This window comes from Oryzias latipes, chromosome 2 (genome assembly GCF_002234675.1).
Source record: "Oryzias latipes chromosome 2, ASM223467v1".
Taxonomy (NCBI): domain Eukaryota; kingdom Metazoa; phylum Chordata; class Actinopteri; order Beloniformes; family Adrianichthyidae; genus Oryzias; species Oryzias latipes.
The window spans coordinates 1,666,748-1,809,740 of record NC_019860.2 but is presented as its reverse complement, the minus strand read 5'-3'; the positions used below and the strand labels follow the sequence as shown (position 1 = coordinate 1,809,740).

The following is a 142,993-nucleotide window of genomic DNA, read 5'->3' as shown; positions in this document are numbered from 1 at the left end:
GACAAAAGTGACAATGTTGTCCTCCAGCAGCTGCAACAGAATTCCAGATGAATGAGCCAATCAGAGTGAAGTCATGGAGCCAAACATCAGCTCCATGTTGGACACACTGACAGTCCACTGGTGTCCAAAGTGCAGCATGGAGACGACTGTGGACAGAATGATGGGAAAGTAGTTGTTGTTCATGTACAGACCAGAAAGATGGAGTCCAGCTGTGTTTGATGCTGCTGGACAGACGGACCACTGGGAGTCTCTGAGCTCTGCTGGTCCAGTCTGTGGAGAATCAGCAACAATCAGATCCATTCTGTCTATGGAGTCACTGAAGTGTCTCTACTGTCTTTGAGTCAAAGGCTGCATTAATGTCTCTGCTGCCCCCATGTCTGGATTCTGACCAGTTTGCCTAAAGAGGCAGAACATCCACAGAGGACTCTGTGACCACAGCCCTCCATGATGCTCTGTCCCACCTAGAGCTAGAGGAGAGCTAACAGGGATGCTCTTTGTGGACTGAAGCTCAGCGTTTAACACCATCCTCCCCAACAAACCAACGTATGGACTTATCGCAAATTAAGTCATAGTGAGCTGCCTGACTACAGAGAACTCTCTCCCAGGAGAACAGAGCAGCAGATGAGCGGGTCTGGATGGTGTTTGAGCTGTGGAGGCAACTTTTGAATGCAGAAATTATGTCTCCAGCAATCCTGTGAAACCGTGAAAACAATCATGCCCAGAAAAAACAGCCTGATGCTATTCACACGTATTTACATGCAGTCAAATGCACATTACGGTCTTTGAAGCCACTCTTGTATTTAGAAGAAAGAAAAGAAAAACATTTGCTAAAGCTTTTAGGGTCTTTCTATATGCAGTGATATTTGAGCCTACACATTGAGAACAAAAGTCACAGTTTAGAGATAAAAATGTCCCAAACTGCACTCAAAACGTTCAGTTTTAAGAACAAAACATTGTAAGTTGCAAATGAAACATTAAATATTTGCTTTCAAAATCATAATAAACATTTTTGCGTTCACGACAACTTTTTTCAAATGCGTTGTCTCATATCTCGCTTTCTCCCTTTATTTAATTTTTTCTTCACTTCTCACAGTTTAATAATATTTTTGTTCCACCAAACGGCCAATCAGAGTCAAGAGGGTTCATGCTGATTGGTCTAGATTACATCCAATCAAGTCACCATATGCATATCCAGGGGCAGTTGTGGTGCAGCGGTAGGGCGGTCAAAAGAATTACAGGATTGATTCCGCCTTGCATGTCCATGTGTCGAAGTGTCCTTGGGCAAGACACTGAACCCCACCTTGCCTCTGGTGGGAGGTTGGCGCCAGTGTTCGGCAGCAGAGCCATCAGCAGTACAGTATGTGAATGTGTGTGTGAATGTGTGAATGGGTCTGTGACTGTAAAGCGCTTTGGGCCTTGTAGGTAGAAAAGCGCTAAATAAGTATACGCCATTTAACCCATATTTATCAAATGTGTCTGTTACCGAGGCTCAGAAGCTGAACAGGTTCTTTTACCCTCAATTTAGTTTCTCTGGCTGAAGAAAAACTGTACATTTTGATTGCAATTTAGAAAATGTTTAATCTCAAAACGCAAACGTGTTCACGCAGAGATTCCAGCCCAGCCTCAGCCAGACTCTGCCTTCAGTGGCTCCAAGGTGAATTGAATTCTAGATCCCCGATCTACACCCACAACTGCAAACCCACACACCATAACAACACTGTTGATACATTTACAGATGATATTGCAGTGGTGGGGGCTGATTCCCTCTGGGGAAGAAATGCAGCTTCATTTTGAAAATGAAAAAGCATTTCTGGTATTGACTTTTATTTTTAATTATGCTTCAGATTCACTTCCCTAGAAGGCAGTAATGCTTGAAGAGGAAATGAAAATTGAACATTTTCAAGGAGGTCCATCTTGGTGCTTTCAATTTATGAAACGCCGTCATCTTTATCTCTGGGCGAGGACTGGTGCAGCAACTTCCAGCAGATTACAAGGAAAAGCTGTTCAGTTTCCACTCACACTGCAGTGAAAAGATCGCAGACTAACACATCTAGCTGCATCACCAACATGGACGAAGTAACGCTGACCTTTGACATCCTGGTGAGTCAAGAAGAACAGGAGCACGATGGTAACGATACGATGCTGGGCGAGTTACAGAGTCCTGGGATAATATAATATGCTTGAACTGTTTTTCGAGTTTTCCCAAAAGCCGGCATCATTCATGAGGAGCCGCCTGGCAACAAGACAGACTGACAATGAGGAAATGGAAGCTGGTTTTTTGGCCCAGATGTTCATTTTAGATACAGAAGATAATGACACTGATGGATTTTTGGATGCTGACTGATGACTGAAAAAATGAAAAATAAATCAAAACCAACTCAGTTTTGCTCCCACTGCCTTTTTAAACATACACTAGCATGCATGTTTTACCAGTATGTGTTTAGGTGCCCTCCGAACACCCGTTGGATCTTTTGTGTGTAAAAAAAAAAAAAAAAAAAAAAAAAATTCCCCCATAACTGAAACTGTGCCCTATAACCCAGTGTGTCCTATGGTTGTGAAAATGCAGTAAATAGAAATAATGTCAGGCATGAAAGGGTTAAATGATGAATTTACTTTCAGAAATTGTATTTATTTTAAAATTGTATTTAGTTAATTATAAGAATGAGGTTTATCTAAAGCAGACTAAATCTAGATCCAGAACAGTAGATTTAGTCTGAAGCATATTGAGACCTGATCTAATCCATGTAGATCTACATGGTTTAGCTGTTGGACAACAGCAGCTACATTTCTGGTTGATGTTTTTCTACAGAGAGGAAGATTCTAGAAAAAGAGAAAAACCTTCTGACTGGCTGGAGGAGAAACAGGTGGACTAGTCAGACTTGGAGAAATCAGCCACACTATGAAACCAAACTCAGACATTTTCAATGAGAAAATCTCCAAAATCCAGAGAAAACTGGAACTTTTCTCCTGATTTGGTTGGAATCAGACTGGAGCTGCTGTCAGTCAGAGTCAGCAGTCAACATGTTTTCTTCTCCAACATCTGGGGGGTATTCCAGAACGCAGGTTATGCTAGCTCTCATGGTAAGTTTGAGGCTAAGGAAGTTGATAACCTCAGCTTTCGGTTCCAGAAATGGAGGTATGTTTCAGGGTAGGTCAAGTTACCATGGCAACTCATGCTCTGAACATAACCTGGTCGGGAGCAGGTTTTGTTGAAGGTTAGTTTGTTTACAGAGAGGTGAAGCAGCATGGCGTGTCCATTTGAAGATGATTTAGTGGATGAAAAAGCTCAGATAATACTTTTTCCACCATGAGAGGGTGATGAGACCACATAGGGATGTTGGAAAGAGAAACTTTTTTACTTTTATCTAACATAGTTATTTGCTTCAGTTAAGATAAATCATTTGTTTGTTAAGTCAGTTTAAAAATAACACGCAGTTTTCAGACAGTTATTTTACTTTCATTCAAATTAATTCAATTAAGTTGGTGTAACGTTGGTCCTGCTGTTAGATCGGCACCGCAAAGGATTGTTGGATACCATTTCCTTTGCCTGTCTGGACGGATTTTGGTTTAAGTGTGGGTTTTTGACCAAATGTGTTTAGTTGTTTAGCTGTTTTACTGTGTTGTGCCATGTTTTGCTGAGTTATTTAGTCCTACTATGCTTATGTCTCTGCACCATGAGTAAGAGTGAAGGAGAGGATGATGAGTTTATATAGCACCCCTACAGGTACATATAATAAAGACAATGGAGGAATATTCTTTACTGAATTTGTGCGCTACGTGCATTTTTTCAACTACCGCTGGCTGCAGCCTACTGAATTGCACAACATAGTGGAATGCTGGAACGCTGAGGAATGCGAACCCGCTGTGGAATGTTAACCCCGCCCACATTGAGCCCGTCTTCTTCTTTGGTTTTACAAGTTTCCATGTGCAATATTGCCACCTACCAGTTTTTAAGGAGTTTTTCCTTATCGTGAAGGGGGGGGGGGGGGGTCTAAGGGCAGGAATATCAGTTTAGTTTAGTCTGTTTTGTTAAAGTTTAGTATTTTCCTAATGCATTCTTTGTATTCATGATCCCCTTTTTCATTGTTTTTCATTGCGCTAAATAAAAATTTTTTTTAATTGAATTAGAGAATTTATACAGTGATTCCTGTCTTCTTATGCCTTTTACAAGTTTCCATGTACATGTATTAGGGAGTTAATAAATTCTGTCTGGCCTCACGGACTCAAAAAATAACTCATTGGATGAACTCAATTTAATTGTGGGCAGGATTTCCATCCAATAAATATGAGTAACCCCACCTCAAAGAAAATTCTTCCATGTAACGAAATATAATCGAGTTAGTCGAACTAAATTTTATCAAGAAAAAAATCATGCAACAGAAGTCTAAAGCTAGATTCAAATTCAGAACCTCTGTATGTTGAACCCGCTAATTAACCTGCTGAGCTAACACTCCTGTGACAACATGAGGCCGCCGGTATAAACAAATAGATTCATTATTTCCATAGATGAGGCTCGTCGTCTATCGTCTTACTGGGAGAAGCCGAGTTGAAGCGATTTCTTGCCACAGTACGTTTTTTATGTGGAAAAAACGAACGAAAGTTTTCTTTTGAAAAGTCGAAGGATTTGAAGGACTAATAGTCATACCAGGCATTACATTAGACGAAGGAGTTGAACATTTTAATAGTTGAATGGTTAAAATAGGTGAAAAATTGTAGCCGTGAGACGGCAAAAACAATAAAGAGAAACAGGAAAACAGCATTCAACAGCATGCTGGAGCTATAGGGGAAAATATTAATACATTTTGTGTTAGGTCAATTAAATGTGGATACATTCTTTTAAAATAAATATTTTTAAATAAAACAAACACAATTTTATTGTGTTACATGAAAGAGGGGCTTAAATCATTTTTTGAGTGATACATAAAAAAAATTGCACCATTCAAATTTTCATCCCTCTCTTCTCTTTCTTCCTCATACAATTCACAATGACACAAAATGTGCTCCACGGATTCTTCCCCTTTCCTGCAATCACAACTGCTCTGACAAAGGTGAGTCAAATGCACGGGCTCAATGTGGGCGGGGTTTACATTCCACAGCGTGTTCACATTCCTCAGCGTTCCAGCATTCCACTATGTTGACCCATTCTGCAGGCTGCAGCCAGGGCTTACTCGTTTTTTTCCGCGTCCTTTTTATTGTTATAAAAATTAGCATATCTGCCAGCTCATATTTAAACATATAAGAGATCAAGAAATATAATTAATTAAGATGGAAAAAATATAAATTGAATTGGAGTAATATGACATTTAGTTAGATAAATACATACATTTGAGTTGTATAAACAATTATTGAGTTTTATAGACGTAAGAAATTAGGTTGATTAAATTTAACTCAATTATTACCAATAGAAGTAATTCATTAAGGTGGCAAAATTGGATAAGTTATATATATATAATATATGCGTCACAAGGAAAATGGAAATAAGATCACAAACTTGTGCGTTTATTTTGTCTGTTCTTACTACAAGCAGAAACTTTTTCTTTTGATGATGCAGCCATATTACTTTTTTGATGGACGTATAATCTTCATACGCCGTCATTAAAACCTCAGACTCCATCTCACTGAAGTATAGCGCTTTCTTTTTTCCACGCGTTTCCATGGTGACTCCAGAAATCGGCGATCCATTGAGAATGTCTTTATGTACCTGCTGTGCACGTGCATTAACCCAGGGTTACCAAGTCGAGCGTAATTACACTAACTCATATCCGGTCTTTTGGAACCGACATACCCCGGGTAAGCAAGTTCAGGCGGATTTCAGCCAGAGTTCAGGGTTAAAGTCAGGCTAGTTTAAACATGCTTCCTGGAATACCCCCCTGATGTCTCTCAGAGACTCTCAGAAGACTCAACTGAAAAGATCTCATCACACACATGATGCTCCAAGTGAGTCTGATCAGAGAGATCCAGAACTGAACCAGACCTCAAGTCCTTCATCTGAAAACTGTTGATCATCTGAACTAGAATCCAGCCTCCAAAAACTCTGACAAACACTCACTGGTCCACTGCTGGATGGATGTCTTTGAAGTCTGGATTAAAACACTTTGACCCGTCACTCTTGAAGGAAACACAGCTGGATCCAGATCCAGGTCTCTGTTGGATCCTGACAAAAAACAACAACAAGTGTTTCATTATAAACTCATCTCTTGTTTTCTGGAGGTTGATCAGATTATCTTCCATGTTGAACTATTGAACTCAGATCATGAACAGACTGATCTGCAGTGAGACAGTCTGTTCAAACGCCCCCTTCTGACAACTGTCTGACACTGCATGCAGGTATTGTTACTGGTATAATGTGTTTGTGGACAAAAACACAAATCTGAAATGTCAAATTAGTTTTCTGATAATAGATTATTAGTTTGGTTAAAACAAGACTGTATTTAAAAACATCAGGCTGAACCCTAAATATTTAAATGATTATTCATATAATAATTCATTTCCAGCCTCAGTTTCTGTCCTCGTGAATCAACTCTTTGTACTCATAGAACAATATTGATGAGTAGAAAATCTATGTTGGACTAATTAAAAGATTTATTAGACTGCAATGGATATAAATAGACTTTTATGTCATTTATGGACAAAATGAATCTGAAGTTCAGCTTTAAACAGGGTTCGTCAGGGAAAACCTAGAAAAGTTTTGGAAAATGAAAATGTTTCTAAAACAATTGAAAAAAATGAAATCTTCTGTAAAGTTTTGATAAAGTCATGAAATTTTAATATTTTGGATGCAAAAACATAAAAATAAAATAGTTTAACGTGAGATTTGAATAGAAAATGTGGCAGAAGTTCAACCTGTTGCTATCGGTGATGAGAGTTCACGTTGGCGTACAGCAGCTGGAATTGTCATCAGTTCAGTTTCTACTTTCTATTCATGGATTGAGAAAAGATCCAAAATGCTGGAAATGTAGCTTTAACAACAAATGTCTTTTCAAGGAGAAGTACCAACTGTGGATGATTAAGGTCAGGGTTCAACAACCAAATGGTTCCTGAATGTGGCTGTGTCTGCGGCTCACTGCTCCCTCGGGGGAGGGGCCAACAGTGGGAACACATTTCACACACCTAGGAGTGTGAACGCTAACGGGACTTGAACTTTAAACACATGACTACATTTAGCCTGGAAAGACCTTAAACTACCTGCACCAATGTTCATCTTTGCTGCATGTATAACATGTAGTCAACGTGAATTTCCATCACTTTTTATGCTGGTCACACAGAAATCCATGAGAATGACATCATCAACAACTGTGTTCTTCACGATATCTCCAGTCTGTTTAGTTCTTCCTACTTTATCCACAAACATTACAGAGAAAACGTTGGAGAAGTATTAAATATTGACCAGAATGAACCGTTTATTTATTTGTGACTCAATCCAGACAACAATGTTGGGCACAAAAGCAGCAAAGTCTGTGGGTGACCAGCTGGACCCTCATGTTGTGGGCGTGGTCAACTTAGACTTGGAGAAATCAGCCACACTATAAAACCAAACTCAGACATTTTTAAAGTGAAAATCTCCAAAATCCAGAGAAAACTGGAACTTTTCTCCTGATTTGGTTGGAATCAGACTGGAGCTGCTGTCAGTCAGAGTCAGCAGTCAACATGTTTTCTTCTCCAACATCTCTGATGTCTCTCAGAGACTCTCAGAAGACTCAACTGAAAAGATCTCATCACACACATGATGCTCCAAGTGAGTCTGATCAGAGAGATCCAGAACTGAACCAGACCTCAAGTCCTTCATCTGAAAACTGTTGATCATCTGAACTAGAATCCAGCCTCCAAAAACTCTGACAAACACTCACTGATCCACTACTGAACTGACGTCTTTGGAGTCTGGAATATGATCGGTTAACTCATCACTCCTGGCGGAAACACTGCTGGATCCAGATCCAGGTTCAGATCCAGGTTCAGTTTCAGGTCTACTTCTAGGTTCAGATTCAGGTCCAGGTTCATGTTCATGTTCAGATCCAGGTCTTGGGGCCAGTCCTGGTCCAGGTTTTTCTTGAATCCTGTTGGAAAAACAATTGTTTTAATAAAACTCATTTTTAAAAATCTGTGACATTTCTACATGTCATCAAACTATTACTTCCATCCAGCTGTGGTTTGTAAACTAAAGTTTCAAACCACTTTGAAGCTTTAGTTTTCCACAAGTGTTTTATTAAATAAGCTAACATGTCTGGAATGAATGCAAAGTCTTTCAATGTTGTTCAAACACAACTGAAGACCAACCTTCAAGTCACAACCATGACTCCATGTGAGCCACAGGCCACACCTGACCCAATCCTAACACAGGCAAAGCTTGACATTGCTGCCGTTAAGGTTGAACTACTTATAGCACTGCAAAAAGGTATTGCAGAAATATTCTAGAAAGCTCCCGGTCCAGACGGTTTCCGGCTGAATTTTATAAGAAATTGATTGAAAAATTGGCACCATAATTTTTAACAATGTTTAATGAATCCTTTGCATGAGGGTCTCTACTAGGGATGTTGGACATAATCGTTTTGGTGACATATTGTGATAGTTCATTTGGCGATACTTCTATCCATTCATAATGCAGTCAGGATGATTGAATTATTTATGAGTGTTTTTCAGTGTCTGACTTTCAGTGTTTTTCACTCAGACCTCCGACCACTAGTTGGCAGCAGACAACACGGAGCCTCTTTGAGCAGCTCTGCACGCACTAAACAACAGGAAGATCTCAGCTAGAGGCAGCTTGCTATGTTGTTATGAGACATGAACTACTGAAACTCTGTGCCATGTTGCTGCTAGTATCACATAAAACTGTGGCTTGTGGTGCTTTTTGGCAGATAATGCACTTAGTATCAACCAAAATGCTATCGGCAAAATGGGCCAAGGTTCTGCAGAACCTACCAGCAATAGATTATAGTTTAGCTACCTGTTTTTTTGTTTGTTTGTTTGTTTATTTTATTTTATTATATTTTTTAACTTGTCCTGTCCAACAGCTGGGCAGGCAGATGAGAGCTGAGGGCCTCTTGTGTTGGACATATTTTACTTTAACAAGAGGGGTTATTAATCTACAGACAAACCAAAGGTATGTCTGAATAAACCCCTTTTGTAATTGAGGCCAACCTTTATTAATTTCAATCATGTTTGAAAATCTTTGGTGTTGGACCGGACGGAAAAGGAAAGAGGGGAAGAAGAGAGAGGGACGCTAGAGAGAGGGGGGGTAGGGGGTGATAATAGGAGGGGAAGGGGGATAAGACCATGAAGCAGCATAGAGCAACAAGTTTACTGGTTGTTAATCATTATGGTAAGGTTCAAATGTAGTACAAAAAGGGCGGAGCCTGTCCACACACACACTCAAATGTTATCAACACACCTGGGGGGTATTCCAGGAAGCATGTTTGAACTAGCCTGACTTTAAACCTGAACTCTGGCTGAAATCCGCCTGAACTTGCTTACTCTGGATATGTTGGTTCCAAAAGACCAGGGGCCTGTTTCAGAAAGGAGGTTCAACCAACTCTGAGGTTAAACTTGAACTCTGAGTTGGTCAATCGAGAGATTAACAACTCTGAGTTTTCTGTTTCAGAGAAGCTGATCCGAGTTAGGTCAATCAACTCTGAGTGGACTGATTCGGAGGTGAGCGTGAGCACCGCGACTATAAGAAGCCATTATCAATGGAGCGCAGATATCACGAGTCACCATGGCAACCGTGAAAAAAAGAGGTCTGCATATTTTTCTCCAGCTGAACTTGACGTGCTGCTGCAGAGTTACAGTGAATATGAGCACATATTCCAGAAGAAAAGCAACACCGCTGCATCTGCAAAACAGAGACAGTTAGCGTGGGAAAACATAGCTGCTCAAGTTAATGCGGAAGTTTGCATTGAAATCATTGTTATAAAATATTGGCTGTAATAACTTTTTAAATAGTGTAAGGTGTGAAATAAAAAATGGCGATATTTAGGAGTACTTTTGAAGTGTTATTCCTGGTGTTATTGCATGAAATGCTGCATAGTGTACAGAACCAATCTGGGGGAAAATGCATTTAACGTCGGTAATGTTTAGAGGACTTTTTTGTCAACCTTCCCCTCTTGCAAACGTTGGTCAGTTTAATATTAATACATGCATTGTAGCCGGCCTCACAGGGTTCGGTGTCGGTAGATGTGAATGAAATTATGGCGCTCAGACACACACGTCTGTTCACTCCACATGTCTCTTTATTATAAATCTTGCTCAGCAGAACACATGCCCCCTACAGTCCCACTACCGTAACTGCAGTAGTAAATGCATGAACATGAGACACTGCATGGGCTGCTACAGAATTGTGTTTTTAAAAGTGAACTTTTGTCTACCCTTGTATTGATCAAGTGGTACAGGTCTATATGGGATTAAGAAAGTAAGCAGTACTAGCAAATTGTGTTTCCAAAAAGTAATTGTTACATTAATCTAATTCAATGTCCCTGATTTCATTTTCATGTAGATGCAATCCTGCAGGAATTAAAAGAACATGGCAGCAGCTAAAAATGAAGTATAAAAACATAATTCAATCAGGTCAAATTTGAGCATGTTATGGATGTAGGCTTTGTTGACAATATTTGACATATGAAACATCTACATAGCAATATCTAATGTTGTTTTCATTGTATATATGTAATTGACTGCAACGAAAAAAGGTAACGCTCACACAAAAACGTATGGGGAAATGACAAAAAAATCGAGTCTAGGTCTCAAAATCCTCGTACGAGGTAAATGTAATTCTCTAGGAATTAATGCAGCCTCCTCGTCTATTGGGTCCTCCAAAAAGGACAAGCCATTCTTGTCACTTAGATCGTGTGACGGAAATGTGGGCAATGAAGGTTAAAGCGACAAATACCGCTTCGTCTTTAAAAAGGGGAGGGGACTGGCAGAAACCTTGAGTTTAGAGGATAAAACCTGCTCCCGACCAGGTTAGGTTCACAGCACAAGTAACCATGGACACTGACTCCGAGTATAAGTTACCTCTCTTTCAGAAACGGGTTTGACTTACTCTGCTTTCTCTGGTTTAACAAACCTCCCATTCTGAAACGGAAAACCCAGGGTTTCCCTGATTTCAGGGTTAATGCACTCAGAGTTTACACTTAACCTCCTTTCTGAAACAGGCCCCTGATATGAGTTGGCGTAATTACGCTCGACTTGGTAACCCTGGATTAATGCACGTGCACAGCAGGTACATAAAGACATTCTCAATAGATCGCCGATTTCTGGAGTCACCATGGAAACGCGTGGAAAAAAAAAAAGAAAGCGCGACACTTGAGACGGAAGTGAGACGGAGTCTGAGAGTTTAATGACGGCGGATAAAAATTATAAGTCCATCAAAAAAGAAACACGGCTGAAAAATAATTTAAATAATTTAGTTAAATTTATTCAAACTCAATAATTGTTTATACAACTCAACTTTACGTATTTATCTAACTAAATGTCACATTACTCCATTAATCTTTTTTCCATCTTAATTACTTATATTTCTTGAACTTTCATATGTCTAAGTTTGAGCCGGCAGATATGCTCATTTTTATAACAATAAAAAGAATGGGAAAAAATGCACGGGGTGCAAAAATTCATCACAGAATATTCCATTACTGTCATGACAGGTTTGGGTGGTAGAGGTGCTATATAAACTCATCATCCTTTCCTTCACTCTCACTCATGGTGCAGAGACTTAAGCATAGTAGGACAAAATAGCTCGGCAAAACACAGTAAAACAGCTAAACTGAACACATCTTGTAAAAAACCCACACCTAAACCCAAATCCATCCAGACAGGCAAAGGGAATGATATCCCAGAATCCCTTGCGGTGCCGATCTAACAGCAGCATCAAAGTTACACCTACTTAATTGAATTACTTTGAACGAAAGGAAAATAATTGTCTGAAAACTACGTGTTATTTTTAAGGTGACCTAACAAAAAAATGATTTATCTTAACTGAAGCAAATAATGAAGTTAGATCAAAGTAAACAAGTTTATCTTTCCAACATCCATATATGGTCTTATCATCCTCTCATGGTGGAAAAAGTATTATCTGAGCTTTTTCATCCACTAAATCATCTTCAAATGGACACACCATGCTGCTTCACCTCTCTGTAAACAAACTAAGCTTCAACTAAACCTGCTCCCGACCAGGTTATGTTCAGAGCATGAGTTGCTATGGTAACTTGACCGAAAGCTGAGGTTATCAACTTCCTTAGCCTCAAACTTATCGTGGGAGCTAGCATAACCTGCGTTCTGGAATACCCCACTGCTGGCTGAAAAAATGTTCACATGTCAACATGTACACAAAACAGATAGTGTTCACACACGCATACTTATGCCTTTAAACCAACAAGTGTGAAATCTTTCATTCATTCTATCACGCAAACTATTAGTGCAAAGGTGAGCTAATAACCTGTGCTCAGGTGAGTGTTTATGTTCTTCTAAAATGGATGGAGGAATGTGAAAAGAAGGAAGGAGATCATATAAATAATCAACGTAAAATTTACTTTAAAAGAAAAGAAAGTTTGAAAATTGAGTTAAAAATAAAGGATGTAAAGGAAAGAAAAGTGCAGATAGGACCTTCCAGTCATATACACGGCTAAACAGAAATGTTTTAAGTCTAGATTTGAACATGAACATAGAAGAGGCCTTCAGGGAGGCTGTTCCAGATTTTAGCTGCAGAATATTGAAACGCTGATTCCCCTTGTTTAGTTCTGACTCTGGGAATCAACAGGAGGCCGGTCCCTGTTATTATGATTATGATGATGAAGCAAGTCTACCAAATCCAGAGAAAACTGGAACTTTTCTCCTGATTTGGTTGGAATCAGACTGGAGCTGCTGTCAGTCAGAGTCAGCAGTCAACATGTTTTCTTCTCCAACATCTCTGATGTCTCTCAGAGACTCTCAGAAGACTCAACTGAAAAGATCTCATCACACACATGATGCTCCAAGTGAGTCTGATCAGAGAGATCCAGAACTGAACCAGACCTCTTTAAGTCTGACAAACACTTACTGTTCCACTCCTGGATTGATGTCCTTGGAGTCTGGAATATGACTTGTTGACTCGTCACTCCTGGGGGAAACACTGCTGGATCCAGATCCAGATTCAGATCCAGGTTCAGGTTCAGGTCTTATTCCAGGTTCAGGTTCAGGTCCTGGGGCCAGTCCTGGTCCAGGTTTCTGTTGAAACTTTAAGCGTCTGGAAAAGCACAGATAAATCCAATCCACTATTATTATTATTATTTCAATGTCCAAAGAGAAAACGGCTTCATAAAAGGGCCTCGATTGCCTTCTAACACCCACAAACTTTTCAATTTAATCTATTCCAAACACTCTGCTGAACTTCCTGAGATCGATATTTCCCCAGATGCTAAAAAAGTATTGATAGAGTGGAGTTTAAGCATTTGTTTTCTGTACTTAAAAAAATTAGGCTTTGGCGATAAATTAATTGCCTGGATTTGCCTACATAACACATTTCCCAAAGCCAGTATGCATATCAATGAGACTCACTCTGACTTTTTCACTCTTGATCGCGGTATTCAACAGGGCTGTCCCTTATCGCCTTTGTTTTTCCCATTGCAGTTGAGCCGTTGTCTATTATTTTAAGGTCTGCCCCATTGTTTAGATGGATTACTCGTGAAGGGACTTAACACAGACTTTTGTGATATGCCGATGATTTGATATTATATGTAACTGATCCCATAATTTCACTATCCTCGGTTTATAGTATTTTAGTGTAATTCTGTTCCCCATCAGGGTAAAAATAACATTTACAGAAAAGTGAATGTTTCCCAACTGATCCTGCTGATGGTGCTCTCAGACCATCAGACTTGCTCTTTAAATGCGGCCCATTGTTGTTTTCCATCTACTTGCTGCCACAGGGAATGCGGTTTTGGAAGCATAAGGTGAACTTTAACCTTTATGCAGACAACTGCAAAATTTATGTCCCTATATGTGAGGGACCCGACCGCACGATTAACTCAATAATTGACTGCCTTGCTGAAGTTAGGGCGTGGATGTTGGCTAACCTTTTTGGCCTTAATGAAAGCAAAATGGAGGTAGCAGTGTTTACCGTTGTGGTCAAAAAGATCATGGTGTTGATCTCCTCTCTCTTGCCCCTTTTGAACAGTCTGTGGTCACAAACCTAGGTGTGAAACTTGATGCAGCTCTGAAGCTCCACCTCCAAATAAATGCTGTGACCAGGTCCTGCTTTTTTCAGATGTGAAGTCTGGCTAGAATTAAGTCTTTCATATCAAAAACAAACTGTGATATTGTCACTCATGCCTTCATTTTATCCAAACTAAAATATTGCAGCTCTTCATAAACTGGATTAGCCAAGGTTTCATTAGCCAGGCTGCAGCTGGTCCAAAACACAGCAGCCAGATTTATTTGTGGGGCAAAGATGTTTGACCACAGAACCCCGATCTTGGTCTCTTTGAACTGGCTGCCAGTGCAATACTTAGTTTTTATTCTGGTCCTTACTTTATGATCCTTTGCAGGTACGGCACCTTTTTACCTCTCCAGTTTGCTTTTAAAATATTCCCCCCTAAAGTCCTTATGTTCCTCTCACCAGTTTGTGTTAATGGTTCCCAGAACCAAATGTAAGTTTCAGGGGGGCCGTTAGTTTGCTCTGCTGGCTCCTAAACTATGGAATCAGTTGGTACCGGCTATTAGAGATGTCATGTTCTTGGAGAGTTTTAAAAAAGAATTGTTCCTCCATTTCAGCGATTTAGCATCAGCCTAGCCCTGTTATGATTATGATGATGAACCAAAACTGGAACTTTTCTCCTGATTTGGTTGGAATCAGACTGGAGCTGCTGTCAGTCAGAGTCAGCAGTCAACATGTTTTCTTCTCCAACATCTCTGATGTCTCTCAGAGACTCTCAGAAGACTCAACTGAAAAGATCTCATCACACACATGATGCTCCAAGTGAGTCTGATCAGAGAGATCCAGAACTGAACCAGACCTCAAGTCCTTCATCTGAAAACTGTTGATCATCTGAAATAGAATCCAGCCTCCAAAAACTCTGACAAACACTCACTGATCCACTACTGAACTGACGTCTTTGGAGTCTGGATTACCACCCTTTGACACGTCAGTCCTGAAGGAAACACAGCTGGATCCATGTTCAGAGCTCTGTAAAATCCTGATGGAAAAACATTAGTTTGATTAGAAACTCATTTCTTGTGTTCTGGAGGTTGATCAGATTATTTTCCATGTTGAACTATTGAACTCAGATCATGAACAGACTGATCTGCAGTGAGACAGTCTGTCCAAACGCCCCCTTCTGACAACTGTGTGACACTGCATGCAGGTATTTCAGTTGAATTCAAAACATGCATCTGAAACACTCACTGTTCCACTGCTGAACTGACGTCTTTGGTCTCTTGAATATGACTTGTTGACTCGTCAGTCCTGGGGGAAACACTGCTGCATCCAGATCCAGGTTCAGATCCAGGTCCAGGTTCAGATTCAGGTTCAGGTTCAGATCCAGGTCCAGTTTCAGGTTCAGGTTCAGGTTCAGATCCAGGTTTCTGTTGATTCCTGATGGTAAAACAATTGTTTTAATAAAACTCATTTTTAAAAATCTGTGACATTTCTACATGTCATCAAACTTTTACTTCCATCCAGCTGTGGTTTGAAAACTAAAGTTTCAAACCACTTTGAAGCTTTAGTTTTCCATAAGTGTTTTATTAAGTTAGCTAACATGTCTGGAATGAATGCAAAGTCTCGCAATGTTGTTCAAACGCAACTGAGGCCCAGCCTTCATGTCGCAACCATGGCTCCATGTGAGCCACAGGCCACACCTGACCCAATCCTAACACAGGCAAAGCTTGACATTGCTGCCATTAAGGTTGAACTACTTACAGCACTGCAGAAAGATATTGCAGAAATATTCTAGAAAGCTCCCGGTCCAGACAGTATTCCGGCTGAATTTTATAAGAAACGTATTGAAAAATTGGCCCCATTATTTTTTAATCAATGTTTAATGAATCCTTTACATGGGGGTCTCTACTAGGGATGTTGGACAAAATTGTTTTGGTGACATATTGTGATAGTTCATTTGGCGATACTTGTATCCATTCATAATGCAATCAGGATGAATGAATTATTAATTTCAGTGTCTGACTCTTGTTTTCCACTTTAACTTCCGACCACTAGTTGGCAGCAGAGCACACGGAGCCTCTTTGAGCAGCTCTGCACGCACAAAACAGGAAGATCTCAGCCGGAGGCAGCTGGTTCTGTTGTTATGAGACATGAACTACTTAGTTTTTACTTAGGATGGATACCAACACTGAAACTCTGTGCCATGTTGCTGCCAGTATCATAAAACCGCGGCTTGTGGTGCTTTTTAGTGGCTAACGCACTTAGCATCAACCAAAATGCTGTCGGCAAAACGGGCCAAAGTTCTGCAGAACCTCCCAGCAATAGATTCTAGTTTAGATACCTGGTTAAGGCACATTCATTCCAATGTTTTTCTTATACTGATCAATCTATGTTGAACTAAGACTGGATGAAGAATGAAATTCTAACAGATTTATTAGACTGCAATGAAAATCTTTAGACCTTTTTTTTCCCCTTGATCTGCGTCTCCTTTTGGACCCCAAGCTGGATCCAGATCCAGGTTCAGGTCCAGGTTGGTTCCTGTGAAGAATGAAGGTTGCTGGTGTGAGTCCTGAGCTCTGACATGGAGAAGATCATGGACAGTTGGAGATGTTCATCTCACCTCTGAGCTCTGCTCTGGTTGTCATGGTTACCATCTCTGCTTCTAGAGGGAGGGGCTCCCTCCTGTGGTTCCTCCCACTGATCCATGCTGCTGGATTCACTGGATCCACATCAGCTCACACACACCTTCCACCTTCACCTGCAGAGGAAACCCTCATCATCATCAGAGGAAGCTGCCATCAGCTGCTGCACTTCTGCTCTCCCTCCACCAGGTGGAGACATGGAGCTGCAGCAGCAACATTTCCATTCAGTCACTTTGACAAAGAAACAACAAACTTCCTGTTTCTACACTTCAGGAAACATGAAGCATCAAGAAAAACAGACAGAAATCAAAGAATGAGGAGAAAAGAAAGAAAGACATGAATTCTTCCTCTCAAAGCTCCAACAGAGACTTTGATTCCACTGTTGAACCTCTATACTGGAAAACATTACAGGTTACTTGTTCTAAAGTAATCCATTACTTCACAATATTACTCTCTGAAAGCTGTAACATGAGTCCAGAGTTACTTTTTAGTTCTTTTCTTTAGAACAGCTGCAGAAGAAAAACTTCTGAAGAGACAAATTTACCACCAAGTTGTTCTCATTTCTATGAAGGACGATTTGGTTTCATGAAGATTTCTGATAATAAAGTTTATTTCTGGTAAAGTGAAAACAATGTGAACACAATCAGAGATCAGAATTCAGCTTCAGTGAGTTTAGTCCATAAAAAGAAAACTTAGAGTGTTTTCAAACTGGACACATTGGTGTAAAGTGAACCAGAGTTTGTTTCCTGATAATCAGGAACAAATTTTTAGTCTGAACAAACCCAAGTGGATCCTGGTCTGGAACCAGGAACCGCTCTCTAACCCATATTTGGAGGTGGTCTCTGTTCATTTCCAATCAGACTGAGCTTCAGTTCTCTGATATTCCTCAGAGACACAGCAGAAAACATGAACTAAACACATTTGGAATGTGATAAAACACAAGTTTTACAAGAGTAAAAAGATAAAGAAGAAAAAAAATCTTTCTAGCTTAGAAAAGATATGATATGAAATCTAATTAAAAGCTTATTTTAAAAAGTGTGTTTTTAATTTCTTTTTAAAAACCTCCACAGAAGATGAGGCCCTCACATCCTCAGTAGACTATTCCACAGACGAGGCCCATAGTTCTAAATGAGGCCTCGACGTGGTTTTTTGTCCTGACCCTGGAAACCTTCAGCAGGCCTGCACCTGAGGACCTAAGGGCTCTGGGAGGTTCATACGTTAAAAGCGAGTTGGATATAAAAGAAGGACCAAGACCCTGAAGTCAGACTCAGAGGAACAGAGAGTTTGTTCACATGCAGCTCAGGAAAATGGCTGACAGTGAAGCTGAGAAGCTTTTCTTTCCATGTCTGTTAGAATCACAACGTTTGAAATCCACAAGATCCTAAAACTGAAGGAAAAGGACTGAAGAACAAATGGATTTGATGTAGATTTATTAGTTTGATTACAGATTTTATTGGATTTTTAGTGGAATATTGTTAGATTCTGTTTAGGATTCAGATGTTTTTAGGATTTAGATGTTTTTAGGATTTAGATGATGGCTCTCCTCTGCTAAAGCTCAGAACTGAGCAGATTGAAGTCTGAATGTGAACAAGTCAGAAAAGCCGTTTGAGGCAGAGATTTGATGACAAAGAAAACCTCAAACTGAAAGAATGTGGATCTTCCAGATCTGTCAGAGCTTCCAGGAAAAACTCTGACAGATTCCAACAGAGAGAAAGATGTGAGGAGCAGAAAAACACTTTAGTTTGACACTTTGATCAATGCAGGAAGTTTAGACAAAGTCCAGAAAAATAATTATTTTTCATTCTCAACTCATAACTTATGAAATTATAACTTTATTATCATATAATACTGACTCTTTTACCGATAATCCTACAAGTTTATCCTCATAAATTCACAACTTCTGTCTCATAATTGTAATACTTTATTCTAGTAAATGTATTTATTATTTTTATTTTGATGGAGGCTCCAGTACTCATAAAGTTCAAATGACAGAACTAGAAAAACTAGACAAACAACTCTGTGCTAAAAACAAGAAACATAAAAACCAGAGTTTAGGGTCAATGAAGACTAACAGCAGATTAAACACAATTATTTAAGATAATGTGAAAAATAGAATTTATAGTCGGTGAATAAAAGCAGAAAAATCTTTGTTTTCATCCACTAAGGCCTCATTGTCTCTCTGCTACAAACATTTCTATTCTAGGTTGTTTGTCTGATGGAATCTGAGAGTTCCTGAACATGGAATGAGGAAATATTACTCTACTGTGTTCCAGCACACAGTTACCTGGAACTGTAATCTATTACTTTAGTAATGAGTTCTCACACAGACTTGGATGGAGGAGAACAGGAAGGTTTGGAGACAGAAATGAAAAAACACAACAAGCATCAGCTGATTGTTGTTGACTTGATGAAGAAGAGTCTTCCATGTTGTTGATCCAACAATGATGAAGCTTTGGAAACAGCAGAGTGAGGAGAGTTTGCAGAGAAAGAAGAAGATCTTCTCCAAACATTCAGAAACAAACAGTCAAGTTAGTGAAGACAAAGTTCCAGAAACAAACTCACTTCAGTTTCTGCAAAGAGATGAAGAGGAAGAAGAGTCTCCACTCACCGTGTCAACGCAGCTGCAGCACTGATCACTGACTCACAACCAGGAAGAGTCCACCTGGATGGAGGCGGGGCAGCACAGGTGGGCGGGGCAGCACAGGTGGGCGGGGCAGCACAGGTGGGCGGGGCTGAAGTGGAAATTTAATGTTAGATTCAGACTGTGAGCCTTCCTGGAATCAAACCCTCAACCTGCCTGTTGTCTACCAAGTGAACACCCACTGCCCCACAGTCAGAGGATCAGGATCTGATCAGGTGTTATCCTGACATAAAAAGGGGGCGGGGCTTCTTGTTGGAGGTGAAATGACTGACAGGAGCTGAAGGATGTTTGTAAAGTGACCTGAGATTTTGAGATGAAGATGGAGGAAGAAACATCCCATGAACACAGCAGGACGTTTAGAGAAACTAAAGACAGAGAACAAGTTCAACCAGAAACCTGACAGTCACTGGGAGGAGGGGCGGAGCTTCAAACTGTCAGATTGACAGATAGTTGACCTCAGTGAAGGTCATGTGACCTTCTGCTTTCTGTTCTCCTCCTTCCAGACGTGCATGACCCCCCCTCATCTGTCATCTACTGACACTGAAGCAGAAACTTCCAGCTCAACGTTTCAAATCCACAAGATCCTAAAACTGAAGGAAAATGACTGAAGAACAAACGGATTTGATGATGAATAATTATTAGTTATTAATAGTTATTAGTTTGATCACAGGTTCTATTGGATTTTTAGAGGAACATTGTTGGATTCTGTTTAGGATTCAAATATATTTTTAGGATTTAGATGTTTTTAGGATTTAGATGATGGCTCTCCTGTGGGGCCGGTTTAGCTCGTCTTGGTATGCGGCGCCTTCCGTCCGTGAAGCCAGGTTTCAATCCCGGGTTGCTCCCTATTCCCTTCTCTGCTGCTGTGCCGGTCCCAAGCCCGGTTGGATTGAGAGGGTTGCATCAGGTCGGGCATCCGGCTTAAAAACATTCCCAAGTTTACCATGCAACTCATCCTCGTGGGAGGGTTGTTTCGCTGTGGCAACCCCTGATGGGAGAAGCCGAAAGTGTAAGAAGATGATGGCTCTCCTCTCCTCAGAACTGAGCAGATTGAAGTCTGTGTTAGAGTTATATAATTATCATTTGCTTGCACACTATAATCTCCATAATATGATTGTTTCATTTCTATCATTCAGTAAGAAAACAATGACCTGAAAAGTTCTGATTATACGAGAATATGATGTTCCTGTTGTTTCTGATTAAATGACCAACATTCATGTCTGCAACCTTCAGTTTTCAATAAAAGAAGGCTCCATGCACTAGGAGGGCAGAACTCCTCTGTGACAGCTCGATTCTCCTTCTGCAGAAGTCTAGCAAAAGTTCTCATCTCCTGTGTGGTTCTTCTCTTTATTAAGGAAAAAGTCAGAACCCTGACAGTCTGAATGTGAACAAGTCAGAAAAGCCGTTTGAGGAAGAGATTAGATCACAAAGAAAACATCAAACTGAAAGAATGTGGATCTTCCAGGTGATCTGTGGGACTTTTTCTCTGCCGTTGAAGGAGGAGCAGCTTGAGTTTGGAAGAATGTTCTGCAGCAGAACCACATTCTTGAAGGACTTCCTTGTTCCTCAGTAGCAGGGCGTGTCTGAACGGCTGCAGATTCTTCAAAAGATGAAGGTTTCCTGCAGCTGGATTGAAGGAGTGCTGCCCCCTGGTGGACAGGGACTCAGCAAGGAAGCTTCAGGATGGAGTCGGTTCCAACAGATCAGATCAATGTTCTGCTCTCAGGCTGTTTCATCAGCTGGCAGTCTGTTGGAGGTTCTAGGATCACAGCACAGGTTCTGCAGAGCTGCAGCTTCTCCTCCAGGAGGGTGGAGAGGACTTTCTCCACCCATCTGATCACAGTATCCATGAAACCACGGAAAAGATCGATGAAGAAAAAGATCCTCCTGAGATGTGAGCAAACCTAGAAGAAGACGAAGTTTGTTTGTGAGGAGGACACATGTCTTCTGTCCTCTCAGACTCCCACGTTTTCTCACTCCTGAACGCCTTCATTCCATCACCAAGTCTCCTGATCTCCTCATTCCAGATGAAAGACGGAGGACCTTCTCCCAGTCTCCATGATGACTTTAGCTGCAGCTCATCTGGAAGATCCTCCTGATCCTCCATCACACATGAACATGTTATCAGTATCTGATGTTTCAGCTGAAGACAACAAAGAGTCATCAGCATAGAGGAGAACTTTCAGCTCAGAGAACAGAGAAGTTCCCAGATTTACTGGAGAAAGAGGAAGAAGCAGAGATGGAGAAACAGGGAGGAGTGAATAGCAGAGACATCTCCTGCGCTTTTAGCTCTGATTGGACCAAAAAACATGGAGATTTTTAAGGCTTTAGTCCAACAAATAACAGTGACGTCTGGTGGAGAAATGTACACATCACCGTTTTGGATGATTTCACAATTTGAACCATTTTGTTGGTTTGGATTTCTTAAAGGAATTGGAAAATTTTCCCGACAACAACCAGGTTTTTGTTGAGGAGTAGAATAAATGTTGAGAACATGTGGAGGAAACGGTTCTTTCTCTTTCTTACTCTTAAAAATGTATTTGAAAGTCAAATAGATATTGAATGTATTATCATCAGAGTTAATAACTAACAGCTAACTTTTACTTTGTTTGCATGTTTTTTTCTTATTTAAGTAAAAAAGATGATGTTCTAACATTATTCTGAAAATCAGAACCAAACCATCACTTAAAATCATCATCCTGGTCATCCTTTCACTATTAAGACTTTATTTAAACTCAATTTTATCCATTAAAACTATTAAAATGTGAAAAAGTATCAATAATATTTTTTTATTCATTCATTTATTTAATAGAGACAGTGTACATTAACCCTTGTGCTATCCTAGGCACTTTGACATCGGGAGTGGGGTCATCTAGACCCACTAGACAGTGCTCTGAAACTTTTTTTTTCAACGATTTGTGATCTTCACTTCCCCCCCAAAATACAAGAAGAAAAGAAAATGTAAAAATTGACAATTACAAGCATGGCTGCAATGAGCAATGAGCTCTGACTGAAGGCTCTTCTCCTCAGAGAAACAATACAGAGGAACTATACTCTTAAACATCAATGAGAGTCTCTGCGGATAACAGCAGGTAATATTAGTTCCGCCTCAGCGGAAAGTTAATACATTTGGGGGAAAAAACAAACAAACAATAAAACCGAAAAACCAATACAGTACAAACGGGAACCGAACCGAAATTGCCGTACTAAAACGGTTCAGTACTACCCATACATGTACCGTTACACCCCTGATATATATAAATATTGCTGTCAAATCAGAGCTTAAAATAACGGACAACTGTGAAACTTTATTAGCATGAATGGGAGCTCAGACACGCCCCTTTTCACATCAAACCTCAAGAAGAAGAAAAAAAAATCAAATGCTGGGGAATTTGATCAAAAGGGAAACGTGTTCTTGAATTTTTACTTTTCATTCCTTTAAATGATATAAAATTTAAGCAAATGTTCTTGTTAAACTTATTAAAGAGTGGTTTGAATTTTAAAAACCATTTTCTTACAAATAAACATTTACCTAATATCAATAATAAATCATTAAGCAATAAATTTAATCTTTTATCACCACAGATTTCTCCAAAAAGTTTCCTGTTTGATGTTCTTCTAATTTTGTACAAACAGGTAATTTGGTGGAACAGCATCAGTAAAGGCAGAATCTGAAGTCTAGCTCTACGGCTTCTTCCTGTCCCTTCAGTTGTTGGGGAGTTTGGAAGGATCGGGTTGTTTGAAATAGTTTTTTAAGATCTAACCCTCTGGGATGTTGAGCCCCCCCACTGCGAGGGCGTTCTGTGCCACAAAGAAGAAGCACTTTCCTTCTGGTGGTCTGAAGAAAAGAAGTTTACATGTAATACAGAGATTAAAATTGTGAAAGTGAATCAAATAATTTGAAACCTACATAAAATTTGTATTTTTAGCACAGATTAGTGGACACATTTATTATTTTGATACTAATAAGTCTACATCTCATGATGGCGGGTGGGGTGAGTGCCTCACCTGCCTCCCCTCACCACTCCTCCCTGGTTGAAATGTGTTTCTTTAAGGAACTAAAACCTAACAAACTGACTTTAAACTCATCCAAATTATGTCCACCTGCCCAAAGCAACTTGTGGCTGCAGATTGGACAAAACCGCTGTTTGAAAGAAGCTTTTTAGAATCTCTGTGAAATGCTCCAGTGTCCATCTGCCATGTCTTCAAACAACTTATTTAGGACAGAGTCAAGCAGAAATGAAGCCGGGACCTTTCCGGCTGAGGCAGAGCGGGAGGCTGGCTGTGATGGCTTCTCTTTCCCAGGATTCCTTGCTCCATCCATGAAAACAGAGAACTCTCGGAAAACAACCTTCCTGCTGGAATTGAGTCGACTCGTAAAGAACTTTGGTTTTCTTCTCAGGAAGATCTTCAACCAGTAAGTCCTTCATGTCTTTGTTTGGCCGATCTTTGTCTCTAAAGTCTTCTTTGGCGTTTGCTCCTGTTTTTCTCTAAGCTTGGTGAGCATTGAATGTCCTTCATGGACGTTGAGTTGAGGTGGTTTTGTGCAGCAGTGAACACTCTGCTCTGTTTTTCTTGGCTTTTTTCACAACGAGGCTTGAACTTATTGTTCCAGGACGTTTCAGCTGAAATGGATTTGAGTGCAATAAAATTTCCTCCTGCAGATCTTCCAGATCTCCAAAATAATAGGTGCTGCTTCAGCTTCTAGTTTCTCTCTTCTTCCTTTCTGACCTCCTTTCATGGAGGTTTAGCTCCTTTATCAGAATTGTGTTTGGTGGCCATGGGACAAAATACAATCTGTATCGTGGACTTCTTCTATGACAGTGTGCCGTGGGAGATGGCCAGGTGTGCCGTGGGAAATTATTCTCATTAACTGATCTAAAAACATTTTCCATCTCCAGGATATCAGCTCTTTGTTCATCCAAACAGGCCCTGATAAAACACTAAGTAGATAGGAATATGAAACATCGTAAAAGACTTTTCTTTGTGTTCGTTTGATTCAATTAAAGACATTTTGATAAGAATGACGGTACCACGATTTAGCTGCAGCGTCAGCTGTTTTCTGAAAAGTCCCGCCCCTTTAACTGTCTCCGCCAATCATTCTTTGGAGGCTTAATCACATGTCATCAGTCTGACCAATCAGAAGTGGTTAAAGTCTTCACTTCCTTGTTCTGATTCTGCTCATAAAGTCTCTCATTCCAACAAAAATACCAGCTAAAGCTCGTCTTTAGCGATGTAGCTTTCCACAGAATCCGGTGTCAGACCGTGGAACAAGTGAACAAAACAATGAAGCTCAAAGAAGCCAGTCTTTCTGCATTCGGTGGCTGTTCGCACTACATCTCCCATGATGCATTGGATTAAAGTGACAGCGTCTCAGCGCACAATGAGCCTTTCTTTGTTAAACGTCTTGAAACAACGAACACACATCAAACAGTTTTTAAATCTTTTAACTTAACTTTTATTACATCTTTTAGAAAAAACAGCTGCAACTTCCACATTTTTCTGCCACAATTATCACAAAAATGCACGTGAGATTGTGGAGAGGCTGTAGATCAATACAGACGATGAGTTTCTCTTTTTTTAATTTTTGGATACTGGTGTGCCGCGGGATTTTTGTCAATGTCAAAGTGTGCCGTGGCTAAAAAGAGGTTGAAAAACACTGGCCTATGGGGTTTTAGAAACATGCGGCTGAACAAGGTGAGAACACTGAACAGTTCTTCAAACATCGTTTCTTATTACAGTTTTATATTTTAAACTTTTTTTTTAAATGGCCGCACCCTATAGTGTTAACCTTAAAAAACAGCCTCAGTCCAACCTTCAGAACCAAACTGGTTCCAGATTGTATCTCAGAATTCCTGCGTTTATTACAAGGGCCTCAAATGTAGTCAGTGAAAATTCGTCGCCTATGGGTGAAGCTGTCAACGCTTACTTTTTGATGACGACATAAGTTTTATTTATAACCTGACAGCATATAATCAGTGTATGATGTAATAATAAATTCATGTTGATTTTGAGGAATATTCTGCTCCTTTTGGTGAATTGTTCTCATGCTCCTCTACTGACCGCTTGTGTGGAACACAGAGCAGACGCCATATGAGGTCGTCTAACCAGCATTGTTGGGGTTCTCTATTGTGATTGGATCAGTTTGTACAAAGATTCTTTTTCCAGGTGAAGCTGCCACAGGTAAGAGGCATTTTCCTTTCTGGGTTGGTTCTCGTCTTTCCAGCTGTGGTTGTTCCTTTTTGACTGTGATGGTTTGTCAAATCCAGATTTCTGGGATGGTCCAGTCTGGTTGAAGATCTTTGAAAGGGATTTAGTTGGGATTGAAATGGTTCTGGTTTAGTCTGGTTCTGGTTTTCTGGTTCACTGTGATGGTGAGTCATTGAACACTGATTTGGTGCTTGTTGGTAGATTTGTTCACAGGAAGTAGTGGCCTGGAATGTTATTGATGGTTTTGAAACCAAGATGTTTGTTATTGTTCCCAGCTTTAAAAACTGAGTCACTGCTCACTGTATAGTAAGTCAAACCATTTTACTGAAATACTCCATAATGAGATGGATGACTGATTACTACATGTCTAGTGATTTGTAATAATTTCTCAAATTACACAATCTTTTTAAATGACAATATGTACATAATTTTATTACTTAAAATTGCATTATTTACCATCAGTCCACCGGGGGAGCTGCAGCACAATAACTGTCCACTTGATGCTGAGAGACACAGTGGAGCTGATCTCAGATCAGTTCCTGCTGCAGCTCTGACACTGCACGACACGGCTGCAGCAAGAAACGTTCACAGATCATGTGAACGGCTCCAACGGGCTTCTTGTTCAGTCTGCAGGGTTTTGGGGGGTAAAACTGGGAAATCTCTATGACACACCCGTGTATCACTTACTTCCTCCTTATGTTTTGTAGAAGTGTCCCCTATGACCTGTCCCCCACAGCATGAACGTAGCAAAAAGAAAATTTGTCTCTACGGTTCACTGAGCGGTCTATGACCTTGACGTCCTGTAGGTCACCTGTGTCGGTAACTGAGGCAGTAGAGGTGGAAAGGATTGCTGGTTCTATTCCTCCTTTTGTCTGATGAACTGAATATATTGATCTCAGTCGTGTTTCTGATCAAATTTGTCATCAAATTCAAAAGATGAATTTTTAGTTTACTGGGAAAAAACAAAATCAAAACATTACCACCCGAGGCAAATTGGAGGCAAAAAGAGCAGACTTTGAGTTTCTGTCATCAGCCTGTGATGAAACTTATGTTTCTGGGAAGAGAGGAGGATTTGTGCTTGATGACACTACAGACCGCCTGCAGGGTCAATGAGATTGCACATACCAAAATACTTATACATATAGATACAGTTATAATAACATACTTGTGAGGAAAGTGGAGATTCTAAACAGGACTGTAAAATAGGTAAATTAGATTGATGGTTCGTTCCCCTTCAGCTTCCTGCACACAGAAATGAATGAATAATGACTCAGAGACAGTTACTTATCTTTTGTGGAGGTTTTACTTCGTACAAACACGAAGGGGACAGACAGATGAACATGGTGCATTCAAAGTCCGAACCAACGAGCTCAGAGATGGGCTTGGTATATAAACCATATAAAGAAGATCGTCCGATGGACCCCGTGTGAAAATCACACCCACAGATTGCTGCTGGAGAGAAGCTCCAAGGCTAAAGTGAAGATAAGTCTGAGGCCTGCTCAGCAGATCACACATGCACAGAAAAAAGGGAGGATGAGAATAAACTGTGAAAACAATAGCTTGGCTGTGCTTTCTTCAAATGTAATACAATTTTGAGATGACAATAAATGCTCAGTGAATTAAGTTTAAACCATAAGTGTTATAAAAGTTAAAGGCAGTTTCTAACTATTCTTCACATATACTGTTGTGCTGAAATTGTTTCATTTATGTCATTCCTGTTTCAGCAAAGTCCTAAAGTCCATTTTTTATCAATTATACGTTACAGGAAATGAAACGACATGGTAGCCCACCAGGCCTGTCCTGCCTCCTCCTAGTCATCCTCCAACCTCTTTACCCCCTTTTTCCTTAATTGCCCCCATCTCTAATACCCCACTCTCTCTCTGTCTTCTGTCCCATCCAATAAAAATGTACAAAAGTATAGAAATAAACTCCTGTTGTAACAGTAACGTCTGTCCAGCACTAGAGGGCCTCAGCTCTGATCTGTTCGCTCAGCTGAAAAGTCATAATTCTGGAACCAGAACAGATGAAGCTGAAATCCATGAAACTCAAAGACTAAATAGATTTGAATCTGGTTTCAGATCTAGTTTTTATTCAATTAGGATGCAATGAATTAAAGGAAAATTTAAAATGTTCAGTGTTCTTTTCTCAACGATTACTAGAGTATTTGTTAGTAAAATCCTACAAACCAAATGTCATTTGATTTCTACACTAAAGGAAAAAAAATGTAAGAGGAAAATGGGAGCGTGGCCTTTTGATTCAAAGCTCAAAATAGTCTTCCATTGTGTGTTCAAACAGTTGAAAGATGTGTTTGACCCCCTCTTTAGCTATTATTGGAAAGGTAACGTCACGTCCACCAATCATGTCAACAAGCACAGAGCTGAAAAACTGACTTCAAAAGACTTGAATCCAAACCAGTGAGTCATGTGACCACAGCGTTTGTCCGTGTCTCCACTATGAACATTCTGGTCACATGACCATGTTGGAGGTTTCTGAATGAAACTCTGTTTGTTTTCAAATGAGAGTTTCTGGAGAACAAAAATCATGTGTGAAACATCTGGAACCAGAATCTTGTGATCCAGAGTTCTGGTTCTGTCCCTGTTCCAGAGACAGAACCAGGATCCAACGCCTGACTGTGTTTTCCCCTGACCCACACATAGATCTATCTCATCCAGAAATGTTCTGTCTGATCCTCAATCTTTGATTGGTCCATCCCAAACTCACATCTGTTCATCAAATGTAGATCAAAGAAGAAAGTGATGATCTAGAAAAGAATCTGTTTGTCTGCAGATCCTGGAGCTGCTGAACATCTGAATCCAACCCATGTTTCAGATCAACACTCCAAGTTAGAATGAGAGGAGGAAGTGCAGTTCTCCATCAGTCCACTGGGGGAGCTGCTGCAGCTCTGACACTCATCTCCACTTCCTCTGATTCCTCCATCACTCTGCTCTCCACCTCCCAGGAACACCGTCCAGTCACAACATCTCTGCAGACCAGCTGCTGCTGCTGCTCCTCTCTGCTCCTCCAGGAGGAACATCAGACTGATCTTTACCAACAACTGCAGAGAGAAAGTGTAGAGAGAGAGATGAAGGAGTGTCTCCTGATCCTGGTCTGTCAGTCAGTGATGCAGCACAGCAGCAGAAAGAGCAGCAGGAGCTTCAGTCCTGTTCAGAGCAGCAGCTTCCTGTCATTTTCACCTGTTGGAGCTTCTGCTGCTCTGATTGGCTGACTGTTGTCCTGAAGCCTGTCATCATTCTCCTCAGAGCTTCACTGAGAAGCTGCAGCTTCACAGGAAACTCTGCATCTTTGCTCTCAGACTAACTTTAGGACCAAACATCTGGAAGCAGCTGGACTGACTCCAACCCTCTACTGACCTCAGAGTCTGCAGTTTGGAGTTTGGACTCTTCTTCAGATCCTGGAGCTGCTGAACATCGGAAGACTGAAGGAAGTTGAAGCTCAGGTCCAGTTCTGTCAGGTGGGACGGGTTGGACTTCAGAGCTGAGACCAGAGCAGCACAGCTGGCCTTTGACAAACTGCAGCTCTTCAACTTGCAAGTATACAGAAATGTGTTGAGGAGCAGTGATGCAGCTGGAGGTCCAAGAACTTGGTAAATACAGGTAAGACCAGGCCAGATGAAAGACAGATTACATTTTTAGCTTAAATGAAAATCTGATGAACATTTATTTTGGCATGGGGGGGGCATGGCACTGTTTAGCAATTTCTTTTGGATTTTGACACAAAAGTATGACTGCAAATTAAAATACAATACATTACAAATTACTTTAAAATATAATTTCAAAATTCATGGCAGAAATGCTATGATGATCAGAACCATTGTAATGTGAAAATAGATTTAACAGAAACTAAGATCTTAAATATCATCAGACACAAACTTCAATCTTGTAGAAGCTGGTCCTTGAAAATATTGTTTGACATTGACAATTATTTTGTGGTCCAAAAACAAGGTTTGCCAATATTTTGTTGTTCTTTGTACTCAGGAATTGTTTTCCTGTGCGTGGCTCAGCAGTTACTGGCTGAACTGTCGTCTTTTCTTCTGCCTTTTCTCTGCTGTGCTGCCACACCAATGTCACCACAGTCATGTGTGGCTAAATTTAAGACCCATTCCAATGGAAATTGTGTTTTTAATGTGTTCTTGTGGCATTTTTCTAATGATGTTGCACCACAACTCCTGCTGATCTGCAGAAAGTGTTATATTATTTGGGATTAAAAACAGTATAATACTAATTTAAAGTCCACCTGAAACACCTATAATAGATCAGAAGACAATCGGAGTGGGACTTTAATGAGCTAAAACTGAAAGTCATCCAACTCCTAAAAAACCTTTTACTGCTCTGTTTATCTTTTTTTCTTCACTTCCAGTGTGAAAGGAATCAAATGCCAAAATGTAAAAAGATTGAAACATTAAAATACAGACAATAACATCTATGACAGGCTGAGGGAAGAGAATCCAGAACATTCTGGATGTTCTCCAGAAGAAAGTTGCACTCAGACAGTAAGTTGGGTTCATTTGATGTTTATTACTGTGTTAGTTCCACCTCCACCTCCTAAATGCCTGTTAGACCTTTGAAGAATGTTGGAGTAGAGAAAGTAACAGAAAACACAAGCAGACTTTAGTGTTTCTGAGAATAACAGTTCAAGTGTTTAACTGTGGTTATATTGGAAAAAAAACTAAACATTTAATCCAGAATAATATGGTTTTGTGTTCCTTCTTTATTGATTCCAGTTCCTGACACAAACATGTTAGCACCAAAGGAGCAGAGGCTGAGGAGGAAACTTCTGACGACGAAGCAGCAAACACTGATGCTACGTTCACACCAGGGTCAGAAACGTTTGTTCTCACGTCTGCTTCCAATGAAAAACTACATAAACGTAAATGCATGTTTTGAGCTTCTGCATTCAACACCTTAGTGTTCATGCATCACTGTGTACATTTTGAAGTCCATTTCCTGGCTGTGCATATAAAACACACATTGAAAGTTAAACCAGTCGAGCTTTGACCAATCAGGGACTTTGATTTGGCTGTAACGATGACGACCTCTTTAATTAATAGAAGCAACAACTGTTTAGAAAACTGACCATGAAGGAGAAATTAATCTTTGCACTTTAGGACTTATAACTTTTTAAACAGATTTCTTTTTAACTGGTGACCCTTATGATTAGGATTTTTTTCCAATCTTTAGCTTTAATTATAGTTTTTTTCTACAACTCTGGACACTTTGGGATTAGGGTAAATTGAATGATTTCCACCCCCAGATCAAATCAGCACACAAAAAACAAAACACCACCAAACTACAGGGAGCGGCGGCCTCCTGCACGGCGAGCATCGACATCTAAGCCTGTTAGGGTGGCGTCATCTGGCCGAGTGCAGCTAACCATCAAACCCAGGTCGTCATCCTGCAGCAGCAAACAGCACCAGCGGACCTCGGTAATAGTTAAAATGACCAAAAACGGCGAGCAAAGTAGCAGAATGACGGAAGAACTAGAGAAATTGCCAACGTCTCCAAAAAACAGCAGCTACTTGATGACTTAGTTGAAGGAGAAAATAAAACTAAATGCAGAAAAAGATATGCAGATTTCTCAATTCGAATGTCATGTATCAGATCTTGAACAGTATTCCGGCATAAATGATGCATTAGTGGGGTTGAAATCAAACCATCTTCCTTTGCTAGGGCAGTTAAACCAGCAGATGATGGTAAGGAAACAGAAAAACAAACAGAGCAAGATCCAGTGGAACAACAAGTCATGGCGTTCCTAAATAAAGAAGGCCATTGCTGTCAACAGCAATGACACTGAAGGTTGTAATTCCCTCCCAAAGAAATTAAATTGAAATCCTCTTTAAAAATAAAGCACTTCTCAAATAGAAAAAACAAGGGTCAATATTAGGTCCAACACTGTTCATCCTATCCATTCATGACATACACATGGTGTAAAATACACTCAAATACATTATATATGCTGATGACACAAGCATGGTATGTACAGGTTCAAGGAAGTTGTAACATAGTAAAAACAGAATAAGAGAAAATAAAACAATGGCTTAACTTGAATAAACTCTCACTCGATGTTGACAAAACAAAATTCATGATTTTTGGAAATTGCCACATTTCTGCAGATATAGAAATAAAAGTTATTGATAATCATGTTTTGGAAAGAGTGGCTGAAATTAATTTTCACTTAGTAATTATGGACGGCAAAATAAGCTGGAAGCCACAAATAGAGTAGGTGAGAGTTAAACTTGTTAAAAGTAAAGAGGTGTTGGGGAAAAACACGTCATACTCTCACAAAGCACCTTTACTAATATATACATAATAAAATTAAAATAAATTCGCAGTCATTGTACATCTTACAAACAAAAGCTGTTGGAAAAGTTGATGGTGTGGATTATGGGACACATACAAATGAACTGTTTTTTAAAGTCGGGTAAATTGAAATTATGGTAACTAGTGAAACTTAAAACAGCACTCATCATGTCATCATGTCATCATGTCATCATGTCATGAACGAGTTGGATGAAGGTTTAAAACAAAGCAAAAGTTCACATGTATTAAAAAAAAAACAAGATGTCACTGATCAAACTTTACACGGCTAGAGATAAATAATAAAAAGCAATAAGCAAATGTCATTTCTGCATTGGTCCTACACAGAAGGTAAAGTCAATGTTTTGATGGAAAGAAAGAAAAAACCCACGCATGTGTCACTCCTCATCAAACATGACAACAGTGACATCTAGTGACCAAGAAAATAAAATGAATAAATCACCATTGATACAGGATCTTGACAGAAGAATAAAAAAATTGGCAAATCAGTTCTTTTCTATGAAATCCTTCCTAAAGTTTCACAGTTATTTATCAACCTCAATTCATTTTTCTTCATCTGCTGAAGAACAAACAGGAAGACCAAACAGAAACATCACTGATGGTCACAACGCTGCGTACAAATACAAAAAACAGTAACAAAATTATTACAAATAACTTTAGATCAGAGCAAAACTCTCCATTATTGTTCCAGAACATCACAGAAACTATTCCTGGAGGTATCAGTTGTTAAGACAGCTCAGAGGTGGAGACGGTTCCATCAGGAGAACCTGAGGAGGCTTCAGGTCTCTCTGCTTCTGGTAGATCATTCTCAGCTGATCCAGAATCTGCAGAAAGAACAGAAAGACTCAGACTGACAGAAACCAGGAAAAGACTCTCTGGTTTATAGATCCTCACCAGTTTGATGATTAGCCTCTTCAGGTGGATCTGTGTTCTGATCCTCAGCTTCTCTGTTGGTTTCAGGGTCTTTCAGAGTAAAGAAATAGATAAATAAATAACTGTTTGTTTTCCAGGATGATTAACTTTATAATTACAAAGAGTTCCTGATCAATTTCAGTTCTAGTGAGTTAAAGAAGCCCAAAAAGGATCAAAGTGATCAGATCTGATCTCTAATCTCTCCTGATCAGCTGCTTCTGGACTTTTATAGCAAACTAAACTGGATCTTTTCCAGAGCGCATCAATGAAACTTCATGAATGTTTATGGTTTAGGTTTTAGAAACCAGTTCAGTCCCAGTAACTACATAACTGTGTGTCCATCTCTCTGTCACTTACCGCATTGCATGATGGGTACAGTGAAGTTAGTACTGAGACTGTTTCATGCTGCCTTACTAGCCCCTTGTGTTAATGGAGTTAGGGGCGTGGCTTCTGGGAAGGGTCCCCAATAAGTTTCTATTGGGGAAATAAAATGCTGTTTATTTTCAGCATTAATGTAGCTTCTCTAGTGCTTTTAAACAGTTCAGGAGCCTGAATGGTGCTTTAAAAATAAAGAGTGGGGAGGGCACACTGATTCTTTCCAGAAATAATAAAGTGTGATGATGAGGCAGCATGACAGAACGAAGGAAAGTTGCTTTAATGTGACAAAAAAGGGGCTTTGTTTACATCTGCTCTGTTGCACCTTTGCAGCCACACTTCTCACACACTTAAGTAAACTAGTAAGGCTGATCACCACAATGTCAGCCTTTTTCAGAGCATTGTAAACATCCCTCTGATCCATCAGGTCCCTAAACTAGAATCTGTTGCTGGGAGGTTCTGCAGAACTTTAGCCCGCTTTGCTAGTATGTTAGCAGATGTTAAGCGCATTAGCCTATTAGCTGCTGCCGTGCTTCATTGTCTATCTTATTTATCTGAGACGCTAAAAAGCACAGCAATCCACGTTTTCATATCTTACTGGCAGCAACATGGCTCAGAGTTTCTGTTTCCTTTCCTTTCCATTCCAAGTAAAAACTAAGTAGTTCATGTCTCATAACAACAGAACAAGCTGCAGTCTTCCTGTTGTTTTGTGCAGAGCAGAGCTGCTCAAAGAGGCTCCGTGTTCTCTGCTGCCAACTAGCGGTCGGAGCGGGAAGTGGACAGCAAGAGTCAGAGGCTGAAGGACGCTCAGAAATAACTTAATAAATATCGATCTGGCAGCATTTTGAATCGCTACAAGTATTGCCAAATGACGTATTGCGATATATTGCCAAATCGATTTTTTCTTACACCCCTAGTTTCTACCACACCAGTATAACTACAGAGCAGCTGACAGCTCACGTCTTCCCCCTGCTGGCGAGCCTCGACGGACCAGCAGCCTTTTCTCCATGCTTACAGCAGTACTTTGAGTGCACGTCTCTGTTAAAATTGAGTCCTGCCGTCAGACAGCGCTCTGGAGCCTCACTGGGAGTTTCTGCTCCGTAAGTGATCGTGCAACACTCAAATTCTGTGATTTTAACCTCAGAAACTGTAGAAACCCTGTTCCGTCAAAAGAAAATGTATCTTTAACACGGATCAGTAGAAAATAATATTTACAATATTTACAAGGCTGACCCTCACTTGCCTCATCTGACCGCACCTCTCGGACTTTCAGCAGCCCTGAGGTTCTCCAGCCAAGGACGGTAATGGTGGAATGAGGCCCCCCCCTAAGTTTTGGTCCTCATCTTAGGAAAAATAACAGGCGAGTGCCGGAGAACCGCAGAGTACCCGTGGGTTCATATCTTAATAGTAGATCAGTTCAATAAGAAGGAGCAAAACCATAAAACATTAATAAACCATTAAAAGAACTTTTAAATCAATCTGAAACTCACAGGGAGTCAATGCAGCCATTTAAAAACCGCTGCTGTGTGTTCCCGCCCCTTGGCTCTAATCAGAACTTGTACTTAACTTTTCTAAACTGAGAATTTGTGTTGATCCAGAACTCTACCGCTCCTTCTCACCACGGCCCATTCAATGATGACATCACGGTAAACACACAAAGTTTACAAATGTGTGGAGGTGAACGTGATCTTCCACATGAACATCTGTCATCACAGACAGAAATCAACGTTTTTTTAAGAATTCACATCAGAAGCCTCCTGCTAAACCTGCAGATGATGACATTGATCCAATAAATTAAACATTTGTCAGCTGCTGTTGTAGCTCAGTCCAATGTTTGAGCTCATATGATGGAGGTGTTATTTTGCTTTTTGGTAACAGCTGAAAACCATTTGCTCCTTCAGACCAACACGTCTGACTTGATTCCAGCCTGTTTTTAACATGTCCAATCACACAACAGCGACACCCACAGGACAATCAAAATATGTGCACAGTTGGACTTCTACTGGGGCCTGTTTCAGAAAGGAGGTTAAGTGTAAACTCTGAGTGCATTAACCCTGAAATCAGGGAAACCCTGGGTTTTCTGTTTTTAGAATGGGAGGTTTGTTAAACCAGAGAAAGCAGAGTAAGTCAAACCCGTTTCTGAAAGAGAGGTAACTTATACTCGGAGTCAGTATCCATGGTTACTTATGCTGTGAACCTAACCTGGTCGGGAGCAGGTTTTATTCTCCAAACTCAAAGTTTATGCCGGTCTCCTCCCCTTTTTAAAGACGAAGCGGTATGTTTCGCTTTAACCTTCATTGTCCAAATTTCCGTCACACAGACAGAGACGGTCTAAGTGACAAGAATGGCTTGTCCTGTTTTGGAGGACCCAATAGACGAGGAGGCTGCATTAATTCCTAGAGAATTATATTTACGTGGTGCGAGGATTTTGAGATGACTCGATTTTTTGTCATTTCCCCATACGTTTTTGTGAGCGTTACCGTTTTTCGTTGCAGTCAATCACATATATACAATGAAAACAACATTAGGTCTTGCTATGTAGATGTTTCATATGTCAAATATTGTCAACAAAGCCTACATCCATGACATGCTCACATTTGATCTGATTGAATTATGTTTTGATACTTCATTTTTAGCTGCTGCCATGTTCTTTTAATTCCTGCAGGATTGCATCTACATGAATATGAAATCAGGGACATTGAATTAGATTAATGTAACAATTACTTTTTGGAAACACAATTTGCTAGCACTGCTTACTTTCTTAATCCCATATAAACCTATACCACTTGATCAATACAAGGGTAGTGTTGCAGCGTGTGTGTGTGTGTGTGTGTGCTGAGCGGGGTGCGAGTGCAGGTGCAGATGGGGGGGGGGGGGTGAGCACGGAGCTGAGGTGTGTGCGTGGTATATATTGTGTGTTCGTAGGACGGAGCACTTAGTTAAATAAAGAGAAGGTGTCATTCCCAGAATAACTGTTTTGGAGTCATTCTAAATCCGCTCTGGAGGTTGAGGGTTTCCAACGGGAAGTGAACCCCGAAGGAGAATTCCCTTCGGCCCTGAAGGAAATCTCCCCTGCGCTTCTGACCACGGTCGGAAAGACGAGAGAAAGGAAAGGAGAAGCCTTCGCGCAGCGAAAGGTTCAACAGTAGACAAAAGTTCACTTTTAAAAACACAATTGCATGTATTAATATTAAACTGACCAACGTTTGCAAGAGGGGAAGGTTAACAAAAAAGTCCTCTAAACATTACCGACGTTAAATGCATTTTCCCCCAGATTGGTTGTGTACACTATGCAGCATTTCATGCATTTACACCAGGAATAACACTTCAAAAGTACACCTAAATATCCCCATTTTTTATTTCACACCTTACGCTATTTAAAAAGTTATTACAGCCAATATTTTATAACAATGATTTAAATGCAAACTTAGGCATTAACTTGAGCAGCTATGTTTTCCACGCTAACTGTCTCTGTTTTGCAGATGCAGCGGTGTTGCTTTTCTTCTGGAATATGTGCTCATATTCACTGTAACTCTGCAGCAGCACGTCAAGTTCAGCTGGCGAAAAATACGCAGACCTCTTTGTTTTCACGGTTGCCATGGTGACTCGTAATATCTGCGCTCCATTGATAATGGCTTCTTATAGTCGCGGTGCGCACGCTCACCTCCGAATCAGTCCACTCAGAGTTGATTGACCTAACTCCGATCAGCTTCTCTGAAACAGAAAACTCAGAGTTGTTAATTTCTCGATTGACCAACTCAGAGTTCAAGTTCAACCTCAGAGTTGGTCTGCATATTTTTCGCCAGCTGAACTTGACGTATCTGAAACCCTCAACCTCCAGAGCGGATAAAGAATGACTCCAAAACAGTTATTCTGGGAATGACACCTTCTCTTTATTTAACTAAGTGCTCCGTCCTACGAACACACAATATATAACACGCACACACCTCTGCTCCCTGCTCACCCCCCCCCCATCTGCACCTGCACTCGCACCCCGCTCAGCACACACACACACACACGCTGCAACACTACCCTTGTATTGATCAAGTGGTATAGGTTTATATGGGATTAAGAAAGTAAGCAGTGCTAGCAAATTGTGTTTCCAAAAAGTAATTGTTACATTAATCTAATTCAATGTCCCTGATTTCATTTTCATGTAGATGCAATCCTGCAGGAATTAAAAGAACATGGCAGCAGCTAAAAATGAAGTATCAAAACATAATTCAATCAGATCAAATGTGAGCATGTCATGGATGTAGGCTTTGTTGACAATATTTGACATATGAAACATCTACATAGCAATACATATCTAATGTTGTTTTCATTGTATATATGTGATTGACTGCAACGAAAAACGGTAACGCTCACAAAAACGTATGGGGAAATGACAAAAAATCGAGTCTTCTCAAAATCCTCGTACGAGGTAAATATAATTCTCTATGAATTAATGCAGCCTCCTCGTCTATTGGGTCCTCCAAAAAAGAACAAGCCATTCTTGTCACTTAGACCGTCTCTGTGTGACGGACATTTGGGCAATGAAGGTTAAAGCGAAAAATACCGCTTCGTCTTTAAAAAGAGGAGGGGACCGGCAGAAACCTTGAGTTTGGAGAATAAAACCTGCTCCCGACCAGGTTAGGTTCACAGCATAAGTAACCATGGATACTGACTCCGAGTATAAGTTACCTCTCTTTCAGAAACGGGTTTGACTTACTCTGCTTTCTCTGGTTTAACAAACCTCCGATTCTGAAACGGAAAACCCAGGGTTTTCCTGATTTCAGGGTTAATGCACTCAGAGTTTACACTTAACCTCCTTTCTGAAACAGGCCCCTGGTTTCATTAGACGTGTTTTGGACACTTTCTCATTTTTTTACATGGATTGGATGACTTGAATTCAAATTTACTGAAAGACAGGGTCATTGAAAGCAGCACGATGTGAAACATGTTTATCAGATCCCTGTGCTCATAACTGAGAACCAAACAAAACCACCAGACTGAGGACTTTAGAGACTGAATTCATTCCACACAAGAAAATCATTCAACATGCTCAGATTATGAACACAGATTGGATTTTTTGAACTGAACAAAGATAAAAAACTGAAATTTTTCTTACAGTTTCTGCAAATCATCCAACAACAACAGCAACAAGAAACAGCAACAAGTGTAACAGCTGTCACGACTACAGGAATCCATACAGGGACACATGTTTCTCCTAGAAGGCAGAACACAGTTACACAGACTGATAAATGACTTGTTCTGGGTTTTAGTGGTTCTTGTGATTCTGTGGGTTTCTACAGACATGATGACTCACTAGGAAGGAGAGGGTTCTGGAGTTTGATGCTGTTCTGAGAGCTGACAGGATTTTTCAGGCTGCACATAAACGTCTCCTCCTTTGTCTCCTGAAGACAAAAGTTCAAAAAGTTTCATCACCGTGAACAGAAGTCAGAATCCTGAATGTTGAATGTTTTCTGTGTACCTTAGTGATCTGTAGCTCTGTGCCTTTTTCACGTCTGTCATCTAGAATCCAGAAAACCTCCACATCTCCCAGATCATCAATTATGTCAAAGCTACAGGTGAGGGTACAGTTGGTTTGCTCAAGATTACATTCTATAGTAATGTTGGGCACTGGAGCTGAAAAGAGAACAAATACAAAACTTATAATGAATCAAATCAAAGCAAAGTTACAGAAAAACAAACTATAACTTACAGAAAACTCGTAGTTTCACAGTAGATAGGGTTTTTCCGTTAATCACTGGCGTGTACATGCCGCTGTGCTCTGGTCTGACATCATTGATTGTTAGATTCCCCAAGTTAGTGTTTAAGCTGCAGCGATCTGGAAGAATGACAGATAATTATGTAGAAATGTTTAGGGCTGTGACGATGACCTCATCACCGCACGTTTTTTTGAAAAAAAAATTTTTTTGAAAGTTTTGCATATGGTGCGTGATTGGAACGATAATAAACGCATTAAACACATTCATCTTTGCTGATAATTTACTTTTTCTGCTAGTCCTGTATTCAGACTTCAAGGGTTTCTATGGGAAACCTTTTATCACTCTTCTCCTTCTCTCGTCGCACCCGCCTGCGTGCGCAGCGATCACTGTCTCTTAGAGAAGCACGCGGCACGTTACACTCTACTTACACACACAGACATGTGCTGTTTCAGAAACACACCCATCCTCATTCTACAAAAGAAGTTTCTGTCTTGCGAGGAAATACGGAAAATTTACTGCATTCTAATTATTCGTTTCCATTACAAGCTGTGTGCGTTCTTGAGTGCGCGACACGGCCACCCGCCGGAGGATTTTGTGTGTGTGTGTGGGGGGGGGGGGGGGGGGGGGTATTACTGTTCTCCTTCACTCTGCAACACCAGACATGAACACGCGCGGTTAGATTTCCATGAATATCACTACATTTTTTGTTTGGGAACTATTTTGTGCAGCACAAAGTTACGTGTCTGTATAAACAAAGGCGGAGCCTCCTGCCCGTGTTCTTCATGGATGTCAGGCTCATGGCTACTAGAAAGGTGACAAAGTGTCTGCAGTCTGTTTATTACTGGGCAATATATAATATTCTGAGAAGATGTCTGTACCAGAGAGCACAGGTGAAGCCTCACATGCAGCTAGAGAGCAGAAGAATCAACACGCACCCCCAACACACATGTGCGCACTTCTTCCTCCTAGTCCTACACAAGACGCACCGCGCCCACAAAGTCACAGTCAATCTACAACATAGTTAGCTCATTAGTTAGATAGGTAGTAGTCAGTCGTTACTGTTATTTGTTAATAAAGAATAGCACGTTGTAATTGTATTTATTTCCGATGCACCCGCCGGGGGATTTTGTGTGTGTGTTTTTTGTTTTGTTTTTGTTTGTTTTTTTTGGGGGGGGGGGCACCTCAGTCTCACCAGCTGCTTTTCATCATGTAATCACCACAAACTATACTTAAGCAGACATCTGGGGGGTATTCCTGGAAGCATGTTTAAACTCCCCTGACTTTGAGCCTGAAGTCTGGCTGAAATCCGCCTGAACTTGCTTACTCTGGGTATGTCGGTTCCAAAAGACCGGATATGAGTTGGCGTAATTACGCTCGACTTGGTAACCCTGGGTTAATGCACGTGCGCGGCAGGTACATAAAGACATTCTCAATGGATCACTGATTTCTGGAGTCACCATGGAAACGTGTGGTGAAAAAGAGAGTGCTACACTTCAGTGAGACGGAGTCTGAGCTTTTAATGACGGCATGTGAAGATTATACGTCCATCAAAAGAGTAATACGGCTGCATCAGCAAAAGAAAGAGTTTCTGCTTGTAGTGAAGAACAAAGTAAACGCACGAGTTTCTGATCTCTTATTTCCACTTACCTTGTGATGCATAGACAGACAGACAGACAGACAGACAGACAGACAGACAGATAGACAGATAGATAGAACTTATCCAATTTTGCCAACTCGAATGAATTACTTCTTTTGGTAACAAGTACTTGAGTTGATTTTATCCTACCTAATTTCCTGCTCCAGGGAGGTTATTCCAGAAAGCAGGTTATGTTAACTCCCACGGTAAGTAATGGATGTTGGGAAGAGAAACTTTTTTACATCAATGATCTAACTTAATTATTTGCTTTATTTAAGATAAATCATTATAATGTTAAGTCAGCTTAAAAATAACACATAGTTTTCAGACAGTTAATTTACTTTCATTCAAATTAATTCAATTAAGTAGGTGTAACTTTGGTGCTGCTGTTAGATCAGCACCACAAGGGATTGTAGGATATCATTCCCTTTGCCTGTCTGGATGGATTTGGGTTTAAGTGTGTTTTTGACCAATTGTGTTTAGTTGTTTAGCTGTTTTACTGTGTTTTGCCGAGTTATTTTGTCCTACTTTGCTTAAGTCTCTGCACCATGAGTGAGAGGGAGGAAGAGGATGATGAGTTTATATAGCACACCTACCATCCATTGTTATAATGAAAATGTTGGAAAATTCCTTTGAGAATGCATGCTATCTGCTTATTGTTTCATTCTTTTTATTGTTATACAAATGAGTATATCTGCCGGCTCAAACTTAGACATATGAGAGTTCAAGAAATAGTTCAATTAATATGATGGAAAAAATATTGATTGAATTGGAGTAATTTTCTTCAATGATTTGTGATCTTCACTGGTGTCCGTGGATTACATGAAATCTTTACACCTTTATCCACCTTTATCATGGTAGGGAGAACACGTCAATGTAAGGGTGGGGTCATCTAAGATAGCACAAGAGTTAAACATGCTTTCTTGAATACCCCCCAGACCAGCTTATGTTCAGAGCATTTGTTGCTATGGTAACTTGACATACCCTGAAACATACTTCCATTTCTGGAACCGAAAGCTGAGGTTATCAACTTCCTTAGCCTCCAACTTACCGTGGGAGCTAGCATAACCTGCTTTCTGGAATACCCCCCTTGTGCGAAGTCTTATTTTTGTTGTTGTCTTCAGTCTGACTTCCTGTGTTTTAGGACTTCTGCCTGTTCTGACTGATTCACCTTGTCTGTTCTTGCCTGCCATTAAAATCTATTACTCATGGATCCAAATGCCTCAGGCTCTTGATCACAGAAGGTTGGCGTGAATGTTGGGGTCATATTTCAGGGCACAACAGCACCTTTGCATAATATGAAGTAGACAGGATGTGACATCACAAGACACCAAAGTCTCATTGTAAATGTTTATTATTGGAAATCTACTAAGTTCTCACCTTCACAGCTGCGGTAGAAAATTGGATTCCCTCCAAACCAGTGTGCAGCTAAATGACTGCTGTGTATCCATGTTATACTGGTGATCGGCGTTTCTGCATCATCTGGACTGAGGACAACGCTGGAGCCCTTTAACCTGTCAATTACCTTCTCTGTAAAGAACAAGTTAATGACAAGTCAATGCCTTCATCAATAAAAACTTTTAATCACTTTGTTGTTATTTTCCAACCTTATAGAGTAAAAGTAAATAATAAAAAATCATAACAATTAACATTGTATGGCCCGCAGGCACAACCCGTCTTCCACGCCCACCTCTACACACCACCGCTGCGCCATCGCTGCCCATATCTAAGCAGCACCGCCCCCCTCACTGCCCACCTTTTATCAAGGATTGTCAAAGTTGCATATGCTATTTATGCTAACAATGCTAGTTATGCTAATGTTGCTAAAAGTGCTAGCATTGCGATCAGCATTGTCAACTGCCTCAGACAACACACATTGCTTAAGATGCTAATTATGCTAACTATGCTTGTTAAGCTAATGTGGATGAAAGTGCTGGCATTCCTATTAACATCATCAACTCACTCAGAAAAACACATTGCTCCATTGGTAAGAGCTACATGTGATAAGTAGATAGAAAATCCACTTTTTTCAAAATGGCGGCTTTTCTGTTAATTTTATCTCCATGGCAACTATTTTATGTTTTGGTAGCCTTGAGATAACGAACTGATCAACATCAGTTTTATACAAATCAGAAAAAGTAAACTTTTTGATGTCCTTAGCAACAAAGGTTTTTTGCTAACCACGCCCACATTCCTTATACGTACATGTCCAGTGTTTCAATATGTTCAGTTCCAGCCATGGATGCATGCATTCAATTTTTACTGTATTCCGTTGAAAAACAAGAAAGTTATAACAGTGTGCCAAATTTGCTAGCTCGCCCCGCGCATGCCGTTGACAATCTACAACTTCTAATTCCAATGTTTTGTCCAGAGTAGCTTGCCATTGATGCCCTGGAAGTTTCAAGACGATTGATAAAAATCCCAAAGACAAGTATATGTTTGTATCCGGTAGTAAAGGTGTTTTGTATAAAAATTCAAGATGACGGCCTTTTACTAATGTGAAAGGTCGACGACACTCCAGAGGTGATTGTAGTTTTACGCTAGCAACATGTGCGGGAAAAATTGTGAAATTTGTTTTAAAAAAAAAGGACCTTTTTCCGCGTCATTCTATGAATGCGTAATCGCAGATTTTGGCACAAAATGGCTGCAAAACTGTAGGTCGTGTTGCCATCCCGTAATGATTTCGAAACTTTGTTGGGATATCCCCAACAAGGTTATATCGGTTTCAGTAGCCGATTCAAAAAAGTATTTTCCGATTTATTAATTGGTAGGAGTGCCCCCCCTGATCTGAACCCGAGTGGTGTTTTGTTTTTAGACTTCTGTACTCGTCACAGTTTGTCCATAACGAACACCATGTTCGAGCACAAGGGCGTCCATCAATACACCTGGCATCAGGACACCCTGGGCAGGAGGTCGATGATCGACTTTGTAGTTGTTTCAGGCGACGTTCGGCCTTGTGTCTTGGACACTCGGGTGAAGAGAGGGGCATCTCTGCTTAGACTACTGCCCCCGCGACCCGGTCCCGGATAAGCGGAGGAAGATGGATGGATGGATGGATGGATGGATGGATGGATGGATGGATGGATGGATGGATGGATGGATGGATGGATGGATGGATGGATGGATGGATGGATGGATGGATGGATGGATGGATGGATGGATGGATGGATGGATGGATGTTTTTTTTTTGCTCCAGCAGCCCTGTGACCCCGAAAGGCAAAAACGGTTAAGAAAATGAATGAATGAATGAATGAATGAATGAATGAATGAATGAATGAATGAATGAATGAATGAATGAATGAATAATTTCTTTGCTGAGTCAGCCCTTTTTTTCGCCACAGTTTGTTGTTTTTCACGCCCAGATTTCTTTATCGAACTTGTGTGTGTTACAACGTTTTGTTCAGCGTGGGCCAGGGAATCACATGTTCGTTTTTTTTACAACATTCTGATTAAAAGAGTGCGAGCTAGCTAAAATTGCAACAGTTGCGAATTTGCCACGTGCACACCGTTCAAAATCCACAACTTCTCATTCCAACATTTTGTCCACAGTAGCTTGCCATTGATGCCCGAGAAGTTTCGAGATGATCGATAAAAATCCCTAGGACGATTTTTCGATTCTATCTGGTACTAAAGGTGCTTTTTTTTGGAAAATTCAAGATGGTGGCCTTTTCCCAAGGTCAAAGGAAGCGGCGTCTCAAAGGTCAACGAAACTTCTGTGGTGTTTGTAGACTTGAGCTGGTGGCATGTTTGTGCGATTTCAAGAAAATCGCATAAACAAAAGTGTCGTTTTCCCATATTGTCGAAAAACACAAAAATCACAGATTCTCAGAGTTCGCCACAAAATGGCCGCCAAACCCTAGGTTGTGTGGCCGTCCCATTATGATTTCAAAACTTCCTTGGAATAACCTCGACACGTGTGTTTTAATTTCATTACTGATTTTTGCCTTCTTTTCTTTTACTCCATGAGCGTTTTTCGGCCCATTCGGTTTTTTTCCGGGGTTGCTCACTGTGATATCATCGTCGTGGCGGTTGTCGTTCTTGCAGTCAGTGACTGTCAGTGACTGCAAGAACCATATGATTGAGGCAGACTGACAGAGGCTTATCTGCCAGTTTGTGCCTACAGCCTCTCTGACCATCATCGGGACATTCATCCACATTCACACACCAGTGCAGCAACGCTGGAGGCAGGGAGGGAGAAGCGTCTTGCTCAAGGACAAAACAACAGCTGACTGGGGGGATCGAACCACCGATCCTCATTGGACTTCCTGCTCAACTGCCTGAGCCACTGCCGCCCACACACAGTAAACTTGAAACAGTCGTTTTGAAGTAGTAGTAGTTTTGACTAAAGGATTCATGATAGATGTGAGTTCTAGTTTAAAACACAGACTTTTATTTTGGTAAATACAAATTCTGATTCTAGAACATTCTTAAAGAATACAGTAAATCTTACCCGAGTGAACGTCCGTAGTAAACCAGACTAAACACAAAATTCCCAAGAAGAAGGGCGTCAACACCATTTTTTCTTTGAAGAAAAAAAATATACATATAATTTGAACAAATATTAACGGAATTACAGAACAACCAGTAAAAAAACAACAAACAAACACTAAATTTTGTCTCAAAGAAACATTTAAAAACAAAGCCAAACAGAAAAACCTTCACTAAAAGCTTCTCCCTCGTTTGAAAAAGAAATGACGAAAGTGAAACTAAACCTGTTTTGTGACGCAATGAAAGAAAAAAGTGACAGCCCTCTGAGCAAAAGAAAGAACCTTTGTGTTCATTCTTACATTTTTATGCCACAAAGTTCAGTGATTCTGTCGAATGAAACGAATCAAATCTTAAAACTAGTTTGAGATGGTTTCTAGATTATTAACAAATATTGCACATACAGAATACCAAACATTGACACTCCACATTGTGGGAAAAAGACAACATTTTCACAATTCCCAGGAAAATGAACAGAAAAGCCATAATAATAACAACAATAAAAAACAGGTAAAAAAAAATAAAAATCAAGTCGTTTTGTGCTTTGGGCGACTTTAGATGTGATTTTTTTGGCGTTTTGATCATTTTTTTAAACGTTTTGAACCTTTTTGAGTGTTCCACCCTTGTTGCAGTTACAATATGGTCCTTGCAGTCTGTGACTGCTGCAGGCAATAATAACACAAAAATAATAATATTAAAGTCTCAAAAGGGACCATGTTTCCACTGTTCTAACAGCTTTTTGTTAGTGCAGGATTCAATTCTATTTATACACACAATCAACAAGACACCCTTCTGAAAAACATAAAATAATGTTTTTGTTAGCATATTTACAGTTGTGAAGGAAATCTTTAGCCATAATTGTAAGTTAACTATAAACATTTTCTCTGCATTGAATCTCCCTTGTGTAAATTATCAAAAAAAAAGTTTATGAAATAATTTATAGTCTTTACATAGATGGGTTGGTTTAAACCAGGGGTCTCAAACTCAATTTGCCTGGGGGCCACTGAAGGCAGGGTCTAGCTGAGGGAGGGCCGCAACTTCAACGCACACACGTATCTAGTGAGTGTCTGAGAGCCAATACATTTGTATGGATCATGTACTATACTATTAACTATACTCTATTATTAACTGTTGTCTGTACAAAATGTACTCATAAAACTCTCATTCAAATAATATACGTAAATAAAAAAATCAATAAGTAAACAAATCAGTAACATAGTTCTGTTCATTTAGTCTTCTATATGTTTTCTAATTTAAAAGTTCTGTCAGTTCTGTCACCTCTATCAATGGTTATTCTGAACACGGCTTCTCTTGTCTTCTTACTGATTGACACTTGGCTGCTTCCTCGGCTGAGACCCTCAGTGTGGATGAAGATGTCTGTAAATCTGGACTGAACTTGAACTTATTGAAATTTAAGGTTGAGAAGTCAGAGAGGATGTGCTCCCAATTTTGAATCTGTGTCGAATTTTGTTTTTAAGTTTACTTTTTAAAACACAAATTAGTAAAGGACAAACAAAATTCAGTAACCATTTTTGGATTTTCTTTCTTATGACTTTTTGCACATTTAAACCCCGGTCACAAGTTATTGTAGAGCAGCCGGACAGCCACTCCTATATTTAAAAAAAAAAGCGAATGGAAATCCATGTTGGCAACACCAAATAGGTGCAGCCAAGATGCACAATCAGCGTGTTTGAGATTACCCAGGTAGAAGAAACGCTGCGCTGATCACCTGGTGTGTGACGTATGTTCTTGCTCCAACAAGACCTGTCAATCATCACAAAAATATCACCAGAAAGGGTGGGAAACTTAGTACTGCACTGCCTGCAAACCGCCAATTGACTACAAAACAATGCATTATGGGAAATGTGTCCTGATGGTTATTGTAGTTGAGTGATCAATTAAAATAATTTAAAATACCTATTGATTAAAAAAGGCTACAAACATTACAAAACATTAAAATAAATATTAAAGATATAATAACACAGTTTATACTGAGGGGGAGAGGCATATTAAAACTAAATTGAATGTTAAGGATACTCCAACTTTCTGTTCTTATTCAGTCTCGCTGCAGCTTCGCCTTAACAACCCCCCACCCCCACCCCCAGGCATGGCGCTGGTTCATCTCATGTCTATCGTTGAATTTTCCCCACGTATTTTCAGTTTGTCTAAGACTACATCGTGTTGTCGCTCGCACGTGTTTAATGCCAAAGCCCCTTTAGCTGTCAAGCATGTAGGTGTGGGACATTTATTCTCCGTAGTGACCCATCTCCTGCGGGAGCGTACGGAGCCCTTGTCCTGACATTAAGATATTAAAATATATATTGTTCGCTCAGATTAATATCTTGTTCCCTCAGATTAATATCTTGTTCCCTCAGATTAATATCTCGTTCCCTCAGATTAATATCTCGTTCGCACAAAATACTATTCCGTTCCCACAATATACTATTGCGTTGGGCGGTCAGGTTTCCTGTCTTAAATGTTCTCCTGCTTTCAAGCCCGGTCAATGTCCCGCCCCCAAGAGTCATATACTCCACTGTGATTGGTTGGTTTGTCAGCTCCGCGCACAAAATTGAAAAGGTGTCATTCATACAGACAGGCGGGCCGCATTAACATAAAACTTTCACATTAAGGCGAGGGCCGCAAAATATAATCTTGGGGGCCGCAAATGGCCCACGGGCCGCGAGTTTGAGACCCCTGGTTTAAACCCAGTAAAATCTCCAAAACATTTGAGTGAAAGAGCAAAACCAAAAAAGATGAGATACAGTTTCTGGTGAGGAACGACAAAATGGGCAGTTTATGTCCAGATCTTTTTTTAACTTTGTTTTTTTTTTAAAGGGTAAAATATATGACTAATTTTGAAAGTTTTAATAAATACGAACTCACCATTCACAAGACGTAGTTCGTGTTCAGTAAACAACAAAACAATCTCACCTTTAAACAGCCATGTAAAATATCTGTTTTAAAATCCTCCCAACCATAAAACGTTGTGTTTAAAATAACCAAAACAGAGTTAACTTGACGTCTACACGTTGAGAAAACACGTGGATCAGGTCTGTGTTTCATCTGCAGTAGACGTGTTTTTGACACTTTCTCCTTTTTTTACATTTATTGGTTGACTTGAATTCAAATTTACTGAAGGAGAGGGTCATTGAAAGCAGCACGATGTGAAACATGTTCATCAGAACTCTGTGCTCACAACAGCGAACCAAACAAAACCACCAGACTGAGGACTTTAGAGACCCTGAATTCATTCCACACAAGAAAAACATTCAACTTGCTCAGATTATTAAACCCCCAAAATAATTTGTAGAATGGGATAAAATGTTATCAAGGTACATTTGGAGGGGTTCTGAAAGAATAAAATTAGAAACTTTATTAACTGACAGCAAGTTACAGGGAGGGTATTATTTTCAGGAAGATCCCTTATTAAGTCTGATGATTAAAACCTTAAATGACATAGTTGAAAAATTAAACTTAGTGGACTCAAAAATTCTGAGATGTTTACCCCCAACAAGAATGAATATCGATTTAAATTATAGATTTAAAAATGATTCCAACTCATTTGTGCACAAGGGACTGTTTCAAACATTTGATACCCTAAAATAAAAACACGGGTTAAATCCTGAAGATTTCTTCAGATTTTTACAGGTCAGGCACTATTTCAATCAAAAATTTAAAATACCCGCAGTTGACCCGAGGTTACTTCAAACATTTCAAACTTAAATAAAAACAATATGCCCCACAAAAAGAACTTCAAAATGATACAATATTATCTTTACGCATAAGGGGGAGAACACGTACCATGTAAAGGAAAAATGGGAGCGAGAAGGACGGCTCACTATTACAGATGACTGGGAACATGTATGTTGGAAACAATGCGTGAATTCTGTTGGAAGAGCATCGTGAGGTTTTTTTTACTACACCCTCTCAGAAAAAATACCTAGGAACAGGTAGTAAATGTAACAATGGAGACAATCACATCCATATGCAGTACAGACCAAAGGTTTGGACAGACCTCTCATTCATTTGAACGAGTACGTTCTGTTCTGTATTTTGGGACTGTGTGGTTGTCAAGAAATACTGGTCTGACATTCATGAACATCTGCAAAATGTATTTTCTGTTGTCCTCCCCTTGTCATGTAACCCTTGTGCTATCCTAGGCACTTTACCATTGGGAGTTGGGTCATCTAGACCCACTAGACAGTGCTCTGAACCTTTTTTCTTCAATGATTTGTGATCTTCACTGGTGTCAATGGATTACATGAAATCTTTCCACCTTTATCCACCTTTGTCATGGTAGGGAGAACACGTCAATGGAAGGGTGGGGTCATCTAGGATAGCACAAGGGTTACAAGTCTATTTTTGGATAAAATAGAGCTATATGGCCTGGACAACAAAAGTAAGAAACTGCTCTACGTTCTCCTAGCAGCTAGTTAGAAAGCAATAACCAGAAAATGGCTTAAACCAAAACCTTAAACCAAACACAACTGGATGTTTTTACACTACTTGATCTATATGGACAGAATATGTGAAGTGTCACTAAAATGATGTCATACCATTTATGCCATCAATGCCTGCTCCCTCACATGTTCTATTTTCATTTGAAACGGAGAAAGCGAGAACATTGCAGTTTATCAATGCAATGTACAATTTACGGGTTGGAAATAAATAAATTTGAATGAAGAAAAGAGAGGGTTCTGCAGTCCTGTGCTGTTCTCAGAGCTGACAGGATTATTCAGGCTGCAGATAAACGTCTCTTCCTTTGTCTCCTAAAGACAAAAGTTCAAAAAGTTTCATCGTTGTGGACAGAAACCAAAACTTTCTATGAAGAAAATTTGTGTTTTCTGTACCTTAGTGATCTGTAGCTCTGTGCCGTTTTCACGTCTGTCATCTAGAATCCAGAAAACCTCCACATCTCCCAGATCATCAGTTCTGTCAAAGCTACAGGTGAGGGTACATTTGGTTTTCTCTGGTTTACAGTCATGAGTAATTCTGGGTTTAGGGACTGGAGCTGAAAAGAGAACAAATACAAAACTTATAATGAATAAAATGAATCAAAGCAAAGCAAAGTTAAACAAAAACAAACTTAATCTCTGGCGTGTAATCGCCGCCGTGCTCTGGTCTCACATCATTGATGGTCAGTTCCCCCGTTTCAGTATTTAAGCTGCCGTGACCTGGAAGAATGACAGATATTTATGTAGAAATGTTTACCAAACAAAATTTGTTCACTTATGATCACTTTTTCAAAGTCAGTCCAACAATCACATTTCAGACAAAAGAAACTGATTCTTTCCGTCACAAGACAAGAAAAACTACAGAATCACATGAAGGTGTCAGAAATCAGACGTCAGTCTCTCCCTCTCACCACCAGAGGGAGCCATCTCCGAAGTTTTGAACTTTCCCTGAGCTGTATACTCACTACAATTCCCATCAGCCTCTGCTGCCGTTCCAAAGTCTCAACAGCTGCTCTTCATCATATAATCATCGCAAACTATACTTGAGCAGACACCGCACCTTTTCTGGTGTGAAGTCTTCTTCTTGTTTTCAGTCTGACTTCCTGTGTTTTAGGACTTCTTCCTGTTCTGACTGATTCACATTCTCTGTTCTTGCTGCCATTAAAATCTATTGCTTATGGATCCAAACGCTTTAGCCTCTTCATCACAGAAGGTTAGCGTGAATTAGGGATCGGAATAGAAGCCCCATGAAGCTCTCCTACGGGGTTCGTGTAATTGTGCCGGAATAATGAACCAAACATTCATGGCTTTGAAACCACACAGAACAGCGACATCTGGTGGTGGACTGGACGTATATCAACATGTGCGTCAACTAAGCTCCTTGTAACACTTCAATATGGAAATGATAATGAAACCACATAAAACAAAACAATGTTGTTAATGAAAATAACAAAAACATAAAACAACACAACGTGTGATATTTTCTGTGAGAAGTGCTTGACACAGCAAAATACTCATCACATGAAGGAAATAAACGCAACGCAAAAAAATTAAAGGTAAGTACTGGTGTTGAACCCAGAACCTCTGGATCCAGATGGCATTGACGTTACAACTGAGCTCTCTCCACTGTTACAGCAGCCTTTTGCCATTAGAGATTTATAGAAGTATTTTCTTTATGAATATCGTTCATTGAGTATTGTTTTATTAGGAGGAACTGAGTTGAAACGATCCTGAGCCACAGTGCGTTTTTTACCAGGAACCATGGTAAAGTGCAATGAACTGACCTTGATTATAAAAACAAGGAAAACAACAGAACAACAGAAACAGGAAACGTTTGGGATTCATTTCTATTTCTAGAGAATAGCGCGCCCTACTGTTCAAGCACGTGTGACATCTGAACTGTGGTTCGACCAAACAATGGATTTGGTGCTTCATACATCATCAACCACGTGAACTGCTCCAGTTGACACATGCGCCAAACATTGAGCCGAACAACTCGGTTTCATGAAGGTGAAACAAGCGCCGGAACGTCCGTGTCCAACAGGCCATCCCTAGTGTGAATGCTGGGGTCATTTTTCAGGGTACAACAGCAACTTTGCATTTAATATGAAGTAGATTGAATGAGAGATCATAGGACACCAACGTCTCATTGTAAATATTTATTATTGGAAATCTAAGTTCTCACCATAAAAGCTGCTGTAGAAAGTTGGATTCCCTCCAAACCAGTCTGCAGCCAAATCAGCTCCATGTTTCCATGTTATGCTGATGATGGACGTTTCTGTATCACCTGGACTGAGGACAAGGCTGGAGCCCTTTGACCCGTCAAGTACCTTCACTGTAGAACAAAAATTAATGACAAGTCGATCAATAAAATTATAATCACCTTCAGATCATCACATGATTATGGCCCGCAGCAGCAGTCACTGACTGCAAGGACCATATTGTTTTCGCAGTTGGAACGACGACTTCGCCGCCTTTCAGCGAGAATGTGACCCCCGCCGCATGCCCCAAAAGTCACCAAAACGTGCACACACCTGGGATAAATCACCAGATACAAACGAAAACTCGTCGTTGGAATTTTCATCAATCGTCTCGTAACTTTTCGGGCATCAACGGCCAGCTACTCTGGACAAAATGTTGGAATTAAAAGTTATAGATTTTGAACGGCGTGCGCGTGGCGGGCTCACAACCGTTGCCATCTTGGCTAGCTCGCACATTTTTCATCGGAATGTCGTGAAGAGGAAATATGCAATTCCCTGGCCCGCGCTGAACAAAACGATGTCACGCACGACAAGATCGATAAAGGGATGTGGGCGTGGTAAGCAAAAAACCGTCGCAAAAAAATGTGCTGACTCGGCAAAACGAAAAAATTCAGAACTTTTTTTTTGAGAATCGCCAAACGAAACCAATCTACCCTTGCTCGCGATATCCAAAGGAAGTTTTGAAATCATTACGGGATGGTGACACGACCTACGGTTTGGCGGCCATTTTGTCCCAAAATCTGCAATTTCCCCATTTTCGCGTTTTTACACAATATGAAATAATGAACTTTTTTTCCAGGGATTTTCACGAATTTTCACTCACATGTTGCTAGAGCGAGTCCACAACTACCTCTGGAGTTTCGTCGACCTTTGACAACGGGAAAAGGCCGCCATCTTGAATTTTCTATAAAAAACACCTTTACCGCTGGATTCAATCGTAAACTTGTCGTTGGAATCGTCTCGAAACTTTTTGGGAATCAATGGCAAGCTTCTGTGGAAAAAAATGTTGGAATTAGAAGTTGTAGAATTTAAACGGCGTGCACGTGGCGCACTGAAATAAGTCCTATGTTTTTCAAAGGACTACTGTGAAATTTGAATGCATGCAATAATGCCTGAAACTGCATACATTGAAAAACACTGGATATGGACAGATAAGGAATGTGGGCGTGGTTAGAATAAAACCACTGTTGCTAAGGACGACAAAAAGTTTACTTTTACCGATTTGTCCGAAACTGACGTCAATCTGTTCGTCCCCCCGAGGGGACCAAAACATAAAATGGTTGCTATGGAGATAAAATCAACAGAAAAGCCGCCATTTTGAAAAAAGTGGGGTTTTTTTACTGTCATATGACGTATAGCTCTCACCAATGGAGGAATGTGTTTTTCTGAGTCAGTTGATGATGCTGCACGCTATGCTAGCACTTTTAGCCACATTAGCATAGCTAACATAGTTAGCATAATTAGCATTTTAGGTAACGTGTTTTTCTGAGTCAGTTGATGATGCTGATCGCTATGCTAGCACTTTTAGCCACATTAGCATAGCTAGCATAGTTAGCATAACAAGCATTTTAGGTAATATGTTTTTCTGAGTCAGTTGATGATGCTGATCGCAATGCTAGCACTTTTAGCCACACAAGAATAGCTAGCATAGTTAGCATAATTAGCATATACAGTTTTGACTAGCCATTATCAAAAGTGGGCGGTGAGGGCGGTGAGGGCGGTGGTGCGTAGAGTTGGGCGTGGAAGGCGGGTTGCGTCTGCGGGCCATAAAACGCCGCTTGCGGCTTTAATTATTATTGCATTTTCTGTTTATATAGAGAAAAAATAGTATCACCAGATTTATGTTCATAATTGTTGCTGTGTAACTCATACAATACATAGTTAATAATAATAAAGCTAGCTAATAATTATAAATAAAACATATCAATAAAAGCATTGGAATTTATTAAACATAACCTTAAAGGTCACGAATATACTAGTAAAAATAGTAGTAAATTAAAATAATAGTCTTTAATATAAGCTAAAAAAAAGTATTAAAGAAAATAAATTAATAAATAGATAAAGAATAAAATAATTAATCAATTAGAAAGTCTTCTTGAAAACCTCTACAGTCTCTGCGGCCCTGAGGTTCTCAAAGTTTACAAATGTGTTGAGGTGAGCGTGATCTTCCACATGAACGTCTGTCACCACAGACAGAACTCAGCGAGTTTTTAAGAATTCACTTTAAAAGCCTCCTGCTAAACTCATGATCTCATCAAACCCTAAAACATACCTCCCTTTCTGGAACCAAAAGCTGAGGTTATCTGCTTCCTTAGCCTCAAACTTACCGTGGTTACTAGCATAACCTGCTTTTTGGAATACCCCCCAGGACTACTGCTCTACCACTGGATTTAGCCAAAATGAAGATCTGAACTAGTATGGAGTGATACCAAACTGAAGATTTAATATACAGTACCCATATACGAGTAAGTAAAGTTCTTTTATTGTTGATGTCTTGAAGACAGTATTTATTTTGGTTAGATACAGCTCTACATGTCACATGCTGAGTTGATTGTTGGTCTAGACACATTAGCTTCCACGACTGTGGCTGACATGAACACTGCAATAAATTTTAGGCATTTGTGTTGTAACCAGTGTAACGATGGCCAAGAAACGCTCAACTGATTTAGTATTCAAACTCTGAGCGGTGGCAAACGCCAAAGAACATTCTGGTGAAGAACCTGCAGGACATTTTAGGGGTGGATGCCAAATGTTTCTGAGGATGGTGGAAGCAGATGAATGATACTCAAAGACTTCTGCAGAAAAAGGAGCAAACGATTTCCTGGTGGGGATGCAAAGAACTATTTAATTATTAATTAATGAAAGCAGAAACCACAGGACAATCATACATAGTTGGCACCCCTCCCTCACCAGATTCCTCCCTCCACCCACCCAGTTCGGGGGAATAGAACCCTGAACAAAAACGTTAAGAACTGTATCTTAAAGAAACCGTCTGGCTCGGCTGTGCCGAAACTATGTAATGGGGATCCATTAATTCCAAGGCCCAGCCCGACCACAGGGGTCATTGTCACGGCGCCCGCTCAAGACAGAGCACCCCGGGGCCCACTCCATGGCTTTTAGACCACAGAGTGGGACCCCAGACGGCCTAATGAGAACAAACACCGCAGCAAAAAAGGCGGCGGCCGGTAGTGCGCCAGATTAATGGATCCCTGAGATGAAACACCAGAATATAACAATTAATTATAAATAAAACATGACAATAAAAGCATTGGAACTGATTAAACCTCACCTTAAAGATCACAAATATACCAGTAAAAAGGGTAGTAAATTAAAATAGTAGTCTGTATACAAGTTAAAAAAGTATTAAATAGAGAAAATAAATTAATAAATAGATATAGAATAAAATAATTAATCAATTAAAAAGTCTTCTTGAAAACCTCTACAGTCTCTACGGCACTGAGGTTTTCTGGCAGGCTGTTCCACGGGCGAGGACTGTAATGGTGTAAAGAGGCCTCACCGTGTGTTTTGGTTCTCACTTTAGGAACGACTAAGGGCCCAAGACCATAAAACATTAATAAACCATTAAGAGAACTTTAACATTAATCTGAAACACTCAGGGAGTCAATGCAGCCACTTAAAAACTGCTGTTATGTGTTCCCGCCCCTTGCTACTCGTCAGAACTTGTATTTCACTTTTCGAAACTGAGAACTCGTCTTGGAACTCTACCGTATTGTTCGTCATAAAGAGTCCTCCTTCTCACCACGGCCCACTCAATGGTGACATCACGGTAAACACACAAAGTTTACAAATGTGTTGAGGTGAGCGTGATCTTCCACATGAACATCTCTCTCCACAGACAGAACTGAACTTTTTTTTAAGAATTCACTTCAAAAGCCTCCTGCTAAACCTGCAGATGATGACATTGATCCAATAAATTAAACATTTGTCAGCTGCTGTTGTAGCTCAGTCCAATGTTTGAGCTCCTATGCTGGTGGTGTTGGCCTGATGGTCTGGAATGGCCTTCAACGGATTAAACGAGTTTCTTCATAACTAAAGATTCTTGGTTCTGGTTTTTTTTTTGCAAATCAAAGCCAATATTTATTTCTTCATTCTGTACTGATGATTCATAACTCATTAAGACTTTATTTTACTTTGTGGTAACGGCTGAAAAACCAGTTGCTCCTTCAGAACAACACCTCTGACTTGATTCCAGCCTGTTTTTAACATGTCCAATCACACAACAGCGACACCCACAGGACAAACAACATATCGGCAGAGTTTGACTCCTACAGGTCGTCATCTGAAAAAAAACAAAGACAGAAGATCAGCAATCAAACAAATCTGAACTCATGAAGGTTTTCTGCTTAATGTTCAGTGTCTGTCATTCAAACACAGACTGTTGCTAGTTTACACTCATGTTTCTGTAGAAGATTCATGATCTCACCTTTAAACAGCCATCTTAAAAATCTTTGTTTCAAAGTCCTCTCAACCGTGGGACGCTCTGTTTGAAAGACCAAAACAGAGCTAACTTAACATCTACACGTTGAGTTCAGAACACATGGATCAGGTTTGTGTTTCATCTGTAACCATTCAGGTTTCATTAGACGTGTTTTGGACACCTTTTCATTTTTTTACATGGATCGGTTGACTTGAATTCAAATTTACTGAAAGAGAGGGTCATTGAAAGCAGCACGATGTGAAACATGTTCATCAGAGAACCAAACAAAACCACCAGACTGAGGACTTTAGAGACTGAATTCATTCCACACAAGAAAAACATTCAACATGCTCAGATTATGAACAAAGATTGGATTTTTGAACTGAACAAAGATAACATATTTTTCTTACTTTCGTGGTGGAAAATCAAGAACAGTCCAACCCCAATCAGAGGAATAACAAGAAACATCAGTAGATAGTAAAGACTTGTTCCTCCTACAAATAACAGATCACAGATTCAGAAATGACTTGTTGTGGGTTTTAGTGGTTCTTGTGATTCTGTGGGTTTCTACAGACATGATGACTCACCAGAAAAGAGAGGGTTCTTCAGTTCTGTGCTGTTCTCAGAGCTGACAGGATTTTTCAGGCTGCAGTAGAACCTCTTCTCCTTTGTGTCCTGAAGACAAAAGTTCAAACAGTGTCAGAAGTCTGAATCTTCACTAGAGGTTAAGGACTAAATTGTGTTTTTTCCCAATTCTTTCAATAATTAAGGTTTGTAGTAATATGTTTTAAATGTTTTCTGTGTACCTTAGTGATCTGTAGCTCTGTGCCATTTTCACGTCTGTCATCAAGAATCCAGAAAACCTCCACATCTCCCAGATCATCAGTTCTGACAAACGTACAGAGAAGGGTACATTTGGTTTCCTCAGGATTACAGTCATGAATAATGTTGGGTTTGGGGACTGGAGCTGAGAAGAGAACAAATACAAAACTTGTTATAATGAATCAAATTAATCAACTCAAAGCAAAGTTATAGAAAACTAACTATAACTTACAGAAAACTCGTAGTTTCACAGTAGATCGGGTTTTTCCATTAATATCTGGCGTGTACTCGCCGCCGTGCTCTGGTCTCACATTATTGATGGTCAGTTCACCTGTTTTAGTATTTAAACTGCAGCGATCTGGAAGAATGACAGATATTTATGATGAAATGTTTACCAAACAGAATTTGTTCACTTATGATCAGTTTCTTTTTTCTTATCATTTTTTTTTTTTAGTTTTGATTTCTTGAGTTAAAGTTAGTCCAACAATCACAATCACACAAAAGAAACTGATTCTTTCCGTCACAAGACAAGAAAAACAACAGAAGGTTAATGTGAAAGTTAGTGTAATTTGTCAGACAACAAGGTTTCAACACCACAGTATCATCGTATTTGTTTATTATTGGAAAACTTCTAAGTTCTAACCCTTATAGATGCGATAGAAAGTTGTATCCCCTCCAAACCAGTCTGCAGCCAAATCATCTCCATGTTTCCATGTTATGCTGATGATGGACGTTTCTGCTTCACCTGGACTGAGGACAATGCTGGAACCCTTTAACACCTCAATTACCTTCACTGTAAAGCAAAAGTTAATGACAATGACAATGTCAATGACATTATAATAATATGCAGATCAGTATTATTCAAAGTAAGAAGATTTTATATCATATTACATTTACATCAAAGAAAGTGATTTTTGGATTAAAATAGGATCATAATTCAAGATAAAAGCAGCACTTAAATTGGGACACAAAAGCTTAAGAATGTTTCCATTTTTGCTGCAAAGATCAAATAACAAAGAGTAAATGTATTACCAACCACTTTAATGTTACATTGATGACATTTAGCAGAACTTTGCTAGCTGTTGATGGAACTCATTTCTAAATATTGACAACAGAACACTGGATTTTTTTCAGTTTCGTCTCAATTTTTACATTTTCTTGTTTTTATCAGTCAACTAACATACAAAGATATTTTACGCACGCGTTTTCCTGAACAAGAAATAAAAAACTTTTAATTTTTTTATTGTTTCCATTCAAACTTTCAGAGTAAAAGTACACTTGAAACAGTAGTTTTTAATCTCTAAGGTCATCGCCCAGATGTGCCCAAAGATGAACAACAATGATTGGTATGGCAACACAGACACGTCGGCTCAGGCGCCGAGCTCAAAGTGTAACCGTGTCGGTATCGTATCACTCCAGGAAAAGTCACATGACCAATACAGCCACTGTGTCGGTGTGAGAACTTTTGGGTAAAACTCTTGAATTTTCCTCTTTCAGTAAGTTTCCAACGCTGCTTTAGAAGAAATCCTTGAATAAAATGTGCAGCAGGCTCCAAAACTTTGTACGATCCCCAACCACCAGGCCAGTCCTCTGAAGAAATACTCAATACTCTACTCATTTTATTCTAAAGTCTAAAGTATCTTTTTTTTTTTATGACCGGATCCGAATGCTAAGTTAGTCCAGTAGGGGGAAAATAACAGCAACAGCTGTGTATGGTTGATTCTCCTGATCCCGTTACTTTATACCACCTGTGTTTTGATGTTTAGTTTTGTTGAGTGTTTCTTGAAGGTGTTAAATGTGGTGTTTTAATGAGGTTTGTGGAATTATTTCATAGTTTTAAGAGTGTTTTTGGCTTTTTGACACCCGTTCCACTTGATGTATCAGAATACAATTCCATTTTAAACCGACTCTTATTTAAAATTAATTATTTTGTATTTTACACATTAAATGTCCCATTTGTTCAGCAGAACTGTCAAGCTTAAAGCACCTCCTCAATGCCTTACAGAGCGAGACATGGGTGGGACAGAGGAACTACAAGGACAACAATTGTGTAGTTTATCAGTGGAGTTCCTTAACTTGGTTACCTGAAGTGATGTTTTCGGTCCAGCAGGAGTCAGTACTGATGAACACAGTATCAATACAGTTTGGGGAATGTGCCGAAACGCTTCACCACGGGGCCACATCATCATCATCATCATCATCATCATCATCATCATCATCATCATCATCATCATCATCATCAGTGAACAACAACTGGCTAAAGGAATTCATGTTAGATGTGAGTTCTAATTTAAAATACAGACTTATTTTGGTTAATGCAGAGTCCTATTCTAGAACATTCGTAAAGACTAAATTAGAACTTACCCGAGAGAGCATCTGTGGTAAACCAGGCTAAAAACAAAATGCTCAAGAAGAAGAAGGGCGTCGACGCCATTTTTCTTTCAAGAAAAAATAAAGTAGCACAAGAACAAATATGGAATTACAGAATAACCGGGGGAAAAAATGATCAAAACTCCAAATTTCTTATCAAATAATCATTAAAAGGACGAAGCCGAACAGAAACAGCTTCGCTAAAAGCTTCTTCCTCGTTTAAAAAGTCAGGGAGCAAACTGAAACCACACTCGGTTATCACGCAGTTAAAAAAAACTGACAGCCCACTGACCAAAACAAAGTACCATTGTGTTCATTCTTACGTTTTTACACCATGAGTTCAGTAATTCTATTTTACGTTTTTTATTAATATGTAAAATAAAACGAGTCAAAACATGAAACAGGAACCAGTTTGAGCTGTTTTTTAGACCAAAACCGAATCTTTTATAAAAACCCAATGAGTTATATCGCTAGAGGAGACATCACGTGGTTCCTCATGGGAGGAGAGCACCGCCATCTTGGTGAGGTCAGGTTACTGCTGCAGTGCTTGCAAGTCAACACATTATTTGACAAAATGCCAGTTCGGGTTTCAACTGCCAGAATCGGAGAAATGAGTCCACGAAGGAGGAAGGCATAAGATTTGACAGTTATGTACCATGATTTTTTTTTAATGCTGCAGGGGCTTCATTAATAGTACACATGTCATGTAAGATATACCAACTAGCAATACAGTCTGGCTATGTTAAAAACATTTGTGGAGAGAGGCCAGACTCTTTGCTTGAAACCGTAACCATTATACCATCTGTGTAACACAAATTGATCACTCACATGAATCAGTAAATTTATTGTTTTTATTTGTTTTGTTTTTTAGGGTAAATCTATTGTTAACTTTTGGACTTTTTGTTGACTTCTTCTTCTTCTTATTATTATTATTAGTAGTAGTAGTAGTAGTAATAGTAGTAGTAGTAGTAGTAGTAGTAGTAGTATTGTGTATTAACATATTATTGATTTATGATTATTTATTGACTTAGTAGTTATTTATTATTTCTGACTTACTATTGATTTATTATTATTATTATTATTATTTGACGTATTATTTATTGACTTATTTTTGATTTATTATTACTTATTGACTTATTGATGTGTTTATCTAAATAATTTAAATTACATGTCAAAGTGGTCTAAAGCTTTGAAATGTTTGGAAATTATTTTTTAAAATTCTTTGTAATACTTTTTTATTTGTAAGAAGTCCTGCAACTATGCATTTTTCAATAAAGTTTGAGTTTTTAAGGCTGACTTTTTCTCTTATTTGACAACAACGTTTTTGTTGATCTTCAAAAAGCATTTGATACATTAAATCACACTATGTTACTTAGTAGGTTACAGAAATATGGTTTTAGAGGAATAGCATATTCCTGGTTAGAAAGTTATCTTATTAACAGATGTCAGTATGTTTATTTCAATAACGAAAAATCTGATATGTGTCCTGTTACATGTGGAGTACCCCAGGGGTCCCTATTGGGTCCTATATTATTTATTTTATACATAAACGACCTTTGTAAAGTTTCTGATTTGTTAAATTGTGTTTTATATGCTGACGACACTACTTTGTATTTATCTGGAGATAACCTGGAAAAGCTTCTTTCAGACATAACAAAAGAATTATCCATAATCAAACAATGGTTTGATTCAAACAAACTGTCTTTAAATCAAAATAAAACCAAGTACATTATATTTGGCTATAGAAAACGGGAAAACATCTCTGAGTTAAAAATTGAGGATGTTGTTCTTGAAAGAGTAAATGAAATAAAATTTCTGGGAGTAATCTTGAATCATACATTATCATGGAAACCACACATAACTTATATTCTCTCTAAATTGTCCAAATCATTAGCCATCCTACATAAAGTCAAATATTTTTTAAACACAGCTACATTGTATATTCTATATTGTTCCTTCATGATTCCTTATTTAACCTATTGTTTAGAAATCTGGGGGCATAGTTACAAGTCAAATACAAAACCTATTTTTATTCTGCAAAAAAAAGCAATTAGAATTGTAAACCACTCTTCATACAATCAATCCACAAAACAAATATTTCCTAAATTAAGGGCAATAAAATTTTATGATTTAGTTTATCTTAGTACTGGAATTTTTATGTTTAAAGTTAAAAAACAATGTGTACCTGCCAAAATACTGAGTTTGTTCGAAATAAAAGTTGAGAATTATGATTTTCGAGGTAAAGATATGTTTAAAAAGAAAGTGGTCAGAACTAACGCATTAAGAAATAGTGTTTTTGTTCAGGGGGTCAACATGTGGAATTTATTATCAGACGAACTGAAAAATGCAAAATCCATACTGCACTTTAAGAAAATGTATAAAGTTAAAATGTTTCAAAAATACCTTCTGGACTGAGAGACTTTGGTGGTTGTGAGGTCATTTTGAGAAGTGTTTGTTTTGTTTTTGGTTTTTGGTTTTTTCATCTTTTTTCTTTTCTGATTTAAGGTTCTAACAGTTTGTAGGTAGATGTAATGTTTGTATTCAGGGTTGGGGAAATAAGCCTTGGCTTCACCCAACACCTTTTTCGGTTAATTTTGTTCAATGTTTATGTTATGTTTATTTATTTATTATTATTATTATTATTTTCAATGTTTATGTTGACATTGATCAGTGTCAATGTTTATGTTGATGTTTTTAAGTTTGTTTGTTTAACTTAACCGAAATAAAGTTTCTCACAAGTTAAAACAACAAATGATGTATCTATCTATATTATATCATATATTTATATATGTGTATAAATATATGTAAAAATAACTAAATATATATTTTACAAAAGCTACTTAGATGCCACCAAAGGCAATAGAAAGCATTGTCAAATGGGTGCCAAGATGGCGTCGCGCTCCGCCACCGGTAGCCAGGCTTCTCTCCTGGTTGGGCTGGGGCTTGCACTCTCTGTCCCTGTCTGTGCTGTCAGGAACTGGTGGTGGAGGACCCAAAATGCAGGAGACCAGGCTTGGTGACAGGAAATAAAACATTTAATAAACAAACTGAAACATGACAAAACTATGGGGAGAAACAAACCGTTGACAAAACAGAGCAGATGACCTGACAAGGAAGAACAGAAACCAAGACACTTAAATAGGCTGACAGGAATTAACTGAACTGACGACAGCTGTGGATCATCAACCTGAAACTGGTGTGACTGACAAGGAAACCAAAAACATGACAAAGAAAACCAAACTACTGAATCCTTACATGTGCCTCCCTGCTCTCTGGCTTTGGAGGTCCCTGTGGTGGTCCTGCTGACCCTGGTCTGGGTGGCCGATGTGTGCAGGGGTCTTGGTGTGGGGATGACTGGGCACTCTCCCTCCTTCTTTTTACATTCTATCAACCATTTTAGAGGAACATAAACACTAACTTGAGCACAGGTGTTAGCTCACCTTTGCACAAATAGTTTGTGTTACTGAAATGAAGTATTTCACATGTGTTGGTCTGAATGCATAGGCAGGCGTGTGTGAACATCAGTTGCATTGTGTACATGTTGACATGTTATATATAAGTATACTATACATGAGTATATGTAAGTAAGTTGAATAAAGTTTAGCCTAAATTACAAAAGGGGTTAATTCAAATATACACCTAGTGTGTCAGAAGATATATAATCCCTGTTGTAGCAGTAAAACATGTCCAACACAAGAGGCTTTCAGCACACATCTGTCTGCTCAGCTGTTGGACAGGTTAGAGAAAAAGAAAAGTTTTCCTCCTCTTATAGTTTTTGCTGCAGTCAGGTGTGGCTAAATGTTTTCAAGCTGAATAAACTGGAAGGAAACCGACTGTCCTAGAAACACATTCTTCCTGCTGTTTGCTTCCTCCATCGTCTCCTGCTGACTGTCCAACAATCCAGCAGTTTAAAAAGTTTAAGGTTTGGAATAACTAAAAGACAAACCTTCAACAAAAATCTCCAAAATAAGTGTTTTCGTTTACACAGATGTTCATCAGGATTTGGGGCACAGGGCACTTAAAAATAGTCCCAGTTTGACTCAGAGACCCTTGTGGCTCTTTGGTTTGTTAGTTCCTGCTGGAGCTGGAATAAACTAGCAATATTGTTGGGATTTCTATTGCTGATAAAAAAACAATCTTATTAGTCAACACCTGATGACATTAATTTATCATTTAGCTCTCCATGCCTCTTTTTGGTGCAGTGCCATTCACGTATTGTCCCTCTTTTCCACTCCCCTCTGGGAGTGACTCCAGCTTCAAATTGACTCATCCGTGCTCCTGTAACTGATCCTGGACCTCGTCTCTGGGTTGCCTCTACTACTGCTCCTACACCTGGTTGTGGATCCTGCCTCTGGCTCGTCTCGCGCCCCCAGCTGTTCCCCAACTCCATCTGGATGAAGCCCATCTGCTGGACTATTTAAACATGTAGTTGTAGAGTTAGAGAAGCTAATTCTTCTCTAAGAATCCTGGTACATCGACTGTCCGTCCCTGAGGTTTCTTATGTTTTTTCCGGAATCCTTTTTTTTAGAGCTGCTGTTCCTCAACATCGAGAGGAGCCAGAGAGTTTGGTCTACATTGCTGTGATAGCATCACACACTTGCTGCAGATTTGTCGGCTGCACATCCATGATACCAATTTCCCGTTCCACTACACTCCAAAGGTGTTGTATTGGGTTGAGATCTGGTTAATGTGCAGGCAGTTTGATTCCAGAGAACTCATTGTCATGTTCAAGAAACCAGTCTGAGATGATTCCAGCTATATGACATGGTTCCTTATCCTGCTTGAAGTAATGGTACACTGTGATCATGAAGGAATAGATATGGTCAGCAACAATACTCGGTTCTGCCCAAAGAGTGCCAAAAAAAATCAATACACATCATTACACTACCGGCAGCCTCTCCATGAAGTTGATATATATATGTGTATAAATACAGTGATAGAGTATAATCTTGTGTTATAGTGAGTGGATGAAAGTTTGTCAGGATGGATGTTGGCAGTACTTCCTGAAGTTGTATGTTTTTGTAATCTGTAGTATTGCAAGGAAGTCACAAGATGTCAGCAGAGTTCAACACAGATTTTCTCCAGAAGGAGGATTGTTCAGCTGATTTCTCTGATGTATTTTTTTTATCTAGTTGACTTTTGATGCAACATACATATTGACAAATTTAAAATGTGGTTTCTGTATACTAAATAATTTCAATGTGATTGCATAAAACAATTCATTTAAAAATATCAAGCACATACCCAAAATTTCTTTCTTCGGTTGAATTTGATTGTAAAATTGTGTTGTGTTTTTTTTGGGGAAAAATTAAAATAAATACATGAAATGTCTACATTAAAGACCTTTATGCACTTAATTGGTAAATTAAAAAAAAGGTAAAGAAGTAAAATTATAGTCACGTCTATGCAAACATTTTAAAATTTTGTATTTTATACTACAAATTTTGAATTTTGAATTTGAATTGTAAATGAATTTTTGCATTTTTTTAAAAATTCAAAATTAAATTTTGCTTGTTTTTTTAAGTTAGGAAATGCAACAGAAAACATAGTATTGTTTTAAATTATTTTTTTATTTGTTATACAGAAAAATAATTTTTTGGTTTACGTCCTCAACCAACGTAATGACGCAGCAGCGTAGGGCTGGAGGGGGCGTGGTTAGGGGTGTCTGACGCCGCCGCAGCGGCTCCAGCGCAGCGCGAGCGAACCCAGTGCGTCACTGAGCGGACTGTCCCCCAGTCAGTTGTGTTTTGTTTTGTTTTGTTACATGAAACGGATATATGCCCCTGACCCGCCGCTAAGCCGGTAAGTTGAAACTCGTCCGGGAGGAGTTGTATCCCTGATTACGTCACATTTCGCGGGTTTTGGCTTACAGAAAATCGGCTTTTATTTGTCGGCGTTTGAAGTGTTAGCTTGAAGTTTGTGAACGAGCGCGTAGGGCGCGAGCCCGTGAAATGCTTGACTGTGCAGGGGCAACGTTTTAGGCCAAAAAACAAGAGAATAACAGAAGGGTGTAAATAGTCGGGCTAAAGTGTCACATGACGTACAGCTGAAAATCTTTTCTTTTTTTTTAATATTTTATTTTCTTAAATATGACGAGCGTTGCTACTTCCTGTTACTACTTTCCGGGTGGAAACATTCAACCCTCTTTTTCGTCTTAGCACCATAGTTGTAGTTGCTGAATCGGCCTGGGGATGATGGCTTTTTAATACATGGGGGGTGTCTGGATGCTGACTATGATACACCCTGTTCTGGAGCCAAGGTCAGCAGTAGTAGGGACCTGATGCCGCTACTGAACCTTCACAATAAAGGCTCCAAACTACTGCAACCTTTAACTTCAATAAATAAATAATTTCTAATCGGCCAAAACCCTGCAGGAAGAGACGCAAAGTTTCCAATATTCACTTTATGTTTTTACTCGATATTAAGACAGTTATTTATGAAATACATATTTATAATATTTACAATAATTAAATTGTAAAAGTGTTTTATTTTCCATATATAGTTTTAACTTCTTTTGATAGCTGTATGGACAAGGTCCTTTCAAAATAAAACTAGTCAAGATTGACTGTATTTACAAATGAAAGAAAGACGAATTTCTCATTTTGACCTGGTGCTTCGTCATCCTTTTACTGTAGAATATAAACATGACAACATCTTAAAAAAAGTGTAAATGCAATTTTTTACTGTAATATGGAGGCCCTGAGGTTCAAATCACATCAACACAAAAGCATATTTAACCCTTTAACACCAGATCTTTAGTGTCAATGTTGACAAACTTGAACCGTTTACCCAATTACTGCAATTCCAGCCGATTTCTGTGTCAGAATCGGCTGGTCCATGTCGATGGTGTGAACAGTTGATCATTCACAGCATGTAAAGGCACGTGTGTTGTTTACGTATCAGTGGCGACATCTTCAGTGATTAGCTACTTACACACCAGGCATGTGTGGCGTGTCCAAAACCTGCAGAACACGGGTTTCTGAACGCACTTTTAGCATAGGGTGTACACTGGATTGCCTCTACCTGATACTAGAAAGTGTACTCACAGTTGGAAGAGTCTTGGTGTGAAATGTCAAAGTTGGCCAAATCTGGTGAATCTCACTCCGGCCTTTTTCTTTCTTTCTCATCTGATATTTGAAAGTCTTGGTGTCCTAGAATTCTGGTTGGAGTCAAACCAGAAATATTAAATTTTCCTCCATGACAGATTTTGAACCGGTTGGCTCTTGCATGTTTTGAAATGGGATGTTACCAATACGTATCTACCAAATCCGAGTCCCCGATTGGTCAAAGGTCATCTGGTTTAACCTTTAACATGTGTTCAATGGTTGCATGTTTTATGTTGAGCCCAAAAATAGACTTAAAAGCTTGCATAGCAATTCTTGAATGGGAGACTTTTAAAGCCCGAAACACGTATTTATGCTTGTTTACATATTGACATTTTTTTTATAGGAATGGGTCGCTTGAATGTGCGTTTCCCAGCCTGGAATTAGACAAATTTATATTTATATGTACACGTCGTGTATCACATTGAATCCATGAAATATATTGATTGTCAAATAGAATTTGAGACAAACATGGAGAATGTTTGTGTAAAAACTAAGAATTGTCTCGTAGTTTCTTCAACCCTTTCATCTAAACCTCCATCTCTATTGTCAGAATGTCTTTAGCAGACAGACACAGATTAGGACCACAACGCTTCGCTTAAGCAACAGAGATGAGATGGGTTTAAAGAAGCGGCTCGGGCTGACGGTGGATTTGTAGTAATATGCAAATTATTATATATATATATATAATTTGTAGGGCTGTAACGGTACACTAAAATCTCAATTCGGTTCAGAATTTCATAGGGCTCGGTTCGGTACAAAAAAGGCAGAAAAAAATTACTTGCAAAATGCATGTATTACTTTTATATACCAATAAATAAAATAAACCTATTTATATAAATTAATACAACTATTAGCTGTCAGGAACCAAAATCTTTGGATACTTCACACTGGCCTGAAATTATTTTTTTAACTTGCACATTCTTGTAGACCTGATTGTTACAGTCGGGTGATGCTGTTTTAAGTGCGTTTGCAGATCAGATGTGTTACTGTGGTATATGCTACCTTCTAGGAGAGCGGGAGGAGATGGGGGGGGGGGGGGGGTCCTGGAGCTCTGACCTCACATCTACATTAGCCATTCTGATACTGTTGACCTGCTAACTGTCCGTCACCTAATGGCGTCTCGGCGGAAACTCACAGTTAACGTTAGTTCTGCCTCGGTGCAAAGTTAATACATTTGGGGGGAAAACGTACAGAAACGGTGCAAAAGTGAGCTGAACCGAAATTGCCGTACCAAAACGGTTCAATTCAACTATGTGTACCATTACACACACTTATACACACACACATACTCTCAGACTGAATTGTTCTATCGGCCGATGTGACATTGATTGTATCCGTTGGTCTGAAAACCTCTGCTGTAAAAGAAGAAGGACCGCCCACTCAGTCATGTCTGAACAGTTAGTTTCCATCAGAAATGTTGTTGGTTTTACAGTTTCGTTACATTGCAAGAGACCAAAAATAAAGAACGGCAGTTTATACTACTGGCTAAATAAGTTGTGTAGGGCCTCAACCGCAGCGACTAACACAACAAACGTTATTTTGCATTTGAGAAACCACAACAAAGCTGCAGAGTTTGAAGTCACTGATCAAGTGTGCTGCTGTTGGCTTTTATGAGCTGCGAAGAGAGCAAAATTACAACAGGGAAACATATGGAGTTCACAGCCTGTAAGTAGCAGAAAAATTGGACTTGGGTTCTTAACCCTTTAACACAGGAGCTGTCGCCAGTGACAACGAAGTAACATACGTTAGTATAAGTCTTTGTATAAGCAATCAACTTTATTATTCAGCACTTTGTCTTCGTTAGTAAAGTGTTGTGTAATGGTTCAAAGCTGATTTACATTATGTAAACACTTCACTACTGTAAAGTGTAGAGTATCACCGCAAGACTAGTTTTCTTCACTTCAGAATCCATTGGAATTTTGTGTTAATCGTGTAACCATTCGAACAGTTACGGTTATTAAAAAGAACATCAACATTGGAGCTCAAGATCCAGTTTTAAGGGGTTAAGACTGGTGATTGGACAGACCAACCCAGTTGGTTTAAAATATCAAGATTTTCAAGGTATCTTTGTACTTTTGAGGAGTTTTGTAGCATTCTTGAATAACAGTGGGAAAAACTTCCCATCTAACCTGCCTTTTTGCCCCTCTAGGCCTGTAAGGTGCTTTGCTTAGTGTGTGCTTTATGGTCCGAAGTTGATAGTTTTGAGACGTAAACAATGGTTTTTGAAGATTTTACACTTGTCCAGCTGGGTCTGTCCCTACGCCACAAAAATTCTGTCACATGCTTCTGATGGATTTTCTTTCTATTAATGAAACAATTGAATTTTTTTTTATGTTATATTTAAAAATAATTTGTTTTGATAAAACCGACATCTGAGTTTTTCAAGCTCAAAGCGACCTAAAATAAAAAAATCTTGTCCTGAACAGAATACAGTGATATTGTCTGCAAAATGACTGAATCTCAATTGGTTTATGGCATTCATGTTATTTAAGGAAAGTAAATCCAATAATGGTCCCAAAACAGAGCCTTGGGTAACTCCACATGACTTTATGTTGGGCTGGTTCGGTCTATCTAAACATTTTTGTCATAGCCTTGTACCCACACTAAGTCTATGGTATTGTTCACGTTTCTGTAGAAGTCATTGATTCACTGCTTCAAAGGCTTCAAATCAATAAAAACATAAATTATATGTAGATTTTTTGGTATTCTTTACATTAGACCAGGGGTCAGCAACGTTTATGACATGAAGTGCCAATTCCAAATTTTCTCCTTAACTGTGCCATCACCATCTATAATGTTAACTCTAATACAAAAAAAAAATACTAAAGTCTTTCCAATACAACTGAAATTTTACCAAACTGAACTTTTCACTTCATATATGTCAGCCACTGCAAAGCCAAAAACATGACCAAAAAAAACCCAACAGTGTGGTCAAAAACATGAGCAACAGCTCACGGATCGGCTTTGCGCTTTTCCCACTCAAGCGGTGAGTTCAGGTTCCATTCACAGACACGTGGTCATATCGCTCCACATGTCATCAGCAGCACTTTCAAAACCACAGGATCTATGTTTCATTTCACCTCGGCAAATGTCGTTTTATTCTTAAAATGCGCATTAATGTAAAGAAAAGTGTCAGTATTTATCTAGGTGGGCGGGGTCACAGTAACAGCGCTGCGTGCTTGGACCCTTTCCTCATGACACCATAGGGGAAAAAAAGATCATCGCGAAAAGAGATGATCGCTCTAATCCGAAATTTATTTTTCAATCCGAAAATTACAGACGACTGATCAAATGCTGATTGTTGTTACTCCCCCGTGTGCCATCGTGCCCCAGGTCGCCAAACCTCTGCATCAAACCGTCACCGCCAAAAAGAGGATGACTCTAGAACTTTTGCACTTTGTATATTTACAATAAACTAACCCATCATCTATTTATTAACTTACATTTCTGTGAATTAATCCAAAAAAATGTGCAAACTTAAAAAAAAAGGTAAACTGTAAACATTGGGTTTAATAAAGATTTAACAACTTTAGTTTTGGTTTTTTGAGTTTGGCTCACATTTATTAAACTGGAGAATTGTTGAAGTTGCTATTTTCTGTTTGTTTGTTTGTTTGTTTGTTTGAAAATGTCCCTGAAATGATCCGAGTGTGACACCAATCAGAGTGGAGGTGATTCAGAGACGGACTCCATTTCTGCTGGTGGTTGTGTTGATGTCCTCATCCATCTTTGGTCACATTGGTGCGCGCTGACTCAGCAGAGGATCCCACTCTCCTCTGAGGACCTGGGTCACAGAGGAGAGCTTTTCAAAATAAGAGCATGAGGTGGATGAGGGGCTGCTGGCTGTAGCAGCTGTCAATGAAGTGAAAAGATAATTAAATCTTCATTTGATTAGCTGTTTCACAGATTTCACAGACTGCTGCTTCCTTCATGTACAGATTTGTTGAGAATCTTAGGCACGCCGCCGCCGCTGCATGCTCACTTTAAATATTAATGAGGGGAAAGTAGAGAAGCGCCAGAAGCCCAACTGAGACCAACGTGGGTGTTTGTGCTGCTGCCACACTCCTCAATTAGGCTCCTCCCACGCATTTTACAGCAATTCTTAGTGGAAAATGTCACCCAAGAGCAGCTAAGCTGATCAATCCATGCTAAAAACAGCTTTGACTGGAACCAACACTCAGCTGCACAACTTTAGTGCTCATCAGCTAAAAATCATGACCAGATGGAAGTCGACATCTTTCTACATATACGCTACCTTGATATGTATAAGTAATTTATTTTGACAAAGCTCACACCATCACACTACTTCCATCATGCTTGACCTGTACTTTAGAGACGTCCAGAAAGATTTGAGGATAATCCAGATGGCGTTGTCAAATGTGTAAAAATTTATGATAGAAAATCCAGAGTCCACTGAGGATGGATGTGAGGAGAAAGAAACCAGAGTTAAAAAAAATTAAAGAAAGTGAAGGGGAAAAACAGATCATCTTAAAGTGTTCGAGTCCTTTCTAGGCTCATGTGATGGATGAGGTTGTTTGGATGAACACACCGCCTCCACCTCCGAACACGCTCAGTGAGGAGAAACGACCACGCTTTAACAGAAAGGAACGGCAAAAGAAATGAGAGAAGCTTTTATTGTGAAGCCAGAACTTTTATTTTAACAAAAAACTGTAAGACAGTGGGAAAATAAGAAACAAACGATTAACAAGTTTGGATCATCAGTAGAGTTTTTTTCTATTCACTTTGATACTAAGGACTTAATACTGTCAGCTAGCTAACGGCTAACTCTGCTGAGTCACTCCTTGGAGGGGGATGTCGGTGAAACCACTTCCCTCCACGATCAGCTGGGAAAAGAAAGGGCTGGATGAGGAAGAGATGAGGAAGACGAGCTGCCGTGTCTTGCGTCGTAAGTGTGAGTCTGTCTGCAGCCTGCAGAGCGAGCAGGCCTTTGCCGCACGTTGCTGAGTGTGTTGGCGACTGCACGTGTGCGTGCTGGGTGTGTGTGTTTTGGTCGTCTGGCAGGAAATGCTCCAGGATGCGTTCTGACGGCACGGCAGACTCATACTACACTGCAGCGGTGAGCAAACAGGGAACCGAAAACCAGCTTCTGTCAGTCGGTTTGAATCCGAGTCTGAAGCAGATGTGGATTTATTTCCCGTCAAATCACAGCGATGGAGCGATGAGTAAACAAACACTTTTACTGCGCTCTAGAATAACCTTTAACCTCCAGAATCCAATGATGGCGTTCATCTAAAGCTCGATCCGTCACCCATTTTTAATCTAGAAGATGAACGTTGATGGACATTTCCTCCCAGTGCAGTTGTCATGGATACCAGCTCATTATGGTTTATTTCTACTAAAATGTGACTTTTGACAGAAAACAGTGAAAAAAGGAAGTGATGCGCGTTCTGGTACCACAAAATCCACCATGAAAACTTCCATCCTGGAGAATCACTTCTCTTTAATGGCAAACGGGTGCAGCAGAAAAACCGGTGTCGGTACTCTTTGTGTTCGGCCTGCCAGATCAGACTGCGCCTAGTGATGACGTCGCAATATCTGATTGGCTGTAGGGTTTAATCGCAACTACAGTTCTTCCAAGAAACACGAGAGTCCAGAAACACAACCACGAAAGCGGAAACACGACTTCTAACAGAAAGGGACGTAATATAAAACTAACCGTGTACAATTTTTGAAAAGTTATTTATTACTGTTTTCTTTATGTGGACATTTTAAATACACGAAACAGTCCAAAAGCATTTTTTTAAAATTGTATTACAACTGTAAAAATTACCACAATGTTTAGCTAGATTAAGTTTTTGCGTCTCTTCCGGTATTGAGGGGCTCCAAGTTGTTCCAATTCCGTTAAGCAGCCAACCGGCAAAACACGACGGCAGAAGGTGGATAGCAAATTATCGAAAGCGAGCAGCTGCCGACGGAAAGGAAATACCCTTAATTCTGGATGTGACGCAAGAAGAACTTTACCATGCGAAACATTGTTGTAATTTTATTGTAGTAATACAATTGAAAAAAGTGCTTTTGGACTGTTTCATGTATTTGACGATTTATGTATAGAAAACAGTAGTAAAAAGAAATCACACATTATTGGATTTAATCAACGTCCCTTTCTGTTAGAAACCATGTCTCCGCTTTCGTTGTTGTGTTTCTGGATTTGGTCATTTGCACCCAGATTTGCTGTTGTGTTTTAGTATTTGCTCATTTGCATCAAAATTGTTTTTTGTGTTTCAGTATTTGTTAATTTGTACGGGGATTTGTTGTCGTATCTTAAATGTAAGCGCGTCCAGCATCCTTCGGCCAGCGTTGAGAACGCCCAAGTCCCGATCACAAGGATGAGTGACACTTTACACTTTTTTTTTAATCGGCGTTGTGCCGTTTTTAAACAGAAACGGAAATTCTGTTCAGATTCCAATGAAAACTCAAAGGAACTGATGGTTTTATGGGGGGTGTGTGTGTGTGTGTGTGTGTGTGTGTGTCAATTTTTGTGTTGTTGCTGTTTGGAAAATTAAGCTCTACCCTAAAAGAAATCCGACCGTTTTGACCAGAACAGCTGCAGAAACTGTTTCATTACAGGAGAAATAACACCCCACCAAACAGAAGAACTCAAGCGTGTTGCAACAGGAAGAAACCGTAAAAAATGCCTCAAAAAATACAGAGAAAAAGTCGATGACGCTAAGAGACTAAGAGACACTGCAGAACAATAGTATCTGACCAAGTGAAAGGAAGTGACACCTGGGGGGGACGGGACGCTGAGGTTCCGTTTCCAGAAAGGGTTGTGTTTCTCTTTGCAAGTGTCGGTCTGCAACTCTGCATGCGTGTTCTCCATCTGTGATGCAATATTTGACCTGTGGTTTTTGTCTGAAGGCGAGCAGAAGAAACGCCCCTTGACGTGTTGATTCAGTCTATTTAACGCAACCATGAGCCTGTTTTTACGGCCTTTAAGAACCACAAACACCTTTAATTATCATAGTTTGTAATCCTTTTGTTTTATTTTTGTCTAATCCTTTAAGGTTCAATATTGCTGTAAAAGTAATTTAATAATGCCCATTCTTATGAAATCAACTTTATTTGCATCAACTTCCTAAAACACAGCAGGAAGTAAAAGCTTCTTGTTAGTTTTGCACTTTTTGGCAGAAGAGTTTCATGTCCCTCGGCTCATTTCCATAAAAAATAAGTGACTGTTTCTTATATAATCATTACAGCCTTGTTTTCATTTCTTGTTTTTAATTTCGGTTGGTTTTAATTTGAATGTTTGAGTCTCTTCTTCTTCTTCCTCTTTCGGCTTCTCCCATCAGGGGTCGCCACAGCGAACAAGTCGCATGGTAAATTTGGCAATGTTTTACGCCGGATGCCCTTCCTGACGCAACCTTCCCAAACCGGGCTTGGGACCGGCGCAGAGGTAGAGAAGGGAACAGGGAGCAGCCCAGAGTCGAACCCTGGTTTCACGGACGAAAGGCGCCGCAAACCAGCGCGAGCTAAACCAGCTCCTGAATGTTTGAGTCTATGTTTTGTTTTTAAACAAAACTGATCAAAGCATGGAAGAGTTTTTTATTTTTAAAAAAGTTGAATTTGATGAAAAGGCGCATTTTCTTTGATCTATTGACCAGCAGACACTCTTTGAACACCAGCCATTAAATCACTGCTAGTCATTGGATTTGGGTTACTTTCACACTGCACTTTTGGGGGTGGAATAAACTTGGTGTTGGCTTTTCAAGAAAACACTTTTTTTTTCTGGACCTGACATTTGAAAAGTCAATGAATTGCCTCTCCATGACTGTTTCCTTTTCTTTTTAGTTTTTTTTAATCTTCCTCACCTTTAAAAGTCAGGTAAAAGGTGAAATTGTCCCATAAAAGCAGCTTATCCACTTAAGACCGGAATTTGTTTCCAATTATGAAAAAATAATTTGAGTCATGGTTTTGGATTCTACTAAATGCTAAATTAAGTTGTGATCATAAATTTGACAATAATACATAAAATAGATCAAATCATAGGTTTGTTGCTAATCGACAAAAGGTAGGCATGTATTTGAGTCTGGCTCTTTTATTGGGAAAATCCTCAGCTTTGACACTTATTTACCACCACTGGTCAGTGTCCTGCGCCGCAGCCCACATGCTGCTTTCATGCTGCCACGTTTATTTTTAAAACGGATCTAAAGAACAATAAAGGACAGAAATCACAGAGCGGCTGGGTAGCTCGGTTGGTAGGGGGAGAGGCTGCAATGCAGGAATACGGGGTTCTATTCCCAGGGGGGATAAGCGATGGTACTGGGTCAATTACCATATCAGTGGCGAGCAATGAACATCACCCAGTGAGGGCCCTTAGGAAAGACCCTTAACGCTACTGCCTCCCGAGCGTGGTTAGGCTGCAGCTCACCGCTCGCCAAGGGGATGGGTCAAAATGTGGAGAAGAATTTCCCCATTGTGGGATCAATAAAGTATCAATTATTTATCCCACCACAGTATTTGTACAATGACTGTAAATACTCAGTGGAACGGCATTTAGACACGGCCTCACATTTATGGTAGTACATTTTCTTTGTATCCTGCGATCTTGCTTCAGCGACAAACCCTAAATGTCAAATATCCTACAAAATATTAATTAAATATACTCTACTGCTTTGTGGTAATGAGACAAGTAATCGATACACAGGAACATATTTTTATATTCGTACACCTTACCTCATATGGGACACTTTTTGCAAGATTGTACACAAGAAAAGCACGAGATGGACTTTGTACCTAAGAACGGGATGGTGCTCCAAATCTGACTCATCCTACGAGAAATTAATGCTTGAAAAAGGTTCCCTAGGTATTCCTTGAAAGTACATCGACTGGAAGCGGAGGACGACGGACAGTATTTTGGGTGCATTTTAAGTGAAATCAGTTTGTTCTGCATTCTGCGTTAAGGGGTTAATCCCGTCAATTTCAGCTTCAGATCAACTGTATTCACAGTTGCTAAAACAGCAAGAAGGGATTATTTCTTGTTAGTTGTCTCAGAAAAGTTTTATTTTCCTAGCACTTTATATAAATGACATTTGATTTAATAAAAAGGCACATTTCCTTTGAACCCTTTAAAAGCCAATAAATCACTGGTGTTCATTTGATTTGGATTACTTTCACACTGCACTTCTGAGGGTGGACTAAACTTGGTGTTGGCTTTTCAAGAAAACCCTTTTTTTCTGGACCCGACACCCGTAAAGTCAATAAAATGTCCTGATTTGCTTCTGATTTAAGTTGCCTTAATCAGATTCCCTCGGATTTTATGTGGTAGTGATCTCACTCTTTTGGGTTTGGTCAGAACCGGTGTTGGATTTCTCAGAACGAAGCCACGGTTCTGTTCCATTCTCACCCAGAACGGTTGGGATTAGAGGCGTCGGAGCTGTTGGCCGCTTTGTGTGTCTTTTGTGCATATTGATGCAGGTCGCTCATTTGAATGTGAAAGGGCTACAGCTGCTCCTCTGAAGACACGATCAATGTTTTATTTTAACGTCCACCCGCAGGAGTGCACACACAAAAACACCCTCTGGAAGCAGGTCCCATTCTGTAAACGTGGTCAGGACAGAACCCGGAGTGTCTGCTGCTTGTGGAGAAGAACTCTACAGTTGTGAGGACAGAACCACCATCTGAATAGAAGCTTTTCTCTTTCTATACCTGACCTTGGATCAGTGTACTTTCAGCCATTAGTGTTATTGAGTTTGTGTAAATAGATTTGGTAGAATCAGGAAAACCACAAACCTGCACTTCAGGAAAATCAAACGTCTAAAATGTAAACGCTGTTTTAAACGACAGTCAAGACTTTAGCTTCATTTTACAGATGAGATCCAGCCAATGTGAATGTAAACTCTATTATAGGAATGAGAATAAAATTATTGTAAGAAAAACCTGAAGCATTAGTTTTTGGCCCCAAATGAGATAGCTTAGGAGGGAAATCAGTAGACTGGCTCGCTACGGTGGACAACTGAGCTGTCCATCAAGTGGCCTAGCATCTCCACGGCGCTTGCCAGCAGTCTGGTGGACAGCACTGAGTGCCCTCTTAAGGCAATGTGGACAAACCCTTCTGGGGCCCACACTGTCTGCCCATTTTTAAACCAAATGCGGGCGGCCCACTTGGCCTTGCCCCAAAAACTAATGCTTCAGGGTTTTTTTTACAATAATTTTATTATCCTTCCAAAAATAGAGTTTAGATTCACATTTCTTAGTTTTTAGTTAAAAACAATGTTAATTTTGAAAGCTAATAGCAGAAAATCCTAAAAAATGTTCTTCAAAATATGATGTTCAAAGTCAATTTATGTTCCAGCAGCCGTCAGGCTTGTCCGTTTTTAAGATGCAGGATTCGTTCGTTTTCTTTTCCGTTTTGTCCCTTTCGGGGTCACGGGGCTGCTGGAGCCTATCTTGGCCACTAGTGGGCGAAGGCAGGGGCCACCCTGGACTGTTTGCCAGTCTGTCGCAGAATGTCCACAATCACACACCCATTCACTCTCACACTCACACCTATGGACAATTTAGAGTTGCCAATTAACCTATGAAACATGTTTTTGGATGGTGGGAGGAAGCCGGAGAAAACCCACGCATGCAAGATCCTCCATTGATGTTGTGTGTGTGTTGTGCCGGGACTTGAACCAGGGGCCTTCCTCCTGTGAGGCTAGAGCGCTCACCACTGCCCGTTTGATTGAAGTTATTTATTACTATTATTAGACATAATGCAGATTTTTCCAGAAAACCCTTAGCATGGTAAAAGCAAACAAACAAACACATAAGTAGGCAATGACAAAGTTTCGGAGGACTGACACGTTTGGGGGTTGTCCATGGCTGTGGGTTTCAGACATTGCAGAGCAGGAGGAAGAGCGAGTTCAGTGCTGTCACATCAACAAAGCTGAGAAACCGGTTTCACATCAGCCGTGCTGTCATCGGTGTCACCAGCGACGTTATTTGTTCGTTCTTCAGAGTGTGTGTGTGTCTCTTCGTAACTCTTCGTTCCAGCTGTGGGGTTTGTCGGCAGAGGAAGGGGATCTGCTGGCGTGAACACATGGTAGATTTGTTTGTTCTCCATCCTGATCCCCCTACAGGATCAGAACGGAATCACTCGTTTGCTGCCTCCTTTAAGGGGTTATGAACTTTTAAGCTTATTGCTTCAGCTTCCAGGAACATAAACAAGCCGGATGATTCTGTCCTCCATAACGTCAACAGGACTTTGTAGTTACCATGGTTACAAAATGATAATCATCTCTAACCGTCTGGTTTGTTCTCCATCTGTGACGTCATCAGTGATTGGAGTTTTCACGGCCTCTGAAACCACCGATGCATTTCAGCGCGTGAAGGGTTAAGAGGCAGTAATCTATTACATTTGGTTACAATTCCTGGATTACAGTTTGAGGATGTTTGGTCTGGGAGGAAGTCTGAAATCACAAAGGCTTCTTTGTTATGAGTCATGACGTGTGACGGATGACCTAAGATGGAGAAAAACGGGTTTGTCTTCTCCAAAAGCAGACCTTCAGACAAACTGGGTCTCTAAATGCAGGAAGATTCAGTTGAGATGGTTGGACTGCCGAACCACCAATACATTTAGAATTTGTGACCAAAAATTAAAATTCACATTTTTGATTCGGAGCTCATTCCAGCGACGGATGTGATAAATGTTCAAGAGCTGTCTCCACGGTTCTGCAGGGACTCCTGTCAGAGAAACTAGCGGAGGTCCAGCCAATACTTTGTATTTTTTTCATAATCATTTAAAATTTTCTCCCGTTTAATCCAGTTACTCGTGTCGCGGTGGGCGGTGCTAATCTCCGCGATTTGAAGCCTTCTGTTCACATCGATGATTCAAATTATTATTTGACAGTACAGTACAGAAGTTATTTGGGGAGCCGGTTTAGCTCGTGCTGGTTTGCGGCGCCTTCCGTCCGTGAAACCGGGGTTCGACTCCGGGCTGCTCCCTGTTCCCTTCTCTACTTCTGTGCTGGTACCAAGCCCGTTTTTTTTTTGAGAGGGTTGCGTCAGGAAGGGCATCCGGCGTAAAACATTGCCAGGTTTACCATGCGACTCGTTCGCTGTGGCGACCCCTGATGGGAAAAGCCGAAAGGGAAACAACAACAGTACAGAAGTTATTTGTTGAAAAAAACGTTTCTAAAGTACTTTTATTTGTGAAACAAATGCTTGAGCCTGTAAAATGGTTTGTTCTTTCTATTCAATGTATAATAGAGTATTTAATTGTATAACAATTGTAAAAAAAAAAAAAAGGTTTCTACTTCATGGATTTTGCCTATCACAGGTTCTTTTTGGAACGAAACCCCCGCAAAAAACAAGGGTTTACTGTACACATATCGCAAAGGACGGCAAAAATCACAAGAAATGGTTACCATAAATATGCTAAAACAATCTTATGGATCCTTGAAGTATTTCTCGAAACAAACAAATCCATTTTTTTATTTGACCAATCGAATGGACTCCTTTATATAATAGACCAATCAGAGTTCTATCATGTTAGATGCTCGTCTCCTATGTAGATGCGGGTCATTTAGAATGCAATTTTTAAACTGTTGCAGTGAAATGGAAATGCTGTTTTTGGTTGCTTTGCTATATGTTCATATACCGCAAGTTATATCGTCATCGCCATATTAATCACTAATATCGCAAGTTTTCCTCAGATCGTTCAGCCCTAGTCAGAGGCTTTAGCTGGGTTCTGGTTCTAGGATTTGCAGTTTTTACATTTCACAGGATTTAGCTGGGTTCTGGTTCTGGGATTTGTAGTCAATTTGTCAGAGGCTTTAGCTGGGTTTTGGTTCTGGGATTTGTAGTTTTTGTGTCAGAGGCTTCAGCTGGGTTCTGGTTTTGGGATTTGTAGTTTTTACGTGTCAGAGGCTTTAACTGGGTTCTGGTTCTGGGATTTGTAGTTAATTTGTCAGTAGGTGTAGTGTGTACGCTCCACTTCATGACTTCCAAAGCAAAGCTCAGGAGGCTGCATCCGCTGCTGCTGCCTTATATGGCTGCTGATCACAGTGGCTATGCAGTGTGAATCTGCTGCCCTGTTTTGGATTTAGAGTGAAATGTGTCAAAAAACAAGAACAACAGAGAAGGGTGTTGTTCTACCTTTGATACTATTCTGTTTAACAGCATCCAGAAAAATGGTTGTGAGCCTTTCTGTTTAGTGACGATGACATCTAGAGAGCCTGGACTCAGATGCTGAGCAGGAGGTGAGTTTTTGATAAGGAGCACTCTGAGATTGTGACGTTTTTGGCTTTGGAGAGTGGAAAAAGTGACTCTAGCTGGCTGAGAGGCTGGAAAGTTACTTCAGGGTTTGGAAACAAAGCACAGATGAATTAAGGTTGCTATCGTCCTTCTGAGTCGTGACGTTTGTCAGAATCGCAGCAAGAACTGTTTAGTATTTGGGGACATGCTGACCACTTACAGGGATTTTATTCTTTTCGTGGACTAACTCCTATTAAAATTAAAGTTTCTAAAAACCTAAGACATTAAAATATCAAGACAACCCTGACAAATACTTTAATCAGTGATATATTCAGCAGGATTCCCATTGGTAGCTGCAAAACCGCTGTGACAAAGTGCAGAACCTCTGAAAAATCCCTAACAGCTTTTATGCTGAAGGATTGATTGGTTTATAACTTTTGTTTTGCTTCACCAAAATAAACCGGACTGTATTTCCCAAAAATGTCCCTCCTCTTCCTCACATGGCATCCATCATTCACCCGCTAGTCCCTTTTTGCTAAGTTTATAGGAACTTAAAAATAATTGGAAAGTGACGATTCTAGACTAATATAGACAAAAATAAACAAAAATCACAGCTAGCTAACAATAAAAAAGTCGTAAAAAAATAAAAAATATGAAGACACCAACGTTAAGTTGGAGCTTTTCAAAAGCAATTTTTTAAAATTGTTTTTAATTAATTTTTTCCGTCTATTTTAGTAATTTCTAAAAAAATGTAGAACCCTTGAGGTGTTCATCAACAGGCTGTCTTCAGTAAAAGTGAGTTTCTGTTCGCTCACATCCGTCATTCAGGTGCGTCTGAACGCCTTTATGAGTATTTCGGTCGAACACAGAAACAGAAATCAGGTGGATTCGGTTGTAGGAGTCAGACATATAGGACAGAAGGAGAAAGTAGGACGCTGTCAGAGATCAAAATTTAGGTCACAGTGACTCCCCCAGACCCACCAATACATGCAGATCAATGTGTTCCTCACTTACACCATGAGGGGTTTGGGTTCTGAAACAAAACAGGGACTTTCTGGAGATTATTTTCTTCAAAAAATACAAACTTGGAAGTTTATCAGGAAAAATACATGCCTATGTTTTTATTTAAAAAAAAAAAATGGGCCAAGCCAGTGAGACAACTGGACCAGTGTGCCGTCCCGCGAGTTTACAAGCGAACCACAAATGGGCTAATTGCTGTTTCACAAAGTGGGACGGAGTGAAAGAATGAAAGCAGTGGGACGGTTCTTCATCCTCATTCTGAGTCCCGTGAGATGAGAGGGGGGACAAAAATATAAAATAAATTAAAACTTTTTCTTTGTTGTCAAAACTACAACTCAAAGTAGAAGCGTGACAATCAATAAATATCATTTTTTTCTTCTTAAACTTATGGTGCGGAAAACCAATCATCGTTTTTGGCAGTTTTCTCTTTTTCCAGCATCAAATAAATAAAATAAAAAAATAACATTTTTCTTAGACTTTTGTTGTTAGGATGGTGAAGAAATCAACCATAAACTCATCATGTTTAGCTGTCTTCACGTTTTTCAGCATTACATGCTCCTTGCGTCGTGTTTCTCCTCTTCCTTTTTATTACAAACAAAACTACAACCAATTCAAACTTTTATTTCCATTTCTCTTAAAGTTCCGTTGCTATAACACTGTTCTGACATTCTTTAGTTTATATTATTAAGACAATGTGATCAAAAGTTTCTCTGTCAATAACTTTAGTCTGTTTTTCTTTATGACGTTTCGTTTTATTCCAGCTTTATGTCATCCAAAGAACAAAACTGTCTTTTATAAAAAGTTTTTAAAGAAAAATTTAAATAAATATTCAAGCTGTAAGCGGCGTTGTATGACCGGAAAACGCTGCCCGCCCCTCCCCTCCCCCACGTCCCTCACTCTCCACCTCTGACCCTACCACCCAGTTGCATATAAAGATTTGATAAACTAAACTTTTTTCAAAATGGCTGCATTATTGTAATTACTTTCTCCATAGCAACCGTTTTACTTTTTGGTTGCCTGAGGATCACAAGTTTGTGTAATTTTTAGACATATAACCAAAGGTAAATTGTGGATTTCCTTGGCAACTGAGGTTTTTTGTTAACCACACCTACATTTCTAATATTTTTTTATATTGTTTGTCATATTGCTTCGTTTAGCTTGAGCCAAGGATTCGTTGATGAAATGTTCACAATATTCTGGTAAAAAATGTGCAAGCACGCGAACACTGTAAAACATTTAGAACTACAAAAACCAACATTTTTCCCCAAGTAGCTTCTCAATGATGCCCAGGAGTTAGGAGGCTATAGTTCAAAATTTCCACGAGGAGTTTAAATTTAGAGCAGGTACTAAAGGCGACGTTAATATTTTTTTTTGTGGAAAGTTCAAGATGGCAGCTATTCCCTGAGGTCAAAGGTCAACAAAACTTCTGTTGTGGTTGTAATCTTAACCTGGTGTGTGAAACTTCATTAGGATTGCTCAACCCCTGAATGTTGTCTTTTTCCACTTTGTGCAACAATGTAAAAACTCGCCACATTTCACACTTTGTCACAAAATGGCAGCCAAGCCGTAGGCCGTTTGGCCATCCCATAAAAATTGTCACTCATGCATTCTTTTTCTAAACTCGTTTCGGGGTCACGTGGCTGCCGGAGCCTATCCCGGCCACTGTTGGGCGGGGGCAGGGGACATCCTGAACAGGTCGCCAGTGTGTTGCAGTCACACACTCACATTCACACCTCAGGACAATTCAGAGTAACCAGGTAACCGTGTCGTTAGTGGATTCTTAAACTATTTTTTTGAGCCTAATAGATTTTGGCCCCATTCATTATTTTATTTTTTATTTATGGCGTCTTATGCTGTGATTTCATCGGTTTTTGGGGACAAAAATTTGTTTTCACCGACTACTAGGTCTTTGCAAATGTTGTTGGGAATATTCCGGCATTGAAACGACTTATCCATAACATCAATGAGCATCAAAGGGCTTAGGTTGAAGGGATTTCGGATACTTCAAGAGCCTCCATCAGCTGATGGTGTTTTGGTCTCTGGTCGGTTGAACTCCAAACTTTTCCTTCACGGCTCTACTTGTAAATAAACCCAAAACAAAAACTGCTCAGATTTGTCTCCGTACGTCGTGTCCATCAGTGTCGATGGTTGTGTGTCCTCAGAGACGTGACACTTGGTAATCCATGGACCTGGACGGCAGGAGGACCGCCCCACATGGGAGCGCGTGTCTACGTGTGTGAGATTGCGCATTCCGGCTTTCCGCCGCCGCCCGCCTCCCTGGGACCGCCATGGCGGTGCGCAGAGAGTCCGGCTCGCGGCTGCAGAGGCCGTGGTCGGTGTACCGGGCCAGCACCTTTGAGCTCTCCAGCGAGATGATCAGCTTGGCTCTGGCGGGTGAGACGACGCAGAACCGTCAAGCAGCTACGACTGAAAAATACCCAAACTCTCATAACTCGCCCTGTTTTCCAGGAAACAGTCAGGATCCAGATGAACCTGTCCTGGAGTTCAGTGTGGGTGAGGAGCACGCTTTGACTGAGATGACTCTGGAGACGCAGACGCCTCTCGCCTCATGTTTTATTCACACCAGAGCTGCTGATATCTGTTTTCCAGCCTGCACAGACCTGACGACCCCTGCTTTGGATCGAAAGCCCAACAGCTTCGTCGCAGTGAGCTGCACCACGCCGCCGCAGGCCTTCTGGACCAAACACGCCCAGACCGAAGTCATAGAGGTCAGCTTTCCCACGCAGGAAGTCCCGGTTTGCTGCAGAGCCGTTCTCTGAACTCTGCACCAGTTTGTAGCTTTCTCTTTTGGTACCAATGTGCCGCCAACTGAGGAGGTGGAGGATGAGACAGATTTGAACAAAAGTAACGGTTCTGAAAAAGCAACCTGACCTCTGACGTTGCCCTCTTGGTTTGGAGCCAGCAGGTCAATACTGAGACCAACTGCAATGAGATCATGAATGTTGACACCCCCACTCCCAGAATGACCCATCAGAGGGAAAAAATACCACCGTTTTGTAAGATTCTAAATCACAATCATTCCATTTCAAACTGGACTTCATAGAGAAACCAGAACTTGAAGTAAGATTCTTATTTAGGGAAACACCAGCCATCAAATTTCTGCCAAATATTTTACCTACGAATGTAATAAATGTTTTCAAGTCAAGTCTCAAGTCAATGAGGTTGACTCTAAGGTCAAGACCTTATGGATATGAAATTATTTTAAACTTCCACATCCAACATCTGATCCACAAACTAAGGCATACCACAGGACTACCTAAAAGTCTTTGAGGTCAGATTTTAAGTCTTTGAGGTGACATCTGAAGTCTCAAGCCAAGACTCATGTTCTTCATATCAAGTCTTTGACGATATAACTTTGAGGTCAAGTTTTAAGTCTTTGAGGACGAGTCTCAAGTCATTGAGTTGATTCTTAAATCAAGACATAAGCCCTTGAGGTCAAGTTTTGAGTCAAATCTCATGTCTTTGAGTTGAGTCTCAAGTCCGAGCTCCAAGTCCTTGAGGTCATGTCTCTAGTCAAGTCTCAGGTCTTTGAGTTGAGTCTCAAGTCCGAGCTCCAAGTCCTTGAGGTCATGTCTCTAGTCGAGTCTCATGTCTTTGAGTTGAGTCTCCAGTCCAAGATCCAAGTCCTTAAGGTCATGTCTCTAGTCAAGTCTCAGGTCATTGAGTTGAGTCTCCAGTCCAAGATCCAAGTCCTTGAGGTCATGTCTCTAGTCGAGTCTCATGTCTTTAAATTGAGTCTCCAGTCCAAGATCCAAGTCCTTGAGGTCATGTCTCTAGTCGAGTCTCAGGTCTTTGAGTTGAGTCTCGAGTCAAGACTTAAGTCACTGAGGTCATGTCTAGTCAAGTTTTTAGGTTTTTGGTTTAGTTTTAAGTGAAATCTCATGTATCAAATCTTTGAGGTCAAGTCTTCAAAGTCAAGCTTCTAGTCATTGATGTTACGTATCAAGTCGTTGAGTCTAGTCTCAAGCCTCTGCATATTTATTTCCTTTTACTTTGTAGATTCAGGTAAAAAAAGCATCATCACCTCTGATCCAAAAGCAGGAAAGGGATGTATCCACCCCAGCCTAATGCATAAATGTTTGCAGATTTTATTTTGAAATAAAACTTTAAAGCCAGAAGATGGAAAAAATCAGACGGTATGAGGAATTTTATTTGTCTAGGTGGACAGAGAAGTATATGTATATCTGAAATCTGGTGTAATTTAAAGAGAAGATGCAAAGAAATGACATCACACACATGTTTAATGAAATGTTTTAGTGCAGACATCAACAAACCGTTGAACTGGAGTGGTCACCAGTCAAACTGAAAGTGGGTGTGGCTCTCTTTAGGGAACCAGCAACCCGGTCTTCCTCAGCAGCATGGCCTTCTTCCAGGACTCCAACATCAACCAGCAGACGCAGGTCAAGCTGACCGTGTATGACGTGAAGGACCGCCTGCAGAGCACGGTGTGTTCATCGCCCTTGTCTTTCAGCTATCTTCCTGCGCATGCCTGAACGCTGTAAGGCTAACGGTGCGCGCTGGTCTTTGCGCAGATGTACATGCTAGGCTCTGCGTTGTTTTCGGTGAAGGAGCTGCTGCAGGAGAAGAGTCACAGTTTGCAGCTGGAGCTGAGGTAACGGCGACACAGCACTTCCATTTTCTGAAAGTCATTCAAAGCGGATGAGTTTTCTTAGGTGTGTGTGGTGTCCCTGATCGTACTGAGCATGCTCAGACAGGGGGAGGTGTCCGACAAAGCTTTACATTTGCCTCCAGAATCCTAAGATTCTGACTTGATGACTACTGTAAACCGGCCCACACCATTACACTTCCACCTCTGTGCTTGACAGTTCCACTTTTACGCTGTTATGTGTGCTTTCCTGTGGTTTTGTGTGCATTTTTTAAAGAGAAAATATTTACTTGTTTGTTGACGGACAGGTCAGCGGAGAACAAGCGAGTGGGTTGTGTCGTCCTCGCGGCCTGGCACCTGGACGACAAGACGGACCAGAGGATGTCGGTTGGCCGCTTTCCAGACAGCATTAACGGCAGGGTGAGTGTCCGGCTTGATCCCTGAGGCACTTCTGCCTCCTGACCCCCCCGGGGGAAGCCGCCGCTCACGGAATTTGTGTTTCTGCAGACGATGCTTCCGGTGGACGAGAGCCTGACGGAGGCCATGGGAGTTCGGATCAAGTACGCTTCGTTGTGTAAAGACACTCTGCTGCGCTCTGGTAAGTGTCCACAAAATTAGAAAATGATCAAACCAAAAGTCACGAAAATTTGAATGTCTTAGTAGACGCTCATCACATTGTCTAAAGTGTAATTTTTACCGCACAATACTACACAAAAAATCACAGATCAGCAATATCAGACGTGAAAAATATTCACGATCACAGAGAAGGAATAGGAGGAACAGAACAAGGATAGGTTCTGTGTGGCAATGTTTATGAAGCAACCTTTATGTTGCAACTTTTACATTGCAACTTTATTTGGCAACTTTTACATAGCAACTTTCTGTGGCAACGTTTATATTGCACATTTTACGAAGCAACTTTTTATGTAGCAACTATTTCAACAACTTTTACATTGATACTTTCTGTGGCTACTTTTATGAAGCAGCTTTTATGTGGCCACTTTGTTATTGCAACTTTTTTTCGGCAACTTTTATAAAGCAAATCGTTTTGGCAAATTGTATAAAGTGACTTTCTGTGCCAATTTTTACATTGCAACTTTCATGTGGCAACTTTTAAGTGGCAACTTTGACATTGCAAATTTTTTGTGGCATCTTTGATATTGCAATTTTTTGTGGCAACTTTGACATTACAATTTCTTGTGGCAACTTTTATAAAGCAACTTTTCTGTGAGAATATTTACATTGCAACTTTCTGTGGCAACTTTTATATTGCACATTTTTATGAAGCAACTTTTTATGTAGACAGTATTTCAACAACTTTTACATTTACACCTTTTGTGGCAACTTTCATGAAGCAGCTTTTATGTGGCCACTGTATTACATTTTTTTGGCAACTTTTATATAATAAATCATTGTGGCAAATTGTATAAAGTGACTTTCTGTGGGAATTTTTACATTGCAACTTTCATCTGGCAACTTCGACATTTAATTTTTTTGTGGCAATTTTGAAATTGCAATTATTTTGTGGCATCTTTGATATTGCAATTTTTGTGGCAACTTTGACATTGCAATTTCTTATGGCAACTTTTTTTAAAGCAACTTTTCTGTGAGAATATTTACATTGCAACTTTCTGTGGCAACCTATATATTGCAACACTCAAAAAGCTATGTAAAAGTTACCACTGCACTGTTGCTATGTGTTCTGTTTGAAAGTTGCTACACATTCACTTTTATATAGCAACATTCACATAAAAACGTTCACGTAGCAAAGTTGACATTACAACAATTTTCACGAAGCAACGTGGTGAATCCCCTGAACCCCCATGAAAGCTTCGTCCTGCGTTCATCTCCATGTTTGAGACAAACCGACGCTGCGTGTCCCTCTGTCTCTCAGTGTTCGGAGGAACCATGTCCCGGATGTACCGCTTCCCCAGCACCGGCGGGAAGCAACTGCGGGTTCTGGAGCAGATGGCGGAGAGCGTGCTGTCGCTCAACGTTCCCCGACAGTTTGTCAAACTGCTGCTGGACGAGGACGCTGCCAGGTAAGAGGTTCCCCTCCTGCTCCCGGTTCTCCATTCAGCTCCAAATATGGACGCGCATCTGCCAGCAGACTCTGTTTGATGGGAATCTGCACTCAAGAAAAGATCGGATGCGCCCAATTATAATGATACAGATTAAAATATCGTACAGATTCTAATCCCTTATTTACGCAGAACAGATTCCAGTGGAGGATTGGAACAAAACTAAAAGGTCATTCTTCCTGGTTTTATTTTGAAGGACCTCTCATCAGCATTCATCAGAATATTCCTGTTCTTCTTTTTCCAATTTTTTTTTTTTTCGTCATCTTTAAAGGTCAAAGTTCAGCAAACTGGATCCATGCAGACACAGGCGCAAAAATTACATAATAAAGAAGAAGAAAAAATCCCACATAAGCGCACTCCTGGCCAAACTATACAAAGACGACCGCAGAACATGACAAGATTTAAGGAAATACTGTATTTAAAGAACATTTTATCCAGTTTGAGGGATTTTTGACTTACTTGTTGGGGCCTGTTGTTGAGAAGTGGTTTCTTTTGCAGATGACAAACTACACTCTAAAAACTCCATTGTTAACATATAACCAAATTTGGGTTCAAATGAAGCCAATATAGCCCTAAAAAAATTGGTCCAAAACGTAGCCAACATATATATATATATATATATATATATAACCCAAGATAAATGACCCCAGAGTCAGGTTGCAGAAATAACCCACATTTTTAGGAGTGTAGTTGATGGCATGGATTGGTGATTTTCTGCGACATTTCTTATTGTTCTTGGATCTATTTTACACTTTTTTAGTGCCGTTTTTATCTTCCAGTAAACCATCACCTATGTGTGTTTTTAGGGTGTGTGAGCTGCAGGATCTTGGGGAATTGTCCCCCTGCTGGGAGAACCAGAGGAGACAGATTGTGTCTCAGTACCAGACCATCATCCTGGCGTACCAGGAGGCGCTGTCCGACCTCAACGGCTACAGAGGTTAGCTTTCTTTGAAGCATTTCAAGAAGTCTGAGTCGCACATCGACAAATGACGAACGCAAGAAACACGGTGGCCGTGTGACACGGCCTTGAGCTTCTTCTTCTTCTGCGCCACCAGGTCCCTCCTTCAAAGCCAGCAACCTGAAGGCGGACAGGAAGCTGGAGTTTGTGGCGACCAACCTCCACGTTCAGAGGATGAGGTTGCAGGACGAGCTGGGCTTCGGTGACGTACCCGTTGGCTGACGTTTTCTCCTCCTTTGTTCCTTAAGGCTAACGTCCGTGTCCTCTTCCAGAGCACACCTACGACATTTTGACCGTCGGCGCTCCGGCCGCTCACTGCCGGGGCTTCAAAAGCGGCGGACTGAGGCGCCACATTCAGAAGCTTGAGGAAGCAAAGAAACAGTACGTTTAGAAAATGGAAAACCCCACCCCTAAACGTTCTTTTCCTCTTAATTTGATTAATTTTACCGCTTGATTCATGCTTTTGAGTCTGAATGAACTTAAGTTTGACATGAAATGAAAGCGTTGATCCTTCAGTTCCTCTTCATTTTGGTTTTATTTTCTTTGATCAGCATATTTGAGGAGGAATGGTGAGTTCTTGTCCTGATTTCTGCATCTTTTCATTTCAATATTTGCATTTCACTGCTTTTTAAAACAAACAAAAAGCACATTCTGTTCAGCCTTAGTCCCAGCTGTCCTTACGGGTGGACATGGGCTAACTGCGGATGAATAATGGTCACACCTGTACGGGACCGTCGAGATCGTAGACCGCTCAGAAACCTGCGGGCGACAGGTCGTAGTGAACACAAAAACACCAAAACACGATACGCTTACCACATGCATAACAATGGTACGTTCCCTTTTCGCGACTTGTTTTAACACTTGTGCTATCCTAGGCACTTTAACGTTGGGATTGGGGTCATCTAGATCAGTGTTTTTCTACCTTTTTTGAGCCACAGCATACTTTAACCTTGACAAAAATCCCGCGGCACACCAGCATCCAAAAAGAAAAAGCAGAAACTCATTTTATTGATTGATTGTATTGATCTACAGCCCCTCTGCAATCTCACATGCATTTTGTGATAATTGTGGCAGAAAAAGCTGGAAGCTGCAGATGTTTCTTCTAAAAAGGAAATAAAAGTTAAGTTAGAAGATTTAAAAACCGTTTGATGTGTGTTCGTTGGTTTCAAGACGTTTAGAGGAGAGACTCGTGCACCGAGAAGCTGTCTCTTTAACCCAATGCATCATGGGAGATGAGTAGTGCAAACAGCCGCCAAACGCAGACAGACTTTCTTCCATAGGCTTCATGGTTTTGTTCACTTGTTCCACGGTCTGATACCGGGTCCCGCGGAAAGCTACACCGCTAAAGACGAGCTTTAGCTGGTATTTTTGTTAGAACTGAGAGACTTTACAATCTGAATCGGAACAAGGAAGTGAAGACTTTAAGCACTTCTGATTGGTCAGACTGATGACATGTGATTAAGCCTCCAAGAATGATTGGTGGAGACAGTTGAAGGGGCGGGACTTTTCCGCAAACTGTCATAGCTGCAGGTAAATCGCGGTACGGTCATTCTTATCAAAATGTCTCTAATAGAATCAAATAAACACAAAGAAAAGGTATTTTACGATCTTTTATATTCCTAACTACTCAGTGTTTTATCAGGACCTGTTTGGATGAACACAGAGCTGATATCCTGGAGATGGGAGATGTTTTTAGATCAGATAATGAGGGCAATTTCCCACGGCACACTTGACCATCTCCCACGGCACACTAGTGTGCCGCGGCACACTGCTTGAAAAACACTGCACTAGACAGTGCTCTGAACCTTTTTTCTTCAATGATTTGTGATCTTCACTGGTGTCCATGGATTACATGAAATCTTTCCACCTTTATCCACTTTTGTCATGGTAGGGAGAACACGTCAAAGTAAGGGTGGGGTCATCTGGACCCCATAGGATAGCACAAGGGTAAAGGTGGCCGTACGAGCCTCAATGGAACTGCAAGACACAACTGGGCTGGCAACGCCGTAATAACACACGCTATTTGACAAACTGTAAGTCCTTGTCCACTGGCAAGCGTAAGGCGGCTTTTGGATTCCTAGTTGCACGGATAAGAGCGCAAACACGCTTTTCTCCGCAACAGAATCCGCTGATTTACGTTGATTGCGTAACACTTCAGTGTTGTAAAGTGCTGCATATCAGTGCGAGGATGATTTTCTTCGCTTCCGAATGCGCTTGAATGACGATAATTACATTAACGGTTGAAGAGTCCCGATTGTCGAAAGCATGTGCTCCTCTCTACGACCCTCCACGAGCCCGGACAACCCAAAAACCCTGCAGCACCAGTGCAGGTCAACCGCCCGTACGGGTCATGTGACTAAGGCTTGAATTATGTATTATGAAAACAGGTTTGGTTTGAAAGTTAAGAGTTGTTACTGTTAGCGGTGGATGTTTTCTGTAAGCTGTTGACGTCACTGTAGACAAGCAGCCATGTGCATGGAAACACTAAAGTGCGTCTGTGTCTCTAACGCCGTTGTGGACGACCAACAGCTCAACAAGAAAAAAACAACAATCAGATCATTTAACCCTCATAAGTGTAGACCAGATGGTAGACCAGCTCTGATTCCACCGCTTCTTCCTGCAGCAGCGCCCTCTCCAGTTCCCAGTCCATCGTCTACATACCCCAGGACATAGTCCGAGCCAAAGAGATCATTTCCCACGTCAACACGCTCAAGACTCAGGTCAGCTACTACGCCGAGAGGCTCTCCCGAGCCGCCAAAGACCGATCCGCCAGCGGCCTGGAGAGGACTCTCGCCATTCTGACCGACAAGGTTTCTGAGACCGTTGGCTTTGATTTTTGTTGTTTGTTTTTTTTGTGGACTTGAGCTCATATTTTACGTTCGTCTTCAGACGCGTCAGCTTGTGACGGTGTGCGACTGTAAGCTGCTGGCCTCCGCCATCCAGGCCTTGAACGCAGCCCGGCCGGAGTACATTGCCTCCAAGGCGTCCCCATCCGCCGATTCGGAACAAGTCATGCTCCGCAACGATCAGGACACGCTGCTGGCCAAGTGGAGCGGCCGCAACAGCCGCTCCTCTCTGCACGTGGACTGGCATGAAGAGGAGTGGGTGCGTGATTCCCCAACAAAACCCTTCCTGTAGCCTAGCAACAAGTTTTAATGGGGAGATGTTTGGATTTGAACCTTTGTTGGCATGTTTTATTTTGTACAAAGACATTTGAAGTTGCTGTCCAAAACACAGAAAACAAATGTCTTAATTGTTATAAAAATGGCACTTTAGAAGATATAAATCGTAAAACTAAAAAGAAAAATGGAGTGCTGAAGAAGAGGGATGGGTTATGATAAAACTTTGGTTTTTTACTTCCAGTTTCCTTTAAAATCATTTAAATAATATACAAATCTCATCTAAAAGAGTAATTTCCTGTCACAGCAGAAGTAGACAGAGGAAGAAACATTCTTTCCATGGCGGGTTTTTCTGAAAAACTAAAGAGGATCTTTGCTAAACACCAAAAAGAAGCCAGTTTTAAGGTTTATTCGCATTTTAAAGACAAAAAATCTCATCCTAAGACCAGGAAGTCGGATGATTTGAAAGACAATTACATGTTCGTATTAATTACCCTTCACCCCATAGATGCAACGTGTTTCCTGTTTGCCATGCTGCCCGTTAGTAAGCCCCAACCATCGACTGTATGTGGAAACTGGACTGAGTGACCCCTCCTCCTGGCATTTCAAACAGGAAGTACCCGCAAATTCCCACAGACTTCTATGGAGAAATAAAGAGCTGTTAGTCATTTTTTCATATTTTTATATAAGTTCTTCAAGTTCTTAACTGACCAATTAGACGCCTCAATAAAAGTAGGTGGTCTCACGTCGAACATTCAAAACATTTGATGGATAGATTCCGTGTGGCCCGCTTTCAAGTGTAAGGGGTGTGGCCTTCCAACAAGCTCACTCCTGATTGGTGAGAGTGGTTGCCATGGAAATGTTGACTAGGACAGCCTCGTACCAATTGCTGCTTACTGACGGCTCTTGGCTCTCTCATGGCGGCTTCCGTTTCGCAAAAAAATGGCGACTGAACTGACTTCATTTGGTTGGAGCCGAAAATAAACCGTTTTCTATGGATGATGTCACACTGACTCTGTCCAGTTCTCACATACAGTCAATGGTCCCAAAGAAGACCAAGACTCCACCATGACCTCACCCAACGACCCTGTAGGGGTGGATTACAAGAGGATGGGCTGTCCGCTCTAGTTTCCCTTCTTTGGTCTTTTTAATGAGACCATCCAATTTTAGGAAAGTGGACGACATGTGAGGCCTGAACCCAGAATCTGATTGAATACAATCGGACGAGTAGAGAAACATCTCTAGAAGAGGAAACGACAAGTCCAGATAAAACGACTCAACTTCAAGATGTCAACTGGATAAAAATGAACCTTCATTGACCTTTTGTCGGTAGAAAATCACCATTAACTGTTCTCTTAAACCTTCTCCAGAAAAAATAAAGGATAGTTAACTGGTAGAGTATTTGGGGATAGAGGTCAGTTCAGGGTCATTTAAGGAAAAAGAAAAGACAAATTACAGAGCAATTCAATTCCCAAACCTAAAAATTAGGGGTGTACTGATTTATTTTCCCAACGATTTGAGTCGTGGTTGACGATCGGTTCATTTTGAACGATTTGATTCACTAAATGGATCCAGAACATCTTTATCCAAACTTCAACCAGTGTGACTCAGAGAGAAATACCTGACACTGAACAGTGCAGGTGAAGTTTTCCAGATTCCTTGGATTTCTTCAAGATAAACAAGTGTAAATTAAATTTGCCTTTATCATTTTTTACTAACATCATGTGTGTGTTATCCACTGTGACGCACTTGGTCGTTTTTACAGTTTAGAGTAAAATAAACCCACCGTGTCTCAATGCAAATGGCATTTTCCAGGATCTATATAATCAATTTATTTATTTTGAAATAATTTTATAATGATATAGTGATATAGCCTCAGTCAGATCAATCTGGTTGAAAAAAAATATTTAATCATGTAATCCATCAGTCGTTATACCCCTACTAAAAAATGCACCATTTTAAACTGTAATACAAGTTAAAACAGCTGATTATAAAAAACAAACAAACATGGTTGTCCTGATAAAGGTTGAACACCTGACTGAAAAGAAGTTTATATTTGGTGCCAAATTAGACTTTTTAACATTAGAGTCAATAGAAAAACTTCCTCTCTTCTGAAACCACCCCCTAGTGGTCGTGTGAGGAACTGCAACATTTGGTTCTTTTGTTTTTTACCAAATTCAGGAACAGAATGTTGGGCGGGAAGGTTTTAGACAGGACAAATGTGCCGATTAGTTTTTGAGACATGTGTCAATCAAAGGCTGCGCCCCTTTTTTGAGTTCCTTTTGGTTATTTTTAGTCATCTTAAACGTCTTTGCCTGTGCCTGCAGGAGAAGGTGTGGTCAAACGTGGACAAGTCTCTGGAGTGCATCATCCAGCGTGTGGACAAACTGCTCCAGAAAGACAGAAGACCCAGCATCAGCCAGCAGACCAGCACCCATAGCGACCCGCAGGGCGGCGAATCCAAAAAGGGTAACACCCTCACACTCCGTTTCCACCTAAAGCTTTTCTCCCCCTCGTTCCATTCATCTCCCAACTCTTAATGTGAAAGGAGAGGCGCGAGCTTTCTGGATCAACCCAGGAATCCAGGATTACACTTCAACCCCCGAAGCGCCCGCTCCATCCTCATCATCCTCCTCCTCTACCTCTCCACTTTCATCTGAAAAGAAGGACAGCTGTATGTTGTTTCTTCCCTTCATTTCTTCCCTTCTGAAGCTTTATTCCTCAATCAACTCTTTTCAAATTAGTCTCCATTTTATGTCCATTTTCGCTGCTATTGTTTATATGGATGTCAGCCTGGGGCACGACGTCTATACATATTTCAAAATCAAACTTTTTTTGTTTGTTTTATTTTGAAAAATATAAAGCTGAGCCACCAAAATCCACACATTTTAGGCCAAAAACATTTCCAAAAACCTAATTTATTGATCGGTTGGAGTATGGACCTTCAGCCCCGGGCTGCAGTGTTTTTCTGCGACTGTCTCTGCTGCTCTCTGTGGCTCACAGCGCCTGTCAATCATGCACGTTTGCAGATGGAAGCCCCTGTGCCGCGGAGGCGTACCCAGGTAAGAGCCCCGCCCACGCTGCTTCCAGCCAGTCGTTAGTATACGGCTGTAGGTCTGCAAAATCCAGCGTTCTGAGACCGTCTCCAGTCAACTAACAGATCGACAGATTGTACCAACTCCACCAGCCTATGAAACTAAAAGGTTTTGTTGCTTCAACAGAATCTGTCTAAACTAAAACTGTTAAAACTTATTCGGCTTCCTTGAAGGCCGTGTCCCACAGCCACTCCGTACATTTGCACAGATGAAAATTGGTCATACATCAATCTACGTGGAAAAAGTGAGAAAAGTTGTGGTCTTTTCACAGATGTGTTACGAATGAATCATGTTAAAAACCACGGAAGAAGTACGAATAAACCACACACAAAAAACACGTAACCCTGCGCTTTATTAAAATTCGTGACTTTGACTTTCTGAGCAGAAATCACATCGTATCAGAACCATGGTCAGCTCCCGCCGTGGGCCCTTGCGATGCTTTGTTTTAAATAAACACTTGGATTCCCTCAGGTCCGCACCAGTTCTAACTCATCCGGTTGAGGTATTCCGCCATGATGGGGGACCCCCGGTGGGAATCACAGCCAGGGAGGTCAACAAGAAGGGGGTCCAAAGTCACATTTACACCTGACGTACTTTTGTGCTGCGCTAGACACGATCCAGATTTGATATGTGTGCTTCATACGCAATATAAAAGTTACACATCGGTGGTTCATGGGTGAAAAATTTCGCTAGACATACGTGGAACGGCCGTGAAAAGCCCCACATTTGTATATGCATCGCACATAAATGACACCCTATTGATTTACGTAATAATGCCGTATAAACGACATAAAATACTACCAAAAATTTTAGAACAGCTCAAGGCGCAATTCATGTAAAGACCCGTCGGCTGAAATCCTCGACGGACATCTGCGCACATCCATGACTGACTAACGCAAGAAACACTCATGAATGACGTAAGTCACGCATGTCTCACGAAAGACGGAGACATTTCATTTGTGGAAAACGCTCCAAATGTGCGCAGTGGCTGTGTGATACGGCCTCAAGACAAAACTGTAGTTCTGAGAATGTATTTACTGTTCTGACTGACTGTCGCCAAAGCCTTAGTCCCAACTGCCCTAACGGGTGGGCTGTCTGTCGGGTGGGCCGACCAATACAGGGCACGCAGGTGACTAAACCGGCTGTCTGGAGGGTCGTAAAGGGACACAGCCGCAACTTAAGGGGAGCGTAGGTGTGTCTTGCATTTCCTTTGAGGCTCTTTGAAAATGGAAAACGAGGTACAGTGAGTGCCCAGACGTCACACTCTAGTCGTCAGTAAGCTGCGAGTTTGACAGCATCACTTATACACCATAGGTTCGTTGAACTTTCAGCCCTACAAATACTTGATGATACTCTTAACCACACGCACAAGTATGAAACCCTGGAACTGCTAGACACACCTGCGCTCCTCTTCACGAGCCTCCAGACAGCTTAAAACCTGCAGCACCCAGATGGATTAACTCCCATAGGGGTCATGTGACTAAGGCTTAATCAGCTGCTTCTGTGCTTGCAGACTCTGCCAGTATCTGCATTTCATTTTGCATTTTCTTGATGCTTTTATTTTGAACTTATGTTCATGTGATGTTGAGCTTAAGGTTTTTTTCTTTTGATTTGATAGAAAAACCTCTAAAATGATATCAAATATAGTGATTGACCTGGTAGCGTGTTTGTAAAACTCACCACCAGCTTAAACCTACATCTACAGTCTACACTAAAGTTTTGTTGACCTTTGACCTCGGTAGGAGGCGGCCATCTTAATTTTTCCAAAGAATTTTTTGGTACCCTCTACAGATTTGAACAACTCCTATAGATTTTGATCTATCACCTCCAAACTATTTGAGCGTCAAAGCGAAGCTACTTGGAGAAAACATTTTGGTTTTAAAGTTTGTAGATGTTGAACTGCATTAGCATGACGAACTTACAAAAGTGACGTTCCCCTGTTCACGCATTTTTCCTTGGAATATTGTGAACATTTTATAGCTCAAGCTGAGCAAAACGATATGATGAACAATGTGAGCAAGTTAGGAATGTGGGCGGGGTTTACAAAAAACCTCCGTTGCCAAGGAAATCCAGAAATTTACTTTAGCAGATTCTTCTAGAAATTACAAAGACTTGTTCGTCACCCCCAGGCGACCAAGAAAGAGAGTGGTTGCTATGGAGATAAAACCAACAGGAAAGCCATCATTGTGAAAAAGAGATTTTTTATTATTAATTTGTCACCAGGGATGTAGGCATGAGGGGAGAGAGAGGAGCAGTCAGCAATACGATTGAGTACAGAAAATCATGTGATTAATTAGAATTAAAAAGGAAATAAATCATTTAAGTTTTAAACTGAGCCAAGAAAAAAAAAAAAAAAAAACATTTTAAAGGCATGAAAATGTGATTTTGAGTTTTTTCAATCCAATTCTTTGTCTTTTTTTTTTTTTTACTGTCAAGGAAAATCTATGGTGAATTGTGCTCTTGTCATTTTGTCCTAAAATGTCTAAAAAAATGTTTGAAGCTTCTTTTGTTTGAGTTTTTAAGCTGGAGGTTCTTCGTTGGGTCTTTCCCAGGCGAGTGGAGCGAGGCGCTGTACCCCCTCCTCACCACGCTGAGCGAGTGCGTCGCCATGATGAGCAACAAGGCCAAGCAGTCCATGGTGTTCCTGCTGATGCAGGACAGCGCCCCCACCATCGCCATGGACGTGACGCTGCAGTACCGCCGCGACGTCGTCTTCTGCCAAGCGGTCAGAACTGACGCTCAAATCTGCCGCCGAAGTGCTCCTCCACGGGTCGACTGTCTAAATTCTGCCGACACAGCAGTTCTGCGGCTGCTGTGCAGCTTTGAAAGTTTGTTTACAGAAACGAGTTCAGGCTGATCTGCCCTGAAGAATTTTTACTGCCTCACTATGTCACTCAGTTAGAGAAAGATCTGCTTTCCTCACGGCTGCAGCCTCACAGCCATGTTTAAATTCCTTCAGTCAGTCTAGAATTTTCTAAACTAGACCATAAACAAAAAATAAAACAACCCAGGTGTTTATATCTTTAATTATCATTATTCATTTAGCAAAAATCTACCTCTGTGCCTGTCCCAAGCCCGGTTGCTTTGAGAGGGTTGCGTCAGGAAGGGCATCCGGCGTAAAACATTGCCAAGTTTACCATGCGACTTGTTCGCTGTGGCGACCCCTGATGGGAGAAGCCGAAAGAGAAACATTTATTTAGGAAAAATCATGTTACAAAAACAATAAAATCAAAGCTCCAGGAATTTTTAAAAAAAGCAACGTTAAAAAAAAAGGATGCAATGCCTTAATGTTTAAAGATTGAATCAACAATAATAACTTTTTAAATTTGTCCAGGTACAGATAAAAAAGTATATTTGCAAAAAATATTGTCTAGCTACCTCAGAAGTTGCAAAATAAAATGTTATTTCACTGAAAATATTTCTAAGGTTAATTTATGTCTTATATGTTTTACAAAATATATAAAACACTACACGAAGCTGTAGACATCAACGACCAGAACCAGAAGTCTCCCTGTTGCCCAGAAAAAAATCATATTTTAACTGCTGACCCGAACAGTTACAGTTTTTTAGGTTTTAAAAATTATTCAAAAAGGTTTTTCCGAAATCCCGAAACCTTTTAGAACAGGGTTAGGGTTGATTTTGCCTTCTAGCTAACAATGTGAGGCGCCATCTTGTCATCATGTTGTCATCATCGTGTTATTAATAAATAGTAAATACAGCAGTTTGTTTTTTACTAATACAGACTTAATAAAGGTTTTATTGTTTTCTAGTTAAAAACATGATTTAAAATCCTTTCCCGGTGTTTATAGAGTTGTGAAACAAAATCGAGGCAGGCTTATATTATTGATTTAACATGTAATGTATAATATCGCATCATCTGCATAGAAGAGCTGCCTTTGAAAGTGGATGATCTTTAATATTTTACCATAGTAAATGTAATTTAAAAAAGAGACCCCAGCATAGAGCCCTGATGCACCTCTGAAACACCCAAAAAAGATAAAGAAAATCAAAGAAAAACACAAGCATAAAGGTTAACATTTTTGTGCCACATTAGTTTATTAAAATCTGGATCAAAAAGACGTGTAAACGGTTCTGTGTGAATGTTCTAATGCCAGTAATTTCGTAGAAAATCCATCATTGATTTTGAAGTTTCTGCTCCTCAAACGTTTTCAATCTTTGATGCCGTTTGTTTGTTTGTTTGTTGGTTTCAGCTCACCGCTCTCATCTGCGGCTTCATTATTAAGCTGAGGAACTGTCTCCGTGACAACGGCTTCCTGCGGCAGCTCTACACCATCGGCCTGCTGGCTCAGTTTGAGTCGCTGCTCAGTACCTACGGTATGCTCCGGCCCGCTGCCGCCGCCTTCGAGTCGACGGCTGCAGACTGACCTGTGCGTGTCTGTGTTGCAGGGGAGGAGCTCGGCATGTTGGAGGACATGAGCGTCGGCGTCATGGATCTGCGGAACGTCACCTTTAAGGTAGAGTCACCGCACAGAGACACCGGACTGAAGCCAGTCTGTGCTCCTCCAGCATCAAGGTTTTCCTTTTGTTTTTTTGGTTCCAGGTCACCCAGGCAACCGGCAGCTCCACCCCCGACCTGCTGCCCATCATCACTGGAAACCGGGACGGCTTCAACGTGCGCATCCCGCTGCCGGGGACCATGTTCGACGCGCTGCCGCGGGAGATCCAGAGCGGCATGCTGCTGAGGGTGCAGCCGGTGCTCTTCAACGTCGGCATCAACGAGCAGCAAACGCTGGCTGAGAAGTGGGGAACCGCTCCTTTACTGCACCCGCGGAGGACGTAAAACGCAAAAATCAAACCTAAATGGGTTCCTCTGTCCTGTCAGGTTTGGAGACACTTCCCTGCAGGAGATCATCAACAGCGAGAGTCTGTCCAGACTGAACTCCTACTACGAACAGTTCAAAGAAGTCCTGCCAGAGGACTGTGAGTACAAAGCAGAGCAACACAAACATGGAGGTGGGACTGTAGGGTGGAGCTTCCATGGCTTTGATACAGTTTTCTTATTCTTTTGAGTTCCATTATTTTCTAAACCCGCTTGGTCCCGTTTCTGGGTCACCCTGTTGCTGGAGCCTATCCTCACCCTTTTGGGCGAAGGCAGGGTTCAACCTGGATGGTTCTAGACCATCACAGGGCTATTATTCTGAGTTTCAAAGTCTTTTAAATACTTTTCTTTAACCCAAGATTTGTTTTTTAATTGAATAAATATTAGGGAAAAGTTTGCACATAAAAAAAAAATCCCCCGCCGTTTAAATATGTTTCACTACTTGGACTGCAGTTTCTGCACATATTCTGAAAAGGGATTTCTTTGAACAATAATGACAAGAAGGAGGGGCTGTTCTTGTTGTGAGGAAACGTAGATCCAGACATACGTCAAAGATCGGAAGCTGGTCAGAATTTTTCTGAATTTTCTGAAAAATATTCAGTAAAAACTCCTAAAAGTGCTGAAATGAAGCCCTAAAACAACCGAAACTACAGCAGCTGATTCAACATTTAGTTTTTATTGATTTAGTGTTTGTTTGTAATTATTGTACCCATTAAACATAACTTTTTAAAAATCCCTTGCTTTAGTTTTTTGCCAGTCCCTCTAAAAATGTAATATTTAACGCATGAATTGGTTTATTTCCACGTTGGTGTCCTAATTTTTCAGAGAAACCTGAAATCTGTTTAAAGCAGACTTTATTTTGAAGGGGATTTTATTTTGAAGGGAATGTCCCTCTATAATCATCCATTGGATTCTTTTTTTTTAAAAGTTGAGTGTTCAGCATCAGCAGCCATAGTTTTTCAAATGTAAAAAACAGAGTCTCTAATGTGTTGCCATGGTTACAGGAACCGTGTTTTTGCATTATTTATTTATACCAGCGGGCATCACACTTCACTAGCTAGAATGTCAACGAACCCTAATGTTTCCAAACGTGTGTTTAACTGTTAAACACGCCCACTGTAGCTCTTCAACAGCGAAATATTGGACAAATATAGTTTATTCAACAGGCCACGCCCCCTAGTAGGTGATTGACAGATCCGTCATAACACCCTTTATCTAGCTAGGACATCAGTGAACCCTAATTGATACAAATAATCAAGTCAAACATGCGTCTTCAAGTGTTTAACACACCCACTATAGTTTTTCTGCAGCTATAGTAGTTTGGATGGATAAATGTCATTTAACAAGCCACGCCCCCTTCAGGGGGACAGATGGTTCAGTAACACCACCTTTTGTGCTAGTTATGATTTCAGAGAATTAAGACAAATATGCATCCTTAACAGTTGAACAAGCCCACTGTTGCTGTTCAACAGCAAAAGATTGGGCGGTAACGTGTCAATCAACAGGCCAGGCCCCCTATTAGGGTATGAGGAAATTAGCCCTTAAAGGCTGAAAGCAAATGATGTCGTTGTGTTTTCTTTGTGCTGATGGATCTTGTTTACGTCCAGGCCTTCCGAGGTCCCGCTCCCAGACCTGCCTTCCTGAACTGCTGAGGTTTCTGGGACAAAACGTCAACGCTCGAAAGAACAAGAACGTCGACATCCTCTGGCAGGCCGCCGAGGTAAATTCCTCAGAAACCTCTGCCTGAGGCGGAGTTTTATTTCACTCCTGGACCGGTTTTCAGTCCAAACGTTACCAACGTTTTCCCTCAGATATGCCGCCGGCTAAACGGCGTCCGCTTCACCAGCTGTAAAAGCGCCAAGGATCGCACGGCCATGTCGGTGACGCTGGAGCAGTGCCTGATCCTGCAGCACGAGCACGGCATGGCGCCGCAGGTGTTCACGCAGGCGCTCGACTGCATGCGCAGGTAAGGAGCCCGCACAGCACCTGGATCACATGGTTTTTAAAGGTCTACAGCAAAGATGGTGCAAAACAGGCGATAAGTACAGATGCAGAGAGATACTTTTATGTTTTATCTGAATACTTTGACCAAAACCACAGGTTTCCTCTTCCCCACAACCTGGATGTCGGTTCTCCAAAAACCGGAGTCCAGTAGAGTGCAGGGAAGATTAGGAAGGGTCGAATGAGCAACATGATGTCATTCTGACGTGTTTCCCAGGTCAGGTGCGAATCGTGCAAATCATTGGTTTCTGGAACAATGTGTAGGGTTCAGGTTTATCAGGTATGGAAGCGCACCTGGATGTGTCCGAGTCAAGAACATGTCCGCAGGGATGACGGGACAATCAATACGACGGACAACAGTTTAGATGCGTGCAAATATCTGAAGTATTTGGTTATGAAAGTCCTACTGTGTACTGCACTGGCACATAGCCGTGCTCTTCATCCTTTTTCAGGCCGGTGTGAGGCTGAAGTTGACGTCTGATTCTACTTAGCTTCTGTTTACCCTTAAGGGAAAAGTTAAGGGAAAACCCTGTTTTATAGTCCTGTAATAAATCAAATGTAAAGACAGTTGGAAAATATTTGGAGCTGTTATACAATTGATAAAGATTAAACTAAACAAGAGTTTTTAATTTGTTGAGAATCCATTAAAGGCTTTATTAAAAGGTATTTCAAATAATAGAATACGATTTTAGAGAAAATTTAGCTCAGATTGTCCTTCAGGTCCAAAAAATAATTCGTACATCTTCACTAAATATTGTTTAATTGTGTTTCCCTTTAACACAGAAGAACATTTTCTGAGCTAAAGGATGTTTCATTTAGCTTTACTGTAAGAATATTCTTAAATTCCTTCTTTGTGTGTCTACATTAACGTGTTTAGTTCTCTAGAAAGGGTGTTGGACCCATTAAAACTGTGATTTTTTTCTCCTTAACTTTCCCCTTAAGTTGTAGCTAAAACCAGACACTAGCTTAAACCACTTTTAAGGTGTGCCAAAAAAATACAACAAAAATGAAAATAAAATAAAAATGTCACAAATGCAGTAGTTTCCTAACCACAATAATGAACTATAGTTATAAATCTTTACTTTAAAAAGTACTTTTTTTGTTTGTTAAATGCAGATTTCTTTCTTTTTTAAACGGGGTAGGAGTGATTCTGAAGGGGGAGTTTGTAAACAGTGTTCTAGAGGTGAAAAGAGTCTCAGACAGGATGATGAGCCTAAAGTTAGAAATTGAAGGGGTGATGGTGAATGTAGTCAGTGGGTATGCGCCACAGGTTGGCTGTGAGTTAGAAGTGAAGGAGAGATTCTGGAGTGAGTTGGATGAGGTCATAGAGAGTATCCCAAGAGGAGAGAGAGTTGTTATTGGAGCAGACTTTAATGGGCATGTTGGTGAGGGCAACAGAGGTGATGAGGAGGTGATGGGCAGGTTTGGTGTGAAGGAAAGGAATCTGGAGGGACAGATGGTGGTGGACTTTGCAAAGAGGATGGAAATGGCGGTAGTCAACACTTACTTCCAGAAGAGAGAGGAACATAGAGTGACATACAGAAGTGGAGGTAGGAGTACTCAGGTGGACTACATCCTATGTAGACGAGGTCATTTGAGAGAGGTTAATGACTGCAAAGTGGTGGTAGGAGAGAGTGTAGCCAGACAGCACCGCATGGTGGTGTGTAAGATGACTCTGGAGGTCAGGAAGAAGAAGAGAGGGAAAACAGAAAAGAAGACCAAGTGGTGGAAGCTACAGAATGAAGAAACTTGTGAGGAATTTAGGCAGAAGTTGAGGCAGGGCCTGGGTGGTCAGGATGAGCTTCCAGATGACTGGGAAACTACAGCAGAAATTATCAGGGAAACAGGTAGGAAGGTGCTAGGTGTGTCATCTGGAAAGAGGAAAGACAGTAAAGACACTTGGTGGTGGAATGAGGAAATACAGGAATGCGTCCAGAGGAAGAGGTTGGCTAAAAGGAAGTGGGATGTAGAAAGGACTGAGGAAGGTAGACAGGAGTACAAGGAAGCGCAGCGTAGAGTGAAAAGAGAGGTGGCAAAGGCCAAACAGAAAGCTTACGATGAGCTATATGACAGGTTAGACACAAAGGAAGGAGAGAAGGACTTGTACAGGCTAGCCAGACAGACAGAGATGGGAAGGACGTGCAACAGATAAGGGTGATTAAGGACAGAGATGGAAAGGTGCTAACAACCCAGGAGAGTGTACAGAAAAGATGGAAGGAGTATTTTGAGGAGCTGATGAACGTGGAAAATGACAGGGAAAGAAGGGAGGAAGATGTGGTTGTTGTGGAGCAGGAAGTAGCAGAGATTGGAAAGGATGAGGTTAGAAAGGCTCTGAAAAGGATGAAGAGCGGAAAGGCCGTTGGTCCTGATGACGTACCTGTGGAGGTATGGAAGTGCTTAGGAGAGACAGCAGTGGAATTTCTAACGAGGTTGTTCAATAGGATTCTAGAGAGTGAGAAGATGCCTGAGGAATGGAGGAGAAGCGTTCTGCTTCCGATCTTTAAGAACAAGGGTGACACGCAGAACTGCAGCAACTATAGAGGAATAAAGTTGATGAGCCACACAATGAAGCTGTGGGAAAGAGTAGTGGAAGCCAGGCTTAGGAAGAAGGTGGAGATTTGTGAGCAGCAGTATGGTTTCATGCCCCGTAAGAGCACCACTGATGCCATTTTTGCTTTGAGAATGTTGATGGAAAAGTACAGAGAAGGTCAGAAGGAGCTGCATTGTGTGTTCGTAGATTTAGAGAAGGCGTATGACAGGGTGCCGAGGGAGGAGCTGTGGTACTGTATGAGGTCGTCTGGAGTGGCAGAGAAGTATGTCAGAGTAGTTCAGGACATGTATGAGAGAAGTATGACGGTGGTGAGATGTGCTGTAGGTCAGACAGAGGAGTTCAAGGTGGAGGTGGGACTACACCAAGGATCAGCTTTGAGTCCTTTTTTGTTTGCTATGCTGATGGACAGGCTGACAGACGAGGTAAGACAGGAATCTCCCTGGACAATGATGTTTGCGGATGACATCGTAATTTGCAGTGAGAGTAGAGAGCAGGTGGAGGAACAGCTAGAGAGGTGGAGGTTTGCTCTGGAAAGAAGAGGTATGAAGGTCAGTCGTAGTAAGACAGAATACATGTGTCTGAACGAGAGGGATCAAGGTAGAAGCGTTAGGTTACAGGGGGCTGAGGTGAAGAAGGTGCAGGAGTTTAAGTACTTGGGGTCAACAGTTCAGTGTGATGGGGAGTGTGGAAAAGAGGTGAAGAGGCGAGTGCAGGCAGGTTGGAGCGGGTGGAGGAAAGTGTCAGGAGTGTTGTGTGACAGAAGAGTGCCAGCAAGACTCAAAGGAAAGGTGTACAAGACAGTGGTGAGACCAGCTCTGCTCTATGGGTTAGAGACGGTAGCAGTGAGACAGAGACAAGAGGCTGAGATGGAGGTAGCGGAGATGAAGATGTTGAGGTTCTCCTTAGGAGTGACCAGGTTAGACAGGATAAGGAACGAGTACATCAGAGGGACGGCACATGTTGCCTGTGTTAGCGACAAAGTCAGAGAAGCCAGACTGAGATGGTTTGGACATGTTCAGAGGAGGGATAGTGGATATATTGGTAGAAGGATGTTGGAGATGGAGCTGCCTGGCCGGAGGGCAAGAGGACGGCCAAAGAGGAGATACATGGATGTCTTAACAGAGGACATGAAGTTGGCTAATGTTAGGGTAGAAGATGTTCATGATAGAGTGAGGTGGAAAAGGATGATTCGCTGTGGCGACCCCTGATGGGAAAAGCCGAAAGAGAAAGAAGAAGAAATGCAGATTTCTTTCCTTCCTTTTTCTTACAGGCTTTTTTTTTAAATCTTTCTAGCGTTAGCTAAATTGAGCCCTGATCAGTTTTAAATCAATCAATCAATCAATCAATTCCAGCTGTTGTTGGAGACACAGTTTAAAGGAAAAGTTAATGTTTTTGATTGTCTGAAGCTGTTTGCAGAAATGTTTATGATTCATCTTCAAACCCCACCCACCTCCACCCCCCCACGCCCCCGCCTCCTCATCCAACAACAAGTTTTCCTTTTACTGGTTGGGAACGTTTTTCCCCCCCGTTTCTTCCTCATTTGTTTACTTCTGACCAGCTTTAAAACATGAAATCGCGTCTTCATCGCCTGACGCCTCCCCTCCTCTTCCTCTCCTGTCTTCATCCCATGTCTTAGAAACAGATAAACATGGTGGAACCATCTGCTTTCTTTTCCTGGAAGCCTTTTCTTAATTTATCTTTTTTCTCTCTTTTCCTTCCTCTGTTTCCTGTAACATAATCCGTCTGTTTCTTTGAATCATTTCTGCTGTTTGTTTGTTTGTTTGTTTTTCTTTGTTCATGAAATCAACATCATTGTTGTGATGTCGCCCCCTTGGATTTTGTTTGCCATCCCACCCCTCCACCCGCATCTGTTGCACGCCATCTGTTTGCTTGGACTGCCCCCATGGCGCTCTCTCCGCCCCCCCTTTCCTGATCGTCTCCATCCTTATGGGCTGCCGCCCCCCTCCCGCCTCCACATCTCCGTCTCCCTGTGCCCTCGGCAGCATCGGTACCAGGGAGGCCGTGATCCAGAAGAACCTGAGCGGCTTGCTGCCGGTGCGCGACCTGCGCCTGGACCCCAGCCTCCTGTACTCGCTCCCTCTGCTGGCGCTCAGCCCCAGCCTGCTGGTGGTGTGGATCTTCCTCAGCGTGGCGTTCTTCTTGGCCAAACTCCGCTGCAGCTGAGCTCAAGGACACTTTACCCGAAGGACTTGTGACTCCGCCCCCGCGCATCAAACCCAGCGTGGTTTGGAAGCCACCGTCTTGTCGTGCACGGATCCACGCCGACAAACCACCACTGAAAGGGCTTTAAACCGCTAGCGCCCTGTTCTCAGGGCTCCGCCCCTTAAATTTTCGTTTTTTGTTCACAGCTCAGATTCTTCTGGACTGAAAACCTTCAGCTTTTCATCCACACTGAACCTGCAGAGCAGAAAGCAAAACACGTTTTGTAGCATCGTCTACCTGAAGCTAATTTGAAGAACAGATCGTTAGCGCCGCACTAGCTTCACACAGGAACTTTAGATATTGGTTCCTAAACAAAATCTTTAACCAAAACAAGTTTATTGAATAAAATAATAATTTCATTCATCTAGATCTATAACAACTAACAGAGCTAAACAAATTATCCCATAATTGTTTCAAAGTTCCTTTTTTTACCCTCTTTCTTCAACATTTCTGTATGAAACCTTTCTCCCTAAAGTTTCTTCCATAAACACATTATTAATTTTTAAAAAGAAAAGAAGTTTTGAATCGATCGATAAAACGTAAACATTTTAAGTTATGGATACAGGAGAAAGTTGTTTAGAAAGTAAGCAGGTGTTTTGCGGGGGAAAAAACACACAATAGATGTACAGGTCTCACCGTATGCTGATGACACCACTTTCTTTAACGCTAACTTTAAACCAGCTACCTAAACGGCATATATTAGCATCCAAGCTTCAGGAAGGACCCAGTGTAGCTTTGTAATGAAATCAAAAACTTTAATATTTTTAGTTGTTTCTTCTATCTTTGTCTTCCATACGCTTTTGCACTTAACTAACTCATATCAAGCAAACAAAAGCTTTTATTTTGGTGCCAAAACAAATATTTTTCTTGTGGTTTAAATTAGTCTTCCTGTTTTGAAGTATTAGCTTGTGCACTTTGAAGCTTGTGTGGGTCGCTTACAGACAGTCGATAAAAGACCAAAAAAAAAAAAAAAAAAGCCATTCGAGCTAAAATAGAGATGTCTGTAAGCCACGCCCACTTTCAGCTTCCAACAAAATGCAATGTTCAGATAGAGCTTGACCTTTGAAAATATCAGGGTTTTGATTGTAGGAAATCCAGGTCGAACGTGTTGATTATGCAGGTGAGCATCTTTAGATGTTAAAGCTGTTTCACTTTTCTTAGCTTTATAGATTTATGCACAGAGAGGGACGCGGTTTTCTTTGATGCTTTCATGCTTGTGCCAAAATAGTCAGATTTGTATCATATTTAGTCATTTTTGCTCACGAAAAGTGCAATGTTGTGTTGTAAGTGTTTACCTTAATCAAAACATCCAAAAATTCAAGCTGTTGTTCCAACAATAGTTACAAAAGTGAGAACTTTAAATATTCATCATGTAACGTATTGATTTTTTCAAATATAGCAACACTTAGTCTTTTTGTTTTACAGGAATTCTGCCTTGTAAGAATCAATATCCTGTAAAGTATTATTTACCTCCATAAATAGAATCTGCAGGGACTCGAATCAGACTGGAATGTCTTCCTCAGGGAGTCTCCAATTACTGATGGCTCCCTAAAATAAAGGGTTTTATTTCAGTTTCTGTTCTCTAAGGTTCTCCTAAAAGATATTTAGCGTTCGTATAGTTCCATTTGTATTGAAAGATAGAACATGAACGTATCTGCCCATTTTAGTAAAAAAAAATGTATTTAAGTAAATTTTGAGTAAAAAATTTGTTGTTTACTTATAAGTAAATATTTGCTGTATACTTTTTATTGCAAAGTAATCATACATTTACCCAAAATGAACTTAATCTACAGGCTCAAATGTTTCAATCTCATTTTCCAGTCCTGAAATATTTTAAACTTTAATAAATGTATCTTTTACTTTTGATATTTTGAAAAGAAAATAAGCTGCATTATGCATTTATGAGTACAGAGGCCTTTCTAATGGAGTTTGTTTACTTTAGCTTAAGCTAGGCTAACTATTTAGCCTCTTTGTGTTGTGTTTGCTACTAAAGTTTAGTCAGGTCAAATCATTACATTTGCACAATATTTTTATTTATAATCGATAATATCTCTGAAAATATGAATCAAACTCCCTCCTCTAATAAATAATAATAGCTTTCAATTATTCGTCTTCAGGAAGTTCTCTAGCTAATGTTAAGGAGCTTCTGATTTTGGCTAGGTTATACTATGCTTGTGTAAGGGTTAATGGTTGAAGAGTTAATGCACGCCGTGGAAGCCTGAACCATCCGACATGAAACGGAGGACGGAAGCGTCCGCGAAGTGCATTAATTCTGATAATGCAGACATCGCCCGCCATTAACCCGCTTATTCCATGGTCACTTACAAAAGACATAAATATTCAACCAGTTTTTAGTACTTTATAATTTTTATTTTTTAGGTCTGGATGGCTTTTCTTTCCAAAAAGCAACCTATTTGTTACGTGTAGTGTGTAGGTAATGTGACCACACACATATATGCTGATGGTCACGATGGGTCATATAAAGCATGAGTTCAGAGAGAAAGTTCACCTCTTACCACTTGTTTTTGTCCAGATGATGAAGGTAGTGGTTGTTTAAAAGAAGCCGGCGCAGTGATACAAAACATTTAAGCTGCGTGACCGGAACTTCTTTTTTAGGCGTACATTATCACTCTGGATTGTCACTTTTAAATGCACACTCAGCAGCCAATCAGAATCGAGAATTCACCTGGACCATGACACAAGTTAAAAGTAATAACCACAACTTCACTACTCTAATGGCTTTGAATCTAAATCATATTTTAAAATAATATTTCATGAAGTGTTTTGAAAACATTATCAATTCCAGTTAGCATTGCACCAATGCTAGCATTGGGGTAAATTAGCAGTTTAGTTTTCCGCCTTATCTAAACATGCGGCAAACTGCTAAGTTTTTAAGGTTTATAGTTCAGATGCATAATATTTTGTTGAATTATTAAAATATCCAATAAAATATTAACCCCCCCCCCCCCCCCCCCCCCCCCATGAATAAAAGTTGCGTCCATTTGTTTTCACATGGACGTCTTTGGTTTTAGAAGTTAAACTAGTTCATGTTAATTAGCCTCTGAAATTAGGCTAGGTTTTTAACGCATCTATGTTAAATGGTAGAAATGTAACCACTTTGATTTTTTTGTTAAATTTTATTTTTTAATTTATTTATTTGTTTTTTATGTCATCTATGGAAGTGTTTTAAAATTCTGTTCAGTCCCAGTTAGCATTGGTTAAAATTAGCACTTTATTTTTGCCTATTTTATTTTGCCTTATCATGTTTAATAAACCCTTAACAAGGTAAAAACTCCTCATTTAGATAATACATTTATGTTTATTCAATAAATGTTCTCAATATTATAAAATGGCTTCCTGCTATTAAAAAAAATCAACTATTATTTGTGGAAGTTTGTGGTTTTAGGAGGTATTGCAGTTGATGTGAATTAGCCTCTGATAATGGCTAATTCTACTACGTGTATGCTAAAAGGTAATTATTTTATAACTGTAATTTATATAAAGTTAAGTATTTTTGTTGTAATTTTTAAACGTCCTTCACGTTAGTTTTATATTATCAATACCAGTTAGCATTGGTGTAGATTAGCAGATTTGTTTCCCGCCCTTTTTTAAAGAATAGCAAGACACAAATCCTTACTTTTACATAATGCATTTCATTTTATTTGATAAATTTTCTCAGAAATATGAATAAATGTCCCCGTCAATAAATAATAATAACTATTTTTGTGTCTACATGAATGTCTGAGGTTATAGGACCTAAGCTAGTTGAGGTTAGCCTCTAAAATCCATTGTCAACTTTAGCACTTATATTCTTTAAAGTGAACTTTTTTTTTTTTATGTTTTTAGTCTTTTGAAAGTATTCTGAATCCCTGTTAGTATGGGTGCAGATTAGCATCAGTTTAAAGTGCATTTGCACAGAAATATCACAGAAGTGGTCATTATTTTTCCTAAACTTAAAGAAAATATATTAATAAAGCAATCGTATGAGCTAAGTACTTATTAAATATCATTATTAATACCTCAATAAAGAGCTTTTTTATTTTTTACTTTTTTCCCATTATACTTAAAAAGTGAGTATTTTAGTGGTTTTGCCAATTTTTTAATGAATATTTTTAATTTATCAGAGATATTACTGAAATTGCACTGTATACTAATGTCTGGGTTGCATAAGCTATTTGTCATAAATTATTTATTGTATGTAACATCTGCCAAATATCTATGCTTGTGCTGTGATTATTGTCACTTTATATCAAAGATTATTATTGTCATATTTATGTTTTTGTTTTACAGTAACTGCTTCTTTTTGGTTTGCACAGTTATTTTTTGTTAAAATTAGAAATCCTGATGAACTTAATTGTATATTTATAATAATTAGAGTAGATTCCTAAACAGGTTTTGCTTATGGAATGAAAACTTGTAGGATGAAATATGTATCGTCTGCTGTTTTGCTTTTGTTTTCAGCTAAACAGTCACATTTCTGGCCAAATAAAAGTTTTTTGCCTCTATGTGGAGATAAAAAAAACGGTGGTTTTTAAGGTTGAATTCTTGCCCTCCAATTATTACTCCGTCTAAACGCAATGGCAGTTGTGCCCCCTTTGTGTTTCTGACTCCGCCCACTCTGGTTTCTGTCTCCACAGCGAGGGCTGCCGGCGGGAGAACACGGTGAAGAACGTCGGCTGCAGGAAGTACGCCTTCAACTCTCTGCAGCTCAAGGCCTTCCCCAGACACTACCGGCCGCCTGACGGCACCTTTGGCAAGGTGGAAACCTGAGCCAGGGGGGGTTGGACCAGGTGTTGGCGCCCGCTGAGGCCTCACTGGCGTTAGGTTTGACCTTTGTGGAGGTAACCTCAGTGATTCATCAATAAACAAGAAAAAAACTCTTCGGATCTTCATGGTAACGGTGCAAAAACTGTCTGTAGGTACTGTAAACTCCTTGCATAACTGTTCGAGTGCGCTCACCACCAAAAAAATGACATTTTCTTGGTGCCTTTTTAGACAAATGTAGCTTTTGCTTCAACAAAAAGGCGTTTGTAGTTCAGCGTCTCGAGCAGCAGAAACGCTGCAACAGTATTTGTCTACCAGCAGGGGGCGCTAGAGGAGAGGATGAGCGTCCACGCTGCTCCACACTGTTGAATTATGGATGAGAGGGTTTTGGATTGTATCATAATTAATACGTTTCTGCAAATTTACGGGATTTGAATGATTTAAGTTAATGTTTTTGTATGTTTTTATTTTAAACACATATGTAATGAAGATTTTACAGAAACAGTTCTTAGTTTATCACTGCTGCTCGTGCCTCACATTTCTGCAGCTTAAATAATCTGCTTTTTATTCATAAATCTATTTTAGGTTAATTTATTCATTTTTTGTTAAGGAACCGATGATTCCATAATTTATTTATTTTAAACAAATATCACAGATTAGTCTCTGATCCATTCCATAAGACCTTTCTTGGCATAAAGTTTGTTTTCATTTTATTTTAGCAGAAAACTAACAAATTTGATCTTAAACCAAATGTGGCTTCCTGTAAAAAATAAAAATATTCCAAAACAACAGTCAATGTCAATTTTTATTCTAGATTTTTTTTTTATGTTTTACATTAAGTTTCTGTGTTTGTATCATCAGGCTTATATGAAGTTTTAATTTAACTTAATGGTGCTTGTTGGGGAAAATAAAGTGGGCCCAGTACTGATCTCTACGACACTGTAGAAAATAGAAGAATATACGAGAATAAAGTCGTAAAAATTTGGGAAAAAAGTTGTGATTTTTTTTTCTAGAATAAATTTCAACTAAATATCAATATTTAATGATTAAAATGATATTTTCATGAGATTTTACGAGATTAAAGTCATAAATTTATGAGGAAAAAGTCTCAAAAATAGAAACTTCAGCTTTGGTTTCACAAATAAGGAAATACTTTTGACTCTTTTACTCCACTCGACTTTGTCTTCAATTTTTACGACTTATTCTCACAAAATCTTGACTTTTTTATTTTTATTAAAAGACTTTATTCTCATAAAATGATGACTCTTTCTCTGTTTTTCTTTGACTTTTACCCGAAGAAATGTTGAATTTTTCTCTACATTTTATGACTTTAGTTTAGTAAAATCTTGACCTTTTCTCACAATTTTTTGTAACTTTTATGTCGTAAAATGTTAACGTTAGTTTTGTGACTTTACTCTCCTAAATTGGTGACTTGTTTTCTCATAATTTTCCAACTTAATTCTCATAAAATGTTTCGACTTTATTTTGTTATCCTAATTTGTTTTTTTTCCTTCATGATGGCGCTAATTCTGTGTCGTAGAGACTCGAGGTTCTGTCTGTGATGATTTGTTTTTTTTTGTAAAAAAGTTGCCTTAACTTTTAATTTAAATCCTATATGAAGAACTCAAAAAGTCTCTTGACATTATTCAAGAAACGCTGAAAAGTTTTATGGAACAAGTGTCGGCTAAGCTAACGCCACTCTGGGAGATGATGGAAGAGTTCCGAAGATTTCGGGCTCAAAACGAGCAGCGAGAAAACCAGGTCGAGATTCTGGAGAAAAGACTGGACGATGTGGAACAGCAAGTAAGGATGAATAATGTCATTCTCACTGGATTACCGATCAAGCCTCAAGCGAAGCTGAATACAGCTGGAGCCAGCACTGCTAATGCTAGCGCTAGCGTAGCTGGCAGTGCTAATACGGAGGTCAGTGGAGAGTCTCTGGAACAGCAAATACATTCATTTCTCACATCTAAAGGGATTTCCCTGGATCTCAATACCATCGAGACCTGCCACCTGCTCCCCAGGAGAAAGGAGACGGATAAACCAGCGATCCTCATCAGGTTTGTGAATCACAAACACAAACTAGCTCTGATGAATCAACGCAAAAATCTCAGAGGATCTGCTGTTTATCTGAACGACCATCTGACCAGAAGGAATGCTGAAATCTCAAAAAATGCACGGCTTCTCAGGAAGCGTAAGCAGATTGAGAACACTTGGGTTAAAGGCTGCAGGATTTATGTCAAACCACTCGGTCCAGAGGACCGGACCAAGGTTCTGGTCGTGAACACCATGAAGGACTTTGAGAAGTGCTTGATTACGGTTGTCTGAAACAACGTGGAGTAATAAACCAAAGAGCCAAATAATTTCAAGAAATATGACACCTGGAATCTTCACTTTCTCCATCGTCTGACGTAACCTGAATAACAGCAGAGTTCTGACCTGCAGACAACTTGACCTCAACTTTCACCGCAGCTGATATCAGCTGAAGAAGGATATGGACCTGAATCTAATGTCTGCAGACATAACATGGAAGAGAACTATAAACTCTGTTTTGAACCCAGGAGATCAGCTGTTATCAGTAAAAGAAGAAATACCAACCTTGGACAATCGACAGTTATGGACCCTTTTTATTTTTCCCCAACAGCATTACTTTATTATAAAAAATAAAAAAATAAAAATAAAAATATATAAAAAGAGTAAAACAAATGATTAATCACTTTTGAAAATTGTTAAATTGATTGACTTTTGATGATATTACTTCACTTTCTCCAAAAATTGATAAATTGATTCAAAAATCTTTCCTAATGTAGCATAATTTTGCACATGTTTTTAACTTTTGATACTTGATGAAATTTTGCTATGAAAACTCCTGAAACAGTGTTGTGTCTATTTTACTGGTATAGTATTATTTTTTAAAGCATATGAATGACTTTTAAAAGTAACATAATTTGCATATATTTCAGATGCTGCATTTGCCATGTTAATTTCTAAAATAGTTATTTTTGACGTAGTACTTAAGTAATTCATCTTTGGCACGTGCCTTATTGATATCTTATGATTCTTAATTCTGTCTGATAAAACCTAGGAACCGGATATTGATAAATCATGTAATAAAATGGTTATAGTATAACGGGGTGGAATTATATAAGTTTGCTTCCTTCCACTCCCTTTCAAGCAATATTTATTAATTATGTCTAATTATCCTAAGTTTGATTAGTTACTGTATGAATGTATAACTGATTTTTATAATGCTTTTGTGTATAACTTCTATTTGATTGCTTGAAATAAACCATTTCAAATCAAATCAAAAATTCAAATCAAAATCAAATCAAATCCTTTATCACGTTTTTCCTTTTTATTAGTTTTAAAGCCTTCCAAATTAGTTATGATGACAACTTTTCAAAAGTTGTTCAACAGTTATGTTCAACTTTGGCGTTTTATTTTGAAATGTTTGATGTGATGTCATTTTTGTTCTTGTTTTAGGAAAATGTTTTTTGAAATAGTTGCTATTTGCCTAAAAAAAACTTGTCCGATTGCAGAAATCGTGAGTCAAAGAAGGATTTTGTTACAATTGAGTGTGTTTGGATGAATCCCAAAGAGCAGCCGGCTCCATTTATCGATCAGTTTTTGGGTTTTTGGACGTTAATTAGAAAAGATCACAGATTTGACCTCCCTGTTTTTCTTATCTTTTATGGTTTAAATCATGTGACAGTTTTGCATTTAAGAACTTTTATTGAGCCTTAAAAGGAGAAAGCCTCCTGAAACCAGAATCTCAGCCTCTAGTGGGTTTGAGAGAACCGTTATGTCGCTGAACCGCTAAAGGAGAGCCGCCGCCGCTTCCTCCACCTTAAAGGTTTGGATTTGATTCACGCTGTTTTTTTTCCTCCCAAATGTCACTGTAAACAAATCCAGCTTTGTTTCCCACGTCACCTTAAAAGACCGAAGTGGGAGATATTTACTTAGAAAAATCCCTTTTTTTCCATCTGACTAATTTTTGGCATTTTCCAAAACCAGATTTGTCACGCCGGCGCTGAACTTTTCCAGGAAAAGTGTGTCACTCATTCTCCAAACACCCGTCTGTCTGGGTAGACTCTACCCTCGAGGCAGCAGGTCACCTGTCTTCAACCCTTCACAGAGGATTCTTAACAGGTCCAAATCGAAATTTTTATTATACTGTATTTATCCCACAATGGGAAATTTGTTCTCTGCATTTGACCCATCCCCTGGGATGTTTCCAGAGCGCGTGTTAGAGGAAAGATTTCAGGCTGACGTCACCGTCGGATCAGCACCACCGCCGCATCGGCTGTGGTTCTGATCTGCTGGAACCCGCTCTTTTTCTCAGAACCTCTAAACCGGAGCAGCGGACGTTCCGCAGACCGCAGGGAGGAGCCTCCAAGTTCAACCTTTCCATAGTTCCTGTCATCCTCTAGGGATCTGCTGCCACCTGCAGGATAATCGATGTAACTGCGCCAAATGGTTTTATGTTTTTGTGTATTCCCCCCAAAGTGCATTTGTGAACATGGATGCACCCTCGGAAGACAAGTTCAAATAGTTCCGTCACACTCCGAGTAGGGGGGCACCTTTACGGGACTCCGAACCCGTAAAGTTGCTAGTTTGTTAGCTATGACTTAAAAAACCGGCTGTAAGAATCAACTGAAAACTGTTGATTGTTAGGTTTTCATTTTTAAAATTCCACCAGGGTTAAATTTCTGGATTTGCCACATTTGGGTGGCGGTTTACTCCAAAGTAAAAGCGTAGATCGGAATGTACCAAACACTCTGTAGCCTCTTGGTACGGTCTGACTATAGAAATCCAGACGAAAGAGGAACGTCACATCCCAGAGAAACATAGCTTCTATTTATGCCCGGTAGAACCAACCTTTCTAGGATTTCCAAGGAATCTTGGGAGTTTGCACATCTGCGTGTGTGTTCGTGGACTTAAAAGAAGCCTGTTGACCCATGGACGGTTATGGACCTCTGTTGGGTGACTGTTCAATCCCACGTAACGCACCAGGCTGAACTTGGCCTGGACTCCCCCTCTGTCGCTTAGTCCCAATTGTCCGGATGGATACGGGCTGTCTGCATGTGAAAAATGGTCAAACCTGTGGGCCCCACGAAATACCAAGGTTGTACAACGATTTTTTTCTGCGGTCCTGTCGCAGGCAACAGACCGTAGTGAGCACTTAAGGGTTTATAAGAGTGACAGACAGATTTTTCCTACTTTCAATGAAGGGACAGCATCATCTGTACATCATAAAGTGTGTGCAACTTCCACTAGCCTGACGAGTACGTCACGATACACTTACACAATGGTACGGTCCGTTGTACTGGTGTCCTACAACACTTCATTGGCCCGGACAACCCAAAAACTTGCAGGACTTGTTCAGGTCAATCCCCTAGTACGGGTCATGTGACTGAAGGCCATGTCACACAGTGTCTACAGACATTCTGCACATGTGGCACGGACGAAATTTTCTCAGATGTATCAGGAACGAACCACGTTAAAACCACAGAAGTACGAATAAATCACACAAAGAACACGTAAACCAACGTAGAACATGAACCGTGCGTGATTATTGCGCTGTTTCTACGCAATTCAATAAAGAGTGCATCAGTTACGTAATATGTGCGATATAAAAGAAGTAAAAGTTATACTTCATGCCTGAAAAGTCCATTAGACATACTGGGTACGGTCGTGGTAAGACACAAATTTGTGTATTAATCTCCCAAAAATCACGTTCTATTGATTAAGATTTACATAATAATTGCGTTGAAACTACGTAAAATACACGTAAACTGCGTAATTCTCAACCGAACAAAACTGTTGAACAGCTTTAAACCAAATTCACCTAAAGACCCGTTGGCCGAAACCTTCAACGGACATCTGAGCTCATCGACAAATGATGAACGCAAGGAACACGAATTAATTACTTATATCACGCATGGATGGCAGAAGACCGACATTTCATACGTGGAAACTGTACGTAGTGTACGGCCTTTAAGGTTTAACTTCCATAAAGATAATTTTTTATCTCTTAAAGCCTTGAGTTGTGTTTAAAAATCAAGTAAAAGTGAAAGACGTCTGCAGTTGAGTCTGATATGTCATGTTTATCTGCTAATAAAAAAAATGAAATAAAGTCCCCGGAATCTAATCCAATTATTGATTGTATTCCTAAAAAAAGTTCTGTAAGAACAGAAACTTGTCTTTGAGGTTCCTGGAAAGCTCCTCCCTTCCACAAAGACACTTGTTTGTTTTTGTTGTCTTTCTGTTCCAAACATGAGTGCTGAACTTTGCGTCAAACCGCATGACGTCACCAAAACCTTTCATTCATCGCAACTCGAGGATTTTTGAGTCACTAATAACAAGATCTTCCTGGTTTATTTTTTTTAAACCTTGTGCCATCTTAGATGACCCCCCCCCCTTCCATTGACGTGTTCTCCCTACCATGACAAAGGTGGATAAAGGTGGAGAGATTTCATGTAATCCATGGACACCAGTGAAGATCACAAATCATTGAAGAAAAAAGGTTCAGAGCACTGTCTAGTGGGTCTAGATGACCCACCTCCCAACGTTAAAGTGCCTAGGATAGAACAAGGGTTAAAATAAACAAATAGAAACCGTCAGTGAATGAAATGTGTCCGATTTATTGCGAAAAATTCAACTTTTCCAGGGAATCTGTTGTGAAATGTTTTCTAAAACATGGTTGATGGGAGAATTTTAATGCGGCTTTTATAAATTTGTCAATCTTTTCCGATTTGTCGGTTCCTCACAGTTTCATACAATAGAAGTCTTCTGTTTCTGATTTCTGAAGCTGTTATGAGAGAAAATCACAGCAGATAAAAGTATCTGTCAGGCTCCAACAAGGCTCTCTCTCACATCACATGAAGCCTGGAACTAATGCAGCCGCCGCTATAAGCGAAGCCTCAGCCTCAGCCTGGCAGACAGCCTGACAGCTCCACGCCGACATCATGAACCTCCTCCTCTTCCTCGTCCAGTTCATCAGCACCGTCCCCATCACCGCCGTGCTCGTCTTCGTCCTCCTCAAGCTGGTGGCTCGCTTCCGCCGCAGTGGCGAGGCCGGCCTCGGCCTCGGCCGGGCCGTGCTGGTCACGGGTTGCGACAGCGGCTTCGGGCACCGGCTGGCCGGAGCTTTGGACCGCGGCGGGTTTGTGGTTTTCGCGGGGTGTCTGTCTCCGGACGGGGACGGAGCTCAGAGTCTGGTCCGGGACGGCTCCGGTAACCTGAAGGTCCTTCAGCTGGACGTCACCAAAGAGGAGGAGGTGCAGCAGGCGAGGAAGACGGTCCAGGAGAACCTGCCCGAGGAAGGTGAGGGTCCAGAAGAGGGCCGTTTGTACGGAACACCGTTAAGGACAAAAAACAGAGTTCAAAAAAGATTTTTTTTCCCCCAAATTTATTTAAATAGGCTTTTATTTTGAAGTTTTGCAATGTTAGTATATTTTTTTAAAATCGTTTTTTATTAATTTACTTGAAAGTAACTTTAAATACATTTATATTTAAAAAAAATTTTTTTAATTTTTAAAAATATTTTTAATATGAAAAAGTAGTAAAAAAGGTAAATTTGAAAGTCACTCTTCCCCTTAAAAAAAAAAGTATATATTTTTTTAAATCTATCATAATTATGTGGGTACAAACCTCCCTTTTTTAATTTCCTCCTTTAACTTTGATGTTGATGTGGTTCAAAATTGACCCACTTTCCCCCCCTCAAAATGGGTCAATTTAGACCCAAACACAATATAATGTTTAATAAACTTAAAGTCAAGTTCTTTTCTCTTGTCAGGTCTGTGGGCCGTCGTGAACAATGCCGGAATCTCAGACTGGGCCGAGATCGAATGGAGCAGCTTGGAGGATTTCCGCCACATGGCGGACGTCAACCTGTTTGGCTCTATCCGGACCACCATCGCCTTCCTGCCTCTGGTCCGCGCCGCTAAAGGTTAGCCTTCAGCGGCCAAACAGCCTCTGCTGTCATATTTAGTCGCGCGCTGCCGTCCATAACGGCGTCTTCCTTTGAAGGTCGGGTGGTGTTTGTGTCGAGCATCTTTGCCTTCTTCCACTGCCTGAACATGGGGGCCTACAGCGTGTCCAAGAGGGGGCTGGAGGCGTTTGCAGATTGTTTGAGGGTGGAAATGGCCAGTTTTGGAGTGAAGGTACGGTAAACTTTTGGGTTCAATTTGCAAAAATGTGTGTTTTTGATTATGATGCGTTCAGGGGACGGGGAGGAGGACAAGTAAAATACGACGTCCTAATCTACAAAATATGGTCCAGTGGGGTTCAAACATTTTGCAAACACGGCCAGATTTGGTGAGCGGTAATCAGTCGGCCCCTCATAAAAACATTAAATAATGATGTATAATGAACTAATATTAAAATAAATTAGATAAATAATACATTAAAATAAACTATTCAATGAAAATGATCAACAAACAAATCAGTTTGTTCTTCTCGTTTGGCCCTTAAGGCTCTAAAGATCAAGTAGCCACAGGTTTACCACGGCTAATAGCGTAATAAGCTAGTCACAATCAAGGAATTGGACACAGTTCTAGGAAAGTGCTGGAGGAAGCATATTATTGGTTTTATGGCAGGAACCTGCTGGGTGGTGGAAATTTGAATGCAGGGTGTATTTGGCCTCCGGGCCGGACTTTGGACGTGCCGGATCTAATCCTTCTGTGAATAATGATTCCCTAAAGCAAAAAAGGAAGAAAGACAAGCGCAACATTATGTCAACTTTGGTTTAGTAAATCTCTGCTGTTTATAGTACAATTCTTCACAGTAAAAGTACTGAGAGCCTCATTAAAAATTTGATTGTTTTCGCCCCTTAAACACCAAAAGAATTGTATGGCTTAAGTAAAAATATTTACTGAAATGTGCTGTTATTAATTTTTTTTACATTTTTCGTTTTAATTCATTTTGAATGTAGGACGTTTTTCTTTTTTGTAAACTTTTTACATTTTTCACCTTTTTTTTCTTTTTACTTTAAGATAAATAAAACAAATGAAACTTTTCTTCCACACTGTAAAAACAAAACCCTAATAAAATAATCTCCTGATCTGAGTTGGTTGCTCCAGGAGGCGTTCGCCTTCTTCCACCCTTTCAAACAAAGTGGGATTTTACCAAAAGGCTCTTGGGTAGCGGGACTTTCCTGTCAGGCTGTAGAACGTTGCATTGGTTACTCGCAGAGTGACGGACTAGTAACCTCAGGTTAACTGAAGCGTAACTCCACCTTCAGGTCAGCATCATCCAGCCGGGGAATTTCGCTGGAGCCACCAACATCTTAAAGACCAAAACCGCCTCGGACATCTGGGCGAAACTGGACGACGACCGAAAGGTCGTCTTCAACCGTCGGTACGTGGAACTGGCCAACGACTACTTCAAGTCAACCTGCAAGACTGGATTCAAAACGGCAGAGCCGGTCGTCACGGCGATGCTGCACGCGCTCACGTCTACTCGTCCGAAGAGCAGATACCTGCTGGTGTCTGCGCTGGATAAGGTCTTCTTCAAGCTGTACCCTCTTCTCCCCACCGTCTTCGCTGACTCTGTCTTTTCCTTCAGCTCCATGTACAAAACACGAAAACAAATGCTCTTCAATCAGTAGCTGTTTTTTTCTTAATAAATCTATTTTCTTCTTTCTGGTGTCATTTTTTTTCCTGTTCTGCCTTCAGATACAAAGCAAAATGTTTAGCCTTCCTTATTGCGTAAACTCATTTGCATATCCAGTGGATTCTTTGGGGTTCTAGGTCATAGTTTCCCCATCGAGTGGAGAAATATAGTTATCATCTTAAATGCAGACAAACAAATCTTGAAATCTGTTCCAAAACTGCATCTATTTTCCCTACAGGGGAGCTGAATATTTTATTTTCTCTAGTTGTAATAGTTGCATAGGACCAGTCAGCCACAGGGACACCCTGGGTGGGTCTTTAGATTTCCAGTTCAGTCATATCTGGCCTCTTGCCATTAGACTAGCAAAAGCAAGTATAGATATACTTGCACTTTCTGAGTGTATCTGGGTTTTGGTGTGACACACCAAATATGGCTGCTTCTGCAATAGGCTGGAAAGTGACGTGGAGTTCATCTGATAAGGTTTTGACAATTCTAGACCAATAGTTCCCCAAAGCAGAGCATGAGCAGAAGATGTGGGTTAGATTGGCTGGACTACTTTGACTTCTGTCACAATTTCCACTCAGATGAGGATAGATCCTTGACAGTCTTGCCCCATGTAGTATTTTGAACTGTATTATATTTAACTTGGTACTAGAGGGACTGTGGTTGACTCTCTGTTCTACACATTATCATCTGAACTCCACCCAAGCTCTTCCTCCCAGCTGCCTCTTATTTTCAAAGGGGCTGCTCCGTCATGAAGTGACGTACAGCCTTTAATTTACGATATTCATCTATTTGGATTCAATGGCAAATAAAGCTGTTTTAAGAAAAGTTATGACTTTATAATCAGGATTTAATTGTTAATATCTTCAAGGTTTTGTTAGTTAACTCAAAAAATCAGTTCTCAAGGTTAAATCATTGTGAAACAATGACTCAGCTGTTTAAACCCTGCAGTTTGAGATGATAAAAATCCCATTTATCAAATGAGGTCGATGGATTAGTGCTGAGTAAACAATAGAAGGCAGACGATTAGAGCTTTTCCTATTTATCACACCATCCTAAAATAAACGGCTGCTTTAGTGATGAACGGCTCTTATCTGAACAGAGACAAATGAAAGGCTGATAATACTATGTTATCATATAAAATTCTTCATTTATCTTTATAGTTTGGGAGATTTTTGATGTTTTTTTCTTCTTCTACCCAGTTTCCATTTAGTTTCTCCCGAATAACAGAAAAAATAATTTAGAACAAGAGTGATCACTCTGATATTTATTTGTTTGTTTATGCTTTCATTTGAAGATAAAGCAGAATACTGATAATACAAAATAAAATACTGACTTACAACTTTGAAATGGGGTTGTTTAAATGCCCCCCACCCCCACCATCTACAAGGCTACAACTATGTTGCGTATTTTATTTTATGTGTTTGATTATAATCTGTGCTGTGTTGTTCAAAACCAGTTTTTTGGTTAACTTTACTAATCTTTAATTTATTAATAGCAACATCATCAAATAAAATCCACAGAAATATATGTAAGGGTTGGAGACATTTTTTCAGAGACATTTATTTCGGTTATGTTCAACACACAAACTTAAAAACATAAACATAAGCATTGACACTGAACAATGTCAACATAAACATTGAACAAAATTAACCCAAAAAGGTGTTGGGTGAAGCCAAGGCTTATTTCCCCAACCCTGAATACAAACATTGCATCGACCTACCTATTGTCAGAACCTTAAATCAGAAAAGAAAAAAGAAGAGAAAAAAACAAACACTTCTCAAAATGACCTGTATACATTTTCTTAAACTGAAATATGGATTTTTCATTCTCCTGATCATCGGATAATAAATTCCACACATTGACCCCCTGAACAAAAATACTATTCTGTAGTGCATTAGTTCTGACCACTTTCTTTTTAAACATATCTTCACCCCGAAAATCATAATTATTAACTTTTATTTTAAACAAACTCAGTGTTTTGGCAGGTACACTTTGTTTTTTAACTTTAAACATAAAAATTCCAGTACTAAGATCAAGTAAATCCAAAAATGTAATTGCCCTTAACTTTGGAAATATTTGTTTTGTGGATTGAAGGAAGAGTGATTTACAATTCTAATTGCTTTTTTTTTGCAGAATAAAAATAGGTTTTGTATTTGACTTGTAACTATGCCCCTGGATTTTCTACACAATAGGTCAAATAAGGAATTATGAGGGAACAATATAGAATAAACAATGTAGCTGTGTTTAAAAAATACTTGTCTTTATGTAGAATGGCTAATGATTTGGACAATTTAGAGAGAATAGGAGTTACGTGTGACTGCATAAGTGGCGTTTTACATGTATCCTTTTTATCACTTTACATAAATAGGTTTTATTTATTTAGCGCCTTTCCCAGATAAAATCACAAAGCGCTGAACAATAAGAATTACAGAAATAATAACCGAAACAATCAATTATTATGATGTAAAGCAAAACCATATAGGAAAATAAACGTTGGATAGAAAAAACAATGAAACCAGTCAGCTAACAGAACTTTTGAATAAAAGTGTCTTTAGTTGACTTCCGCAGTGTCAGCCATACGAAGAGACGGAGGGAGGGCATTCCAGAGTGTGGGGGCGACTGGTTTTCTATTTGGTCTTGAAATGTTTTTAAAGATTTTGATCAGAGAGAATGGCAAGAAGTGTAGGGACACAGCAAGTAGTATTGTGGGGTCTGTCCATTTAAAGCTCTGTAGGATAAAACTAAGATTTTGAAATATGACCTTTTGATCAGCTGTTGTTGAGTCCATCATAGGAACAAACTCCAAATACCACTGATCTACATTATCAAAAGCTGATGATAAATCTAAAAGAATCAAAACTGTATATTTTTCAGAGTCATCTGTACATCATTTGAAACTCTGAGTAAAGTGGAATCCAGTACAAAGAATCTTTCTAAAACCAGATTGGCACTTATCGAACAGTTCATTATTGTTTAAAAAAGATGTCAATTGTTCTGCCACTACCTTCTCCAAGACTTTTAAAGGAAAGGTCATTTTGAAATGGGCCTATAGTTGGAAGGTTGTGATGGATTCAGGTTAGGCTTTTTTAAAATGGGAATCACGCTGCCTGTTTAAATAAGTTTGAGACAGTCCCTATGGAAAGAGACAGGTTACTTATTTTGACAGCAAATGGGGCAATAAGGTCGATAACTTAAAAAAAGACATGGATGATGGCAATATGTCTATAAGGTGCATGAGGATGGCTTCATCTTTTTTAAGACCATGACTTTTTTTCTAATGAGATGGCAGAAAAGCTAGCTTTTTATATATATATATATATGTGTGTGTGTGTGTGTTTATAGTTATATATAGTGGTAGGAAGAGTTAGATAAATATTTCCAAAACTGAAATGGTATGAATGACAATTCAGTGCTTAAAATAGTCATTTGCTTTAGTTTGAACTGGGTCGACCTGTTCTTGTTTACATTTACTGTCTCTTTAAGACACGCCCACTCTTTTTATGTTGCTGCTCCGAACCGCCGCGCGCGTGCATAGACGATCTTTGGCGTCAGCAGCTCGCGCTGAATGTCAACAACCGGCGGCGTTTGGCTGCGAACCACCGGTACCGGCGGGTCCCAGGGCAGCGACCGAACACAGAACCGCCGGGACGAGCAGCTGCTCGGTCAGAGGAGGAATCTCCTCCCGTTTTCCCCGGAAGTGACTCTCACGGTATGTGTGTAAATCTTTTGGGTTTGTTCTTTTTAGCTAGGGCTAATTTGTTTAGCCGCTGTGTGTTAGCTAGCGAGATTTAGGCGAGGACAGATGGAAACACCTGACAGGGATTACGCGCTGAGAGAGGTTTTCATCTACTGTTACTTTAATATAGGTAAAAGTACTTTCAATAACGCCAAAATACTGATGCTTATTTAAAAATAAAACACAGCTGCTTTTAGTTTGATGTTTTATTTTGAAAGGACCCTCATAATTACTTGTAAACCTGCAGTTCTTGTGACTTCCTGTGCCTTTTTGATGTTTAGGAGCAAACATGGATCTGAAGAAGAACCTGAAGAATTGAACCCCCCCACTGATGGAGACCCAGAGGAAGAGGTAGGTCCCCCCTCCCGCCTGAGGGGGTCTCAGCTGCTCCTGTCAGGCTGATCTTCATGTGACTTCGCCTTCAGACGGAGCTCGGATGGCTTCACCCACCCGAGCTCCGTCCAGGGCCCCTCCCTGACTAATGAGTTTTTCCAATCGCATCATTTGCTTCATTTGAGCCCCCCCATTCAGTGATTAAATAGAGTGTTGTTGTCACAGCTCTGAGGGGGACTGCGGCGGGGAGCGGGGCCTCCTCCACGCCTGGAGGGGCTACTCCTGCAGCGTGACCCCGGAGAGGCTGCTCCTCCCCCGGCCGGTCCTCCAGGTGGCGCTGGGGGCCCGACACGCCGTCCTGCTGGTGGAAGGTGAGGGTCTCCGTCATGAGGAGTTTTTGGGTGGCGGGGTAAATGTGTGACTGTCTGATTGGCGTCTGCACTCAGGTGGGCAGGTGTACAGTTTGGGGGCGTTGCCATGGAAACAGAAAGCCTCTGTGGCCACGGACCCCACCCCGGAGGGTGCTCTCAGCGGGCAGCGGGTGCTCGCCGTGGCTGCCGGCAGCTTCCACTGCGGGGCAGTGACGGAGGACGGTGGCGTCCACATGTGGGGTGACAACGGCGCCGGGCAGTGCGGGCTGTCGGGGCTCAGCAGTGTTCCCAACCCAACACCGGTGGCGCTGATGGAACCGGAGTCCAGCTCGGCTCAGGTGGTGTCAGTGTTGGAGCTGGCCTGCGGGGAGCGTCACACGCTGGCGCTGTCGCTGCAGCGGGAGGTGTGGGCGTGGGGCGGCGGTTGCCAGCCTTGCCTCAACGCCGCCGCCTCACCGGTGTGGAGGCCACGGAAGGTGGAGCAGCTGGCAGGGAGGCGGGTGCTACAGGTGGCCTGCGGGGCGACTCACAGCCTGGCTCTGGTGCGCTGCTTTGGCCCCGGGGACACCCAGCGTCCCCCTGTGGACAAATGCAGCCAGTGTAACCAGCTCCTGTACACCATGACGGATAAGGAAGACCACGTCATCATCTCGGACGGACACTGCTGTCCGCTCGGCGTGGAGCCCACCGAGGACGACCCGCCCACTCCTGCCCTCAAGACATCTCCATCCGAGCCCGTGCTCACGTCCCACATCTCCGCCTCTGAGCCTCCTGGTGTAACCTCCTCTGACTCCGCCCACACTGAGGACTCAGGAAAAGAGGGCTTTTTAGCAAACGAAGGGGAGGAGCCATCCTCAGCGGTGTCCCGAGCCAAGAATTCCCCGTATCCGGACGAGCGTGCGGTGAAGGAGTATCTGAGGAGGCTGTCGGACAACACACAGGCAGACGCTAAGACGGCCACTGGGGGGCGCCAAGCTCTGCTGGTAACACTTCTTCAGCTAACGTTCTGACCTCTCGGCCTACAATAGAAATTAGGTTTTTCTTTTTGGTTTTGTGTTTTTTGGCTCAAGCTGATACCACATTTTGATTTATTTTATTTTTATTGATTATTTTTTGTTTCATTTCAAGATTTTATGACAAAATCACAAGTTTGCCATTAGTTTGTTTTTATCTTTCTGTGTTGCTATGGCAGCCCCTACAGTTAGCTGGCTAAATGCGCTAGTGTTTCTAACTAGCTTCTGGGCTTTGCATAAATTTGAAATAGGTTATTTTAGTATCAGTTTATGCAGTATTTTTGTTTTGCGTATTAGATTTTTTAAATCTTGATTATTTCTTGTGTTTGCTGTCTTTGTTTGCCTATGCCTAGCGTAGCAAGTTAAGTTTAAGTTCACATACCAACATTGGTATTTTTTAGCGCGACATTCAACCATGACATATTCTTCTTAATAGTTTGGTGTATAAAGAACCTTTAAAAAAAGCAAAATTTTGACGTGGCTTGATGGCTTTTCCAAAAGGCGTAGTTGTGAAGAGCGAACAGTTTATCAAATATCACTACTTTTTTTTTAATCGTCTTCATAGGACGATTTTTTGCTTAATTTTCGATATATTTATTCTACGCTATTAATAACTCACTAATTTAGAAATTATAAAAATCGTACGTAGCTGACTTTTGTACGGAAGCCAAAATGTCTCAAAATTTTGCACTAAAAGCTAGCTAAAATGTTTATTTTGTTTGTTAGTTTCTGCTCTTTGTTAGTAGAAAAATGTTTTGTTGTGTATTTAGCACCACCATGAGGACATCTTAAGTAGTGCAGCGTAATGTAGGAAATAACTTTTTTATGAAAATATAGATTTGTCGGCATTTATTTCACACATTTGTTTTCTCTTTCTCCTTTAGCCGTCAGCAGGTCTGGCCTCCTCCACCCTCAACAACCTGGCCTCCTGCGCCTCCGCCGTGGGCGAGCGGGTGGCCTCCACCTACGAAGCCCTCTCCTTCAAGAAAATGATGAACTTCTATCTGCCGTCCAGGCCCCCGGGTTCAGAGGGCGGCGCCGAAGTGGGCGACCTTACCGCCGACCGCGTCCGCCAGGAGGACTCGGTCCAGACGAAGAAGAGCTGCAGCACGGGGGACATCCACGAGGAGGAGGCAGAGGGTCTGCGGCGCCGCCTGTCGCTGCCGGGGCTTTTGTCACAGGGTAGATACGCTGTTCAGCTCTTATCCTCCTCCTATGGGCTGCAGCGTGAGTACACCACGGGAGCGCGGCGACGCACGCAGAGCGCAGCGCGTTTCATGGCGAGCTTCCTGTGCAGTTGTGCGCTTCAGTCCTGTTCTTAGCTGCATGAGAACGAAACAAAACCACCTTTTTCTTGGCTGAAATCTGCACTTTTGTCTTTGTGCGTCTCACAAAATCTCTGATTGGGTAACATTTTTGTTCAAAACATAAAAAAAATCATTAAAAATAACAAATTAGATCAAAATTTCTAGATTTAAGAATTTATTTTTATGGAATTTGTGTGTGTGTAATCAATGAGAAGCACATCCAACATTCTGAGTCTGAATGAGTTTTCAGGTCAAAGTTCAACTTCTCTGATGTACAACGTTTACTTTTAGTGTCCTAATCAATACGCAAACATGTTAGGTATCAACAATCAAGCCTTCACGCCCCAAACACAACGTGCTAATACATCCTGAGAAGTGACGAACAAACGAAAAATTTAGCTTTCGCTTTTGTTTGTGACTTTTCTGATTAAACCAGGTGGATTTGCGATTTTTTTTCAAAAATTTGTTTAGGCCTTTAAAACTAGATAAGTCGCTGGCAACACTCTACGACAGTTTACGCAATCAACGTAAATCAGCTGATGCTAACATGGAGAAAAGCGGCGAAAGGGAGAAAATTTTATGGCAATTTTTAAAAAAAGTTTTTCTGTGCTTTTTAATTTGCTATTTCCCAAAATGAACAAACAACAACAAAAATTTAAAATCATCTTTAAAAGCCCAGACGAAAATGCTCTTGGGTTCTTCAAAGTTAAAATGTAACTTTAGTTCAGTAGGTCTCAGTTTTGATCACCCCTTTTCTGTTTAGACAGATCTAAATAAAAACAAGCATTTTTGGCGATTAATTTTTTAGAGTGTAAGTAATTGTTATAATTCTTTATGGGAGTTCTAATCATTTTGCAGGTTTGACATAGGAGTGGAAATAATTTCAGACTCTGATCTTTCCAGAGTTGCGTTACATTGGTTGCATGTTTGAGTTTTTACTGCATGTTGCTGTCACCGTGATGTCCCGTTCTTTTACCTTCAACCATTCACAGCATTTTTTTTGCACATGTCGCCCGTTTGTCGTTTGAATCCGGTTTTTCTGCTCCTCATACATTCAAATATGTTACGTGAGGAATTTGGAGTCCAGCGTAAGGAACTCTTCCGTCTTGCAGTGTCGCCCCGGCTGCTGAGGAGAGCCGGCCGCTCCAAGGTGCGAGCCGTCGCCCTCACCCCTGTGGTTGGAGCTGTCCCCGAAGCCAAAGAGGTGCTGCCCTCCCTGCAGACGGAGGTTTGGAGCTGGGGATCCGGCGAGCACGGCCAGCTGGGACACGGAGACTGCTCGGACCAGTAGGGTGTCGTCTGCATACGCTGAGAAGCCTTTGTGGACGCGGCCTGAAACCTTTGGTTTGTGTTTGCAGGCTGCAGCCGCTCTGCATCAAGAGTCTGAACAATAAGGAGGTGGTGCGGGTGGTGGCCGGCGCCCACCACTCCCTCGCCCTGACGGCTCAGTGTCAGGTCAGTTTGTTGGTTTGGCAGAAATGTAGCATAAAAAGTGGTTTTAGTTTGGACGAACATAACAACAAATCCTTCATTTAATTGTTAGAGAATTGCTTAATGCTAGTTTTTTCATGACAACTCCATCATGTTCAGTTATATTTTTTAAACTTATTTATGTTCTTAACAAATTGTATTTTAAAAACGATCCATTATGTAAATGTAACACATGGTTTAGCAATAGTAGCATTTTAACACGTATTTAGGTTTTTCATTAGTTTTTTAGCATAACATAATTCATCTTTTCTGTCTGTTTTTTCACTTGTTTAGCTAATCTAGTGGGTGACTTTTAATTTAGGTCCATTAGCATAAAGTATTTTGAACACAGCACAGTCTTTTATTTTTCTATAATGTCCTTCCTTGTTTATTAGGCAATTTACATGCAACTTTTGTTGCACTGCAGCATAAATATGGACGATTGCTGCTTGTTTAAAATACCAGGATATAATGAACTTGTATTATTTCCTAAATATGAATGAAATACAATTTTCAAAAAAATGTTTATTTGCCAAAACAGCTTAAGTTTATGCTCAAAATATTTCTTGCTAATTGCTAAATATGTCAAACATTTATTGCTCGACTTATTTTGTGCTTAATAAATAGATGTCAAGCTTTTAAAAACGTATACCATTTTATACATATAAAAAAACTTTTTTATGTATAAAACTTATTTATTTGCTAAATAAATAAGCTCACAAAAATATTATATATTTGATAAAATCCAATGTTTATGCTAAAACTAATTTTTGCTAAATATTACAAACATTTATAGTTTGACTTTTTTTGTAAAAAGGATTCTGGGCTGTAAAAATGTACTATTTCCTACATCTGAATTATTTTATTTTTTTGATAATTAATAACCTAAAAAATATTACTAAACTTAAAAAACAATAAGCTAGAATGAGCTAATGCTATATGCTAATTGCTAAATATGTCAAATATTTATGGTAAGAAAACTAAAAATGAAGTAGAACTATTACCAAGGTAAATTTTCTTTCTTTTTTTTTTTGGTCACTAAGTATTTTGTTTGTTAAAATGAAAAGAAATAAGCAAAATTTAACTGGTAGGGTTCAATTACTTTTAAAATTGCAAATAATGGAGAAGCAGAATCCCTGTTTTCTGACTAAAAAAGTAACATTTCTGAGGGGAAAGTCTGTTTTCAGGCCGTTTCAATGTGTTTTATGATCCAGGTGTTCTCGTGGGGCAGAAACCACTGTGGTCAGCTCGGACACATGGAGAAGCCCAGCACCGTCCCCCGCCTCACCAAGGTCAGGAAGCCGAGCCCCCAGGTGAAGCCCTGAAGTTCGTCCTTCCTGAACCTCCATGTTGTCTCCGCCTTCTCGCCCAGATGTCGGAAGGGATCCGGGTGTGGGACGCGAGCGCGGGAGAACGGCACTCCCTGCTGCTGGCGGACGGCGACTGCATCCAGCCCATCATCTACTACAGCGGCCAGCAAATGAGGGAAGGCGAGGAGGAAGAGGAGGAGGCCGTGGCTCAGGGAGGGGAGGAAGAGGAGCGGCGGGTGGGGGGATACACCCAGCAGCCCGTTCTGTTGCCTTTCTGCATGAATGTAAGGAAGTAGCCCCACTGGATTTCAAATTAAAATACTTTTTAAGCCTACTCTGCAAAATAATGCAAAAGTTAACTCAAAAAGTGTGGGAAGATTTGTAATATTTATGTAACAGACTTTTATTGTTGATTGTTTTTTTGTGTATTCTCTTTGTGTTCCAGCTGGGATATGTCAGCAACGTTTGTGCCGGTGGGGGGAGGTGCATGGCGCTGTCGGACAGGAACGTGATGGGCCTCATCGCTAGCCTCCACGAGCTAGCTTCTACGGAGAGGAAGTTCTACTGCAAGCTGTGTAACATCAAGTCGCAGGTCATTCGCCCCCTGCTGGAGCTGGGTAGGTACTGCTTCCAGTCGTGCTTTCCCCCCACTTCTTCCCTGACTTGGACAGCTTTTCTTTGTTTTCCCAGAGTCCCTGAGCTCAGCACTGGGTCAGACGACCATCGGCGTCCTGCAGACCTTGGCGGGACAGTTCGGTGGACTGTGTCACCTGACGGGACAGCACAGTGCCAGCCTCACCTCCAACCTCCGGCGCTGCCGCGGTCTCCAGGGTCTGCTCATCCTGAACCACCATGACATCTTCCTGGACTCTTACAGCGAGTACGTAAGCAGACGTCCGTCCTGACTTTGTGCGTTGCAGTTTTTTCACACCCCTCTTTTCCTGAAGTTACTGCAGCGCAGTGGGGAACTTCCAGGTGATGGGGGGCTTCCAGAGTCTGGCCAAACCTTTGCTGTGAGTACTGAAACACTCGGCACTCAGAAGTAGGACCAGAGGGTTCACGATGGATCTTCTGTTGAAGGGACGCTTTTGGGAAAAGTCCTGAGCTGCTGCAGAGGCTGTCGGAATGTAGCGAGGAGAACGCCGCCGTGCCGGACCTCATGGTGGCGCTCTTTTACCTCCCCTTCCACCATGTTCAGGAGTATGGGCGGCTCCTGCTCAAGCTAGCCACCTGCTTTGAAGTGGTACGATGATCGGACGGGAAACCATACAGAATGTGTTTAATTATGGCCTGCATCAGTCTGGGACCGCAAGGACCATATGGTTTTCGGAAAAAAAATAAGCAGTCCCAAACTAACATCAGCAGTGTGTAGGAGCAGAAAACACACAAAGACACTCACCACGTGGCTTTAAAAACCTTCCTATCGTAGTCGTAATATTTCTTCTTTTTTACTGCCCTTTGGAGTGAAAATGTCAGCGCTGCTAGCATTGCCAACATAGTTTCCATCTTTAGCCATGTGTTTTTCTAAAATAATTGATAATGGTAGCCGCAATGTTGCAACTTTTAGCAACATTGGTATAGTTAGCATCTTTAGCAGTGTTTATTTCTCAGACAGTCATGATTCTCATCGTATTACTAGTCTAGCACTATAATTAACATTATCATAGTTAACAAAGATAGCATCATTAGCATCTTTAGTGGTGTGTTTTTTAGAGATAGTTGATGGTGCTGAGCTAATACTAGCACTTCTGGCTACATTAGCATAATTAACATTTTTTGCTATGTGTTTTTTCTAAGGTAGTTAATGATGCTGAATGCAGTGCTGACACCTTTAGCAACATGAGCATGATTAGCATCTTTAGCATTGTGTTTTTCTGAGCTATTTGATGCTTAACACATTGCTAGAACTTTGATTAACATTAGCATGGTAATTAGCAAAGATAGCATTATTAGCATCTTTAGCAAAGTGTTTTTTTCCCAGATAGCTGATGGTGCTGAACACAATGCTAGAACATTTAGCCAAGTTAGCCTAATTAGCACCTTTAGCAATGTAGTTCCCAGAGGGAGTTGATGATGCTTAACGCATTGCTAGCCAGTTATTTAAGGTTAGCATAGTTAACAGTGATAGCATAATTAGCATTTTCAGCAGTTTTTTTAAAAGAGATAGTTAATGATACTGAAGGAAGTGCTAGCAATTGTAACCCCATAGACATAGCTACTAAAGTTAGCATATTTAACAATCTAAGCAATTATGAGATAGTTGATGCTGAACGCAGTGCTAGCACTTTTAGGAACATAAGCATAATTAGCATAATTAGCATCTTCAGCAGTGTGACATTCTGAAATGGTAGATGAGACGCAACACAATGCTAGCAATTATAGCCATATTAGCATAGTTAGCATACTTAACCTTTTTAGGAAAAAAGATTTTTGGATGAAAGTAGCACAAAGGCTGCTCAGCTATTGAGAATGGGTAGAAAGGGGCTGTGTGGTTGCAGCGGGGGCATTAGGCAGCTGCTCCTTCAGAGAGGGTGGGCTGCAAAGGCACGGGCGGACCATCCAATGCCACCTGCAGCCTTAATTTTCCTATTCGTGTTTGATCCTTCAGAACTCTGAGGACTACAGGAAGCTGCAGGACAGCTGCTCCAAGTTTGAAGCTTTGAGCCTCCAGCTGAAGAGGAGGAGGAAGGAGGCAGAGTACACCTTCCACTTCTGGAAGAGCTTTCCCGGTAAAATGACGGTAAGCGTCCGCCAGTGTGTTTTTGTGTGTCCTGTCGCCGTGACATCCCGCTGACCGTTTTCTGGTGGCCAGGACTCGCTGCGGAAGCCCCAGCGCCGGCTGATCTGCGAGAGCAGCAACAAAACGCTGACGCTGCAGAACGCCGGCCGCTTCTCCGTCAACTGGTTCATCCTTTTCAACGACGCTCTGGTCCACGCGCAGGTCAGCCCCGAGCGCCGCCGCCGCTCCTCTTCTTCTCTCACTTTTCCGCCTGCCGTGTCTGAATGTTTGTGTGCTTTCCTCCGTGCTGTCAGGGCGTGGCGCCTCATAAAAACCTCGTAAGTATGAAGCTACGAGCAACAGCCCAAACAAAACCTCCTCCTCGTCCTCCTCCTCCTCATCTTCCTCTCTGTGTGTCTGAATGCTTCACCATCCTGTCAACCGATTACAAATCAAACTGAGGTGTCATTCAATGTGTCAGCCATCAGTGGCAGCGTTGAGCGCAAAAGATTACTCTTCTTTATCCTTCTTTTATTGATTAAAACTCTAAACAGTTTTCGGATTTTTTATGCTATTTTGTTTACGCTTTAAATTTTATTTGTTGTTGTATTCAAAGTACAACTTGATGCTGCTATTGCTCCTTAATTTTGCTAATTTGTTTGTTGATTTTATTTACGTTAATTCCACGTTGAATTTTCTTAATGATCCGTAGTATATTTGTATTCACTTTTGTATTTCACAAAATTCAACATTTTTGTTAGTTTTTCAGTTTTTTAGTGAATTTTCTTAATTTTTTTCTCTATTGTATGAATTTTTTCTTTCAAATGAAAGAAAAATCTTTATCTTTATTCTGTTTCATAAAATGTTCCACTATGACTATATAGAATTCATCTTAAATATCCTTATTTTTGAACACCTTTTTTTTGGTAAAATACATATTTTTATAAAATTAAATTATTCTTGTAAATCCATTTATTTTTAGTTTTTTTTTTTTCATTTTTAAACCTTAATTTTAGTAAATTGACAAAAATGAAATTCCTTTATTTGTGTATTTCATGTTTGTTGTAGAACAAACTAATATGTTTAAATTGTAAGTTGTCCGAGTTTTTCTTTTAGTTTACTTTTACTTTGTTTTGAAATGATTTCATTATAATAAATGAGGACTTAGTTTGTCATTCCAAACCTGCCGGTCCCTGTTGTCGCTGAAGCTGTTTAAACAAGCAATATTTATAATTAGAACATTTCTACACTGTAGAAAATATTTGGTTGAAATTATTTGAAAAGAAAATTAACTGATTTGTTGTTTTTTTTTTACAAAAAAGGGATTATTTTTGTAGCTCTCCCGTGTTTGTTTTGACCCCAGTGGGTTCACACCTCAAACACCCTCTTTTCACTGCCTTTTTCAGTCAGCTGATCCTGTTTTCACTCTTGGTGTCAGTTTTTTTTGGCGGTCCCTATTGAAAAGTCCCCCACCCCAATACTTCAAGTGTTTCCGCCATCATCCTTTTTTTTATGATCTGTTCTTTTGCTATCAGCGTTCACAGTGTTGTCCTGATTTTGTGACAGTTGTGCTTGCTTGATTGTGATTTTCAAAATTAAATTTCTGCTAATTTTGATATTTCGTTTTTCAGTTTAAAATGTCTGCAGCAGTTGAAACTGAATGGAACAAAAAAAATAGTAGGATGGGACTGTACAAAATAAAAGCATGTAGAGAAATAAATATATCAAACGTAATTTTTAGCGTAGAAGATTACACTTAATTTTGAAATGCAAAGTTGTTAAAAACATATTTGACTCAAATTAAATAAAATAAAAAAAGTAGGGCTACATGATATGAGGAAAACTAATATCACGATGTCCGAGATGAGCATTATTAAACAAATAGCAAAACAGCAATAAGAGTCAACGTAACTTAAATTAAACTCCAAATAACTTAGGTCTATATTGGAAGTGGTAATCTGACATGAAATGGCTCTGTCCAATTGGTCGGCGGCAGAAAGGCTATGTCTGATTGGCCAAATGCGTAAAAGGGATCTTTTGTGATTGGTTAAATACTTCCACTGCAGTGAGATTGTTTTAGCGTGTATGTAAACCTTTACGTTAGCCATTTATCACAGTTTACACTGTTGTTTCTGAAACCCGTACTGCAGAGTTTAAAATTGCGACGATGATAATACATATTCATAACTATAATATGAATAAGATTTTCGTAATTAAACTGTGATTTTTTTTTTTAACCCCACCTTTGCTTCTTTCCAGTTCTCCTCTCATCACATCTTCCCTTTAGCAACGCTGTGGGTGGAGCCAATCCCAGAGGACGACTCCAGCCTGTAAGTTTCTTCACTTTCAAGGGTTTTTATATTAGTTTGACTATTGAGAAATTACTGATATAAAAGTCCTTCTGAAATATGTTTATTTACTTAATAGGTTCAGACTTTTAAAGCTTCTTTAACGTTGTACGGTCTGTTTTTTTGCGTAGACATGGGTTGAAGGTGATCACACCTGAAGAGACATTAACACTTCTGGCGTCGTCTCCCTCAGAAAAGGTGAGTCTTTTACACATTTTTTCATGACACCATTTCATCTCTATTTCACTATTCAAACAGTCCTGCCTTTGGAAATACTCTACAAAAATAAATGCACATGAAAGCCACAAAAGAAAAAAAACACAACTGGGCTTGTTTTACAGTATTTTCAAAGCTAAGAAAAGAATTAAAAGCTAAAATAGTGCTAAATTCTATATATATATTCTAACATGTTAAATCGTTTTCAACTCATTTAAGTAAAAAAAAAGTGTTTCTAGAGCAGTTTTGCCAAATATATCCATTTCGATACGCCTCTTTTTTTTTATAAGAGTTTTTTTTTTTAATTGCCGTGTTTCCATTAGGTTAATTTATTATTGCAAACCCAATTTGTGCAATTTCCTAGTTAATGGAAACGTTGATGCAGTGGCAAAAGCACATTTTGTTGATATTGTTACTTTAAACCAGTTTTGTTCATTACAGTAAAATGTAACTAGAAGCATTTAAGTTTATTTTTGTTTGGGGTCTGGAATTATTTCATGGGAACGAGGTAATAATGCGTTCAAACGCATTATTACTTCAAGGGAACGTCTAAGTATTTTTTTATTGGTCACGGGCTCCGTATAAAAGTTAGCAGACAAAGCTAAATTCATATTCTGATACGTCTGTTTAGTGTTAGATACCCTGAGCTTTCTCTGAAGCTGGTTGGGTTTCTGTTGTTGTTGTTGTAGTCCAAGTGGCTGCGTGCCATCAACCAAGCAGTGGATCAGGCTCTGAGCGGGACGGCGCAGAAGTCAGAACCGCCCATCTCCAGAACAGCTGCCTACACCTTCTACAAAGAAGGACGCCTGAAAGAGGCGACGTATGAAGGTGGCTGGGTGTCCGGAAAGCCCCACGGCAGGTCTGACCCGCTTGATTCAGAACCTAAAGTTTGAAAGCTTTCTGTTCCGAGTCCGATTGTTCTTTCTTTTCCTCAGCGGAGTGCTAAAATGGCCTGATGGGAGGATCTACACTGGGACGTTCAAGAATGGACTGGAGGATGGGTAAATCAGCCAGAAACCAGTTGTTTTGTCAGTCTAGAGCTTCGGTTAGTTTATCTCCTTCCTCTCATTTATTGGTGTGTTTGTCCAGCTTTGGGGAGTTTTTGGCTCCAAATAAGCCTCTCAACAAGAACGACTGCTATCAGGGCCATTGGAAAGATGGGAAAATGCACGGTCCAGGGACCTACAGGTGAGACCGCTTTGACCTTTGATGTTAGCGTTAGCATTTCTGCTTGATGATAGTTGGTGTGACCGACTGCAGGTATGCCAGCGGAGAGGTTTACGATGGGTCCTTCCAGGACGGCGTGCGCCACGGCCACGGCATGCTGCGCAGCGGCAAGCTGAACACCTCCTCGCCCAGCGTCTTCATCGGCCAGTGGCTGCAGGACAAGAAGACGGGCTACGGAGTCTTCGACGACATCACAAAGTAACGCTCGGTTCGGCCGCACCGTTTGAAATGACCCGCGCAGAAGCCAAAGCTTGGTGGGTTTTCTCTGCAGAGGGGAGAAGTTCATGGGCATGTGGCAGGACCACCTGCGTCAGGGCACGGGCGTCGTCGTCACGCAGTTCGGGCTGTACTACGAAGGAGCTTTCAAGGACAACAAAATGGCGGTGAGCGCTCATCAAATGCTCATAATGTGGGGTTGTGGGAGCCTTCTTGTCTGTGCGTTAGGTCAAGAAAATTAAGAAAAACAATAAAGAAACTGCACCAAAGCAAAGAAATTCTTTCTTTTTTTTTTTTCTTGTTCTTTTTTTTCTTTTTGTTAACTTGTCCTGTCCAACAGCTGAGCAAGCAGATCAGAGAAATTCTTTCAATTAATGCTTTTTATTATTCATTGAAGGGTTATAAATTTATATTTTTAGTTAGTTAGTAGGTTTTTATATGCCCTTTTTTTCAAGTTAAAAAGTAACTCGACATCAAAAATGTTTGACTAGAAAAATCTGATGCAGAAAAGTTTTTTTATTTTAAATTATACTTAAAAGGCATATTTAATTAAACATTAAAAATATTTTGTCAAAGCACTTTTAAACGCTTTTTGGGAGGCTTTGCTCTAATTGTTTATCTTAAATTATATATAAAGCCCCGCCCACTAGCATACATACATGTAGTCTTTAGGAAATTATGAAGTTATGTTGAATAGAAACACTATAATAATATAATTTTGTTGTTTGTTTTTTTTGGCCCTCTTGGCTTTCCATACTTTAAACCAACTTTTAGCTTGTAGTAAATGACTGTGATGGTTTACTTTTTACGAGATACACTATAATTATGAATTTTGTTGTTTGTATTTTTGTTTTATTTGGCTTTCCATACATTTTTCTTAGATTTGACCTAATTTACCAGACTGAAGATAAGTCAACTAAACTCAGAGTTTTCTTCTTTTTTTTTTTTTTCAGGGAACTGGTGTCCTGGTCTCGGAAGACGATACGACGTATGAGGGGGACTTTTCTGACGACTGGACCCTCAGCGGGAAGGTGACTAACTCTGGTGACATTCTGAAGAACAGACATGTTGGGGTTGGTGGGCTGATGGCGCCCTCCGTCCGTCAGGGCGTGCTGACCTTGGCGAACGGCGACTACCTGGAGGGTTCCTTCAGTGGCGAATGGGGCTCCGGGCTCAAAGTGACCGGCTCGTACTTCAAACCTCACCTGTTCGACTCCGGCAAAGACAAGACGCGAGCCGTGTAAGCCTGCTGCAGCGTTGGCTTCAGAGAAGCCTCACCGTACCTGAGTGATGAACGTTTGCGTGTAACCGTACAGGAAGCTGGGCCGGCTGTGCGTCAGCGCGGAGGAGAAGTGGCAGGCCGTCTTCCAGGAGTGTTGGAGTCAGCTGGGCTGCGAGGCGCCAGAGCGGGGAGAGCACCTGAAGGCCTGGGAGAACATCGCCGTGGCCCTCACCAGCCACCGCCAACACATCCGGGACAGGTGCGCTTCAGGTGTTCAGAGAGACGCCTCCCGTAATCAGACAAATGAAACTAGACTTTAGTGTTTCCCTCAGTCCAGGGTTGTTGTCTCGGAGTCACAGCAAAACCCTGGAGGGTCTGGAGGTCGTCCCGCAGCATGAAGGTCCCATCACCATGGAGAGATACGACCTCATCCGCGTGTACCTCCTCAACGTGAGTCCACCCGTACGGACACTCAGGAACGCCAAAATAGAAAAAAGTAAAACTATAATTCAACACAATACATACATTTTTAGTCGCAAATTGGATCTTATAACTTTATTACAATTATAAATAACACAAAAATCATTACTGTTGTAAACGAACTGTATGGCACTTAAAAAACTTAATATTTTTTTCAGTAAACGACAGTTCACTTAATAATCTGGAGCGCCTTATAAATGCATTAATAAATATGGTTGGGTGTTGTGGGTATATGTTAACGCAGCTAGCGTGTAGCAGTGTCTGACTTTTTTATGTGTTACTAACAAGGTTAGGAGTTACAGGAATTGTAAAAATGCTGATGCGGCTACCGTGTAGCGGTGTCGGACTGTGCTATTTTTACGTGACTGATACCATTTATTTGAGCAGTGTCAATCTGTTTTTTATGTGTTGCTACCAATATTGGGAGTTATAGGTATTGTAAATATGCTAACGCGGCTAACAGTTCTACCGTAGCTAACACGGAGTCCTAGAGTTACTGTGAACAGAGTTAATGAGGTATGACTGACTTTTTTCTTCTTGCTTAACGTGTCTTATAGTTTGATGCGCTTTTATTAAGCTACATAGGTTAGAAAATAGACTCTAAAGTGCAAAAATGTGCAAATCCATTCTGTGAAATGAAAGCCCATGAAATTTTTTAAATTTTGTTATTTTTTTATTCCAGGCATGCGACACCCCCCTGCACCCGCTGGGCCAGCTGGTGGAGACCCTGGTGGCGGTTTACAGGATGACATACGTGGGCGTCGGCGCAAACCGGCGACTGCTGCCGCTAGCTGTCACCGAGATTAAGTCCTACCTCAGTCGCATCTTCCAGATCGTCAGGTAGATTTTTTTTAACTCAGTTTGGAACCAAGTGTGCTTCTTTATTTCATTATTTACACTATTGGAACTGGAGCTGGAGCAAGGATCCGAATACTCGGATATTTGCGAGTCTTTCCCGAAAACTTGAGTGTAACGTCTGAAATTGTGATCTCTGTAAATATAGTGGATTATAGTAAAAATACACTTTCAGCTGTGTAATTACCACTCTAAAATTCAAAATAATTTGGGATTTTAAGTATATAAACAAACCAAATGTGCTGCTGTCACAGGAAGTAAATACATTTTCAATGTAAAGGTTCTGATTTTCAAAGTAAGACTGTCAAGTTTATTTGTCTAAAAAAAAAAAGCAACTGAAGTTCAAGTTAGTGAAAGAAGTTCTGAAAAAAACAATTTAGTTTTAAATTTAGTCGACAATTGGAAAAACAAACGACAAACTTTAGATTAATCTAAATCTAATGAAGTTCTTGGTGTTTGTGTCACATAACAGCTGATATTTGAATGTCTTGTAGGTTTCTGTTCCCAGACTTGCCAGAAGAGGGCGTTCAAATCCCAGAACCAGCCTCCAACATCCAGATGAAAAGGGAGCCGAGTGCTGCCGATGCCCCGTTGGAGTCCCCCCGCCCCGGGTATGGGCCGATCTGCGCCCCCTGCTGGTTTCTCCCCTCCTTGGCGTTTTAACCCCTCGGTGTTTGCTCCTCAGGCTGGTGGTGAGCAGCTGGACTCTGCTGCTGCCCGTCCTCCTGCCTCGGCTTTACCCGCCGCTCTTCACGCTCTACGCTCTGGAGAAGGAGAAGGAGGACGACGTGTACTGGGAGTGCGTCCTCCGGCTCAACAAGCAGCCCGACCTGGCGCTGCTGGCCTTCCTCGGAGTCCAGCAGTGGGTCACACGCCTGAATACGGGGCACCTCGGTGGTGGTGGTGGGGGGTTATGTCTGTAACCTCTTCTGTTTTGTCATTTTAGGAAATTTTGGCCCATTTCACCTTCCATACCTGAGACAGGAGATAAGCCGCTGGTACAGTTTGACTTATGTTCTCGATGCGTCTGTTTTACCTGTTTTTGATCGTCCCAAATGTTCAAACATTTCCACTGTTTACTGCTTTTGTTGAGTTAGCAGTGTTTGTTTGTTTGTTTGTTTGTTTGTGTTGCTCTTTGTAAACATCTACACGTCTGACTTTGTGCTGCAGGTCGTCTCTACCACCAAAGACGCCTGCTTTGCTTCTGCGGTGGAAACGCTGCAGCAGATCAGGTACGACTCGTGTCCTCCGGACAGTAAAGGAGTGGTGGAAAACGATCTGAGCGTTTGTCTGGGTTTGTCGCCTCCGCAGCACCACCTTCACCCCCACGGACAAGCTGCAGGTGATCCAGCTGACCTTTGAGGAGATCACCCAGGTGGTTCAGTCGCTGCTGAAGCAGGACTTCCTGTGGTCCATGGACGAGCTCTTCCCCGTCTTTCTCTACGTGGTTCTGCGAGCTCGGTCAGTCCTGACACAAAGACAAATGTGGAGACGAGAGGTTGTTGTCTTTATGTAAAAGTGGACAACGTCTTGGAATGAAAACATTCCCAGCATTCCCTCTTCCTGCTTCTGTGAGGGTCGTGTCACTCAGCCGCTACGTACATTTAATGAAACGTGCATGATAATTCACTAATGATTCTTGCGTTCATCGATGTGCGTATATGTCTGTAGAGGGTTTCCGCCGATGGGTCTTTACGTAAATTTGGTTTTGAGCTGTTCAAAATGTTTGATCATTTGAGAATTACACAGCTTATGCGTGTGTTACATAGTTTATACGCAATTATTAAGTAAATCCTTCGCAATTGTGCGTTTTTGTGAGATATATACACAAACTTGTCTTTCCACAACCGTTCCATGTATGTCTAACGGACTTTTCATGCATGAATACGCATCTTCATTTTTTTTTTCAGTTTTTTATATTTCAAACTCACATTTCTCTGGTTCTTTGTGTTCCTTCAGAATCAGGAACCTCGGCTCTGAGGTCAGCCTCATGGAGGACCTGATGGACCCGTCCGTCCAACACGGAGAACTCGGAATCATGTTCACTACGCTAAAGGCAACAAACACTCGCCATCACCATCATCATCTGCGTCCTCATCGACAACAATAACCTCCTGATGTTCCTCCTTTCAGGCGTGCTACTACCAGATCCAGCACGAGAAGATCACGTAAGACCTGCTCCTCCTGCTCTGCGGTGGGATCGGATTGGATCATGCGACCGGGTTGCTGACGGCTCCATCTGCTGCTGTCATGGAGATGGAATCGCCTCTCCCCTCCTGTCAGGAGGCGGTCCCCCAGCCTGATCTCCACCAATCAAGAAGGCCCACAGTTGTGGGAGGGGCCAGGGGCGTGGCAGTGCAATCTAATACAAGGTTTTCTTGGATTGAATAGGTTTTTTTTTTTTTTTTCTTACATGAAGAACAACCCGTCCGCAGATTTTCCGGTGAATCCGCAGCACTTAAAAACATGGTCAAACTTGAAAAGTTCCCTTTGTTCTGGTTATCGGTTCAACGCTGCCCCCTGCTGGAAGCTTCTGTCAGCAGGTGTAGGACAGATTTTTTATCTTAAATTAAGTTTCCAGAACAAAGAAAGAAGGCTGAAGCTGATAGTTGCAGCTCCTCTTGTGGCCACACGGAGCAGCAACGAGACCGACGGCCTAATGTTTGTTTCGCAGAGACCCGAAGTTTTCAGGTTGTTGCGTAAACGTGAACCCGACTTTGAAGACGTGTTGAAGTACCGATCATAAGCTTTTAGTTGTGCTCCGTTAGCAACAACAGCTAGCCTAAGCACAGTGTCAGTTTCCTGCAGCCCAGACAGGAAAAAACCCACTGTGTGCCGCCACAGTCCCACTCTGCAGCATCTGTACATGTTAACTGTTCCCAGCGCCGTGCGTCAGAGAAACGGCTTAAGAGGCGACCCTTTCCTAAACACCGCGGCTGGCTTTTGTTTTCTTCAGCGATGGGAAAATCCAGCAGGTCAGAGGTCAAACGGCTGTTTTCCTCCCCATTTTTTATGAAATGACGTAACATAAAGCTGCTCAGAACCGAAGTGTTCCTGTTGCAGCAGAAGTGACTGTCCTTATGGTTTATTGTTTGGTCTGTTTGCATTCTGGACACTTTTTAACGGTTGTACAAACTGACTGAACCTCGCGTGTTTGTGAAAGAACTGTAAACTGACCCAATTCTGATACAGTTGTTTGAAAAAGCTCTGAAGTTTTGGAAAAAAAGCAATAAAGACTCATCTGACTCAATTTCAGTGAGACCAAGCATTTAAATCACAAAACAAAAGGCTAAAGGAAGGATTTGTATGGAATTTATTGCTTTTCTCTCTATATGGCAAGCTGTTATGATCAAAAATACCCGCATTTTATATTTAAAAATTTCCTTCATTTTTTTCCCTTTTTAATTAAGCAGTTACATGAATAATCCAAGCACGCAGAATTAGAGCACAAGTTATAGACATGAACTAAATGTTTAAAAAAAGTAATTTCACCAAACGTCGAGGGACAGTAACTGTCTTCACTTGTCTTTTTATGTTTAGCCATTAAGTTAAAATA

The 142,993-nt window shown here is 40.5% G+C and overlaps 6 protein-coding genes across 20 annotated transcripts in view; 3 read left to right on the top strand and 3 right to left on the bottom strand.

Moving 5' to 3' along the window:
- LOC101167524 (NACHT, LRR and PYD domains-containing protein 12) overlaps positions 1-16,327 on the bottom strand; it is an 18,743-nt gene extending 2,416 nt beyond the window's left edge. The window contains exons 1-5 of the mRNA XM_023949660.1: positions 16,306-16,327; positions 15,391-15,559; positions 13,028-13,237; positions 192-270; positions 1-30 (exon numbers count right to left, since the gene is read on the bottom strand). The exon at positions 1-30 is cut by the window's left edge and continues 169 nt beyond it. Of these exons, the coding sequence (XP_023805428.1) occupies positions 1-30; positions 192-270; positions 13,028-13,237; positions 15,391-15,559; positions 16,306-16,327 (510 nt within the window). The remainder of the gene's footprint in view (positions 31-191; positions 271-13,027; positions 13,238-15,390; positions 15,560-16,305) is intronic.
- Positions 16,328-30,130: 13,803 nt separating this feature from the next.
- Positions 30,131-45,566, bottom strand: LOC110016046. The gene is made up of 8 exons (XM_020707567.2): positions 45,035-45,566; positions 41,965-42,114; positions 38,942-39,067; positions 38,711-38,865; positions 38,546-38,633; positions 38,348-38,446; positions 32,845-32,913; positions 30,131-32,774 (listed from the first exon to the last, which is right to left on the bottom strand). Exons 1-8 carry the CDS (start codon positions 45,099-45,101, stop codon positions 32,677-32,679), a joined length of 852 nt encoding a protein of 283 aa, XP_020563226.1. The 5' UTR covers positions 45,102-45,566; the 3' UTR covers positions 30,131-32,676.
- An 8,684-nt stretch (positions 45,567-54,250) lies between these two features.
- On the bottom strand, positions 54,251-60,289 carry LOC101157900 (CD48 antigen-like). Its single transcript, XM_011490497.3, has 8 exons — positions 59,409-60,289; positions 57,688-57,837; positions 57,277-57,402; positions 57,029-57,189; positions 56,810-56,897; positions 56,633-56,716; positions 56,229-56,285; positions 54,251-56,084 (listed from the first exon to the last, which is right to left on the bottom strand). Exons 1-8 carry the CDS (start codon positions 59,476-59,478, stop codon positions 56,071-56,073), a joined length of 750 nt encoding a protein of 249 aa, XP_011488799.1. The 5' UTR covers positions 59,479-60,289; the 3' UTR covers positions 54,251-56,070.
- A 4,795-nt stretch (positions 60,290-65,084) lies between these two features.
- LOC101166362 (type I inositol 3,4-bisphosphate 4-phosphatase) lies at positions 65,085-112,250 on the top strand. 10 transcript variants are annotated; one of them, XM_023961462.1, is made up of 26 exons: positions 65,085-65,216; positions 82,897-83,128; positions 83,204-83,248; positions 83,345-83,463; positions 85,084-85,200; positions 85,288-85,367; positions 85,670-85,781; positions 85,869-85,959; positions 87,256-87,403; positions 88,249-88,379; positions 88,498-88,602; positions 88,673-88,781; positions 88,952-88,969; positions 91,024-91,210; positions 91,290-91,505; positions 93,847-93,988; positions 94,068-94,193; positions 94,549-94,581; positions 97,167-97,339; positions 98,826-98,949; positions 99,022-99,089; positions 99,176-99,375; positions 99,458-99,555; positions 101,062-101,174; positions 101,266-101,420; positions 110,867-112,250. In XM_023961462.1, exons 2-26 carry the CDS (start codon positions 83,023-83,025, stop codon positions 110,997-110,999), a joined length of 2,949 nt encoding a protein of 982 aa, XP_023817230.1. In that variant the 5' UTR covers positions 65,085-65,216; positions 82,897-83,022; the 3' UTR covers positions 111,000-112,250. The 10 variants fall into 10 exon arrangements, with proteins under 10 accessions (XP_023817230.1, XP_023817213.1, XP_023817209.1 ...); XM_023961445.1 differs by lacking the exon at positions 110,867-112,250 and adding an exon at positions 106,010-107,215 and having other exon boundaries at positions 91,027-91,210; XM_023961441.1 differs by lacking the exon at positions 110,867-112,250 and adding an exon at positions 106,010-107,215.
- A 5,539-nt stretch (positions 112,251-117,789) lies between these two features.
- Positions 117,790-120,636, top strand: LOC101170075 (D-beta-hydroxybutyrate dehydrogenase, mitochondrial). 2 transcript variants are annotated; one of them, XM_023961644.1, is made up of 5 exons: positions 117,790-118,319; positions 118,792-118,944; positions 119,025-119,158; positions 119,594-119,677; positions 120,238-120,636. In XM_023961644.1, exons 1-5 carry the CDS (start codon positions 117,962-117,964, stop codon positions 120,601-120,603), a joined length of 1,095 nt encoding a protein of 364 aa, XP_023817412.1. In that variant the 5' UTR covers positions 117,790-117,961; the 3' UTR covers positions 120,604-120,636. The 2 variants fall into 2 exon arrangements, with proteins under 2 accessions (XP_023817412.1, XP_023817415.1); XM_023961647.1 differs by lacking the exon at positions 119,594-119,677.
- Positions 120,637-124,184: 3,548 nt separating this feature from the next.
- On the top strand, positions 124,185-142,687 carry als2 (ALS2, alsin Rho guanine nucleotide exchange factor). Of its 5 annotated transcripts, none has more exons than XM_023961408.1 (35): positions 124,185-124,323; positions 124,632-124,695; positions 124,909-125,054; positions 125,130-126,037; positions 126,952-127,294; positions 128,487-128,661; positions 128,733-128,829; positions 130,059-130,136; positions 130,217-130,438; positions 130,600-130,771; positions 130,845-131,034; positions 131,102-131,167; positions 131,235-131,397; positions 132,763-132,894; positions 132,967-133,095; positions 133,188-133,211; positions 135,133-135,203; positions 135,353-135,419; positions 136,127-136,296; positions 136,373-136,438; positions 136,527-136,625; positions 136,698-136,862; positions 136,936-137,047; positions 137,834-137,911; positions 137,987-138,120; positions 138,197-138,361; positions 138,435-138,552; positions 139,265-139,422; positions 139,932-140,048; positions 140,123-140,299; positions 140,384-140,435; positions 140,608-140,669; positions 140,749-140,898; positions 141,397-141,493; positions 141,571-142,687. In XM_023961408.1, exons 2-35 carry the CDS (start codon positions 124,682-124,684, stop codon positions 141,607-141,609), a joined length of 4,956 nt encoding a protein of 1,651 aa, XP_023817176.1. In that variant the 5' UTR covers positions 124,185-124,323; positions 124,632-124,681; the 3' UTR covers positions 141,610-142,687. The 5 variants fall into 5 exon arrangements, with proteins under 5 accessions (XP_023817176.1, XP_023817180.1, XP_011479545.1 ...); XM_023961412.1 differs by having other exon boundaries at positions 124,632-124,701; positions 126,952-127,249; XM_011481243.3 differs by having other exon boundaries at positions 124,632-124,701.
- The last annotated feature ends 306 nt before the right edge of the window (positions 142,688-142,993 follow it).

Excerpts from the sequence above, each read along its gene's own strand:
- LOC110016046 (XM_020707567.2), bottom strand. The coding sequence starts at position 45,101 with ATGGTGTTGACGCCCTTCTTCTTGGGAATTTTGTGTTTAGTCTGGTTT. Across the intron at positions 39,068-41,964 it reads TTTCTACCGCAGCTGTGAAG|ATCGCTGCAGCTTAAACACT; the intron begins GTGAGAACTTAG and ends TCATTCTTCCAG. Across the intron at positions 38,634-38,710 it reads CAGAGCTACAGATCACTAAG|GAGACAAAGGAGGAGACGTT; the intron begins GTACACAGAAAA and ends TTTTGTCTTCAG.
- LOC101157900 (XM_011490497.3), bottom strand. The coding sequence starts at position 59,478 with ATGGCGTCGACGCCCTTCTTCTTCTTGAGCATTTTGTTTTTAGCCTGG. Across the intron at positions 57,190-57,276 it reads TGTGAAACTACGAGTTTTCT|CTCCAGTCCCCAAACCCAAC; the intron begins GTAAGTTATAGT and ends TTCTCTTCTCAG. Across the intron at positions 56,717-56,809 it reads GAAGAACCCTCTCTTTTCTG|GAGGAACAAGTCTTTACTAT; the intron begins GTGAGTCATCAT and ends TGTTATTTGTAG.
- LOC101166362 (XM_023961441.1), top strand. The coding sequence starts at position 83,023 with ATGGCGGTGCGCAGAGAGTCCGGCTCGCGGCTGCAGAGGCCGTGGTCG. Across the intron at positions 93,989-94,067 it reads GGGCGGCGAATCCAAAAAGG|GAGAGGCGCGAGCTTTCTGG; the intron begins GTAACACCCTCA and ends TTAATGTGAAAG. Across the intron at positions 98,950-99,021 it reads GTCGCTGCTCAGTACCTACG|GGGAGGAGCTCGGCATGTTG; the intron begins GTATGCTCCGGC and ends TCTGTGTTGCAG.
- LOC101170075 (XM_023961644.1), top strand. The coding sequence starts at position 117,962 with ATGAACCTCCTCCTCTTCCTCGTCCAGTTCATCAGCACCGTCCCCATC. Across the intron at positions 118,320-118,791 it reads GGAGAACCTGCCCGAGGAAG|GTCTGTGGGCCGTCGTGAAC; the intron begins GTGAGGGTCCAG and ends TTCTCTTGTCAG. Across the intron at positions 119,678-120,237 it reads GTGCCGGATCTAATCCTTCT|GTCAGCATCATCCAGCCGGG; the intron begins GTGAATAATGAT and ends CTCCACCTTCAG.
- als2 (XM_011481243.3), top strand. The coding sequence starts at position 124,682 with ATGGAGACCCAGAGGAAGAG. Across the intron at positions 131,168-131,234 it reads AGTCTGGCCAAACCTTTGCT|GGACGCTTTTGGGAAAAGTC; the intron begins GTGAGTACTGAA and ends CTTCTGTTGAAG. Across the intron at positions 135,420-136,126 it reads CGTCGTCTCCCTCAGAAAAG|TCCAAGTGGCTGCGTGCCAT; the intron begins GTGAGTCTTTTA and ends TTGTTGTTGTAG.